Source organism: Dioscorea cayenensis, unplaced genomic scaffold (genome assembly GCF_009730915.1).
Source record: "Dioscorea cayenensis subsp. rotundata cultivar TDr96_F1 unplaced genomic scaffold, TDr96_F1_v2_PseudoChromosome.rev07_lg8_w22 25.fasta BLBR01001216.1, whole genome shotgun sequence".
Lineage (NCBI taxonomy): Eukaryota > Viridiplantae > Streptophyta > Magnoliopsida > Dioscoreales > Dioscoreaceae > Dioscorea > Dioscorea cayenensis.
The window spans coordinates 1-143,578 of NW_024087607.1; the positions used below are offsets into that span (position 1 = coordinate 1).

At 32.4% G+C, this 143,578-nt stretch overlaps 13 protein-coding genes, 1 non-coding gene and 1 pseudogene across 27 annotated transcripts; 7 read left to right on the forward strand and 8 right to left on the reverse strand.

Annotated features, from left to right (window-relative positions):
* The first annotated feature begins 940 nt into the window (after positions 1–940).
* Positions 941–5,647, forward strand: LOC120255848 (methyltransferase-like protein 2). Of its 6 annotated transcripts, XM_039263628.1 has the most exons (11): positions 974–991; positions 1,108–1,160; positions 2,261–2,562; positions 2,650–2,860; positions 2,966–3,102; positions 3,360–3,393; positions 3,555–3,630; positions 4,193–4,370; positions 4,514–4,603; positions 4,705–4,786; positions 5,346–5,647. In XM_039263628.1, the coding sequence occupies exons 3-11, from the start codon at positions 2,278–2,280 to the stop codon at positions 5,510–5,512; spliced, it is 1,260 nt and encodes a 419-aa protein (XP_039119562.1). In that variant the 5' UTR covers positions 974–991; positions 1,108–1,160; positions 2,261–2,277; the 3' UTR covers positions 5,513–5,647. The 6 variants fall into 6 exon arrangements, with proteins under 6 accessions (XP_039119561.1, XP_039119562.1, XP_039119560.1 ...); XM_039263627.1 differs by lacking the exon at positions 1,108–1,160 and having other exon boundaries at positions 941–991; XM_039263626.1 differs by lacking the exon at positions 974–991 and having other exon boundaries at positions 998–1,160.
* Positions 1,065–1,193, forward strand: LOC120255859. The gene has a single exon (XR_005535117.1). It is a non-coding gene; the product is annotated as a small nucleolar RNA snoR83 (small nucleolar RNA).
* Positions 5,648–11,406: 5,759 nt separating the features above from the next.
* On the forward strand, positions 11,407–14,411 carry LOC120255854 (heterodimeric geranylgeranyl pyrophosphate synthase large subunit 1, chloroplastic-like). 3 transcript variants are annotated; one of them, XR_005535114.1, is made up of 2 exons: positions 11,407–12,550; positions 14,292–14,411. XR_005535114.1 is itself a non-coding variant. In XM_039263638.1 (1 exon), the coding sequence occupies exon 1, from the start codon at positions 11,473–11,475 to the stop codon at positions 12,493–12,495; it is 1,023 nt and encodes a 340-aa protein (XP_039119572.1). In that variant the 5' UTR covers positions 11,409–11,472; the 3' UTR covers positions 12,496–12,761. The 3 variants fall into 3 exon arrangements, 1 of the variants encoding a protein (XP_039119572.1); XR_005535113.1 differs by lacking the exon at positions 14,292–14,411 and adding an exon at positions 13,394–13,515; XM_039263638.1 differs by lacking the exon at positions 14,292–14,411 and having other exon boundaries at positions 11,409–12,761.
* Positions 14,412–27,992: 13,581 nt separating this feature from the next.
* Positions 27,993–30,020, forward strand: LOC120255851 (protein BZR1 homolog 1-like). Its single transcript, XM_039263634.1, has 2 exons — positions 27,993–28,411; positions 29,105–30,020. Exons 1-2 carry the CDS (start codon positions 28,193–28,195, stop codon positions 29,792–29,794), a joined length of 909 nt encoding a protein of 302 aa, XP_039119568.1. The 5' UTR covers positions 27,993–28,192; the 3' UTR covers positions 29,795–30,020.
* Positions 30,021–41,211: 11,191 nt separating this feature from the next.
* On the forward strand, positions 41,212–42,406 carry LOC120255846 (homeobox-leucine zipper protein ATHB-40-like). The gene is made up of 3 exons (XM_039263624.1): positions 41,212–41,484; positions 41,574–41,881; positions 42,022–42,406. The coding sequence occupies exons 1-3, from the start codon at positions 41,412–41,414 to the stop codon at positions 42,208–42,210; spliced, it is 570 nt and encodes a 189-aa protein (XP_039119558.1). The 5' UTR covers positions 41,212–41,411; the 3' UTR covers positions 42,211–42,406.
* A 331-nt stretch (positions 42,407–42,737) lies between these two features.
* Positions 42,738–46,064, reverse strand: LOC120255843 (deSI-like protein At4g17486). 2 transcript variants are annotated; one of them, XM_039263617.1, is made up of 4 exons: positions 45,845–46,064; positions 44,660–44,874; positions 43,231–43,518; positions 42,738–43,126 (listed from the first exon to the last, which is right to left on the reverse strand). In XM_039263617.1, coding segments are annotated over exons 1-4 (738 nt in total). In that variant the 5' UTR covers positions 45,847–46,064; the 3' UTR covers positions 42,738–42,893. The 2 variants fall into 2 exon arrangements, with proteins under 2 accessions (XP_039119551.1, XP_039119552.1); XM_039263618.1 differs by having other exon boundaries at positions 44,660–44,893.
* Positions 46,065–47,914: 1,850 nt separating this feature from the next.
* Positions 47,915–53,576, reverse strand: LOC120255841 (J domain-containing protein required for chloroplast accumulation response 1). Of its 3 annotated transcripts, none has more exons than XM_039263616.1 (11): positions 53,007–53,576; positions 51,924–52,531; positions 51,684–51,842; positions 51,160–51,458; positions 50,946–51,051; positions 50,105–50,175; positions 49,987–50,034; positions 49,538–49,603; positions 49,369–49,446; positions 48,867–49,043; positions 47,915–48,216 (listed from the first exon to the last, which is right to left on the reverse strand). In XM_039263616.1, the coding sequence occupies exons 1-11, from the start codon at positions 53,480–53,482 to the stop codon at positions 48,178–48,180; spliced, it is 2,127 nt and encodes a 708-aa protein (XP_039119550.1). In that variant the 5' UTR covers positions 53,483–53,576; the 3' UTR covers positions 47,915–48,177. The 3 variants fall into 3 exon arrangements, with proteins under 3 accessions (XP_039119550.1, XP_039119548.1, XP_039119549.1); XM_039263614.1 differs by having other exon boundaries at positions 51,160–51,572; positions 53,007–53,575; XM_039263615.1 differs by lacking the exon at positions 49,987–50,034 and having other exon boundaries at positions 51,160–51,572; positions 53,007–53,574.
* A 12,756-nt stretch (positions 53,577–66,332) lies between these two features.
* Positions 66,333–67,818, reverse strand: LOC120255837 (annotated as a pseudogene).
* Positions 67,819–68,730: 912 nt separating this feature from the next.
* LOC120255850 (arabinosyltransferase RRA2-like) lies at positions 68,731–71,284 on the reverse strand. The gene is made up of 2 exons (XM_039263632.1): positions 70,992–71,284; positions 68,731–70,019 (listed from the first exon to the last, which is right to left on the reverse strand). Exons 1-2 carry the CDS (start codon positions 71,163–71,165, stop codon positions 68,901–68,903), a joined length of 1,293 nt encoding a protein of 430 aa, XP_039119566.1. The 5' UTR covers positions 71,166–71,284; the 3' UTR covers positions 68,731–68,900.
* Positions 71,285–74,488: 3,204 nt separating this feature from the next.
* LOC120255838 (scarecrow-like protein 15) lies at positions 74,489–76,117 on the reverse strand. The gene is made up of 2 exons (XM_039263610.1): positions 75,824–76,117; positions 74,489–75,780 (listed from the first exon to the last, which is right to left on the reverse strand). Exons 1-2 carry the CDS (start codon positions 76,115–76,117, stop codon positions 74,749–74,751), a joined length of 1,326 nt encoding a protein of 441 aa, XP_039119544.1. The 3' UTR covers positions 74,489–74,748.
* A 9,267-nt stretch (positions 76,118–85,384) lies between these two features.
* Positions 85,385–89,069, reverse strand: LOC120255853 (probable protein phosphatase 2C 55). Its single transcript, XM_039263637.1, has 6 exons — positions 88,856–89,069; positions 88,118–88,726; positions 86,747–87,071; positions 86,228–86,377; positions 85,699–85,992; positions 85,385–85,588 (listed from the first exon to the last, which is right to left on the reverse strand). Exons 2-5 carry the CDS (start codon positions 88,600–88,602, stop codon positions 85,699–85,701), a joined length of 1,254 nt encoding a protein of 417 aa, XP_039119571.1. The 5' UTR covers positions 88,603–88,726; positions 88,856–89,069; the 3' UTR covers positions 85,385–85,588.
* A 575-nt stretch (positions 89,070–89,644) lies between these two features.
* Positions 89,645–100,408, reverse strand: LOC120255845. 3 transcript variants are annotated; one of them, XM_039263623.1, is made up of 17 exons: positions 100,326–100,408; positions 98,751–98,965; positions 96,880–97,016; positions 96,683–96,793; positions 96,478–96,579; positions 96,262–96,370; positions 95,966–96,166; positions 95,228–95,396; positions 95,030–95,111; positions 94,842–94,932; positions 94,521–94,617; positions 93,338–93,431; positions 92,267–92,339; positions 91,168–91,341; positions 90,455–90,577; positions 89,927–90,124; positions 89,645–89,821 (listed from the first exon to the last, which is right to left on the reverse strand). In XM_039263623.1, exons 1-16 carry the CDS (start codon positions 100,339–100,341, stop codon positions 89,951–89,953), a joined length of 1,968 nt encoding a protein of 655 aa, XP_039119557.1. In that variant the 5' UTR covers positions 100,342–100,408; the 3' UTR covers positions 89,645–89,821; positions 89,927–89,950. The 3 variants fall into 3 exon arrangements, with proteins under 3 accessions (XP_039119557.1, XP_039119555.1, XP_039119556.1); XM_039263621.1 differs by having other exon boundaries at positions 94,842–94,935; XM_039263622.1 differs by having other exon boundaries at positions 89,645–89,841; positions 94,842–94,935.
* Positions 100,409–109,729: 9,321 nt separating this feature from the next.
* On the reverse strand, positions 109,730–112,691 carry LOC120255834 (outer envelope pore protein 24B, chloroplastic-like). The gene is made up of 4 exons (XM_039263606.1): positions 112,399–112,691; positions 111,954–112,319; positions 110,211–110,323; positions 109,730–109,907 (listed from the first exon to the last, which is right to left on the reverse strand). The coding sequence occupies exons 1-3, from the start codon at positions 112,594–112,596 to the stop codon at positions 110,243–110,245; spliced, it is 645 nt and encodes a 214-aa protein (XP_039119540.1). The 5' UTR covers positions 112,597–112,691; the 3' UTR covers positions 109,730–109,907; positions 110,211–110,242.
* A 1,032-nt stretch (positions 112,692–113,723) lies between these two features.
* Positions 113,724–119,777, forward strand: LOC120255852. 2 transcript variants are annotated; one of them, XM_039263636.1, is made up of 9 exons: positions 113,724–113,876; positions 114,038–114,140; positions 114,231–114,284; positions 115,493–116,128; positions 116,262–118,096; positions 118,178–118,256; positions 118,335–118,720; positions 119,184–119,282; positions 119,378–119,777. In XM_039263636.1, exons 4-9 carry the CDS (start codon positions 115,501–115,503, stop codon positions 119,486–119,488), a joined length of 3,138 nt encoding a protein of 1,045 aa, XP_039119570.1. In that variant the 5' UTR covers positions 113,724–113,876; positions 114,038–114,140; positions 114,231–114,284; positions 115,493–115,500; the 3' UTR covers positions 119,489–119,777. The 2 variants fall into 2 exon arrangements, with proteins under 2 accessions (XP_039119570.1, XP_039119569.1); XM_039263635.1 differs by lacking the exons at positions 114,038–114,140; positions 114,231–114,284.
* A 16,923-nt stretch (positions 119,778–136,700) lies between these two features.
* LOC120255847 (transcription repressor OFP8-like) lies at positions 136,701–138,027 on the forward strand. Its single transcript, XM_039263625.1, has 2 exons — positions 136,701–137,540; positions 137,884–138,027. The coding sequence occupies exon 1, from the start codon at positions 136,948–136,950 to the stop codon at positions 137,527–137,529; it is 582 nt and encodes a 193-aa protein (XP_039119559.1). The 5' UTR covers positions 136,701–136,947; the 3' UTR covers positions 137,530–137,540; positions 137,884–138,027.
* Positions 138,028–143,578: the final 5,551 nt, after the last annotated feature.

Genomic DNA, 143,578 nt, shown 5'->3' on the forward strand with positions numbered 1-143,578 from the left:
TATTTATTTATGTTTTTATCTTAAAAAGCAAGAAAAATTTGTAGGCCAATTGATTAATGTTATTTTCTCTAAAGTGTGAGCTCCCAGCTTCAAACCCCATTCATGGCAATTTTTTGTTATTTACAAAAACCCGCCGGGTCAAACAGGCCTGGCCTGGACCCGGCGGGTCTCACTGTAGCACGGGCCGGGTCCGGTTTCCGGTTAACCGGCCCGTGCCCACCTCTAGTTGGTGCCACTTATCACTAATAATGTATTCCACCAACCATCAATAATACTCTCTACCTACCACCATATTATAACAAGTATAAACAAATGTCATTCTTGCCCTCTAATATTGGTGAAGGAAAATACTACGGGATATGACATAAAAAAAAACATCCAACACTAACCTCGGATCTGTTGAGAAAAAAAAATGATAAAAATTCAAATTTCACGTAAAAAAATAAACTTCATCTTCACGGAAGTTTAGACCTCATATAAACCCCAATAAGGCTAAGCCATTAACTTTACAAATGTCCTATAACTAACTTGGCTTGTGTTTTTTGTTAAAAAAAATGTATATATATATATTAAGTATGTAAAAAGTAAAATTTAAGAATGATAATATAAAAAATATATGTGTTTCTGAGTTTTTTTTTTTAAAACTGACAATAATTAGTTCATAATTGTTTCTGACAAATGTAATTGTTAGGCGTATGCACGGGTAGGAATTGATCGGCATGGTTGGTTCATAACCCCTCATTTATATAAATAAATTATTATTCATTAAAAAGAAATATGTTATATACTCTATTTTAATTTTAACAACTTTACACCGTTGATTTTACTCCGAGATCAGCGCGACTGATCAAACGCAATCTTAATGTTGCACTGATCCCAACGCAGTTTGGACGGCGGAGAAGGACTAGGGTTTTATTCCCGCTATTTATGCTTCCTTTCTCTCTCGTTCGTCTTCGATTGCTCTTTCTTTCGCGAACGATGTCATTCTAGGGTAACATCTCTCTTCTCCAACCTTCCAATCTTCGTTAATGGCTGCAATTCTTCTTTAAAAAGGGCTCCCATTAATCCCAGATGAACTTGTATTCATGGTGTTCTTCTGATTCATAGGGGGCCTAGAACAAAGATGGGAGTTTCGCTGATAACGCCTTCTCTTTCTCATTGTAGGCGTTTCATTAGTAGCTCGCCATACACTTTAATTGATTCTAGTTGCATTCTCTTTCTTTCCATTGTTTTTTGGGGTTTTTCATTTGATTCGTTTGATTTAAGTGTTTTCATGCGTACTGTTTTATTTTTATATCATAAACCCTAAACCTTGATGGTGATGTTCTTCAGAAGTTAATATAATGCTGCTTGATTTGGAAATGGGGGATATAATTTCATTTGAATTGTTCGATCCATGGGGAAAGCACACTAAAATTTTGATATTTATGATGGTGTTTTGAAAATAAGTCAGGCAGCTATTTTGTCAAAAACAAGGGTTTTGGAGTATGAGATTGGCACAAAATTGAAATTTTGTGATTAAATACCATTAAAATTGAATTGTTTTGAGTGCTTAAGAAATTTGAGTATTGAAGTTCATGAAACTGTTAAATGTTTGAATTGTTTGTTTTGTGTTCTGAAAACAAGTTGTCAGAAGATTCAGCACTAGCATTTCATGTGTTCTTCATTTGATACTTAACAAAATGACATTTAAGAATTGGAATTTATGAAGATAATCTTTGCAAAAAATCAGAGTTTCACATGAATTAATTAACCTAACAGGACAATTATCATTATAAACACATCTTGTTTTGAACACTAGTGAATGGAATCTAAGTGCTGCCATTTATGTTGACTGACACTGGCTTGGATTTTTTTTGCATGAGTTCCTGAAATAAAAGGTGGTTCAATACTAAAATGGCTAATGCTGTGCCAGAAATATGACTATTGATTCTTTTCATTTCAATCTTACTAGTATATGCAGCCTTAGTTACAGAAGTTCAATTCCAATTTGTTTATGAATCTCCAGAGTTTCAAAGAAGCTCACTTCTACAAAAACCTGATTAAAATTGGGTTATTGAGTCAATGTCTTGGATTGCTGATCAGAGTTAGCATATGCCACCTGCTACTTGAGTAACTAGAAAGACTTGGGACACTTATCTTAGTGTATATGTTTGTATATCCATATTTGTGCCTGTTGTGCATTAAATAATGGATATTCCTTTATTTCACTAATGAAATTCTGCCATCAATCTAATTATTTTTTTTTTCTAACAAGCAGGACATTGTCTTTTGCATATGGAATATGACGTACATGATGAGCTCTTATCCTTCATGAGTTCTGGCATATATCGATTCAGTGGGTCAAATGTAGTCTTTGTTGATCCTGTTCGTGTGCTTAGTAATTCATACAGCCGGTTTAGGATTAATTCTGCTGGCTACTACTCTCGCTTCTTTGGAGTCCCCAGCAAAGGAAATGATGGCAATTCTGTAGATTCATCTAGTTCTATGAAGAATAAGAAGCGAAAGAGAAATTCTCAGAGTCTCAATGAGAGGGAGAAGTCTGCAGAGAATCGTCATCAAGTAGTTCTTCTTTGATTGTATTTTTCTTTCATTGATATTGATTAGGTTTAGGAGATGTAAATTTCCATTTAAATTTCCTCTTCGCAGAATGCCAGGCCATTCTTAGTGAGTGCATACGAGTCTTTTCAAAGAGCCACAGATCTTTTACATTTCCTCCCAAGCTTATTGAAGGAGGATGATTCCATGCCTGATAAGTGTGACACAGAACTGAATTTCATTGAGCTTGGTAGCCTTTGGCAAGCTCCTCTTTATGAGATATCCCTTAGTCTCCCCATGGAGAACATACCAGCTGAAGGAGGTCGGCATCACAAATAAACATTAAGAGAATTGAAATTTATAGTTAATCACAACTCTATTTTTGCAATTTATGCACTAAACGCTCGGAGTAAGTTTTTTTGTACAGGTTCTCAACCTAGCTGCTGTGAAGGGAGAGCAGTCCCAGTGTTTAATAACTTGATCAGGAATCAATCTAGTTATGACTTGGAGGCTGACTTTTTGAACAGACAGTATATACTCCCTGGAAAGTGCCGCTTCTTCATGGTATGAAGTTTTAAGTTATCATGAATTTAAAAAAAAATCATGCATTTTTTCTAGCAAGATGATCACACCTTATTATATATCAATTGCGTTCTTTAAAAGCTTTTATTTGATGCTTTCTACTCTCTGATTGGTTGTGCCAAAATTTTAGTCTGATGCATATAATTATTTGCTTTGTGTTTATGGTTATAAATTCTTTTAAGGTGCCTTACATCTTTTTTGTTTTTGGCTCTTTGGTTTAATGGTGTGATGATATGAAGTCTGACTTGAGAAGAGTTCATGACCTCATTCCTGGTAAATATGTAAATCAGACCCATCCTTATAACATTGTCAATATGCTATTAGGGATTAATTTATTCTATCCATTAGATAGTTTTTCTACATTTGAAATCTCATACAATTGAGCCACTTAATGTTGAAAAGTAGGCCGCTTCTAAATCAGTTTCTTTATTCAGCTCAACCTGATTATGGCTATAACCTTATCATCATTGATCCGCCATGGGAGAATGGGAGCGTGTATCAGAAAGCAGTGTATGTTTGCTGATCTCTGAGTCTCTGACCTGGAACTTTATTGATATGTCATCGTTTACTGCCTTTTGTTTATGTTGAGCCCTGAGCTGTGAAGCAGGAGTCTATTGTCTGCTGGGTAGATGACTTTGAAGTTGGATGAGCGAGCTCATGTTTAAACTGTTGGTATAATGACTGACTTATGACAGGCAATTTCAGCTTTTTAACATGTCATTGAGTGATCTCAAAGAATGATAATTTGAGAAGACAAATTATTATTTACACTTGAGAAGAGGAATGCTGACAATCTTGAGTTTCCTTTTCAATATTGTTGAATTTTTATTGAATACCAAAAATGTATTCATGTTTTCTATTTTAAATTTGTTGATGAAATCAGAAATCTGATTATTAACAAAGTTGTTGAAGTGTGTTGAATTGTATGAATGCTTGCACATGGAAGTGTTGTATCTCTTCAACGAATAGGGAAATCTGAACTTATTTGGTTTTTGTTCATAATGCATCTTGTGCTGAGTATGAGTTATATGATAGTAGACTCTTAAATTGCAGTAATTTTTGACAATTGCAGTTATCCTACGTTGCCTAATAGATACTTATTATACCTTCCGATCAAGCAACTGGCACATATAGATGGAGCCCTTGTGGTTTTATGGATCACTAACAGGGAGAAGTTGCGTGCATTTGTGGAGGATGAGCTCTTTCCTGCTTGGGGGGTGGCTGATATTTCAGAGTTTTTCTGGCTAAAGGTGGTGTGAATACATTCATTTCTTTTATTCGGCTTATGAGGAACATCCTTCTTAAGCTTAATATGCATTTCGCTGTTGTTCTGTATGTTGACTCTTTTATATGGCTTAAGTGTGTTTGGCTTCTGTTCTAAAATTGTTGGTAGGTAAAACCTGATGGCTCCTTGATTGGTGAACTGGATTTGTTTCATCATAGACCTTATGAATGCCTTCTTCTCGGTTACATCAATGCAAAGGTGACAACTGCAATCACTTTACTGCTTCCTTATTTTTTATGACATCATTTCTAATTCTGTATTCATTTGATTCTGATTTGTTGGTTTACAATTTAATGCAGAATGTTAATTCTGAAAAAATTCCAAAAAATAAAGTTATTGTCAGTATTCCTGGTTCTCACTCAAGGAAGCCTCCATTGGGAAGTATCCAAATCAAAATTGCATGTTAAAGTTACAAGGATAAATCGTAACGCAAAATCTTTTTGCTCTCCAGACAATACTCGGGCGGACAGTCACACAGGGGGAGTGCACAATCCTAATTTCTTAATTAGTAGTCATCATTTTAAATGGTTTATATCAGAAGCCGACTGTTGTGATCTGAGACCTTTTCTATTGGAAAATCTAGTATGGCATAGCTGGTTAGTTTAAGAACATAGGTGCAACCTTGCATGCAATAGTTGATTAGGAGACTAACCAGTTCAGTTGCTGCTGTTTGTCTCTTGTTCCCATCATGCCTAGGTTCACAGTGAATTGCAAGTTTTACCTGGTGAGATCTAATGCTTTGCATATATATATATATATATATATAAATTATAATTGAAAGAGAAATTTAGTAAGCTGGTGAGTGCTACCCCGCATTTATCTTAATTCTCCATCTATGCCTGTAATCAAACATTTAGGTTTCTATTTCCCTCCATTCACATGCTTGGATTTTCTTTTTTCGATATCCGAGATTCTTGCAATTTATCCTTAACTATCACAGGGTTACTATCTGAATATGTTCCAGGCCCAAAGCCTGCAAGATGTATTGATCTATTTGCTAGAGAATTGGTGGCTGGCTGGACTTCTTGGGGTAATGAACCTCTCCACTTTCAAGATTCAAAGTACTTTTTGCAAAGAGGCAGTACAATCAGTGATACTGATGCATAATTCGATCTTATCACCATGTACGTGCCCTTGCTACTCCCTTTATTTTATATGAGCATCTTATGTGGAAAATTTACAGGAGAACCATTTGTTGACTCTTCTTATGCTTCTGATGTACCATAGAAATTATATTGTCCATCACTTGTTTTGAGTTTTGTATTTTGCTTGGTGTGGAGCACTTTGAGATGCATGAACATGGACAACCTGTCTAGTTGTCAGTCTGCATTGCTGCTATCATGTCTATTTTCTGAGTTTCTCACTGAAGATCATTGGAATTGCATGCAATCATGTGTTGTGATGCATTAGATCTTGTTGTGTTTATGTATCACAGGAAACAAGATGACCAGAATAAGTAAACCATGATCCCCACATTTTTCCTGTCTTCATCACCATTTATTGTTGAGATAGACAAATTAGAATTTGTGTCTCAGTTTCATGATCAAGCTTTTATATCATCTTTGTTAATAATGTGTATCATGCCTTTATTAGCAACATATCTTTAATGTCATAGACCTTGACTATGTTTTTTAAGAAAACCTCTTCTTTATAGAGCATTTATGATTTAAATTGGTTATAGAGCATTTCTGATTCAAATTGGTTTTCTCTTAACAATTTGATTGAAAGTTGTCTGCAGTGTTTAGTGCATCAGTCAAGTCAAAACAGTTCTAATTGTACCTAGGATTGGTTTATGTTGGTTACTATTTTGTTTAATAGGCAAATAATGTCTTATTCTCAGTTCTTATTTCAAATTAAGTTGTTTTATTTTATATCAAATTAATTTCATTACTCATATGGATTCATTTTAATGTACTCTTATTATTATTGCTATTGCTATTGTTATTATCATTGAATAAAAATGTCAATTTCAGTAGTCGAGAACAACATTGACAACTTCACTGAAAACCTTAAACCTCTTCTGAATTAACATAGAGAATTAAAATTTTTAATTCAATTTAAATAAATTATTATTATTATTTAATTTTGACAAAGTCAATTAGCGACAAAGCAAAGAACAAACGGGTACAGAAATGCATTAATTATGATTACTTGATTGACTTCATGAGAATAACTTCTTATCATGCAACCTTGGATAGTAGAACAAGAGATAATTTTCACACAGAACTCCCACAGAGATTATGAATATAAATATAATATGAGAGATTCAAACTCGAAACTTTTAAATCACAATCACGGTAACCCAAAGTCCTTTATTATTATTATTATTATTAAACGGGTGCTGGTTGCATGAGCAACATCAAAGAAGCTTCGCCAAGTACCAAACATTATAAACAAGGCAAAACCAACGTGCTACCCGTTGTTACACTAAAATTTAAGCCTGTGTCTGTCATCACCCAGCGTGCCATTCATGCATCATATTCCCACTAGGGATTATAATGTATAAATTCCATTTCAGTCACTTTGTTTGATCGTTGTCACATTAATTAAGTATGGGTTTCCAAATTATATTTTGTGGTTATTATTGATTCTATGGTTCTCTATGTTACTTTCTTTCTTTGATGAGGTCGACTATGTTTTTTTTTTAAAAAAAAAAAATGGGTTGACCAACTAATATGGAATTTACTATTTTTTTTTAATAAGCAACCAAAAAGTTTAACTTGTTGATTTGAAAATTTTAATATTAAATTTTTAACTACAACAACTTGGGTTATTGATATCGGGCTCATTCGTAGAGTGGGTATAAATGCATTGCGATATTGATTTTATATTTGCGTATGTTTTTAAAAGGTAATTTGTTTATATTTTATGGAAAAAAACACAAAACACAGAAAACTGATTTTCAAAATGTCGCCTTTTTATTTTTTTTATAAAAACCATTATTTATTATCTATTATGAATTCAGTAAAAGAGGGATTTAATCTCTATTTTGTTCTCTTCTGAAATCATTCCTGGACAAGTGACCAAAATCATTCCTGGACATGTGACCAAAGAAAGTGAATTATTATTTGTTAATTAAAGTTGATATATATAACCCTTTGTGAAGTTCTTTGCGGTGACACATGAGCCACGCTTGTAAACACTAACATTTGTGGACTGAAGAAGTGTACCTACAAAATGACTCACCAAAAATGGACGATATTACAAGATTAGTAAAGACATCTACACGTTTTATAGCTAGTTAGGTTACTTTCAAAAGTACATACAAACACCTCAGGGGCGTTCATTTTAGGAAAAATGAGGGAAGTGGTCTGACTTTCTCTATTTTTGGTGTTCATTTGTGCTGAAGTGAGGGAAGTTCCTCTATTTCTGGTGTTTATTTGTGTTGAAGTGGGGAAAGTGCCACTTCTCCCACTTCCAACTAAAGTAGATTTTGAAGTAAACCCACTTCAGTATTTTTTAACTGAAGTGGGGGGAAGTGAGCCAATCTATAAAAATTAACTTCTTTTTATTTTTAAAGTCTTTTTTGAACTCATAAAATTTCATCCAACACTTAAATCCTTTGGTTCTATTCTCACTTTCTGACAAATGAACAGAAAAATCCTGGAAGTGATATCACTTCCCCCACTTCAGAGAAGTGGTACTTTCCTGACTTTTCCTCACTTACAGTGAAATGAACACCCCCTTAATAAACATTTGATCATGATCGGCAATCATATACAACTAATAAAAAAAATAAACAAATAAACAACTCACTAATCATAACAGAACATACTTACTACACAAATAGTCTATATTTATATAAAACGCAGGATGTGGATTAGACTATTAAACACTTGCAATATATTAGTGAGCTGTTGGCCTGACTTGCATCACTATTGCACCCTTCACTAGATGCGCATCAAAAATCACTTTGAGGGTATTTTTGGAATTTCATTTTTTTAAAGTTTATTTTAAAATAAGGACAATAAAAGACCTCCCTAAAATATCACAAGAATACGAACGAATTTCTCGCTTAAACATACCTTGATGTAGTTTGTTCACATCCATTAAAAAAAATTTAGAAAAATCTTTCAAGTTTTTTTTAAGTATCTAGAGATAATATGGTAATTTAAAAAAATAAATAATATCACATATTGGGTCTACATCTCAAAAAATCAAACCGTTTATAACCCAAAAATATCTCTCATGTTGTCAAATATCAATATGTTCGATACACATGCCAAACGATACCTATTTTTTATAATCTCCAGATTTATGTAGTGGACAACAACTATAGGAGTAACCCCGCAAAAACCCGTATGAGTTGGCAACAATAAATAGAGAGATTATTTTGATGAAATAAAAGTATGTGGGACTAAAAAGTAATTTGCTCTTAAAGAAAGATTATTGTGCAGAAATAAAGATATTTGGGGATTAAAAAGTAATTTTTTACTTAAACAGAGAGATTATTTCATAGAAATAAAAATATCCGGGGACTAATAAGTAATTTGATCTCAGATAAAGAGATTATTGTGTAGAAATAAAAGATATCCAGGGAGTAAAAAATAATTTACTTTTAAACAGAGAGATTATTGCATAGAAATAAATAATATGTTCTCGTTAATGGGGGTGCTTGTCGTCTATATGTCAAAAAAAAAATAATATGTTCTTAAATAAAGATTTTTTCGTAAAAATAAAAACATTCGGAAGGCTAAAAGTAACTCGTTCTAAAACAAGGAGATTATTGTGTAAAAATAAAGGTATCTGGGAACTAAAAAATAATTTACTTTTAAACGGAGGGATTATTTTGTAGAAATAAAGGTAAATAGAGAGATTATTTCATAAAAATAAAGGATTATTTCTGTTTGGATAGATCAGAATTATGGCATAATCTGTACAATATGTCATAATTTAATATTTTTTGAGAATTATGTCATATTAGCTGTTTTGGTACTTATTTTAGAATATAAAATTATGGCATAATATAGGATTATGGTATAAAAAAAATATTCCACTCTTAGTGGGATATTTTTTTTATTGTAAAAAGTCTCTCTCTTGTGATCCAGCAACCAGCCACTAGTCTACCGGTGGCTCGGCCATCCTCCGGCGACCGGCCACCTAGGGCTATAAACGAGCCGAGCCGAGCCGAGTGTCACCAGGCTCGAGCTCAGCTCGAATACATTATTCGAAGGCTCGAGCTCGGCTCGAGCTTATTCGAGCCATTTTTTTTGTGCTCGAGCTCGGCTCGCTAAAAATCTCAAGTAGCTCGAGCTCGGCTCGTTTAAGCTCGAGTTAGGATAATATATGTATAATGTAAGCAATTTAATATAGTTATATAATTATATATTTTTGTAATTAATATATAAATAATTTAATATTATATATATAAGATCGTTTAGGCTCGCGAGCCTTACGAGCTGAGTATATTTGGGCTCTAGCTCGGTTCGATAACGTAAACGAGAAGCTCGAGCTCGGCTCGGCTCGGCTCGTGAAAAATCGAATCGAATTCGAGCATTGACCGAGTCGATCTCGAGTAGCTCACGAGTAGCTTTGCTCATTTACACCCCTACGCCCACCGGTCCGGCCGGCGGTCCAACCAGCTCTAGCGACCGGTCATCAGTCCACCGACGGTCCGATCACCGGTTCACCGGCCTCCAGTGACACGCCGACGATCCACCGGTGGTCTGGCAGGCTTCCGGCAACTGGTCACTGGTCCAACCACCGGTCCACCGGCCTCTGGTGACACGCCGGTGATCCACTGGTGGTCCGCCCGGGTGGCCTCCGGTGACACACCGGTGATCCACCGGTGCTCCGGCCGACCTCCGACAACCGGCCACAAGTCCACCGGTGGTCTAGTTGCCGACCGGTCCATCTTCGTAATTATTTTTATTTTAGTAACCAAACACTCATTCTGTAGGAATAGAATATACTATAATTTCTGTAATAATCACTTGCACTTCTTACATAATAAAATTATGTCATATTTTTTTATTTTGCAACCAAAATAATCTTATGATTCTTATCTTAAACAGAGAGATTACTGTGTAAAAATAAAGGTATCTGGGAAGTAAAAAATAATTTTCTCTTAAATAAAGAGATTATCGAAAAAAAATATAAAAGGTATTTAGGGACTAAAAACTAAGAGATTATTGAGTACAAATACAAGTGTTCAGAGATTAATTAGTAATCTATTCTTAAACATAGAGATTATCACGTAAAAATAAAGGCATAATGAGACTAAAAAATAATTTGCTTTTAATCAGAGAGATTATCGCATAGAAATAAAAGTACCTTTAATCAGAGATTATCACGTAACAATAAAGGTTCCTTTCAGACTAGACTATTTGGCTGTAAAATAAAAAAATATGACATAATTTTATTATGTAAGAAGTGTAAATAATTATTACAGAAATTGTGGTATATTTTATTTTTACAGAATGAATGTTTGGTTAACAAAATTAAAAAAAAATTACAAAGACTGGGCGATCGATGACCGGACCGCTGGTGGATGGGTGGCCAGCGGCCGGAGGCTGGCCGAACCACCGATGGATATCCAACATGTCATCAGAGGCTACCCAGACCGGTGGCTATTCACCGGAAGTCGGCCGGACCACCAAAGGACTGATGGCTGGTGACTAGATCAAAAAAGAGAGATTTTTTATAATAAAAAAAATATTCCACTAACCCTTAGTGGAATGTTTTTTTATACCATAATATTTATATTATGCCATAATTTTATACTAAAAAATAAATATCTAAACAGCTAATATGACATAATTCTTAGAAAATGTTAAATTATGTATACCATAATTTTGAGCTATCCACAAAAGACTCTAATAACTAATTTGCTTTGAAACAGAGACTTTATCGAGTATAATAAAGGGTATCATGAGACTGTAAAGTAATTTGCTCTTAAACAAGGAGATTATTACGTAAACATAAACGTATCGGGGGACTAATAATTAATTTGCTCTTTTCAATTTGGTTCGATCACGTGGCCTACACCACGTTACCCACCTTTATAAACTAAGTCATTCCCACTATTTCTCATTCTCCCACCCGAGCTTGTCAACGAGTCATCGACAATGGCTTCTTCGCTCCCTTCTCCTTCCTTGCTCCTCTCCACCGCTCGCCGGAAACCATCCTCCATCGCCGCCTCCACCGCCGTCCCTCAGACCAAGGACACGATGCGTATCCCACCGGAATTCGACTTCAAGGGCTACATGCTCACCAAGGCGGCCACCGTCAATCGCGCTCTCGACCTCGCCGTCCCACTCGCCGATCCTCGCCGGATTCACGAGGCCATGCGCTACTCCCTTCTCGCCGGCGGGAAGCGCGTCCGCCCCATTCTTTGCGTCGCCTCTTGCGAGCTCGTTGGCGGCTCTGAAGCTTTCGCGATCCCCCCTGCCCTTGCTGTCGAGATGATCCACACGATGTCGCTTATCCACGACGATCTCCCTTGCATGGATGATGATGATCTCCGGCGAGGAAAACCAACTTGCCACCGTGTTTTCGGTGAGGCCATCGCCGTCCTCGCTGGTGACGCGCTGCTTTCCCTTGCTTTTCATATCCTTTCCAACCCTAATTCCTACCCCTCCAGTCCATCTCCTCCCTCTTCCCTCATCGTTCGGTCCATCTCTGAGCTTGCTTTTTGCGTTGGATCAGAGGGTTTGGTCGCCGGCCAGGTCGTTGACATTGAATCAACCGGAGTTTCAGAATCCGTCCCCATCGACCGACTCGAGTACATTCACCTCCACAAGACGGCAGTTCTCCTGGAGGCTTCTGTCGTCCTCGGAGCCATTATCGGTGGTGGTTCTGATTCTCAGGTTGAGAAGCTCCGGCGATATGCAAGGTGCATTGGGCTCTTGTTTCAAGTTGTGGATGATATCTTAGACGTCACCAAATCTTCTCAAGAGCTTGGGAAAACTGCAGGGAAGGACTTGGTGAGTGATAAGACTACCTATCCAAAACTTATTGGATTAGAGAAATCCCGGGAATTCGCTGAGGAGTTGAATCATGAAGCAAAGCAGCAGCTTGAGGAGTTTGATTCTGAAAAGGCTGCCCCTTTGGTGCATTTGGCTAATTACATTGCATACAGACAGAAGTAGGATGCATTTGAGAAGTAGATGATGATGATGATGATTTATGGAAAGAATATACAAGGTGAATATCTTGCTCTTGTTTTTGTTTGAATTAATATTGTTGTTGTTGTTGTCCTTGTTGTTGTTGTTGTTGTTGTTGTTGTTGTTGTTGTTGTTGTTGTTCTGGTCCTTGTTGTTGTTGTCCTTGAGACGTTTGACATTTACATGCTAAGCATCTGTCAATAAATCTGTACACAAAATTTGGATTAATGGACATATGCTTGTTGTTGTTCTGGTCCTTGTTGTTGCTGTCCTTGAGACGTTTGACATTTACATGCTAAGCATCTGTCAATAAATCTGTACACAAAATTTGGATTAATGGACATATGCTTGCATTTGACTTAATCTCCAACTGCTATGAGAATGTTATGGTTCAATTTTCTTGTCATTGATTTGCTCAAGTTCTTTAATGTTTTGCTTTGTCTCACTTGGTAAAATACTTGAGTCTTATATTGAATGTTTCCTGTATTTTAGTATTTGATAGAATATGTTAGTCTTGTTTTACATTTCTCTGTTTGTTGCTCGAATTAATGCCTGTGTTGGCATTTACATGTAAAGCATGTGTTGATGAATTTGTGCATGACATTTAAATTAATGTTCATAGGCTTTTGCCATTATTTTATTTGAAGGAGCTTGGTAGGTGAGTGATGCCAATATTCAATTGCTCTGAGAATGCTATGCAATATCTTTCATATTTTTCATTTGCTGGAGTTCTTTAATTTTTTCTTTGTATCAATCAAGGCTAAAATATGTTAGCTTTATGTTTTGATTGTTACCAGCGAGATTTTAGACATATAACCAGATCAAAATTTTACTTTTAAAGATTTGATAGGAAACTGTCATACTTTTGCTCTGAATGTTGCAGGGGATTGTTGTGCGGATCATCTTTTAATTGCATGTTGTCATGGAGTTTGTTGTTTTTCTTGAATGGAGAAGATGCTTTCAAAATTTCTTCATACTAATGCATTTAGGGAATTATAAACAAACATTTGTATTATTCTGGATGATATAGTGTATTCTTTTTTGATTATTTCTTGGAATTCAGTAAGAATGAGTTAATGATGAAAGCTCAACCTCAAAGTTGTTTCTAGTCACATCTTTTTTGCAATTATTCCAGTCGGACATTATGTTACGCAAGTTTGGTTTCAATTGTCTCATAATATTTGTACTCTAATTTTAGAATGAAAGAAATGTCAGCCAAAGTTCCATCTTGGAATTCCTTCCCCATTAATCAAACAGAGTGAGAGGGTCTCTGTTACAATTCAAAAATTCTGTTTCCATTTTGACATGAACCTAACCTTATAAATTCATTCAAACAACAGGTATTTCAGTCTTATTGACATGGTTTAAACTTCAAATCGAGATTTATTATACGTGGCATTGAAAAAGGTAAATGTTAGTTTACAAGGCAGTACTTTAGAACCAGTTTAGAAAGCAATCATCAGAATTACATTAATTTGGTCCATCCATTTAAGAATTGTTACTTTTGTTCTTTTATAATTGTGACTCCTCTCTAAATTGCAATATTGAAAGGTGATCAGAATTTGCTTGCAATGAGACTTACTGCAAATCCTATGATGATGCTTGCTTTCTTTTTTTTTTTTTCACTTTCTATCAGTACAGAGTTTCTTATCATAGATTCATTTCACAAGAGATTAGATGTATTGTTTGTATAATATCAATACTTCATATATTACACGGCATTGACATCTTGAATTTCTTTTTTTGGCGGTACAATTACTTAAATATTATATACTTTGCAGGAACTTGATATACATATATTTCTGTCTGTTGTGCCGAACTTTGAATATTCGCATGGAATGCCAACATTTTTTCGGTTGGAGAATTAATAGAGTTTTGTAAATTGATACAAGTATAATTGGCTGCCCGTCAGATTGTTAAATGTATGTAGCTTGTTTTCATGGTATTGTTTCATATCAAACCTTGTCTAAGGAGACTTACATTTGCTTTGTCGTCAGAGTTAAATTTCTTTCTTTGCAATGAATATAATGGATTACATATAGGCAAAACATCCTCTATGGACGTCCATTAATAAGAAATTTATGAACGTCCAATTATCAGCCGTTGGATCACCGACATTAATGAACAATAGCACTGTGTGTTGTACTATTCCAAACAAACAGTAATTATTGTATTTGTTACGGTGTTAACTACTGTTTATCAATGTTGATTGTTGGATCGAGATCTAACGGCTGATAATGGAACGCTCATAGATGAATGGTCCATATTACATATATATATATATATATATATATATGGGAAAATATCATCTAGGGACGTCCCTAGATTTCAAATCTAGGGATGTTTTTAAATCTAAGCCGTTGGATCATCACCCGATGGTTGATTGATTATATAAACATTGTACACTTTTTTTACTGTTCATGATCACTGTACAACACTGTACTGTTCATAATGATAAGAGCCGTCAGATTTTCATCCGGTGGCTACTATGGACATTTCTAGATTTGAAATCTAAGGACGTCCCTAGATGATGGGTTCTCTATATGTATATATGTATATACAAATGTATAAGCGATGAATGTCCCCTCAGTTTGATTAAAAACTTGATTTTGTTAATTACTTGTTTTCATTTTGTTATGTACTTATGTGTGAACATTTAAATGCTTGTGAAATATAATTTTTACCAATCTCATGTGAAGAATGCATGTTTGAATAAATATCATCACTCTTGGTTAATTTTTTCGGAATAACTTGTGAATATAAATAATTCAATCTTTTGCGATGGGTCTATGAGAACTTTGAGCATATATATATATATATATATATATATATATATATATATATATATATATATATATATATAAATATATATATATATAATTGTGCATATTTAGGTGTTTATCTACTAAATATCAATGTTTGTTCATATGTAATAAATAAGTTTGATAAGGGTATATATATAAGTTTAGATTTGTTGGGGGTATATGTATTATATAAATTTGAAGTTTGAGATTAGTTTTTACTTCTTAAAATTCAATGTATGTATATATACTCTTTTTAGGATAATCAGATTTTTTTTTTTTTTTAATTGAAGTCATTTTCTTGACAATTTAGTCATTTAGTATGTTATCTTGTTTAAATTTACTTGTGATTAATTAACATTATTTGGTAAACCAAAAATCTTGCTTGAAATATCATTTGGAAGCATTTCAATATCACTATAAAAATGTTCATTATTACAATAACTATAATTACAATAAATGTATTTATACAATATCAAAAATAATATTGTAATTAAGAAAAAAAACATAACAAAAACATGAGAACTAAAAAACCATTTATTCAAACAGAAGAATTTATATTTATCTATGGATATTTCATAGTGGCATAAATTTTTATTAAATTATCACTATCTATTCATGCACAGTATAAAACAGTATCTAACAATACTTAACATTTTTTTAATAGTGTTAAAGTATAATAACTAACAGTAATTTTGTATACAATTTTTACAAATAGTAATTGTATAAACGCTGCTATCAAACGTCTCTGTCTCTAGATTTTAAAAAACTCAAAAGAATTACATAAAACTTATGCTATATATATATATATATATATATATATATGGAATATTTATGCTTTGACTTCATAGGCCTTTAGTTCCAAATAGTAACATGATACACAACAAGAACCTCTGGTGCAATTATAAAGTAATGCATACATTGTGACTTTGTGAGGACCAACAATTCATAATCCAATAAATTAATAGTTTTGTTAGAGATCTTGATCCAGCTATTAACATTTTATATCTTCACATACATTTACTTAAAATTTGTCATGGAAATCACAAATGAACATAAATTTTTTACTGTCCATATATCCTCATGATATGCTCATAAATATATTCCATTAGAGCATCTACAATTGGGATCCATTGAGTTTATTGATTAAAAAAAAGAGTTAATTCAAAAGGATTAAAGTGTTAATACTGTGTTAATAAAACCACATGAGTGATTTCCATAGGCACTTCTTTGATGTATAATCATGTTTGAGTATACAACAAAAGAGTAGAATTTTTTTTTTATTATTATTTTTTTTATTTTTGGGGGAATGGATAACGTTTTTGTTAGTCAATTATTTTTTAACCGTTGATTTTATTTCTATTAACATGCCATTTAACTAATTAATTATAACAATTAAAATAAAAATAATTAACATTAATTAATTTATTTAAATATTTAATTATAATAATCAAAATGGAATAACATTCTTACCTGGATGGAGATTAATTAAATAAAAAAATTATTAATTTAAAGAATTAATTATACTAAGTAAAGTGAATGATGATATTGAAAATATTTTATAACTAATGTAGTTTATTGATTATTGAACATAACTGATTATTTTAAGCATGTAATCCAATTATTTGCTCCAAACCAAAGCTATCCAAGCCTGTCCCAAATAATAAATTAATTTAACCAAATAGTGAGCCACTTCTTAATTATAATTGATTTTTAAGTTGAGTGTTCATTGATTAAGAGCACACGCTTCCCCAAAGCCATCTGTCCATCTTAATCAGCATTAGTTATCCGGGTCTTGACTTTTTTTTTTTTTAATTTTTTATTTACAAATCCAACAAATATTATTAGAAGTGGGTGCACAGATCAAAAATTGAACTTTCAGTCTATATGTGCTCACTCATTCATACAAAATTTAAATTATAAATTCAAACCCATTACTAAAAATCCATATTATCACTGTATTTAATTAAATTTGAGCTTGAAACTTTTTAAATACTGCATATTAATATTTTTTAACCGTGAAAGTATTGTGCTTTGCTATAAACCCTTTTGCTTGTGTTTTTTTTCTTAATTTTCTCCCAAAAATGTTGAACCTGCTTTACTGCTTATATGCAATAATTTTGAATAAATTTAACAGAGCACAACAACTTCCATGATATAATAATTTTAAAATGCACTCTAATATGGCTGCTAACCAACCTCATTGACTATGGCACCAACTAAATTAATCAAATAATTAACCCTTCCTACAAGTACCAACTTTCAGCAAATGCTACAGCCAAGGAAAGATAGCTTGAGGTGAAAGTGTAACGAATCATGCACTTCAACAACTCAGCTTGAAATGAAGCCAACCCACATTCTTTTCTTGTCTAGAGTGAGAAATGGGAAACTTATAAAACAATTTTTATTTTTAAAATATGAATAAGCCAAATATCAAAGTGGGGACAGGTATGAGATTACCACTTCAACACATTTGCATTTTCACTCTATGAGAGCTGAGAGTCGAACTCATCTCTTTAGCATAACACAAAAATCTTGCATAATAAACCAGTGTCAATAGATTAAGAAGTGTCTGATGTTTTTTTTTTTTTTGAACTAGGCCTTTTTCATATTGTGTTAGTACAACCATATTATAATTGGTATGATTTGACACATAGTCAAGGTGACGTGACAACCTGTGTGAAGTGACATAATTGATGACATGGCAAGGCATGGTGACATAGTAAGGAGTCTTGATTTGGAGGCAAATATCTTGAAGATCTTGGTGGAGTTATTTTTGGCAATGTATTACAACTTGAAGACAAGATCATATCAAGACCACATATTTAGAGTGATTTGATTGAAGACTAAATATGGATGGAGCTTAAATGAAGAAATACCTATCAATATCAATGGTATGATTGAAAACTATTGATGGTATGATTTGAAGAAACCTTAATAAGGATGATTGAAGACTATTAAGGGCAAGATTTGAAGACATGCCTATTGTTGGCATGATTGAGTTGATTGATTGAAGATCTTTCTTGGGAAGATTTGAAGACCAAACTTGGGTGAACTGAAGATTAAGTTTGGCAAGTTTCATGAAGACGCACAAGAACGTGCGCCCTTTGTGAGGGGAATGGGTGATGAGGAACTGAGGAGGTAGGCTAGTTGCCGGCAGTCGAGATTAGGAGATTTGGCTACATCGACTCAGACTAAGCATGACCGGAAGATTGATGGGTCTTGAGGTCATCTGTAACGTAACCAGAATTCAGTCAAGTTAGCAGTCAGGGCCATGTTGCAATTCATGTTACAACAGGAGTTGCAACAAATAATTTTGAAAAGTTTTTAAATTAGTAGCCGCAGAGATTCTAAAAGAGGTATGTGCTATATTTGGGACGTTGAGGCGTCTATATAAGTTACCTTGCTCTGAGATTGAGTGTGTTTCTTGTGGAGGAGAGTTTATGAGTACTAGACAATCTAGAGATGATAGTGATCTTTATTATTGAGAGAGTGAGTGGTAAGTGTTTGTACTCATTTATTTTCAACTCTTTTAGTGGATTGTTTATCTCCGGACTTGACCCCCCAGACGCAGGCGAGTGGACGCCGAACTGGGTTACCAATCTTGTGTCTCCTTTTTGCTTGGTTTGTGTGAGTTTCCTTTGAGTATTTTGAGTGTTCTTTAAACCACAAACCACATCGGCGGAACTAACAGATTGACTTCTCAAAAAAAAAATTTTTTTTTTAGTTTAGTAGAAATGCTTCTGAAAAAAAAGTACTTCTCCAAAGTAAGTTAAGCACTTTTTTGTATATTGTATTTGGATTAGCTTTTCTGCAGAAACAGAAGCTGTAAAAATAAGTTAAAAAAATAGTTTTTTTTCAGAAACTGGTTATGATTAGCTTCGAAAAAAGTTGCTTTTTACCTTTTATTTTTACGGCTTATAATTTTGTAGAAAAACTAATACAAATATTTTTTTTTTAACCAAAAAAATGCATTTTTTATAAGCTAAGTATTTTTAGGCATTCTAGAAGCTAATCCAAATAAGGCCCTAGTCTGTTGTATATTTGCGGTTGTATTCAATTTTTTTTTTAATGCACATAGTTTATTTATTTTATAAAAAAAATTGCACTGGTCTGAACGAAGACTATTAATCAATTGGAAAAACATGTTAGTTTTTTTAATTAATTAATTTGAAATACACATATAATATCCTCCACTCCATGTGATAAGACACTTCTTCATCAGAGGCACGGAATCACTACCAATTATGCCAAGATTTCCTCCCTTAACTTCAGCAACAACATCAACGCCATTTTTCTGCTTTCATGGCGATGAATTTAAGTGTTGTAGGTGCTTCTGCACGTCCGACAAGACGAGGAATCATCAATTAAGTGGGAGAATTTGAATGACATCTCCTTTAGGTAATTTTTTTTTTTTTTTAATACCAAGATGTGACTAGCCGTTAAGAAAGTCAGGGGCATGCACAAATCTCAGCGGAGCAAATGGGAGCGGGGTCTGCATATACATGGGTGCTGAAACCACCCGCACACAACCACTACTCACACTCCCAGAAATGTATTCTCACCCAAGATTCGAACTTGCATGATTTATGAAAGGTTTTATTAGGGACCCGGTTACTAATAGACCACTTAATCGTTGGTCATCTCATTTAGCTAAATTAATAGAGTACACCTGCTATGCTATCTAAATTCTACAAATAATTTAACCATAATAATTGAATAAAATGAACTTTTTTTATATATATATATATATATATATATATATATATATATATATATATATATAATGGATAACTTACGTGAGTGTGTACATGCAAGAAATTAATATTTCAGTCTGTCTATACTATCATCCTATATAAGTTGAGGTTAGAATCAGTTTCTTCGGTAAAAATATAAACATGTTATTTAGAGAAGTCAATACCAATAGACTAAGAGGGTCGTTGACAAATAAATGTACATTTAACGATCATGATGGTATTTCCAATTTACATCGGTTTTATTTTTGATAGTATAGTATTATAAAACAAACATATATCAAGGATCTAGAGAATGCATTTAGATACTAACGTCCGTTTGGTCTATTAGCACTAGATTTATAAATAAGATATTTATTTCACTGAAGAGACTGGTTCCAATTTTAGGCATTGTTTGGATTGGCTTATCCAAAAAGTGCTTTTTTTTTTAGTTTAGTAGAAGTGCTTCTTAAAAAAGGTGCTTCTTCAGAGTAAGTTAAACACTTTTTGTATTTTCTGTTTGGATTATCTTTTATGTAGAAGTAGAAGCTGTAAAAATAAGCTAAACAACAGCTTTTTTCATAAGCTGGTCATGACTAGCTTTTGAAAAAAAAACTGTTTTTCAGCCTTTTTTACAGTTTTTGCTTTTTAAAAAAAAAACCAATACAAACAACATTTTTGAAACCTAGAAGTGCTTAACTTGAGTAGGTGAACCAATCCAAACAATACCTTATAAAAAAAACACTTCTGGGTTTTCTAAAAACCAATCCAAACAATACCTTAACTTGAGTAGGTGAACTCAATTTCTCTTATGTGTTTGTCCCTGACATGTGATATATTCACATTTATCAAATATATATATAATTATATAAGTATATATACACTTTGTGAAATTTGTTTTTTTTTTAGAAATCATGCTTTAAAATTTTGAAATATTATCTTTAATAACAAGTTTAAAAAACTATATAAAAAAATAACTTGACCTCATATAATATATATTTTACGTAGCAAATTAATGTAATATATTTAAATAATAAAAAACCATAAAATGTTGTCTTGTTCTCTGTTAACATAGCACTCACAGACACAGTGGTCTAAAAAAAAAAAATCATTTGATATAAATTTATAAATTTATGGGGGCTTGCGTCCTCAGATAAAAATATAAAAAAAAATATGAAATTACTTATACATCGTTGTAAAATTATATTTATTAATAAGTGTTTGCAAGTCATGACAATTTACTTATATATATATATATATATATAATAACCAAGCTATTCAAGGAGTCAATTGGGCCATGCTACACAACATGGGCCTAGCTGAACATGAGCTAAATGCTATTAAATTTATAAATTAACATTTAATTATTAAAAATAAAAATAAAAAAAATATTTTGCAAAAGCATATCAGTAATTACTCATTTCATAGCGAAATGCAGATAATTTTTCCAACTCAACATAAAGTTTGAAGAGTTTATTTATTTAATTAACTATTTTATTTTTATTTCTATTTATTTTTTTAACTAGATTTTGCACTATTTATTTAATTAACTTTTCCTTTTATTATTAATTTTATTTTTTTTAACTAGACTTTGTACTAAGTTACCTTCAATGAGGGGGATGAGGAAACATTAAAGCTCCATGTGTTGTACCCAAAAGTGTGATACATACATCACTAATTGACAACTATGAGTACACAAAAAATAATAATAATAATAATAATAAATATTGATCTTAGATCTAAATATTAATAGGGTTTGGCATATACACAACTTCATATTATTTATTTATGCTAGTTCGAAGTTGTCAATTATTCATATTGAATGAATATCAATGAACTTGATAGATGGAACAACTTACCTATATCAACAAGATGGTCAAAGTTATATATATATAGGGATGTTAATAATCTAAGCATTAAATTTAGTCCATATCTAGATCTCTGGTTGGTTGTTAATGAATATGATGTTTGTCCTGTTTTGATTTTGTGCAAGATTTTATGAATGATAGGTTGAGTCTTACTATTTAATTTGAGAGTTGTTATTTATTTATTTTGTTTAAATATGAATTATGTTTATGTGCCCATATAAGTTTAAACCCTTATAATCATGTTTACATTAGTACAAAAATAAAAGTTTTATAATACATTTAAAATAACAAATTCAATAAAAACTTTTAAGGGTTGTTTGCTTGCATACATCCAAAAAATGTGTAATTTATGTGTAATTTTTTATTTATTTATTTATGTAAATATGATATTTCCTTATATACTCATAAAAATTATATTTATTTATTTATATATTTATATGGTTAAAAATCAACTCAAAGAATTTATATAAAAATAAACTTTTTTTAGTATCTCTATTTTAAATATTAAAAAAAAAAGATAAAAGAATTAGTTTATACTTTTCTAAAAACTCTAAATTAATTGTTAATAATGAAAGCATGTAAACAAGTAAAGAGATTTTGCAGAACGATATAAATAAATATAATTTTAATGAAAATATATTGATAATTAGCCGATTCAACAAGATGCAAGCAATTAGGCAAAATTTAATATTAGAACTTCAAAAACCACATTCACATGATTTTTTTTTAATTAAAAATATGAATAAACTATGTATTAGATGTGTACGAACATGAAATTAATCTTTCAACACATATGTGTTTTTACCTTACATGAATTGAAATTCAAATTTTTTTTTTAAGGGTATAAATATTTTACATAAAAAACTTAATGCTAATAAATTAAAAATGACTGGCATTCACACAATAATTGAATCATGAAATTTTTTTTTTTTTTTTTGAAATAATGAATCATGAAAATTAGAAGGTAATAAACACAATACATTAATTCAATTTTAAAAAAAACGAAGTTTATAAATTAACCAATCATATAAACATATTAATTTGATAAATTTTCTCAAGTATTATAAAACAAGAACCATAAAATGATTGATACAAAAGAGAGTTGGGTGAAGCACAAAGACAAAAGCAATGTGACCTTTCAAAGTAGAAACAGAAGGACATCAACTTCAAAGGAATAAAAACAATGAAAACAAAACAACACTGACTTGATTTCTTTGTTGTTGCCATCCTCTTGTCCTCTTCCTTCTCCATGGAATAGAGTTTGGGTCAAACCATTATTTAGGCCACATCTCACTAAAACCTAGCTAATTTTCAATTACACCTCCTTAATTATCCATCACTTCATTTCACTTATCTAGTTAATATATAGACAAGGTATATTAAAAGGAATACTATTTAAAACTCTAGTATATTTTCATTCATATATAGTCATATGGCATTTGCTTTTATTTTTTTAATCCTTTTTTTATTTATTTTAACCAATCAGGCACTCTTATTATTTAAATAGAATATTAAAAAAACTTCTGACACTGGATATAGGAACAAATAATGTTAGGGAGCCATTTGATTAGCAGTAATGATATATTGTGGTAATGAGGTCGGAAATGCTTTATGTTTGAGAATGTTGTAATAAAGTGGGATTACTATGTTTGGTTTAGACTTATATTATTGGTAATTTTTTATTACCATATTTGGTTAGTCATGACAATCATCTCAGTAATATGTCAAATTTTCCAAAATATCATTACATATAAAATTTTAAAAAATTTAATTTAACGTATTTAAATAAATAATTAATTAAATTATAATATTTAAAAAAATTTTACGATTCTTTTAAAATCCCTATGTATTTAAAATTTTGAGTAATAATGCTCTAAATTTCCATAATACTATTGTATATAAATTTTTTAAAATTTTAATTTAAAATATTTAAATAAATAAATAATTAAATTATAATATCAAGAATTATTTTTTTGCACAATTTTATCTAAAATATCTATGTATTTAAAATTTTGAGTAATAATGCTCTAAATTTCCCAAAATACCTGTGCAACTAAAATTTTGAGAAAATTTAAATATAATGTAAAATTAAGTTTTAGATAAAAATAATTATAATGCCAAAAAATAATTTTTGGCACATTTTCCCAAAATACCCTCATATTTGAAATTTTAAGCAAAATTAGAGTTAAAATAAAATAAAATTTTCACTAGAAATATAATTATTGATAATATAAAATATTAAATTTTTTTATATTTCAAAAATATCCTTATATTTTTTGAAATTTGGAAGAAAAAGAAAAGAATTAGATTGAAAGGGTGAGGGGAAATTTGGAAAAAAAAAAACTATGTTGGATTACAACAAACTTTATAACGGGGATTGACACCTATTTTGACAGTAATACTATTATCAACCTATTTGGCAATGTTTTAGTTTTACTGTTGACTATTGATAATATCACATTACTAATAATATTACCACTATTATAGTAATTAAATATGGTAAAATATATGAAAATTATTATTTAGTTTATGATAATATTTTTATATTACCATGAACCAAATAAAGTTTCAGTAGTAAACGATGGATACTAACATGCAGTCTTGTCACTAACATGTTAATGAAAAATATAACTCGGAGGAATTATTGAGAGGGACTATACTAGCAGAGGAGCATTGGATTTAATTGAATGTAAAGAGAAGAACCTCACTAAAAGTTGGGTTTAAGTGAAAGTTTTAAAAAAAAATCTCACCAAAAGTTGACAAGCCATAAAGCGAGATGAGAGGTAATTTTATAATTTTAATTTAATTTAAATTTATGAATAATAAATTTGAAAAGCAAGGGATGTTTTGATGATTTGATAAATTTGACGGCTTCGGGGAAAATTGAAGGAGTTGCGGAATTATTGTTACTTTCCTCTACTTTAAATATGCCAATTATCATTAAAAATAAAAATATTTGAATTTGGCAAAAAGCTTAACTCCATTTTCTTTAATATTTTTAAAAATAGTGCAGTATAATACATACACATTTTTTGCCATTTAATTTATTTTTAATGTTTTTTTAATTGGATATCAATGCTTCTCATTTTCTTCTTGTACACTCCAATAAAATTATTTTTCCCCCTTACATATCTTCATAAATCGTTTTTATTTGCTGAGATATTTTTTGAACAAAAACTAAAACAAATAAACTTTCGATTTATTGAGTACCGGGATCTCTCTGTAAAAATTTTTCTTTTTGGGGAGACTTAAAATCGAAATCTACATAAAGTTAGGGCATGATGTTGTTGAGCTTGAGGATGCCCTTCACATCAATGCACGTCCCTGGCTCTTAACCTTAAATAAATGTGTTTGTCGCCTAGTGCAAAAAAAATAAATAAATAAATAAATAATCAACTAAAAATTTATAATTATAAAAAAATCAACCTATAATTTTATAAACTTATTATCCATAAATGTATATAAGTTAAAACAACATCTTATAAGATATATAAATGAATATGCTTTTTATGATAACATATTAGTTATGCAATCATTTTCTTTTCTTTTTTTTTTTTTCTTATTTTTGCCCTTTCCAAGATTGGTTTTATAGTTCCCCAATTTTTTTTTGCTTTTTTAAGCCCTCAAAATTTTGAAACATAATTTAATTACTATTGAACTATAGTGATCTTGAGATTGAAATCCTTACAATATCTAAATATTATATGTGAAATACTAATTCCTATAACCATTTTTAGTGTTGATATTTTGTTATTAATAGAATAAGATAGTAATACTTCTAAGTTAAATTGACATTTAAGTGAATTAAAAGCAATAGTAATTAGAACAATGGGCTTTTCATATTTTTATTTATTCCTATAAAATAGTTTAATTATAAATTTATATGAAATTATGGATAATTAAAAGGATGATTTTACTATCATGCTTGGCATTAGTTTAGCAATAAATGAAAATTTAGGAAAATATTAGGATTTTTTATTTAGGAATTTACCTTAATCTATAATTAGGATAATATATAGGGAAATATCACTTTTGGCCCCTAGAAAGTTTTAAAACTTTCTAAGTAACCTTTTTGTCATTTGAATTTCCCAGACAACCCCTTTTTTTTCCAGTATACTTCATTTTTTTGTCACTGTACCTCACTCCGTAAGCTTATTCTTTCTTACAACATATACTTCCCTCTTAATAATTATAGTTTTTTATTTAACATTGCGTGTTTACGTATAAGCACATAAGTTTCACTTAATATGTTATATTTTCGTTTAATATATTTTTATTTAATATTTAATCTTCATGTTTAATATTATATGTTTTTACTTAAAAAACACAAGATTATCCTATCAGCATTAGCTACTTTTATATTAGAGTTACTGAGTAGTAAACGGTAAAAAAAAGATTTTTTTTTAGAATATCCAAATTTGAGAGGTCCAAATATGTATAAAGAAAACTTTCAAGGGGTTTTCGACAATTACCAATAATAAATAAGATCCAATAAATTTATTGAACACTTCCTTAATATTTTCCAGCCCATTAAAAAACCATAAAAGAAAAGAATTTCCTTAACAATCTTCATAATTTATATTATTTTAAAAAGCACTCATCTACTCAAATTCCTCAAGATTACAGTCTAGTTATTAATTAACAAACAGTTTGTTTACAGCAAGAAAACCTTTTCTAATTATGAACAACTTTTAAAACACACACACACACACAATATAATATTATAATTTTATAAGCATATATATTTTTTTAATTATTAATATATATTATTTTCTGACAACTAAGACAAGCAACACTCTTGAGAGTGAGACACAATTTCTCTGGACAAAACTGTGTCAGTGTTGCTCACTTGCTCTTTGCCCTAAATTTCTCAAAAGAAGAGAGAGAAAATACTTGAGAGAGGATGTAAAAATATAAAAAAAAATTAATATATATATGTATACACTCACAATTAAAAAATTTAGGGGAAAGAAAGAGAGAGGTTGAGACCATTAGAAATTAATAAAACATTACATGAAATGAGAAACTAATTAAATAGTAGAGAGGTTGTATACAGATTAACACAAATAAAACTAATAAAAAAACTACATATAAAAACAGAGATAGTAGAGAGATTAGCTGAAAGTTTTTAAAGCAAAAAATTAATTAACAAAAGAAAAAATTCCTTAAAAAAGAGATAATTAAAAAATATTAGTGAAATTAGATCGTAATTTTGATTTTTGATTTTCGGTTCTCCTTGAAACAAAAGTCGTTGGTGGAACAAGAGCATAACTAGCTCTTTTATTTTATTTTTTTATAAGAAATAAAAAAAATTCGAATTATTTTATAAATTCATTTTCATTGATGTATTTTTACAAAGTTTACCTATAACATTATTTTATTTATTTCATTCTCAAAGGTAAACTTTCAGTCCCACTTTTTTTTTAATTAAAAAAATAAATAAAAAGTTTATATCAAGTCACTAGCAAAAGAATAAACACAAACTCGAGTATTTTGAAAGTCTATTAATAAAATTGAGGCAAAACCCACATAAAAATATTTTGGAGAAATTTTACTAAACTAACATATATTTTGGCTTTTTATGAATTTGAATTTATAATTTGAGGTGTAACATTTTAGTAACATATAGTCTAAACCATTCACATTAAAACATTTAAAGTATAAACCACCAAATCTACCTCTAATTTGAATAGTTTTTAAATACTATATAAATAGAACTGAATGGTTTTTACTTTTTAGTAATATAAATTAAAGTAAAAATAAATAAATTTAGATCCATTTTTATGCGACATGAAAAAATATTAAAATGTTGCAACTCAAACCACAAACCCAGAATATTTTTATTTTTATAAATAAACTCTTTTTCTATATTTTAATATAAGTTTTTTAAATAATAATAAAATAAATGAAACTAAAAAGACCAACCGGTTCTCGTTTCAGAAAGACCTGAGATCGAAACCTAGATAAGGTGAGGCATAATATTGTTGAGTTTACGAATACACTCTATATTAGTGTAGGTCTCTAATTATTAATTTTAAATGGGGTGTTTGTCACCCGGTGTTAAAAAGTCACAGGGCTAACACCTGCAGTCCCAAAAGAGAATCTATCCAATCTATACCACCATTAAAGAAAGACCAAGTACTGCTCCTCCTTCTCTTCTTCGTCCTCGTGAGCTTGAGAAATAGAGAGAGAGAGAGTTCTTCTAATCCTTCTCTAGAAGAGCTCTCCATCCCCCTTTGGAGCAGCGGAGGAGGAGAAGAAGGAGAAGGAGCTGTGTAGAATGACTTCCGGAGGGGGCCGACTCCCAACCTGGAAGGAGAGGGAGAACAATAAGAGAAGAGAGAGGAGAAGAAGAGCCATTGCTGCCAAGATCTTCACTGGTTTGAGGGCTCTTGGAAACTATAAGCTCCCCAAACATTGTGACAACAACGAGGTCCTTAAAGCCCTCTGCGCTGAAGCTGGATGGATTGTTGAGCCTGATGGCACTACCTACCGGAAGGTTTATATATATATATATATATTTTAGTTTCTCTCTTGTTTTTGATCTAGGTTTTTGAAAGTTTGCTCCTTTTTTTTCTTTCTCTTTGGTTCTGATTCTAAAGTTTTGATTTTTGTTTTTTTCTGTGTTTTTGTTGCTTTTTATGATGTTTTTGTTTGATATCCTTGATTGAATCTGTGAGTATTTAGGGTTTAAATTTGATGCTTGGTTCTCTGATTCATAGTTTGTGAATAATTTCTGCTTTGATTTCTTCCCTAAAGTTGTGATCTTGAGAACTTAGAGAGAAATAGGAAAACCTTAAAGGATTCATGCAATGCATGCTGATCTTTGTCAATGTGATCTTTGTCCTTATTGAATTAGGGTTGTAAACCATAGAACTGCAATCCATGTTTCTTTCCGACATTGTTTTGATTTCTTCCTCAAAGTTATGATCTCAAATACTTAGCCAGGAGTTGGAATGAGGAAAAAAAAAGCCCTAAAGGGTTCATCAACGGATCTTGATATCTGGCAATGTGCTCTTTGTTCTTATTGAATTTGGATTTAATTCATAGAACTAATAACAGTCCATGTTTTTTTTTCCCAACATTGTTTTGATTTCTCTTCCTTAAAAGTTGTGATCTTTAACCAAGAATCATGTCATTATACAATGCATCTTATTCTCGGTCAATGTGTTGTTCAATCTTATTGAACCAGGGATGCAGACCTCTGCCACAACCGCCGCAAGAAGGGATCACCGGAGGCCTCTTGCCAAACATTAGCCCTCCGTCATCATCCTTCCCAAGTCCTGTCCCTTCCTACCATGCCAGTCCTTCATCATCCTCCTTCCCGAGCCCCACCCGTATTGACAATGCCAACAATCCCGCCGTCAATCCCTCCTACCTTCTTCCCTTCCTCCGCAACCTCTCCTCCCTCCCGCCTCTCCGCATATCCAATAGTGCGCCTGTCACTCCACCCCTCTCCTCTCCTACCGCTTCCCGCCCACCTAAACTTCGAAAACCTGATTGGGATAGCTCTGTGGTGCACCATCCTATATTTGCTGCATCTGCTCCTGCTAGCCCAACACGTGCCCGTCAGCTTTTCTACCCTGCAACAATCCCTGAATGTGATGAATCTGATATTTCCACCATCGATTCTGGCAGGTGGGTGAGCTTCCAGATGACTGCCCCTGCATCGCCAACTTTCAATCTAGTTAACCCTGTTGCACCAATGAAGAATGCCGTGTTCAGTGGACTCGATGCCAATGGTGGAATGCCTGAGAAAGCACGTGGCGTCGTGGAGTTTGAGTTTGGGAACAAACCAGTGAAAGCTTGGGAGGGTGAAACAATCCATGAAGTTGCCGTGGATGATCTCGAGCTCACACTTGGCACTGGGAAGAACCACTGATGCATGGTTATCATGTTTTTCGAGAGTTTCAGAAACTAGTGATGAATGCATAGAGATTCATTCTTTCTGTTTTGAGTTTTCGATGCTCAGTGCATGGATCTGTTGGGTTTGTAAATTGGACGAGCAAATGGGGAAGTAGAGCTCCCCCTTGTTATCTTTAAATTGTAGAAATGTTGCTGTTCTTCAAAGATGAATTCCCTGATTGCAGAACATATGAATTGATTCATGAATTTGCAAGAACTTGTTCCACCGCAAAGTGCTAAACAGAAAGAATTGTTAACACAGAAACCATCACTGTCTTTTAGGAATTGTCCGTTTTGGCATGTCATTGATTCTTATCTAAAAAATGGGGATGAGATTTTGAAGGAAAATGGGGTCCCTTTCCATGTGAGTTTGTTTGTGAATGTTAGTCTCACCATCCTATCACTTCATGTAACAACAATGTCATGGGCCATGCTCTCAGATATTCAGAATGATAGCAAACAAATTATTCCAATAAAGTAGCTTAATTGTCCATATGTATATATATATTTAATATTTATGGATCATTTGAATAAATAGATAAAAGTTCAGAACATGATTAGACAGAAATACTGCAGAAAACTTGACACTAGTGTTATCTGCAGAAACAAACCAATGAGAACATGACATGAATGATTTCTATTGAGCAAACAAAATGATAAAACTTGAATAACAACTTTTTAATTCAGCAAATCAGACATAAAATTATTGATGAGATGAGTAGAATGGTTGCCAAAGAGTGGTCCAATCTGCAGAAAAAAATTAACTGCAATTCCACCCCACCAAATTGGGAGAGGCCTCTATCTTGTGTCATTGATGGGAAACTAGGCAAGGTTTCATGGGTTGCATGATTGAAATGTAGCTCTCTCATAGTTCTCATCTTGAGATGCCAAAGCCAATAAGATAGAGCATTGGAACATGGGCAGGTCTTTTGGCAAGATGACATGCAGTGGTCCATTGTTTTGGAGAGTAGAACAAAATTCTAAGTAGGATTCACACTTTTGAAGGAATATATAGACAAAATTGGTTGCTTGTGTTTCTTTGAACTATTAGAGTAAGATGGATAGGAAACTATGAGATTAATCATAAAATTAAGGAAGAAATTAAATGAATCATGCAAAAATTATTAACTTGATTTTGATTGGATTTCATCCTTGATTAGTAAAGGTGATGAAGGTTTGTTAATAATCAATAGCAGTATAAGTATTAGAGTAACTAATGGTTTGACATCAGTTAATTTGGAAAATATAAGTTTAAATATATAAGCTTGAGTTTATGACCTTATCACCACAAGCTTTTGAGTTGAATTGGACTCAGATAATTCATTTAATTTGCATGTAGGAATAAGTGGCTCAGTTCAAAGTAGAGTTTGGCATAGTGTTGAAGTTGACAAAGTAAAATGTTTTGAAGGGAAAAATTCCTTTTCCTGAAAAATAAATGAAAAGTGCACTTCCCAATAAATTTGTGTAATTGACAAAATTAAGCCAACATGAGTAAATAGTTCATTTATTTTTGGCCGTTATCTCACTTGTTTCCTAGGATGAGAGGTATTAAGGGGTGTTTGGTTTAAAGGAGTGCAATGAGAGTCATTACTTACATTATATAAACTTTTATTTGAGTGTGGAGTAGTAGAAATGAGGGAGGTATGATAACGGAATGAATAGGTTATAGAGAATGAGTCACATTCACTTAAATTTTGAGGGGATTCTTGATTCTTTAACAATGAAATGACAATACTACCCTTACATTAGTATTTTTTTAGATATTAACCAAATTGTAATTAGTTATTTATATTAGTTAATTAATTGCTTATTATAATATTAATAATAAATTTGGACATTAATTAATATTAATAGTAAAAAAGTAATTATTATGGTTCATAATATATTTATTTTAAATTAATAATTAGTTATTTATTATAATTAATTAATTGTTAATTAATAATGATTAGTTAATTGTTAATTAATGATATTAATAAAAAAAATTGAGATTTGGTGACCTATTAAAGTTAAATATTTATTTATAATAGTTAATTTACTTTAATATTTAAATATTTTTAAAAATATAATTGTCACAACTCTCATTACTATATATATATATATATATAATAACATTCATATAAAAGACATAATAGTCATTTTATCATGTTTTCCCTTTTTCACTTTTCTTATTCCTAATAAATTACCTCTCCAATCTTTCTAACAAAACATAGTTTTCATTCTCATTGCTTTTCCAATCCCCCTCATTATCATTACTCTTTCACTCATCTCCATTACATTCCTTGCAACCAAACGCCCCCTAAGAGTCTTATAAGGATAAACAACTAAAGTCTCTAACACTTGGATCAACCCCATTGGTAATGGTTAGCTTTACCTAACATTCATTATGAGTTTCTCGTCGAACTTGAATGAGAGCCGAAAGTGAGCTTAAATTATTCAAACCCAACCGATATTAGTTTCGGTTAGGCCAGACTTGGTCCATTGAGTGAAATTGGGCCACCCAAACCAATTGATGAGATGAGGCCCAAAGTATCAAACCTAAAGCCAAAACTTTAATCATTATCATTAGGCTTTTGGGGAACAAAAGGAAACATCCTTGAAGTTCCACAAACTCTAAAGAAACCTTCTCAAAAGCCCTCTTGTTTTATTCAATGTTACAATACTTTGAACACCCTTGATTATCTTACCAATTAAGGTAATCTCATCAAACATGATGCAAGAAGCATCCAAAAGCAAAAGAAAAATCATAATTCATCCAATCACAATGTGCAATCAGAGATGCCTCATTAATAGGCATGATGTTAGGAACGTCACTCTATAGGTCATATGCAATGAAAACTATTAATCAAGATGCTTATGTGCCTAAAGAGAGTAGATGGGCCACATAAATATCTGAATTAAGAATTAAGGGATGAATAGGACACGTTTCGCCATGACAACATGGTTACATGTCTTAATCTCCTCCTTAATCCATGATTAATAAAAGATTAGTAATGCAATAACATTGGGAATCCCAATGAAAGAAGATGTTCTCATTCACTCTTTTACTTTTAAGTTAGCTTTAGTCTAGAGTTCTCTAAGGTCCCCCACCATTTCCTCTTGAAGAACCAGAGTCTTCTTCTCTACCTTAATTTGGGGCTGAAATCAAGGCACAATTAAAGGGTGGGCTTTAATATCTAATTGTCATGAATCTTTGCTTATTAAGTATCTTTCTGAGATTAGACTTAACATTAAACTTTGTACACTTGCCACAAAGTAGTTAGAAATGAAAGAAATGAGGTGGAAGTGTTACTTATTTAAAGTAATTGAAAGGTAATATTACTTCTAGTAATGCTAATATTTATTTTATAAAAAAAATATTGGAGTATGTTTAATTTTTCCACATCAACTGAAAATTCTAAACTGAATTTAGTTCAAAATTAAAAAAATATTAAAATAAAAAAATCTTTAATTTTCTTTTTTTATTTTAAGGCAAATGAATATCTGAAGTAAAAGAAGTTAGTCCGTTTTAATAATTTCACTACTATTTTATCCTAAGCGAATGCTCTTAATAAAGAAGTGTGTTTATATAAAATTTAATTTCTCCCATTTCAACTAAAATTTTTGAAATGAATTTAGTTCAAAATTAAAAAAAAATACTAAAATAAAAAAATCACAAATTTTCTAATCTCATTTTAAGGCAAATGAATACATAAGAGGTAAAAGAAGTTAGTGTGTTTTAATAATTTTACCCAATTTTATCCTAAGTGAATGCTTTTCATAACTTTGATTTATGGATCAATTTATTAGAGTGATTTAGCCAAGTGATAAGACATTAGTGGACATGGAATTAATTAGAGGTTATAGCCTTGATTTGTGGTTCAATTTATTATTGTGATTTAGACTAGTGATAAAACATTGGTGAACATGGAATTAATTAAAGGTTCTTGCTTTGTTTTGATGTGGTTTTGGCTTACCAGTGGTAAGCATGCATACATGAAAGAGTAGGAGATGAGGAAACAAACGTTAAGGGTTGTCTCTTGTAAGGATGGCACCCTTTGTTTAAGGACTTAAATATGGATTTCTTGTCATCATGAAGGATATATTGGTAAAGTAAAGGTCTTAAGCCATGTGAGGGTATCCACTTAATAAAGTTTTTGGTTCATTGCATGTATTGACATTTCTAGGCAAATTTCTATTGTTATCCAACATACTCATGTTCTATAAAAAATTTGATTTCAATATTGGTCTCAACATTCACATAATTCACATAAATATGAAAACCTTGTAAGAAAGTGGTATTGTTAGATTCCATCCATGAGGGGATGCAATAACACTATTCCTTTATTTTAATGTTGCTTCATTGGTTTATTAAAATGCTTTTGTTGTCTTACAGTGACCAAAACTTTTTTTATCTAATTATGAAAATAATTAAAATAACTAAACTGCCTTGTTTGTTTAAAATAATCATCAAAATGTCTTTATTTTTTAAAATGACTAAAATCTTATTTGATTCAATTATTATATCCAAACTAATCTTAAATTATTTTAGATTTATCCTTTTATTGTATTTGATAGGTTAGGGTCTGAATATGATAGGATTTTCCAAATTTGTTTAAGATTTTAGTTTAAAACCTTATTTCATAAGTTAAAGAAAGTCATGTTAATATTGGCGTGTGCTTAATTTTGAGAGTTTTTTTTTATATATATACCATCACATATCGCTTAATTTGAGAGTGTCATTTCTTTGTATACCAACATAGATTACTCAATAAAATAAAATCTACATTCTTCTTTGCATACAAATGTTTTATGTATATCTCGTTTGCAATTCTTCTCATTGTCTTATTTAGGGTCTATTTGATTGGTAGATAAGAATAGTACAAATGGTTGAATTATAATATAAGTATTTGTATTGTTTTATTTTGATGTTCAATAAATAATTCAAAATTTTTTGTGTTGTTCGTTATTTGATAAGAAATTTCAAAATTATTGTAACACCCTCTAAATTGTCCCACGTCTATTTTGCAATAAAGAAATTCACATGGCAATGTTGTATGAATTTTTTTTTTCTCATTTATAATTCACCACTTAATTTTTATAATTAATAAAAATTGTTAGCTCATAATTATATTTTTTTAAAAATTTCAAAAGTTATTAATTAATTATAAATTCTTAAAATATTTAGAGTAAAAAAAGCTGAATTTTCATAAATTTTGAAGCTCATAATTAATTAATAAAAACTATTTGTCAAAATTATTTAATTTGAATGGAAATGATTGATGTAACTGTATATGTAAAATATTTTCTGCAATGTATATATATCATTAGATAATCGAAATAAAATAGTTTTATTTTTATGAGAAATATTTTTATGAGAAAAACATGTGTTTTTCCGTTAGAATTAATTATATATAAAATATTTGATGATATATACACACATACGTTATAAAGAAATTTATAAAAGTAAATATTTCATTTTTAACCCAAGTTAAAATGTCAAAAATTATTTGGAGTTGGTGAAAAATTTAAAAAATTTTACTAAATTTTGTCGGGAACAGATATGTTAGAAATATATATTTTTTTAATTATGTTATATCTTGTCAAAAATTTTATACCATAATTTTTTTTTTTTTGATATAAATGATTTATATAGTTTTTTTTTACTATATGTCCTTGTTGCAAAATAAATTGGTGATAAAAAAACTTGTGTTGTGTTATATTTCAAATTTTCACCTATGGACAGACCCTAAACATTCAATGTTTGTGGACTATCTTGACAGCTAATTTACATGATGTCCATTTGCATCAAATAAACATATAAATGACCATGACAAAGTCACTGTTATTTTGTGTTCAAATGTATTTAACAAATTACAATGGATTGTTATTGTTTAATTTACACTAAGTTGTAATGAGCATTGGATCGGATGCATCCAACTATAATTTTTGGTTTAAGATATTTAATTTGTATAATATTATAATATTTTATATGTATTTTTTTTTAACGTATTTTATTGCTCTTCAATTGTATATGGAAAGAGAGTTAAACTCCTGATATTTTACTAGTGGTCTATTATTTATTACAATTTAGAGTGTTCGTTTTGAAAAAAATAAATGGACGTGAGAAAATAGGGGGAAGTGCCACTTCCTTAAAGTGGAAGAAGTGATATCACTTTCAATATTTTTAGTATTTATTTGTTAGAAAGTGCGAATGAATTAAAAACAATATTAAAAGTGAAAAAAAAAGTTGATTTTTATATAATAATTTTTTTTTATTTTAATAAAAAAATTATTAAAATGAGTTTAGTTTAAAACCTACTTTTGAGGAAAAAACACCACCACAAACCACTTTTCTCGTAAGTGAACTTCTTCACTTCTCTTGTTTAATAAAAAAAAAGTGATTTCATTTACTTGATACAGGAATTCTAAAGACGCATGAAAACTATGGAAAGTGAGTTTTAAATCACTTTTAACTAAAAAAAAGCACATTGTAAAGTAGGTAAGTTTCGGATGCTTTAAATGTGTTTTTTTTTTCTATAGAAGTTGGTGAGAAGTCATTTTTGATTCATGGCTTTGCTTTATTATTTAGTTTTATTTTTATACTTTTTTAAACATTCGATATGGCTCTCTCTCTCTCTCTCTATATATATATACATATTACTTCATTTCTATTGATATATCTTCAACATATTTAATATGATTCTCATATTATCACCTTATAACCTACTAAATTGATATGATTCTATCAAATTAGTTTCTTAATTGTAAGTTATTTAAAAAAAATAAAAAATTTAAATCAGAGAAAATAAAAAAAAAATCATATATTTATGAATAAAGTGATATTCATATATATATATTTGAGTTTTTTGACTCACTGGTTTTTTGGAAAAATGAAGTACCGAGAATACTAAATGAGGGTAACATGTTTTTAGTGATCTAAGTTTTTATTATTTGGATCAATCTATGGTAGTCTCTATTGGTAGGTGCAATTCATATTAAATGTTTTTAAAATTTAAGAATGATATATAGAAAGTGGATGAATAGAATTTTATAAAAAGCCAAAATCCATATATATTTTTATATATGTGTGGAAAATGAAAGATGATGATTTTTTATGCTATCACCTTTAATTACAAGGTCATTATATAGCTTTTGATTTGTCCTAGCATTAGATGCATGCACCCATTTGAAAGTTAAGTGGTCCCCAAAAACACACTTTCACATCTTTTACCATAAAAGATAATGGACTTCAAGACCCAACCCTTATATCTTATATGTTATTGACACGCTTCTTATCACTCTCTTTTTTATTGCACTTTTTGTTCATCTCTGTCACCAAGCTCAGTTAAATCTCTCTTTTCTTCTTTCTTGTTTTGCTTTCCTCACCACAAAGCTTTTGTTTCCTTAACTTATTTTGGCTTCTTTACAGTTATATTCTTTTATTATTTTATGCCAAAAAAGTTAGGTTTATAAAAATTTTATGTAAATTATATTCATACTATAAATCATTTGCTTGGAATGGATAAGAACAATTAAGTTAGTATAAGATTAAAAAAAAATACATTTTTGTAAAAACATAAAGTTAAATGCATTCATGTAGAAATCTCTCTTTACAATAGTTTCTATACATTGTTCACAACATTTCCTGTACATTGTTTTGGACGTATTTAATATCCCATAATTTTGGACCGATGAATTAAAAATTAAAATAAATAAAAAAACATATTTAAAAGTAAAAAAAATATCAAAATTATTTAGTTGTAATCACTTACTATTTTATATTAGATCAAAATAATACATTTGAGAAACAGTAGTGAAGTGAGAACACTAAAAAATTATATATAATACATGTATGAATGAAAACAAATGATAACTTTATACGTATGAACATTCAACAGTAACAAATTATACATTTGGATGCTCCCATTGGAATTAAATCTACAAATGCTTTCAATTTTCCATTTAAATAAAGGACCTTATCCATGAACACTCATATATATATATATATGAATACAAATAATAACCATACATGCATGAACATTGAAAAGTAATTAACAACTTCTATATTTGGATGCTCACATTGGAATTAAACCTACAAATGCTTTCAACTTTCCATTTAAAAAATAGCAACTCATGCATAAACACTCACCCAATTTCATTTTGCTAAATTTAGTAAAACCATTCATTTCAAATGTGACAAGGCAAACCAAAATACAAATTTAGAGAGAATGAAGCTTGCAAGAAATAAAAACTTTATGAAATTGAAAATGATAAATAGTACAATTGTCTTCTCCCAAATGCATGATAATTTTGACTAATAATAACTTAAATAATTTTTAGGAGCTACACGCATGCATGAACCATGTGATACATATGATTCATGGCTATCAAAATTTAGACGCAACCTTTCATTAAAGATAAGCATTTCCAAGATATTCTTATATATTACCTTAACTTATCCTTAAAAGAAGCATTAATTATAACAAACGGTTATATTTTTTATTTTAATTTATCTCTTTATATTTAAGGTATAAAAAAGCTGAATCTTATGATTCTATCATGACCATCATGCCAAAATTAGAGTTTTGGACATTCTAAGTGATTTGCAGAGTTATTGTTAGTTATTCACTTGTAACTTTTTATTTATGTTCTTAATTGGTGTATTTATAGTTCTCTTCTTGTTCTTCGTATGCTGCTTTGCTATTTCTAGAATTTTAATAAATTATAATTTATTCATTTGTTATATATAAATAAAATCAAATAAACATAAATAAAAAAAAGTAATTATAACAAACGGTTAACTTATCCTTATAAGACGCATTAATTATAACAAACGGTTATATTTTTTATTTTAATTTATCTCCATGTATTTAAGACAAAAAAAAAAGCTAAATCTTATGACTCTATCATGACCATCATGCCAAAGTTAGAGTTTTGGGGCTCCTAAGTGATTTGCAGAGTTACTGTTAGTTATTCACTTGTAACTCTTTATTTCTGTTTTTAATTGTGTATTTATGGTCTCTCTGTTCTTCGTTCTTCTTCATTGTGCTTGTATTTCTAGAATTTTAATAAATTATAATTTATTCATTTGTTATATATATAAATAAAATCAAATAAACATACATTAAAAAAGTAATTATTTTACAAGAAAAAAAACAAATAATAATAAAGAAATACAATAAATGATGAGCACTTTAATGAATTGTGGATTGTGGGAGAATATGGATAAGCCATGATGTTGATATAATAAATTAAATTATTAATAACAAAAATAGATATAAAAATAGGAATTGGGGTTCCACTTTACAAACAACTAATTATGTTTATTAAAAAGTAAAAAAAGAAACTAGAAAACTTTATTGACAAATTTACAAAGTGCATGTAAAATGCCATTAAAAGTGGGATGGTTTGCCAAACCAAACTATTTTCTAGGGTTTTGATCATGAGAAGAAGACATTGTAGTGATTGGATTGGTTGGCAACCAGCACAATTCTCTGACACCAAAAAGTTTTTATACTGACACGTGTCAATCCACCCTAATTCGGTCCCCTCCTTCTCATTGATCCCTACTGACACGTGTCCTGTCCACTAGTGACCTCCATGTGACCCCCTTCCCTTTGTCTTGGTTTTCTTGACTCCATATGCTCATTAACTTAATATATATTTCAAAATAAAATATAAACTTTTAAATTAAGGTTTTGTTCATATAGTGAGAGCTTTCTTGTGTAATATTAATTTAATTTCTATATTTATTTTTAATATTTTATATATTGTTACTTATGTGCCATTAAGGGAGTATGTAATGTATGTATGTATGTGTATATGGATAATGTTGATTTTAATAAATATGAAATTCATAATATGAGTTTATTAGTAGTTGAGGGTCCATTTTAAACATATAAGAGTTAGGACAAGTCATTTTGAAGTTTATATGTGGAATAGAAATAAGATTTTAATTTAAAAAGAATGAAAAAGAGTTTCCATGTGTCCGTACTGACATAATTTTAGGTGACCGTGAGCCTAGCTTGTACCACACCGGACCTACTAATAATTAATAAATGTTTCTTAAAATTATTTTTAACAAATATGAATGAAATATATACATATAAAAAAATTAACAAAAATTAATAATACCCAGGAATTCTCCCAATATTACCGGCCTTTCTTACTTGTACCTCATTACTATTAGGGACGGAGCCTTGACTTACCGGTTTAATGATTATGTTACATTAGATATTTGGCCAACATATACGTAGATACCTTAATATTTTCCGGCGCTATGATTCTAAAAATTAGAGAATCTTAAATGTGACGAGGCCCTTACTATCAGAGCATTTTATTGTTTTTCAATAATGGGGGACTTGAGTGTTCTTTGAATCAATTCTTTGGAAAGGTCCCTACCGTGCATATTATTGTTTATGATTAGTTGGCATGGATAATGAAATCTTGCCCTTGGACAATCTCATAACTGCAATAAATTTACCTATTATTACATAAATGATATGTTATGTTATTATGAAAGCAGTAGATCATTTTATTTTTATAGTACATTTTTTGCTTCCAAATTTAGGACCATTTAATTTGATTAAATACTTGGCTTATTTGGTATCCTCTCTTAAACTGAGGTCGATGAGATATGTATGAAATTCTCATTCGTATTATTTTGTTGGAACATATGATTAAAGCCAAACAACTGTATTTTAATTGGTAGTTTTAACTCATATATCAATTTTTATTAAGATTAATCTTATATTCCTATTTTGACTATTTGGAATTTCAATTTAGAAGAGTAATAGGTTGGAAGTTTACAACCACAATAAAGTGTAGTCTTAATTTCTTAAGCTCACTTTCTAATTTGGGAGAGTATACAAACATAACCTTAGATTTAGTAATTAGAGTTTAACCGTTAATATTGACTTGACAACTCTAATTTGATCCATATCATTTGTCATTAATTATGGTTTTTTTTTATTCTCTTTTTATAATCCAACATCTTAATCACTATCAATTGTTAAGATTGGTTTATGTGTCTATACATTTTTTGACACCTCAACACATTAATGATTTATCCACTTTCTTAAAAAAAATTAATAATAATAATTTCCTAAATATAATTTTAATATTGAAATATAAGGGCAAACCCCCTTAAAAATTTGAACTATGTTTTTTATTTTCTTTTTTTGTTAAATAAAAACATTTTTTTAAGTATCCCGAAAAAACAAACAAATTCATACATAATAATAATAATAATAATAATAATAATAATAATTTCTCTCTCCTTATGTCCTTACTTAATTAAAAAAAAATATATATATATTTTTTTATCTTTTTTATTTTCTACCCTTTTAACACCAAACTCGTGCTATAAAAACACAAGCAAGTGGGAACCATGCCATTGGCCAATGATCCAATGAAACAAACTATTTCTCCTCCCATCTTCTTCTCATTTATAAACATACCTCGAGACTTCAACTCTTTTACTTAACAAATCCTCTTCTCCATCACCCTCTACCACCTACCACCTCTTTGGAAACATTCAAACACACACACACATATATATATATATATACATATATATAGATATATATAGAGATATATATAGAGGTATTTGCACTATGACTCATGTTGAGGAGAAGATGCTTCTCTCTTCTCTAACAGCTGAGTTCTACTCACAAACACCTCCACAAGGTGAGCAAGAAAATGGAGAAAATTAACAAACTAGTACTGTTGATGCATTGTTTGTTGATACATATATAGACATGCGTATGTACATGCAGGTGAGGCAAAAGTGAAGAGAAGGAGGAGGAAGAAGGCTAGAGGAGATGTTGATATGGAGGTGAAGAAGAGGAGACTCACTGATGAACAAGTGAAGTTTTTGGAAATGAATTTTGGTGAAGAGAAGAAGCTTGAGTCAGGGAGGAAGATGCACCTTGCTAGTGAAATTGGTCTTGATCCTAAACAAGTCTCTGTTTGGTTTCAAAATAGACGTGCTCGGTGGAAGAACAAACAGATGGAAGAGGATTACATGAAGCTCAAATCCATGCATGACAGTGTTGTTGTTGAGAAATGTCACCTTGAAAATGAGGTAACTAGCTAGCTAGTGTTTATCTATCTATCTATCTATCTATCTATCTATCTATCTATATATATATATATATATATATATGAGTATGTTTGATGTATATATTATGAATTAGTGTTTATATATGTATATGATGATGATAGGTATTGAAGCTGAAGAAGAGGCTTGAAGAGGCTGAAGAGTTGATAAAGAAAATATCAGGAGGAATGGGAAGCAGTCCAAGCTCTTCATTTTCTAATAATAGAGTGGAAGGAGAAGCTGATCAGCTTATGTATATGAGTGAGTATAGTTATAATGGTTTGATGGATTGGATGTGTTTGTATGGAGTGTGATTGTGGTGATTCTGGTCTTGTTTTCTTTTCTTTTGAGTTTTCTTTCTTGTTCTTGTTCTTCTTCTTGGTCTTCTTGTTCTTTTTCTTCCCACTAACTTGTTTCCTTGATGTTGTAGATATAGAAAATTAAGTTGGTTGTGTTGTAGTTCTAGTTTTGGGAATAAGAGAAAGCAAAGTCTATTTTGTTTTATATATATATGTGTGTGTGTGTTATTTTTGTTTGTTTGTGTGAGCTTAAGATTAATGAAGATTAACATTAAATAGAGAAAAGAATAGATAAAATTCAAGAAGGAAAAGACTGTTTAAGCAAAAGGTTTCTGCGCTCAAAAGGGAAGTGAACAGTAATTGCTTTGTTCTTTGGCTCATCAAAAGTAAGATTAATATGAGGATGTTCCTATTAATCTATTCATGACTTCCTCTTTACACAATTTCAATCTTTACTGTTGTTTCTTTTGGTCTCTTTTTAAAGATGAATACTGAAAATATACAACCAATACTCTTAACAATGTGGCTCAACAAATGGTTAAATCAACAAAGATAATTGTCTTTTTTCTTTTCAATTTAAATTAAGAAAATTTGGAATACAACAGACAGTATCATTAACAGAGAGGAAAGAACTACAGAATGGTTCACAGATTGACAGCATTCCTGAGAGGAAAATGTCTCTGTTTTTTAGCTTTGGTTCAGCGAAATGGCGTCAATCCTCTCAACTCCCATGGAGCAAGGTAGCCTTTCAAAGGTGAATGCAAGAAGAGAGATGCAGTTAGAAATTGTTTCTGCCTCATAGATAGTGAAGATAGACAGCTGAAAGCACTTCTCAACCTCCTCCTTTCACCTTCATAGACTGGGTAATCAGTTTCATGATTAACAGCAGTAACTTGCAAAGCTGAAGGTAAAAGACAACTGCAGAGAGCACCTGCAGAACAATCAACAAAATCCTAGTTAATGTTTGAGTGTTCAATGCAGCAAATTAAAGCATGTTAAACACATAAATTTTGTTCTCAAACTGAATGGATTTACCTATTCTTGCAAGTCGATTAACCCATTTTGGAATCGAGTTGCCTGTCAACTTATAGCAGGCATCCTTGCAAAAATGGTTGCAGTTCTTGGCAATCAAATGGTATGTGTCGCCGTTGTAGTTCATCGAAAGTAGCTCCATGAATCCTCTAACCTGAATTGGATCTAAGCAAGTTGTTCCCATGAATATTGACATCCTATACCTGAAGCCAGGGCATTGTCGAGGCTCAACTTCGAAGACTCCGCTGGTTGGGTAATCATGCGCACCAAATGCGTATTCCACCCCATGAACTGTACCATATTGAGTATCAATAACAAAGGATGTTTCACTTTCATTTACTAACACTTTCGATAAATTCACCGAGGGGAAGATATGCAAAGATAATTAATTATACATGTAAACATTCTTAAGATTTTTTTTCTTAGAACTATAACGAGTATTTTGGTTTTTAGAAATGACAGTATCTGATGTGGTACAGGTGGACAAACACAAGCATTAATCTTTGAAACACAAGCTTGTAAGTTGTCTAAGTTGCTGAAAGAAAACCAAAGTGTTAACTCGAAATCAACGCATAGGCATGATATGCAATCAACTAAATTCTAACAATTTCCTCACAAAGATATGTTTAAAAAGTTAGAAGAGTAATGTTGAGAAGTATTAGAAAAGCTCCAATTCCAATAATGAAAAACTCCATCAGCCAAGAACCATCAATTCCAACAGTAAAGAACCAGCCAAAAGCTTTTTATTGAACCCAGTGAATAAAAACAAGAATAATGAGAAACATTAGCTGGTAAAAATCATGGATTTCGCTTGTAGAATATTTCTACACCCATCTCTAATTTAGTTCATATAGTTGAGGCTGGTTAAAGTACATAAGGAGTAAGGAATCAACTTGTGAAGAGGCTGAAGGATAGAATGGTCGGTGGGGATTAGGAGGATTGAAAATTTAAGCTTGATAAATGATCACCATAATCCTTTGACTGACATAACTAAAAATGTCAAATTTGATTAAGAGAATTTATATGTAAACCCCAAATTTTATTATGGCATATATTGAAGCAATTGAACATTTGAGTTCTCACAAAAAAAAAAAAAAAGGAACCATGACTAGCTCTTTAGGATTTTATTTGTCACCCTAAACTAATTACACAGATAGTTCAACCAACAATAGTGTTCCTAGATAAAGCAATAAGCAGCACGTTGGCAGCAAACAGACTAGATAAAATGAAAAAAAAACACATCATATATGTTGCATAGACATGCTCGGATGCTCCTAACTTTACCTAAACAATTATAGAAAAGAAACAAACAAATGAATTAAGTCAACAATGCATTCCTAACATAACATATAAATATATACAGTTTTTAAAAAGTATAATGACGGATTATGTAAGTCATGATTAATTCTAATTGAACTAGGAAAGAAAGTACCTTCAACCCCTGAGTGGTATATCCCAATGCCAGCCCAATAAAAGTAGCCATTCATTGGTGTCAAGTCATATACATTCAGATAAACCGGTGAACTGCCCTTCGTTTGGCCAGCTGAACGGACCTTCAAGAACAGAGAAAATTGAGCAGCGGCTTTTCCCCTTAAGTTAAGTGGCATAAGGGAATGCCACCCTTTCTTTAAGCCTGATGTAACGTCCCTTCAAGTGCACAAATATGCTGATCAATCTCCAAGTATGTCAATACAAATTAAAAAAAACAAGTTGCTAGATGATCACTCAGCAAGATATATAAGAAAAGTTTCTTGGACATAAATCACAAACTTAAGTTTAGTTTCCTTTCAGTGAGTGCTGAAATATATAAAATGACAAAATTTAGCTTTCCCTTCTGAAAAACTGGTTGAGGTATTATGCCCAAGAAGTGGAATAACACACATACCAATCTCCTTGTTCTCTAGTTGTTAGAGATGTGTGCTACTATCAATTGGTTCAAGGATCGAATTGGTAACAAGCAAAAATATAACACACACACACACACACACACAAACATTTATGGTAAATAGCTTCTCTATGTCCATGAATTTTTAGGATTTTTGCAGGTATACCATGTGTGTATGAGTGAGAGCAAAAAATCCATATAGAAATTGATATAATCTGACAAATGCTAGAGAATATAAAATAGATAAGAACTAAAATAATATCCAAAATAAGTGCTTTCCATTGTTCCCAACCTTATATATCCTTTTCAATGATAAGAATTGAAACATAGAGAGGAATACAAAAATCAAACACAAAGCTTAAACAAGCAAGAATAGAGCCAGCTTCTTTCTCCAAATTCAATTAAAAGCAGTGATAAAAGAGAGCACCATACTAAAATTAGGTGTCTAATATATATAATAATCTAGTATGCATTTAAGAACAAGAAAATAAACTCAGATCTCAAGAAAGAGCTCAAGTTTATCATCCAACCAAAGGAAATGAAACAGTTTCCTAAACAAACACTAATTACAGAGTTCTACAAGAAAACAACAAGACTTTGATGAAATAAAAAAACTCAGAAAAAAAGCTGCATTTTTAAGAGATTTAACAACAAATAACTAAAAATCAGAGGAAAATGCACCACTTTACTGAAAATTTACCAGAAAACTGAAATGGGGAAGCAAAGGCTTACATTTTTAGGAGGAAAACAAGTTCAGACACTTGGAAGAGAGATTTCAATTGAAAGAACAGCTCACATTCTGAACTCCAGAGTGGAAAACAAGCACCAGAGATTGCAGAAGAAGGAGATGAACTTGGGAGCAAGCAATTGAAGAGAAGAAGAAGAACAAGAGATTTCTGAGAGAGATTTGAGGCTTTCTATTTTAAAAATCAGAGCTTTGAAGAACCCAAACACTTTTTTGGTATTTTAAACTCAAAAACAGAACCCCCAAATTTTATAAAATTAAAAAAAAGGAAATAAATGGCAAATGCGTCAATTCATCTCAAGAAATCAGAAATTAAGAAAAATAAAAATTAGCTTGCATTTTCGTTTTTAAGGCATTTGCCTCAACAAATGGGCAAATGGAGTCATTTCCTTTTCCTTTCTCTCTTTTTCTAAAAGTGCAAATTATATTTTTGATGACACTTTTCCAAATTTGCCCTCCTTCCACCAACCACTTTGACCGCCCAGAATTAAATCTATTTAAACTTTAAGGTTTTTTTTTTGTTAAATATATACCTTAAAAAAATCTTATATTTAAATATGTACCCTTGCAAAATTTCCACTTGCTAAAATAAAGGTACTAAAATGAATAAAATTGTTTCTTTCAAAGGACTAAATAATAAAACAATATCCGCCAATTTAGGGATTATGCACCACTTTAACCCTATTTGTAATTAGCTACACAAAACCTGCAACAAAATAGTACTTTGGTCCTCTTCAACTTTTTGTTCACAATTTTATATTAATTGTTTTTTTTTTAAAAACTGAAAAATGGAGCTCCACTAAAAATAGTAAAAGAACATCGAGAGATAAGATGGTGTATTAAATAACTTATCGATTGTTTAGAAATTTGTTAATCTTCCGTGTGTCACATGAGATGATAAACGATAAATAAACGATAAAAGTGTCGTACCATATGCATACCAAGAAAATTTTCAGGAACCAAATTTAATTAATAATTTTTTTTACAATAAAATTTTTTTTTAAAAAAAGAAATACAATACCTCCCACAGAAGACTCTGTACCATAAATAATACCTAAGCTGAAAAACAGTGACTAAAAATACTACTACAATACCATCACAATACCTTGCTCATCACTGCATTGTGACAGTGTCTGTATGTTACCTGTGCTTCTCCTACTTTTACAAGATTATATATGAAAAAAAAACTTTAAATTGAATAATAATTCCAATTTGGCAATAACATAACTCAAATGAACTGGCACGGATACCTAACATTCTCTTTTTCTTATCTTTAATAACAATAATGAAACTATTGATTGCTATCAAGGTTACATGCTCTCCAAGCTGTAATAAGCTATATAATAACGTCTATTTGATTTCATGGGGACAAGCAGATAAAGAGGTTTGATGGGCATAGCTTTTGGGACATAACTCAGTAAGAGGGTCCCTAATTTGGTGGCAATGTCTCACAACTTGCAAAGAAGAGTGTGTCACATTTAGGACATGCATTAATGCATATGCTAATGGTGCCCTTGTCTTTAAAAATTGGAACCAAGTTTGGCAGTTACATGTGAGTCAATTGGTGTCAAGACAATCTTGTGTGGCTCCACCATGTTATCCTACATTGGATTTGAAAGCTCCATTTGAGCCTTTCTTTTGGTGATATATATAGATGATGATTTTTATTATATGTAAAGATTTTGTTATATCTAACTCTATGTGAGGCAAAAGAAACCGTGAAGCCAAAGTTCTCTTGTTCCAGCGGCATTTCAATTTTCTTCGCTCAAGAGAAATGTGAGTTCGACTTCTCGCTCAAGTGAAGTTTTAGAGTGCGTGGCAGTTAAGCGTGCTTTTTATTGGTAAAATCAGACTCCCAAGGAGAGCTTCCCCATGCTCGCACTTTCTTGATAGGCTTGGTCAAATCCAGTGTCCTCCAAAAAACAATAAAAAAAACAGCGAAAATGATGATTGGCATAAGATTTTTATTTGTAAGATTAATGTTTGTATATGACATGAACACATACATAATGTGTCAAGTGTTCTGTAGAAACTTATAAAGTCTTAGAAGATCAAAATGAACAGAAACAAAAATAAGCAAGTTTCAAATTCTTCAACAAATGAGGCTTAAACTGAGAAGCTTGATTGGACACACTAAAGTCAATGAATTTCACATACAAGAGAGCATGAGAAGAAGATGACGACAGACCGAAGAACAAGTCCCGTGATATATTCACAACCGAATAGTGACCAATTTTTTGTAGGACATTTCGAGTTTGACGTATTATGGTACAATAGTTTTAAGTGTAATGGAAGCTCATTTGCCAGGTTCATCTCATCGTCAAAAAACACTGACCGAATTGAACTGATTCCAAGCTTCCTGAGATGGAAACATCATATAAATTTCTCAGAATATTTAATATTTACCGATATTGGCATTCTAGATTATTCTTCAATTAAGGAGGAAGAACATAAATAACCAGAATAATAATTGATAACAGTTTTCGTCAGAGAGATCTCATGAGAATTTACTTTTTATAGCTCTAAGCAAGACATATTTGCAAGTCAAAGACTGTTTAATGAATGTCATGATGTAATAAAGAACAGGCGATCGATAAGGCCGAGACAAGTAAAAGTATCCACTTAACTAACCAGGTTGTTCTTAATGGTGCATGTTTAGATTACTTCTTTAAAAGGAAAATGTTATAGTTTCTACAAATTAGACAAGTATTTCATAATGTTGGTTTTAATAAGATAAATGATTATAATCTCATTGTCAATCAAACATTTCCTGAACAAATTCTAAATGTCAATAACCTCACAGAAGTTTCAAATAATATATCAATAAATGCAACTTCGCCACACAAAGCATATTGTAATATGACATTTATGTACCATTATGTTTAATGTCTTGAAAAATACATAATTATCTGTTTTATTTTTTTATTTTTTGGTTATGGATATGCTCGAGTAAGATTACTTAAATTGGTTCCAATTGATTCTATACAATGAGTGGAGAGTTACACATACCTGTAAAATGTCAAAGACCTTCTCTGCAATATACTTCTGATGCGCAGCGGCACATTTCTGTTGTAATTTATCTGGATGCAAGAATAACAATGCTTTCTGGTAAGCTCTTTTGACCGCATTTCCTTCAATTATATCAACAAGTGGAACAGGCTTCCATCCACACTCCTGCCAAAGTACCTAGAAGCAACACACCATAATTAAGTGAAATTATGTCATACAATTTTTCATATCAAATTTACACGCCGTAGATGTTTGCAGTAGATGCCATACTGAGAGGATGAAATAGAATTACAACTAAACAGTAATTGAGGATAATTAATGAAGTTGGAGTCGACAACAGAGGTGCCAAACAGATCAAAGTATGGAACTCACAACAGGTTAACAGAAAGAAAGCTGCATTCTTTTGTATTATAACATTATGAAAGAAAATTAGACGCATAAGCTAAGGGAAACCTTGGAAACTGATGTACAATCACACAGTTTACATCAGAGCAGTACTCACATAATGTAGGGTTGATAACAGCGACCGAATGTTTCCTTCCTTTCCTTTTGACCATTCTCGTATTTTAGTATCTGCAATCTGCAACATATGGAGTTGAAAATTGTGAAAAGGCCACTTCTTTTAAAGTTCTAATATAAAAATTCAATGAATCAATATGGTTTAGGGTTACTTTGAATTGATCTTGTTGAACATCAGTTTGTGGGAGTTCATTCTGGTTCTGGGGTAATTGTTCTACCTGAGAATTAAGCAAAGCAATTCCTAGTCAAGCACATCTGCAAAAAAACTAGGGGCCTAATATAACTTATCATAAAGGGTCTGAAAATGCAATTGCTAACATAAAAAAGACATACTTTTGCCACATAGGAAAAGAAATTAGACACCATATGATGAAACTAGGAGGAAAGAACTGAATGAAATAGGGAACCTACAGCCCGAACAGTAGCATTGACACTCCATAACAACACTGTTAGTGACATAGTGTTAAAAATCAATGTTCGAATGGCATAAGTAAGTTTCTTGAGGTTATCTTTCTTGGTAACAACTGCAATTAACATATACTTAGATAACTTATTTAAAATTACATAGAACAAAAAAAAAAAGGAAAAAATTGGTCAATACCGTAATGCCATAATGCCGATCAAACCAAAATGATCCAGAATCTACATCCTTGTACATAAAAGATAATTTATTGAAAAGATCTCGATAATAGAACGAATCAGTTCAGAAGCATGCGTACCAAACATGCTTCAAGATCATGAGTTTCCACTGCAATGTTGGCTGAATCACAGAAAACTTCTTCGGCTGACTCTGATAAAAAACAATTTGTTAGTGTTGTTAACAAAAAGGAAAATGATGAGGGTGCAGTAATGTTCATAAAACAGTTTCTGATCGATACACTTCTAATTGTAGATAAGTTATTCATATATAGTGTTTGTGGTACTATATTTCCAACAGTTATTTCTTATGAAACTTATTTAGATGATAACTGCAATTGAAACTCTACTCAAAACAAAAATTAATAAATGAAATAAAAAAATCCCATAAAGAAACACAAAGGCCTCTCACTCCGACCATCTTATTTCTGCTGGTGAAGTATGAGAAAGACATTGTGTTTATCTAGAGCTATCAGCTGCCCTATCATAGCCATTAAGAATGAAGATCCAAAGTGGGTACAAACTTTTCAGAAAGATCAACAGGATCAGTCACACAAGTTCAGTTATATTAACTCTAAACACAACCATAAAACCCATCCATGTTAGGCATAAATAAATCCTTTCAGGCACTCGATCCCTACAGAATAAGTTACATAAGCTCCTACAAGCTAGGCCAATAAGAAGTCAATATATTTTTTAGGGCCCCTTGACATGAAAAACCAAAAACTTGATTTCAAAACACTCAATAATATTTACATTCTCTCTTCTCTCTCTTCTCTCTCTTCAAGTATATTTAGATTTCATCATAGACACAGAAAACTTATTTCAAAATAGACAATCAAAAGTAATCCCTTCATTTCCCATTGATGCTACACAGAAGGCTTACTTGAATGATATTTGAAGTACAAACTTGAAATAACTTACCAGGAGCTGAGATGTCATCTTTCCTTAGAGAAGAATCAGAAACAACATCAATATCAGATCCAAATTTTCGATAAGGTTCCTCTGTCTGCTGCAAAATCTGACTGATCTGAACAATCAATCACAATCAACCATCAATGTGTTAAGTATGATAGGTCACTATTAAACATGATAAATAATAATCAAACACAAAAAACTGTGCTTGTGATCCACATACGGTGGTAAAATTATCTGTTGACACTTCATCTTTCCTGCTGCTTACTTTTGTCTCATCTGTCTTAGATGCATGCTCACTTTCTTCTTTCTCTACTTTACACTTCCTAACATCTTTTCTGACAGGCTTCTGATTTTTAATCCCAGATGTCTCTTTGGATCTTGTCCCTTTGGGTCTTGTTGGAGCAGCATCCCGACTGAAAATTTTGATGAACTCTTTCACTCTCACCTTCCCTCTCTTTCCGGGCAACTCATCTTCCACAGAAATTGGAACATCTTGCATACCATCCATGCTAGGACGAGCTTCATTATAATTCACATTATTTTCTCTGTCAGATGGCAAGTTAAGATTTGCATGTTCATAAGCATCTCTTTGACCTCTAATCTCTTCAGATGGACTACTTAAGTTTGTATTTTCTATAATCAACAAGAAGGAAGCAAAAATAAAGTCAATTTAGAAGCAAAAATAAAGTCAATTTAGCTCATAAAAAAAAAGGCAATACAATTATCTCATCAAGTAAAATATACCTTGTTTGCCACCACTCTTTTCAAAAAGATCATGCAGAGTATTTACTACAGAGACCTTTGCTTCATGTCCTGTGGATGGAATTTCTTGACCAGTGTCATTAGGTGCAGTTGGGAGATAGGAATCGCCAAGCATCGTTTGCAGAGCTTCAACTTTCCCATCTGCATTTTCAAGCTAAAAGTCTAATACACATAAAAAAGTCAAGGGCTGGAAAGAACACAACAACTAAGATATGAAATTACCTGATTCTTCGACCATTCCACTGCCAATGACATTCTGTTCAGGTTCAGAGGGAAACAAATCTTCTTTAATAACCGGATCTGCAGTCCTCTCTACAATGAGATCATTTGCTAACTTCCCATATTGGTCTTCCCCATTTATTTCAGATGTCTTACTAATAGTTGCCTTAATTTCATCATCAAAGTGCACGTCAACTTCTTGTAGAACAATTTCAGGCAACACTCTGCCACTATACCCATTATTACTCCTTTCTTTCAAATTTGAGGGCATCATTAGTGTCACTCCTTTTCCTGCCCATTTGTATAGAGAGAAGTGAAAGCGGCTGCTTCTGCTTTGACCTTCTGGGTCAGTTTGATTCTTTCGAGCCTGAGTTTCCCCACTGAAGCCAGCAGAACCAGGGACTTTGGATGTTTTCTCAAAACTATAAGCAAAATGGCGAGACAAAGGGCTTTGGCGATAAGTTGGAAAAGCCTCATTCCTATGATCTTCTTGCGAAGAAACTGCTTGTGATGCAACTAAAGGCACACCTTCATCATTTTTATGAAGAGTTCGTTGGGAAGGATAACTTGGTGTTTGATTACCTACCACTTTCCCCAACTTCCTAGAAAGGCTGGAAAGTTCACACCATAGAAATCAAGCACAAGATATCAAACAATAAGCCCTATGCAACTAGAATTAATTAGAAGAACCCCAAATAAACGCAAAAGGATTCTACAGGTCCCAAGTGTTCATGTTTGCTAATCAGAGAATATTCTCAGAAAGGTTGAGACTTGGAACAAAAAAACTCTATCTTGTGTATGATTACAAGGTGCAACAAACATCTGACAGAACTCCAAATCAATACAAGAAATAAGACAGAAGAAGTATGGACTTAGTTAAGCATTTGAATTGATAAGTGCCAATGATTCATAAAAGGATTCCAATTGGTTTCTGGTGTTCATGTTTGCTAACCAGAAAATCACACATAAAGGTTGAGACTTAGATTGCTATCTGGTCTATGATCACAAGCAATAAAAAAGATTCAATCACCGCACAAAGATGACACTAAAAAACAAACCATTCAACAGATCATCAGAATCACGCACCTGAGCGGCGTGGGCAGCGAGGAGCCACCCAAAAAAGCATCAGTTCTCGGCGTCAGAGTTTGAATAGTAGGACTAACGATCCTCGAACAAGGAAGCGAACCAAAAGAATCCAACTTCCCTCTCCTCCCCCTAGGACTCGAACAATCACTACCCTGAAAAATATCATCAAAGAAATCATCCGCAACCGGTTTCCTCATCGCCGGACTCCCAAGCTCTCCAAACACCGGCTTCTCCACAAGTCCGGAACGAGCTCTCCGACCCCCACCCACCTCCTCCCCAACTCCACATCTCCGTCCCCTCCCGGGAAACAAATTCAACGAATCCGCACGCCCCCTCCTTGGCGGACCACCAAACACGTCCTGGAAATCCACCTCGGAGCTTCTCTTGTTCAAGTAGCCACCGAAAGGGTCCTGAGAGGTATGGCCGAGGAGGATTTCCTCTCTTTCTGAGAGCTTCTCCATCAGCACCGTCTCCATGGGAAAGTGAAAGCTCGGAGAGGCATTTCGTCGAACAGGTGGTGGGCGAGAAGGTGTGTGTGTGGTTGTGAATCAGAGAGCGAGGAAGGTCACCGGATAAACTCTTGCCGCGCAAGTGCCCGAAAGAGACGTTGGGTGGGGCCCAGTGATGGGATCTGATTGGGCAATGAGCATGTTCGGTGGGACCCAAAATTGGGGATCCAATTGGCCAATGAGCGTTTCCAAATACTGTCACTACTCTCAAATCTAAATTATGAATTATCATCTCTCACTATTTATTTATTTTTATTTTTTATTTTAGGATTATTTTAAGGGGTTTGACGAGTAGATATGTCAATCACCTCCTAAGGGTATTCGTGTTTTTGCCAAAAATATTTATTTTATTGAAATAAATAATAAGCACTATATACATTAGGACGTACGTATAGTTTGAGAATTAATCATCCACGCACCTTCAACCATAGAGGAAGAGTTTGGGTTGTAAGCTCGCATCTATAATTGGTGATATGTTATTATTATTGTTTCCAACGAGATTTGAACTTGAAATCTATTGATTGTCTCACCCTCATTTTTCGCAATAAGGTCAAATACCACTAGACTATGAGCCTTTTGGTTTTTTGCTAAGAAGATGGGTTCGAACTTTTACATTTCACCCTAAAAAAATATTAATTTATATTCAGTGCATGTTTCTAACACTATCATTCATCCTCATTAAAAAAAGTTTTTGGTATACCCTGCCATGATATGATTAGTTTGTAAATATTTTCAAAAACCATTAAATTGTATTAACTTTCATTAATTTTTTTATACGAAAGCAAAATCATCTATTTATGGAAAAAAACCTCCACGTGGTATAAAAAAATATATATGATTTTTCAACATGATTTTGTTTGATTTTTGAAATTTAATTTTTTTTTTATTTACTAGAATTTGGGAAGAGATTAATAAACTTAAAAAAATATTTATTTTTATGTTATATAAATTATTTTTTAAATAAAATGACGATTTTGTCTATTTCAGTTAACATCATTAATGGCTTGGTAACAGTTTTTTCTTTTTTTACAAATATGAAAAACCACATATCATAGAATTAAAAAAAAACTTTATTCTTTATTTTGTAAATCTCGAAAACCACAATGTTTCTTTATACTTTTGTTTATTATAAACTATGAAGATCTTTATAATTTATTATTTTTTTGGCTTGAGTAATAATAACTACTAATTGATAAAAGATTTCACTTTCACTTATCAGCACATAGTTCACCAAAGTTTCAGCATTCCTAGAAGAAACCTAGTTTTTTTTTTAAATTTACTTTTCAATCTTTCCACCCATTAACAGATTTTTTTTTTTTGGGTAAAAAATGGCAAACCAGAAAATAAATTATTTAGTATATAAAACTAATCAAACGAAGAAATAAATGAGATCGATTTGAGGTGAACCTGTATTATTTTGTTTATATATATCATGTTAAGAAAATAATAGAAATGATTGCCTTTAACATAAATGTTTTTATTTTTGTAATAATCCAAGAATAATTTATAAAAAAATACATTATAAATATTATTTTCATAAAATATTTTATAAAATTTTCAATTATTATTTTTTAAAAAAAATCAATATTAGCTACTCAAATAATATTATTCATTAATAGTATTTGATTAACAATACATTGGTAAATCATAATGATTATAAATTTAGTCCAATCAATGGGTTTAATCAATATTTTATCTCACCAAAAAAACCATTTAATTGCAATTTATTCCAAATTTAATTTTTGGAACCGTTGGAGGGCCATAATTGAGATTAAGCAACAGTTAATTGGGAAGAGCTGTTGAGAGTATAGGACTTATAAAAGAAGGAGCTGAGGAGCACTTTGGAAAAGAGTAGGGGTGGCAATACCTTGTCCGGACCCTCCGACCTAGTTTTATCCGACTCGAAATAAAAAGGGTATGGGCAGAAGTTGTGTTAATATTGGCCGGATTTAGACATAGTAAGGTTGTCCAAATTTCAATATAGGCCGGGTCTAGACAAAAGAATTCGGACAACCGAGCTTTTATATTTTAAATTTTTTATATACACAATGTTAAAAGCCCAGAGCCCTAAGCCCAAATCTTTTTTATTACTTGTTAGGATTAATATAATTATATAAAATACTATGATAATATTTCAAAATACTTAAAATAAAATAAAACAGTGCACCGGGTTTGATGCATCACATGCCTTGTTTGCCTGAAGGCTGCTTTATCACTCACATAACTACATGAATGTGCACTTTTTCCACTAAAAATTAGTTATTACAAATTTACGATTGTTGTTAATCTTGAATGAACTTTAAACGTATTTTTGTATTTGAATGAACTTTAAATGTATATTATAAGGGTCAAATAAAATCCGGACATTCGGACAACCCGGATTTGAAATAAACCGGGTGCGGATAAATGTAACTTGTTCGGATTTGAAACCGGGCGGGTCCGGCATCTAATTTAACTACCGATAGAAATAGTTGTCCGAACCCAGTTTTGTCTGGACCCGGATTTTTGCTACCCCTTAGAGAAGAGGGTTCAGAGGTGCAGTTCTTGTTTTGATTGTGTTGACCCCACCCCTTTATATTTGATTTGTTTCGAAATGCTCATTAAAGTTACTAATCATTTCAGAGGCATTTCGAAACAAATTAAAATTTAGTGATTAAAATGATATTTGACCAAAGTTCAGTGATTTACCAAAAAAATTTAACCGAGGGTTATGTTTAAAACCTTATTATATTTTATGTTTTCAATTATTTATTTAGAAACCCTAACCACCTCTTCGCCTCCTTCTGATTTAGATCGCCGTTTAAGAAAACCTAGCCTCATCTTCCTCTCTTTGGTTGAGTGTGGTCTCGGCGATGAAGATGAGGAACTCATTTCCATTAGTGCTTGATTGCAAGTGGTTGAGGTAAGGTTCTGATTTTTTTTTTTCTTTTCCTTCTTATGATTGTTTGTGAAGTGATACTAATTAGGGTTAGGATTTGATTTATTTGAGGATAAGATTCAAAAATTTGTTTTTAACATAGCAGAGATCCCTCTTTAATTTGAGTGAGTTAGAGACCGAATTTGGAGGAGTTAAAAATAGAGAATTTGTAGATCTTGATCTTAACTAGTTTACTGCAAAATTTCAAAATTTCTCCATGTGTATGATGAAAGTTTACAGCCTTTAAATTCAAGTGTTGCGGATAAGACTTCTATGCGGACCTTGAAGAGTTGTTGATTTTTTTTAAATGACTTTAGAGTTTGAATTAGATATAGGAAAGTTGTAGAAGTCGGCATTATCTATAGATCTGCAAAATTTCAAAATTTATGCCTCTATAATGTTTGTAGCCATATTACTAAACCTGTACTCAAATGACATTTTTGTAGAAAGCATGAATGTTAGACATTTTCATTGTTTTAGATTTGGAATTAGGACAAACTCTCAGTTAGAAAGTTGTTCAATTTTGACTTAGTTATCTACTCCTAAAGATTGATTTTATTTGAAGGTTTATGTTGTGAGTTATTCTTGTTAAAAAGGGTATGTAACGTATGTTTGAATTTTATGATTTCCAGAAATAGATTTAAGTCTGGCTTGTGTTAAGAGAGTTTTGATGTCCTTGGAATTTACTCTTAAATATAGGATATTTTGAGGAACTTGATTCAATGTGAGATTTGGAAAGTTGGGTGTTAATCAGGTAAGTAACACCACAAACACACACACACACACACACACACACACACACATGATTATCAACAATTTTGAATTTATTTAAATTCTTTTAAAGTTTAATTTGTTTATATATTAAATGTTTAATTACCGTACAGGTCCCTGTAATTGTGCCCTTATGGTCTTTTTAGCCCTTGTAATACTTTTATATACATTTAAGTCCTCATATTTGATCGAGTTGGGACTTTCTAGTCAACTACATAGATGGCGTTAACTTTGTCGTTTCTTTTGCACCGACGTGACTTTTTTTATTATAAAATTGGGGGACTAAAAAGTCCCAAATAGATCAAATATGAGGACTTAATTGTACCTAACGGGGAATGTGACTTTTTTATTACGAAATAGGGGGATTAAAAAGTCTCAACTCAATCAAATATGAGGACTTAATTGTACCTAATAGCGAATATTTAAAGCCATGCCAGCTCAAAAAAAACGGTGAAGATAACGCCATTTTACGCCTCAAACTAGAAAGTCCCAATTCGATCAAATATGAGGACTTAAATGTACCTAAAAATATTACAATAACTAAAAGGCAGAAAGTACACAATTATACCTTAATACATTTGTTAGGTTTTGATTCAATTTTTGTTATTACATACTTATTAAATGTTTGAATTACTTTTCTTAACCTGAAACATTAATTCACATATTTTGATCATATTTTGTTAATCTTTGAACTATTATGTTTGTAAATTGTTTTGAATATAATTGGATTTATGTATATAATAAAAAATTGAGATCATGAGTATGTTTGTATGTTTGCTCAACAAATTATTCTGTAAATCATGTTCAACAAATCTTCTTTTGTCTGAAATTATGATATTTGTTTAGTTTTTGGACAATAAAGTTATTTTAACATAAATACGTTTAGTCTCCAATTAATTATGCACTAATCCTATCACTTGGGTTTAAACACTGACCATGTCGACATGAAACTCTAATAAAAGACTATAGTTTTGCATCGTACCATCAGTGAAAGAATAACAGTTTCTGATAATCAGACTCGAGTTGCCGAGCTCTGAAAATCTGAATCGGGTCACCGAGCACAAATAACATATGATATTATGTTTTGACCATAGTAAATTGGGAGACGTATATTTTTTATTATCTTATAATTTGTATTTCGTTGACATTGTCTAATTTCATGAAATGTGTTTTGTAAACATTATCTATGTTTTATTAATCATTTATGATTTTGAATATTTGAAACCCTGCATGATACTGGTTATTTTAGTGGGTTATTTACTGGGTTGTCAAGCTCATAATCTGCTTGTTAATATTTTTCAGATCAGGAGTAGCTTAAAGGGAGTGAACTAGTAGTAGCAGATCTGTCCCTGGTCTAGTTGGAGATCAAATTTTTGTTTGTATCGTAAACTCTAAGATTTGGATTTTGTAATTTTTTGTATATTAAAGATTTTGGGTTTTAAAATTTATAGTTCTGTTAGATTGTATGTTCTGTCTTGAAATAGGTTATGAGGCCTTGCATGCTATCCTTTGAGTGTTTTAATAGAGCACTGTATAACATTCATATTGTCCTTTGATAGAAATCAAACTTTAAAAAAAAAAGAGAATTATTTTGATTCAACCATCTCTTAGCTTTAACCATCTTAAAAGTCTCACATTATTGGTTGATAGAGAATCAAAGTTGATTTACCAACAAGTCACGAAATGCTATGGTTCGTACATATATATGATTATTGAATTTCACTTATTCAAAATGCCATTTGTCGACACACCGGGTCTGACAAGCTAGGTTCGGGGCGTGACAGACAGGGGCGGAACCAAGGGGGGCTAACAGGGGCTGAAGTTCCCCCTCGGCGCCGAGACACTACTTTTCAGGCACTATAAGATTTGATGGTATTGATCATAATGTTTTTGTGCTTGAGTGGTTAGTAGGTGTAGTTATAAAGTATGTCACTTTTTAACCCACCCAAGTTCAAATCCTCTTTGGTGCATGTGTTTTTTTTCACATTTTATTTTTAATTTAAAAATTAGTAGGATTTCAAAATTTTAATAAAAATTTTTAAAAAATTAAAAATCTTATATAAATATTTTAGTAATTTAAAAAAATTAAAATTGATCCTAAGGTATAGCAAATATATTATAACATATATTTTTAAAAAATACAAACTTGAGATGTATTTTTTATTAGTTGATTATTGAAAATCTTATATATTTGCTATAGATAATAACAAAAATTTAAATTATACTCTATGTGTTTTTTAATGTATATTCAAAGTTTTGTTATATTAATACATTTGTCTTCATTTAAAATAATTATTTTGTTAAATTATTATTTTTATTTTTTTATGTTTTGCTTTTAGGTTTTAGCCCCCCTACCATCGAGTCCTGGTTCCGTCACTGGTGACAGATTGAACGTTGTGTGATTGCACAATTTTTGTTTTGGGCTTATCTCGGGGGATTCTCATCACAAATGTGTGTAGCCATATTACATTGACTACTGGATATGAATTAGCACATGATTTCGATTGTGAAATCATGGCAACATAAGAAAATTATAACCAAAAACTTTTCTCCAATTAGCGAGTAGTATATTATTTGCTTACATATATAGGAAACTCTTGATGCTTTTCAACACATGCCCTCTTTATTCAGTTAAATGGCATCACTTTTGATGCTTTTCAACACATGAAAAGAAAGAAGCTCTTCTGGTAGTATTGGGGAATATTTTATGGACACGATTTGATATATATGCTTTAGACACAGTCTAATAATTATAATTTTCCCCTATGACATTTGTTAGCCTGCTTAATGATTTCATGCATATGGATCCTACTCAATGGTTGTAAACTTACTAAATGTATTTTTTGAAATGTCTTGAATGTAGAGCATTATTAATCAATAGGTTAAAGTAATAATTTATTTTTCAGATACAAGTCCTGATTGCTTAGATAATGCCTTGATCAAACTTGGTAGAATTCTCTCTCTCTCTCTCTCTCTCTCTCCTCAACGATGTTGTAGCGTCAATTGGACCACACCCAGAGCTTGTCGATCCAACAATTCCCAGTCTTTTTGACTCATCTGCTCTAGCTTCTGCCCTAACAAGCTTCATGTAACTTCTTCTATAGGTAATTTTTGATCTTCATCTTCCAAAGTCACTACCATCGAACTTGTCAATCTTTACTTTCCCTACTTTAGCTATTGCTCCCACTCGCATCTCTCTCTGATACCAATTATTAAGGATTGAACAATGAGAAGTGGATCTAAATAATAAGGGATTTTTTTCTATGTAGCCGCACTATCTCAATTTGGATTTACAAATTAAAGGGATATTTATAGATAAAAGAGTTTAGTCAAAATTTCCATATGAGGCCCCCCGCCGAGGGGTTGGGACTCTTAGAGACATGATCGTATCAAGGCATCACGATACAAGGACGTAAAAAAAGGGAATCTTCTAACCTAGGATTAAGCTAAAAACCCTTTTTCTTTGTGAGTATCAAGGATATCCCTATTCGTGGTCCGAAATCCACATCTATAAATTGAAAGGTCCGAATGATCAACTCGTTCATTTGAATAAATTAAAACCCTTCTTATTGGATCATGATACTTCTTCCCGAAGAGCTAACTTCTTGATCAATAGAGAAACAATATTACCATTTTTGTTCAAAAAGACATAAAAGTGGATGATTGACTTATTCCATACTAGTAGAAATGAGATCACAGGAAATCCTTTGATAACAAGGGTTTCTATTTCTCAGACATAGCTCTCTTTTTTTTGGTGTGCAATGTCAAACCAAAATACCACATAAGTAGATATTGACATCGGATAAAAACATGTTATTCTATTTGCTTGTTGCTATTCTATTTTTTGTAAGCTAAGCTGCCATTTTTTTATTAAGAAAATTTTGAAAACTTTTTTATCATAATCAAATATTCCCAATAGTTGCTACTATCATCAATATTTGACATTTTGTATCAGGGTTTCCTAATAATTGGGGTAACTCTGTTGTTTGAGGTGAACTAGAGTTTCTTCGTAACAAAGAGTTTTTTTTTTTTTTGCATCAAAGTAGATCACGAGTCATAATGGGTCCAAGATCAAGTTGAGGCTGCCCTTAATTGAGCCATTTCTGAAATTCTAAGGGAAACAATAATCGCCTTGTTTTAAGCAACGTCATGAGGAGTTTAAAATCAAGTAGATCTTTTATAGATTTGGAGGTGAATTGTGTTGGGGAGCCCAGGTTCTCAATCACACAGCGGACAATTCCTGGCAGTCAACTCAGTTGTTTGAGCAGATAACTCTTCGTAACAAAGAGTTTCTCTTTGCCATCAAAGTAGATCACGAGTCATAATGGGTCCAAGATCAAGTTGAGGCTACCCTTAACATAGCCATTTCTGAAATTCCAAGGGAAACAATAATCGCCTTGTTTTAAGCAACGTCATGAGCAGTTTAAAATCAAGCAGGTCTTTTATAGATTTGGAGGTGAATTGTGTTGGGGAGCCCAGGTTCTCAATCACACAGCGGACAAATTCATGGCAGTCAACTCTGTTGTTTGAGCGGATAATTTCATTCAAACACCAATCTGCATTTTCAGGATGAAGAATCCTTGTGGGAAAACTCTTCACTAGAAAGAGAATCACAAGAACCTAGAGTTTTCAAGTGGTATGAAAAGTAGCTACAGTATTCTTCCTCTTCTCCCTTAAGCTACAAACAAACAAGCTTCTACAATACTTCTACTACAGTATTCACCCATCATGCGGGCCAATATGCCGCCTCAAGATTTTTTCCGAAACTTTGATCTCTTGTATCTACTATCTCTTCGTTCAGCTTCTCTCGGGAAAACTCATTTTTGAGTTATACACATGTTCCAAAGCTTCAAACAAGGGTTGGACACCTTGATACAAGAGTCAGTGATACAAAGTCTCACCTTGATGGAAAGTGCATAAAATGTGAAGGGTTTTTTGGACTGGATTGTTGAGCATGATCGATGGGAAGTGAATTAGATGTGAAGTGGTTTTTTTGGACTGGATTCTTCACTATGTATACAAGGCATATGCGAAGGCATATGCGAAGGTTCCAGCTATTAAATGATATTTTAGCCTTCTAAGTTGAAGGAAGAGCCTCATCTTGATGGGAGAGGGGGCACACAGTTGAGTGAAGACCTACTTCTAAAATTTTAGAAGTAGGTCTTCACTCATGGCAGACCTACTTCTAAAATTTATAGAAAACTTTTGAAGGAAAGGAGTGGTAGACTGGTAGTCGTGGGAAAACTAACAAAGGTTGAAGTTGAGATGTACGGTATGTGTACGCAACTGTAGCTTTATTAACTTCAAAGAAGGCTACTCTCCTAGAGATGTGGATTTTGCACGGATTTTGGTGAAGCCAACGAGAGGTAATCAAACAAAAAACAAATAATGAGGACAAATTTTATAAAAAAAAAATTTTGGTACAGTTAGGATACCTTTATTACAATATGTAAAACTTTGTCATGTTCTTACGAACTTGTTTATCATTTTTTAATTTTAAATATGTTGAGAGCAACTTTTCTTAAGAAACTTTTTGTTTTTGTTTTTGTTTTTGTCATCTTTGAAATTAGACTGATTCATAAAGAAACAACATAAATTTTGCAACAAATAAAACATATACCTCAAATGATCCAGCTTTTACCAATGGAACTTCTCTGGCTGAAGCACCTGATTGAACTCCTATATAAAGACATAGTTCACAAAATAATACGAAAATGATCCACTAATAAAACTACAATAATTAAGAAAATGTCCCTTTTAAACTCAGCAGGAGGAAAAATTGTGCAAGCAATTGGTGAAAAGTCTGAACTTAAAACAACTTATCTTAATCTTAATACAATAAATGAGCTAGGAGAGAGACAAATCACAAATCTGAAAACCAAACACACAAGCAGTGTATCAATTCTAATCATATCCTGCCTCAATGGGATAAATCAGATAAATTTCATACAGCAAACATCAATATTTCATCAATAAATTAGACAAAGAAGTTTTTAAGAAAAATTGCTCTTCATTTGATGTTGCAGAAGTAAAAATTGATCATCAAATAGGTCTCTAACATAATAATGCTCTAAGCATAGAGGGAAAATTATAGTAATCAGCAGTGTCTAGAGCATATATGTGCCATATATATTGAGTAAGCATTCAAGATTTATCGAAAAAAAATACATTGAGTAAGCTATGGGATCATCAAGATAACAACCATTGCAGGAGGAAAAATTACAGTTATCAGCAGTGTCTAGAGCATATATAAGTGTCATATATATTATGCATCTGTTAAATACTTATCAAGCCATATGAAAAACAGAAGTGATGCAGATTAACTGAAAGAGGTTAGCAATTTCAATTTCATGACAAGAGAAGCAGCTCTTGTTTGTTCATTCAAAAGGATGAGCACATGGAATATAATAATGAAAAATAATTAAATGTTTTGTTAAAATAGAAAACAAAAGGGATTTCTAACACAAGCCATATGTATACCCAGCTGGGAAGCTAGCTCTGCAATGAGTAATTAAATATATAGACAGGGTTATGAAGAGGTTTGTTTCCTATGAATGCAAGAAGATAACAACAATAATATGTCAAGAGAAATGGGAATGAGGAACAAAAGCATAATATGAGAATACCTTCTTGAGGGAATGAAGTTTCCAAGTGAAATCCCTACAAATGTAACATAGTCTATATTTATAGTAGGAGAAGTAAAATCATTTGGTTGCACTTGTCCCTTTGTACCAATCCTGATTGCACTATGTTCAGATCCAAAGGTGCATCATCATAGTCAATTTTTCACTTTCTTCTGCTCAACATGACAGGAATTTAGGTATTGCGAACATTCAAGCACAGCTAAGAAGTGAAAAGAGCAGACTAAGTGTTTACAATTATTTGATTCTAAAATACATTCGCTTGAGTTAAGAGTATGCCAAAAAGATGTTATCATAAGAAAAAAAAAAGGTTAGTCTACACATGCTGGGGAATATAACTGATGATAAGTTACCCTAAAACTCTAAACAAGCCTTTAAGGTAAATGACAAAAGTTAATTTTAATATTTAGATTATTGCTATCATAAGATGTGATGTATTTCATGTTATAAACTGTATAGATCAATAAAGGCTTCAAAAAGACTAATGCAGTCAGTAATTCAGAATTGGCTTGTCTCCATTAAGGGTGAATACTCTAACAATTCCAAGTTATATTCAAAGTCATTGATCCTAATCCCTGGGTTAAGTTTCTAATGTTTACAGAAGAACACATCAGAAAAGCAGGCAGCTAAAAACCTCAAATAGTGTACACAATGAGTTGATTTATAACAGAGATAGTAATCTATTGGAAGTGGAACATTCAGTATGAAAATACCAGCAAAGTAGTTGAATAAAAAGCAAAAATAAAGCTTCTTTACATTGTTTGATGAGCGAGCATGAATATTTCATGAGGCAAAAAGAAGAATGAGTTCAAATTTTGCAGTCATATCTTCTCATTGCTTCTAATTTCTTCTTGAAATATTAATCTAAGACATCACTGAACTTTCTCTCAATGGTACTCATTAAATCAGGTGCTTCTGAAAACAAAAAGTTCTTGAGGAATCACATAGCTTTCCGTAGTAAACATCAATAAAAATGAATTATAAACTACCAAAGCATAACAATAACCTCCAAAATTAAAATGGCAGTTCTGCAAGCAATTAAGTACAACAATAAAATAACAAAAACAAAATGAATATTGAGCATCAAATTCTTTGATGCTAAACAGGTAAATCTTAGGATACCAAATAATGGAATTCCTCAAACTAAAGGATCAAAATTCTATAATTCATCAAAATCTCACTTGATATTGAACATTCAATTAGCTAAAAACCCATCATTTAAATATGAAATTTACCTTCTTTTTCTAGCCAGGTTCAGGCCAAAAACCTCTCGTTCCTCTTTTGATCTCTCTTCTACCGAGAGATCCTCATCAGCTCCTCCTCCAATCCCTCTTCTCCAAAGAGCTCCCTCAGCTTCTCCAAACCCTCTTCTCTAAAGAGCTCTTATAATTTCTATAATCCCAACGGCTCTCCCCAACGGCTACTTAATCTCAATTAACGGCTATTTAATCTCAATTATAGTTCTCCAACGGCTCCATAAATTAAAATTTGAATAAATTGCAATTAAATGATTCTGGCGATATATATATAACCCGTTGATGGAATTTTGATTATAATCCTTATGATTTAAATGCATTGTTAATTAAAGGTTAATGAATACCGTTATTTTAATAACTAATGATTGAGAATTCTATAAAAACTTATGTTAAAATAAAATTTATAATTCATTTTTCTATAAATTATTACAGGACTATTACAAAAATAAAATAGTTATATTAGAGACCATCACTTCCATTATTTGTTATATTACAAAAATAAAATAGATAAACATATTCATTTTTCTTAATAGTGTGTGTATATAAATAAAATAAGTTCACGTCAAATCCTTCTCAATTATTTGTTGCTTTAGTTAATTGATATACTATATAATGTATTTTTTTTTTTTTCAAATAAGCGAAACGCCTCTTAATTAAAAGATTGCCAAAAAAATAAATTGGTATAAAAGTACACTAAACGGTTTACTGACCTCTTAAAAAAAATTTCTCACCCTGAATAATCTTAGATGGGGTGAAATTGCTCCCACATAAGACTCACACCTAAGTCATGAACAGTACTGATGAATACTATTGGACCCGAGTGTATAGTATGACCGAGAGAAGAATTTGAACCACAGCTCTCTCTTTTAACACTTTCGTGTTATATATATTTTTGGGTCATTCAATCGTTAACCTATATAATGTATTTCAATAGGGTGGATAAAAAAAAAAATTAAATCTATTTTGATAAATACAATTTCTTTTTTTTTCCCTGCCATAAATTTTAAAAAATTGAATAAAATGACTAACTAGATATATATACACACTAAATCACACACACACACACACACACACACACATATATATAAAAAGATTTCGATCTTCAAAAAGTCTCAAGAACAAACAAAACAAATGTAAACTTTTCTCCACATTAATCAAAATCACTTGCAAATCCAAAATGTCACCATAAACTAACAATTAAAAAAAGAAAAAAGGAAAAATCAGAGAACACTTCACCTTGGTGTGCCATCAGTGAAAGGATCAAGTGCATTCTTCTTCCCATTAACATAGAAATCAACCACTGCTTTCATTCTAGCAAGCTTATCAGGATGATAATTAACATGAACAATCATTGGCTTCAACTACCTAAGTTTTACATCTTTTCTCACAAACTTAAAAAGAACATAATTGTTCATAAACTTATAAAAATCCATGGTCCTTTTTTGAAGCATGAACTCCAACATATCCAACAAGTGAAGGATAGAACAAAAACTCATTGATTATTTGTTGATCCCATGCTTTCGGATAATCGAACATAATTTTCGATACGTGATCCAATAGTTCTATCGAAGAAAATGTCGGTCTTATGTAGAAAAACCGGGAGTTATACACCCAAATTCTCACTGTATGTACACTTCTAAACCATCCCATGGAAGGATCATCAAACACATTTTATAAAACCATAGCTTGTCTTGTTACTAAACCCATCACTCATCGATTCGATGTCCGAATCACAGTAAAGATGATCAAATGGATTTTGTAAGTAGACAATATCGACATCGACATCGGAGAGCAGAACACTATAACAAGTTGTAAGAACTCTCTCAAAACAGTTAATTTTAATCCAGAAACGGCGATGGTATCCCTCATCTTTCGAATAGTATCTATGCTTGAATTCGGGTTTCTTCGATAAACCGGAACATGTTTAGACTTGTAAAAGTTTTCGATATCATCATCCAAAGCTATAACCAAGTAATTTAGTATGCCAACTCTTTTTATACTTTCAATCCAAATCTGTAACAAGTCTTTGACATGAGAATTAGCAAGTGATACTATAAGCTCATTGTTAATAGAATAGACACATTTTTCAGAATGTTTGCTAATTTTGGATTGATTGATTCATCAGAAATTACTGATGGATTTGTTATTGATCCTTTTACTGATCCAAAAGGTCCGGCTTTTCGCTGATTAACTGAATTTAGATGTTTAACATGTTTCTCTAGTCTTGCATTCTTGTCGGACATTGATGCTAACTCTGATTTCAACTTTTTAATTGTATAAGAGGTTATTTAATAATAATAATAATAATAATAATAATAATAATAATAATAATAATAATAATGTATCAGAGGAATCACATGAAACTGAGCAAGCTTGAACATTATAACAGTAAAATCAGAAATAAATCAAATAATTATTATCATTTGATAGAATGGAAGTATATATAAAATCTTGATGTTCTTCTTGAATTCATTCATATTTAGAGATAATAAAGTTTCAAACTTTTCTTCAAAATAAAAAAAAAAAATGCAAATATAGTAACTATCTAGTGTTGTAATAAAATTAACATTTTAGATATTGGAAAATTGCATACATACCCTTGAAAAACATGAAATTGTTTGTATGCTTTAAAATAACTAAAATTATGTATTTACTCCTTGGAATAGGGAAAAAATACCTCATGGAGAGAAGAGGAGGAATACAAGAGAAAGGGACCATCCAAATAGAGGTATGTCAAAAAGTATAGGAGTAGAACACCCGGTGACGGTGACGGTGATCCGAGAGCTCTTGAACAACGATGATATTGGTGCAGCTTTTCTAATAATTTCTAACTATTTAGTAATTTATATGAATATATATTAATTTAAAAGCTAAAGATTAAAAAAAAAACATATGCAATAAAACCATAAAAATTATTTATTAAAAGTGTTATAAGAAGGACAAGAAAACATGCTAGTAAGTTACTTATTGGGAGTTTTTAAAAAAAATTAAATTAAGTTTTGGTACAGATTTGCAAACTGCCTCCATATTAAGATTTTATAGTTGTTTGATTTATGAACTTTAACTAAATAATTAAATGTGGTTCTTCTTTACCAGTTTTGAGTTGAAGGGATAAGGGTGTGGGTTAAAAAAAAAAAATTCTTAAAAATTTTGGGTTAGAGGGAAAAGTCTTACATGAGTTGACCAAAATTTGATTTAATTAATATTAGTAAAAAATAAATATTTTAAATTAAAATTTATTTTTCTAAATAATAATAAATATTTATTAAATTTAATAAATTTTTAGTAACTGTATATATTTAAAAATTAAAATTTTAAAAATAAGAATAATTCTTACATGAGTTGTTTGGTTGGAAGAAGACATATACACACATATAAAATACACACCAAAATATATATAATGGAGATAATTCATTTGCAACGAAACATAAACTAACGTGCTAGTGGGTATTTAATATGAGGATAAAACCATAATTTTCACTAAATTAGTTTAATAACTAAAACAGGCATTAACCCCACCTTAATACCAATTTAATACACAGATCACACAAAGGCTAAAGGTTTCAATTGATATTCACAATAGTACCACCACTAAATTTCATAACAATATAAAACATTCTGAGACAAAAATGAGCTTGAAGCAAAACAAACTTTTACTCAATATTAAATCACATTGCCATGGACAGACAAACAGAAATAGATCAAATTCAGACATCAACAGTAAGAGCATGTTCAATAGAATACATGAAAAAAAATTTCGGAAAAAATACACTTATCGTTCTTCTCTGTGAGTTCCAAATCTACCATTCTGATCCATCTGGGAAAGATTCAAGAGCATTTTGCTTTCCATTGACATAATATTCAACCACAGCTTTCATTCTCGGGAGCTTATCCGGATGGTAGTTTACATGAACGATCACCGGTTTCAACTTACTGAGACTCGAATCTTTTCGAACAGTCTTGAAGAGAACCTTGCTGTTCATAAAGAGGTAAATATCCATTGTCCTCCTCGAAGCATGAAGCCCGATGTATCCAGGATGAGACGGAAAAGCCAACTCCTCATTGAAAACTGCTTGATCCCATGCAACTGGGTCCCGAGCTAGTCTTGCTGCAACACGATCCAAAAGCTCGATCGATGGAGTTGTTGGTCTTATGAAGAAAAATCCAGAGTTGTAAACCCAAATCCTCATTGTGTGAGCATATCTTGCCCAACCCATGGAAGGCTCATCAGAGACATCGTTAAATCCATAAGCTGTCATGTTATTATGGCCATCACTCATTGACTCCACATCTGAATCACGGTAAAGATAACCAAATGGGTTTTGCAAATAAATTATATCAACGTCCGAGAGAAGAACGCTATAACCCAGCTGCAAAAACTCTCTCAAAATACGGAACTTCAATGCAGAGACAGCATGGTTCCCTCCAAACCTTCCAATGGAGTCAATGCCTTCATCTGGATTTCGTCGGTAAACAGGGACCTCTTTTGACATGCAAAATTTTTCTATATCCTCGTCCAGAGCAATAACAAGATAATTCGGTATACCCACTCTTTTGATGTTATCAAACCAGACCTCAAGCATCTCTTTCACATTAGAATTAGCTAGAGCTACTATGAGTTCATTTTGGACAGCTACTTTCTCTAAAATCTTCGCCAACCTTGGGTTAATGGATTCATCGGGAAGTATAGAGGGATTTGTTCTTAAACCTTTTTCTTTTCCGAAAGGAAATGCTTTGCGTTGTACCCCTAAAGATAGAAACTGTTCTTGAGCCTGATCTTTCTCTTTTTCAGCCAATTGAAGCTTCTTGTTTAGATCCCTAATCTCCTTCTTCAGTTCTGCAAGCTTCTCTGACAATGATACCAACTCCGACTTCAACATGTTGACCTTTTCGGCAGAGTTGCATGAAACTGAACTAGCCTAAAGCTCAGAACAATAAAATCAGAAATTAATGAAAGAAAAGGTCAATTCATAATTTCACATAAATAAAGAAAAAGAAAGTCATCATCTCATCATCTTTAGAATTAGGAATACCACTAAAAGCATCCAAACAGATGTTTATCATCTATAAATTCACATGCATTGAGTGGTCTGAAGGTTATGTTTCCAAAAGTAGAGATAATAAATTATGAATTTTCAAGCTCTTCTCTTCAAATTACTAACAAGTAACAAGTACTTCCCTTCAATACTAACAAAAGCTCTAACATAATATTGGCAAGCATAAAAAAATCTCATCTTTCAATGTTGAATTTAAACATAAATGCTCTGTCAGATTATTGGCAAGCATTGAATATCAGAGATAATTGATTACCACCACTTTAACTTCTCCTCATATAATAGCACAAGAACTGATATATTATTGAGAAGCATAAAAAACTCATCTTGACATTGGCAAGCATAAGAATTCCAAATCATTCAATGTCAAATTCAAACAGAAGTGCTCTGCTATATTGTTGGCAAGCATCAAATTAGGCATAATAGATTAAACATGTTCAAGCTACTCTTCTCCTCTCCAAATACTAACAACTGTCCTATAAAATATCAACAAACAAACAAACAAATCACATCTTAAATACTGAATTCAAACATTCCTTAACAAATTGCTTAATCTTCTTCAACAACACTGAAAGCATTTAAAAAAAAAAAAATATCATCTTTCAATACTGATTGCAAACAAATTGTTAAATCTTCTCCAATATGAAAATCATTCATGAACAATGAGCTCTAATTTCCAATAAAATAAAATAAAAAGGTTTATCTAAATTCCCACTCAATCAAGCATCAAGATCGCCCAAAATGAGTTCAATATCACATCAATCAAATCCAGCAAAATCAGGGAATCTAACTGAAAAACGAACATAAACCCTAAGAATTGAACAAAAGAAAGATCACCTGACTGGATTTGATTCTCGAGGTGGCTTCATGGAAGAGGCCATCAGGGTAAAGGAAAGCGCAGATACAACCGAGGAGGGAGCCGACAGCGACGGCTATGGCGATCCGGGAGGCCCGGGAGAGCGGCGGCGAGGTACTCTTCATCAGAGGGCCGTCTTTCCTGCCGGAGATCATCCCGGCGACCTCCAGCTCGCTCGATCGATCTCTCGATCTTTTCCTCCGCTAATGATACATGGTGGAACTGGAAGTCAATTTCCGGGAAAAATAAAGGAAGTAATGGAAGTCAAGTTCAGAGACTTTGGATGCCTGATTATTTAAAAGAAAGTAACTCCGCAAGTGGGATAATTAAAAATAATTAATTTTTATGAAATTTTGTTATATTATATATATCCGCAAAACATCCTCTATAGACGTCTATAGATGAACTGTTCTTATATATATATATATATATATATGAGAAAAAATAGTGTGTGGAAACAGTGTCATGTTGTAGAGAGAAACAAAAAATAACATGTAGATTGTGCTGTGCTTTTTTTTAGTTTAGGTTCATATAGGTCTAGTAGAAATAAAGTTTGGTGATTCAGATGCATTCTGTTATTGTTACAACTACGATATGACAGTTCAGATCAAAATACTGTGCATCTTATTTTTTTCATTGTGCACTATTTATAAACACAATGATATTATTCACGAAAGTTTGCAAACTGTTAGATTTCAATCATATATCAACATTCATAGATTTCTAAAAACGTATTTAGGATATGCAGCCTCTATATATATATATATGGGTACACAGATAACTCTCACTAGAGATGTTTATTGACAGTTATTCATACAAATATTGTGCAAAAATACTGATATAACACTGTTTGGCAATGCTTGAAATTGTTTATGAATGGAACGTATCCGTTAGATAGTGACGTCCTTGGATTTCAAATTTAGAGGCATCCATAGATGATGAATCCTCTATATATGTATGTGTGTGTATTGATGCCATGTGTGTGTATTCATACAAATACTGTGCAAAAATACTGATATAACACTGTTTGGCAATGCTTGAAATTGTTTATGAATGGAACGTATCCGTTAGATAGTGACGTCCTTGGATTTCAAATTTAGAGGCATCCATAGATGATGAATCCTCTATATATGTATGTGTGTGTATTGATGCCATGTGCAGAACCTTATTCTTATACCAACCACGCTTTAATTTATTAGTACTGGGTTCTTACACACCAGTTAAGACCAACGGTCAATTCCTTCTTGCCTGAGTGAGGCCATTGTATATTAAAAGTTTGTGTATGTCGCTGATACATGATTTGTCCATATTTGTCCAAAAAAAAAAAACTTATAATTACAATTTTTTTATATAAAAAATTATCATTTAGTTATTTTTTTTAAATCTTAAAATAATTCGGATAGATTTAATTTTGATTACTTTTATCTTTGTACCAATTTCTTCTATCGTTCAAGGTGTGCTTTTTTTTTAATTATTTCTATTTATTATTTGCAAATTTTCAGACCACTGTATATAAATATACGTATATTATTTACTTCCCATGCAGCTACATGACCTACATCAGCTATGTAATGCACATAGAATTTGGTATGTATAATAAAAATTGTTTAATATTATATAAAAAACTAATGTTGGTATAAAAAAAATTAAAAATAAATAAATAAATAAAGCCTTGAATTCTACTCTGGAAAACCGAGTTTTTAACCCAAATTCAGCATTTGGTCACTCAAAGCAAAATAAATAAGAGTTTATTAATATGCAGTAATTAAAGTTTGTCCCTCTTTTAAGAAAAATATTTGGATTTTAACTAATTACAAAATCTAATTTATATTATAAAAAAAAATTATTTTATAATTTTTCGGTCCCACAATAATATTCCACTGCATCCTATGTTAGATTTAAATCACCTTTATAATACTATAAAATTAAATAAACTTAAATTAACTAACCATCCATAACATTATCATTTGAATCCATGTTAATTCTAATAGGTATGGTGATATTTATTTACAATTTAAAACAAAGTTAAATTTTTTAATAAAGAGATTGTATACAAACTAACATTAGGGTTGTGAACACCTTAAATTATTATGATTAGATGAATGTATTCTTGCTTCCAAATATTATTGCATGGATGTTTGTTAAATTTCTGACATTCTAGTCTTTGTACATGTTATTTTTATATTTATTATATATACTTTCTTTGTCCTATTACAAGCATCTTTTTTTAGAAGCTTTGTTTGTTCTAAATTATCAATTTGCATTCTTAATTTAAAATTAATTTTTTTAAATTTAACCTTATTAATCTGTTTGCATATATTATTTTTTACTACTATCACATTAAATGCACAATTTTAATGGATACAGAAAAATAACAAAATAAAAAAAGTAAGCTAAATGTTCATAAAATTTTTAATTTTAACTATTTTATTTGCTTTTAGTGAAACGGCTAGAATAATAATTTTTTTTAATTTTTTATGTAACAATTACCCTAGTCTTTAAATATTTACAATGAAATGAAACAAGTAAATGATTAAATTAGGAAGGAGCTTATAAGATATTCGAGTAGGCGCATAAGGAGGAGGGGCCAAGGGGGTGCTCAATCAGACAAACACCCTCTTGGCCCAGCCAATTATATATATATATATATATATGAGGAAGGGAGTAGTTGTGAGCACTCCTCTCTCTCTCGGATTTTTATTTTTATTTTTCTAGAAATATGATTTTTTTACATACTAATACTTATAGTCTAAATAATTTTTGGTCGGAGAAAAAACAAAATTATATTATTTAATAATAATATTTTACAAATTGATTTATATAGTATAATTTTTTTTTCAAAAATATATTATTTGGCTCCTTCATTTATTATAAATTAGTTTATATAATATAAACATTATATTTTTAGAAAAAAAATTTGTAAAAATTAATTATTTTATCCTTCGTCAATCACTAGCGTCTTGCAACTGCTTTGAATATATATTTTAATTTATTTAAAGACAACTTTTAAAATTTAGTTTAAGTTTTTAATTTTTTGAATCAGCGCTATTTTTTTTTTCCTTCTAGTTACTGCAACATTGGTACCAAATTTGCTAGTCTTGAATCTCTAGATCCTTTGACCCAACTCATTGGCCGGACACCATGAACAAGAAGCTCCAATTATATGCACCAATTTAGGAGCTCAAATCCCAACTAAAGAACATGAAAATTCATGCTTGTGCATTGGATGGTCAACATTAATGAATCTTTGAATATCTTATTTTCAATGCATGACATAATATTGTATTACAAGGCCGGCATTATTTGTAATCTTTCACATTAAACTCTTTTTTTTATCATAATTAATTAGGTTTCTTTCAACTATATTATGATCAAACATGGTAATTAATCACTAGTTTGATCATAAGAAATAATTTTTTTAATTAAAAAAGGAACATATTAAGGACAAGATTAACGTGACAATTAACCAAACTATTTTTTTAATTAGTTTAATTTTTTATATAAAAAAAAAGAGGGAAAAAGACAAGTTACATTGCAAGTCATAGAGAGAGTGACTTATTTGGCGCTCTCTCTCTCTCTCTGCCTCTCTAAATACAACATCAAAATATTATTTTAAAAAAAAAACTAAAAACTATTTTTTTTCTTTTCTTTTTTTATAAAAAAAAAAAGGAAAAATACGACAAAGGGACTAAACGATCCATAAACCGACAAATCAGGGCGGCATGTAGGGACACGTCATCAGCACCTCCAAGCTGACGTGGAAGCTAGGTCCCTACCCTTCCAGCTCAGCACCATTGCCCCATCTCTCCTCGCCACGTGGAAGCCATCAACTGGGGCCCGCCTTAGGAGCCACTCGGCTTGCGACTCGGTGAACTCACTGAACGGCGCGGGAGAAAACCCGGCGGACGCGAGCGTTTCCCGCCACGGCGTTGGGTGGGCCCCGCAAGCCTGGACCCATGAGGTGACACGTGGACGGATCAGGAACCGTTCGATGCGGCGTACATGGTCGTCGCCGAGTCCAGTGGCGAGTGCAGCCGAGTCAAGCGAGTCAAGAACAGATGAGTAGAACTCGATCCCACTCGCCATCGCGCGCTTGAAACTCGGCGGCGAGGAGGGGGAGGAGGAGCAGGGCTCGGTGTCGACGAAGACGACGGAGCGTGGGGAGGTGCGGCGGATGAAGCGGAGGAGGTCGGCGGAGGAGGCGGGATCGGGGCCGATGGCGCGGAAGATGGCCGGGGAGAGGACGACGCCGGTGGAGTCGGCGGTGGAGAGACGGACGCTGGAGAGAGCGAAGGTACCGAGAGAGGCGACGCGGACGAGATCGATGGAGAAGCGGAGACCAAGAGAGCGGGCGAAGTCACGGAGGTTGTCGGCGGCGAGGGAGGAGTCCGGGGAGTCGTCGGAGAGGATGGCGGTGAGGCGGAGAGAAGGAGGAGGGGAGCGGGAGGAGCGAGATCGGGCGGCGATTTCCTGGGCGAAAGAGGACCATTGGCCGCCGAGAGAGAGATCGAAGTCGATGAGATGGATTGAAGAGGAAGTGGAGACTAGGGATTCGAGGAGGGTTTGGTTGGCGGTGAAGCTGGTGAACTGGGGGATGGGGGAGAGGTCGGAGAGGGATTTGTGAGCGGAGATGCGGCGGACGAGATCGATGGGGGAAGGGGAGAGGGGGAGAAGGGGAGGAGAGGAGGGAGGAAAGAGAGTCTTTGAAAAGGAGGGAGGAGCGGTGGAGAGGAGGGCCGGAGATGGAAGGGAAGAGATGATTGAGCCGTGCTAATATCGAGTGAGCGGAAGGGAGATCGCCGGAATCAATGGCGGAGGCGGCGGAGAGAAGGAGATCGAGATGGGAGAGATCGAAGAGAGGAGGAGGAGGAGGAAGGGTATAATCGGGATTTTGAGGGTCTGGTAAAAGGAAAGACCAATCGGGTTCCGGGAAGTCCCAAGAGGAAGTGAGATGGGAATCGTGGGAAGTGAGGTTGGGGTCGAGAACGGAAGTGGGTTCGTAAAAGAAAGGAGTAGGAGGGAGAGAGAGGGAAGTGGGGGGTTTCAGACTGGGGAAGTCGAGTTCCAAGGATGAAATTGGAGAAGGGGAGTCGGAAGTGGACTTCATGAGGGGGGGAAGTGAGGAAGTGGAAAGGAAGGGGGGGGAGATGAAGAGAAGAGAAGGAGAGGAGTTATAAGGAAGAGAGAGGGAATGGAGAAGGGGGAGGATGATGTATTGTTGGCATGGGGAACAAGAGTCAAAAGGAATACTTTATCTGGAAGTGGGGCTTCACACTTCAAGGGGAAGCCATTGCTTTTGGAAGTGGAGGTGGGCAGAAGGGAACTCGACTTCCTTTGCGGCTCTTGCTAAGCTTTTGTTGGCTTGGCTTTCTTGCTATGAAAATTATTTTGTTTAAAAAAAAATAAAAATCTTTTGTATGAAATTGACATACTTATAATATAATTATATTAAAATAAATTAAAAATAATTTTTTCCTGGTTTTTTTTATCGATAATGTGTACTTCATCAGTGTGTGTATTATAATTACGGACAAACCAGATTAAAAATGTGCACATACAAAAAATTAATACCTCAACTCATTTGTACATTCATCTTATGAAAGTTGGGATTTGAACCTACCTTCTCAATAATAACATAAATTTTCTATACAGAAGACTGGTTGTTAGTTTATTTCTGATTTTTTATAATTTTCAATGAAAAATTATAATTAGTCACTACTAGAAAAAAAAATTTATTAGTATTATTAAGTGGTATATTTTTACAAGAATATATAATGTATAATACTATTTATTTGAACATGTATAACAAATACATAATTATAGGTTGACCATCTTACCGGATATGAGATTAATATAGTTTGTATTCTTTATATTTAATATAATAACTAAAGTTTTTGTTCTTCTTATTTTATAAAATAAATATTAATTTAATTTAAAATAATTTTATTCTCATATCTTAATTTATCTTGTTTCCTCTCTCCCTCCTCTCCTCAATGTCTTTCTTAATTTCCTCACAAGAGAAATGACTAAAATATTAAAAATAAATATCATTGACAAGAATATAAAAACAATTACCAAGATTTATAGTGATATAAGTACATGTATATTAACAAAAATTCTCTTTCATGGCATGTCATATAACATGCAAATATAATTTAGCAATTCAAAGGTTTAGTTATGTTGTTTTCCTGTTCTTTAAAATATTATCTTCTAATAAATCCAAGTAATAAAACAGTAATGGAAGATTATTATTATTATTATTATTATTATTATTATTATTATTATTATTATAGATTGAATCATCTACCAACGTTGGTAGATTTGAAATCTACAAAAGTTGATATCAACCATTGGATTTTGATCCAATGGTTCAGAACAGTCCAACCCTATTTCTACTAGATCTACAACAAATATTTTTAAACAAAATCAAAACTAATCAATTCAACTAACCTATAATTAAGTCTCACTGTAGCATCCTAATTGATACTGTGCTAAGTTGATGGTTTCTCTTATTATTATTATTATTATTATTATTATTATTATTATTATTAAAATACTTAACAATCAGATAGAGACCAACTAAGAAAAAGCTGGCAGTTGAATGCTATTGAAGCTGACTTAATTAATTAAATTACATATTTCATTCTCATCTCCTTCAAAAAATCAGTGTCATTTTGCATAATGAGTACTTAAGAGTTTGTGGGAACTTGTTTAATCTTCATGCATAGTCTTCTGTCAATGTCTTTGCTTTAAAAATTCACCAACATAGGAAAGGGATGCAATCCTTTGGATTAAGGCTTTTCTCATGCAAATATCTATTTTTCTAAAACAAAAAAAATTCGTTGTTCTAAAGTGTAACGCCTGATGTAACAGGAAATTTACATATATTATATTATTGCTATTGATCAAGTTCACGGTTACATAGTTTCTTTAAGGTCTAGAGGCATTGAATTTTTTTAATTATAATGTTATGTAAAATGCTTGCTATGAATATTTTTTATAGTTGTCCAACGTCAAATAGTGTAATAAAAAAATGTGATATTTATGTATATATAGAAGTCCATTTCATTATAATAAAAGCTTCATGTTAATTTATTATTGAAATGGTTGAAGATATAAACAAATATGAGCAATAATAGTAATTATTTATTAGTATTGAAGATTTGATAAGCAACAAGGAGACAAACACATGGAATAAATATATATAACTATGGATAATATTTGACTCATTTATCAATTTTTAAAATATTCATCCCAAAAAATTTGAAGAGTAAATAAACAAATAAATAAACTATATTCATTAGCCATGTATTTTACTCTTGTTTAATCGCTATAAATGATCAAAAGTTTTGACCGGTTGTAATTTATACTCCACACCTTCCTCTTAGACTTAATCACACTACTCGTGTTACAATGATGTTGGTTGTAATTATAATATGATATATATAGTAAATTTTAAAGTCAAAAAAAATAATTTTTAAAATTTACATATATATATATATATATATATATATATATTGGTTTTTGAACCCCTTCCAAAGAACCACATACTTTAAACTTATATAGGTGAGGTACTGAAAATCCTATAAAAATAGACCTCTTTGAACAGATTATTCATTTATTACATATACAAATATTTAAATTTTAAATTATTTGTATAATTACTCAAATTTCTACCATCCACTTCTTTGTTAAAGAAATTATCTTTAATTTTTCGTGGACTTTTTATAAAAATTAGATTCCTTCTTATCTGAACATGTATTCACTCATTAAAAATATTATTTTAGAAATTTAAATGACTAAGGAAACCTCACTACTAAATCTTTGAAATTACGAAGAAAAAAAAATAATTTAAAAATATAAAGCTTTCTTTTATTGTTGATTTTAAAATAAAAATAAATAATTTTGGATTGAAATCAATGGCACCATCTCCATAATTCAGAGCTGGCATTCCAACTCTCCCATTTCTCAAGTAAATAAAAACTCGAATCAAATCAATGATAATAAATTATTTTAAAAATTAAAAAATATAATTTTTTTGGTTTGTTCATTTCACATTTTATTATATTATTTTAATAAATAAATATGGGCTCAAAACACATATAGAAACTTCATATACAGAATAAAATCTTATTTAAGTGTTCGTATCCTACTAAAAAGACTGGTTTAAATTTAAACTCACGTAAAATAATGACACAGATGTATTACGAGATTAATTCTATGTTTATACAAGTCCCAAATGTGGCTTGTCCATATTTCGTCAAAACAAAATATTAATAGTTAATAATTAATTTTAAACTAAATCAGAAAATTGATAACTAAATCGTTTGGTATTATTATCAAATCTTTATTTTTATTACCAATTCTAAAATTTGAAAACAAAATTAAAAAAAACACATTAGAAAGCAATAAAACCAAATCAAACACCAACATCAGACCCCACGCGTTTAAATCAAAAAAAAGAAAATAAATAAATAAAAATAGAAAACTTTTCCAAAACAAAACCCACCGAAAGCTCTTTAGCCTTTCCATAATACATATAGCCCTTCCAAACTGGGCCCCTTTTTTCCTTAAGGGGCAAAATCGTCATTTTGCCCTGTAGGTAATCAGTGTCCAATTGATATCAATGATCACTTTTGGCTAAAAAACCAGTCAACTGAAGCCGAGCCGAGCCGAGCCGAGCCGAGCCGAGCCGAATGAACGGCTCATAAGAGAGGCGGGAAGAAAGGGACAACGCCTGACACGGTGACGTCAGCAGTCTGACAGCGACGTTCCAACGGGTCGCCATTCTGATTTAATTATACTTCGGATCTCTCGCATTCGGCAAACGAATTTCTTATATAATATTTATTTTTTAAAAATATATATTTTGAATCATTATAAAAAGTAAAAACAAGGATAAATTAGTTTTCCTGAATAATTTAATACATTTATATTAATGATTTGTTGTTTCTTTGGTTTGGCTCTTTTAAATAATAATTAATAATATTTAAATTCAATAATTTGATACATTTTATATTAATGAAGTTTCAGGGCTTTAAAAACACCGAATTTAAATCTCACTATATGTAATAGTAATAACTGGTCTCCAATTATAAATATAGGCTTACAGTCTCAACCCCGTGTCACCAATTGTGGATGTGGATGTGGATGTGGATGATTAATTCCTCGCCCTAAATACAATGCATTTGTAGAAAAAAAAAATTAATAAAGTAAGAAAAAATTCTATGTATTTTATTAAAAAAATTGTAGTTTTTAATATTAAAAAATAAAATTTTTAAAGTTTGAGTGTTTTTCTTAAATTTAAAATTTTTAATATCTTGCTTTGGGAATCATCTTGTAAAATAAATTTTATTTTTTTTCGTAAGAAATACAAAACTAGCTTTTTTATAGTATAAAATTACTAATAAAATAATTTTATTAATATTTTCCCAAATATTCAGCTCTTTTTCACAAGTCATATGATTAATAGAAAAGGTATGTATTTTCTTAAAATATGTATTTTTTTTTCTTTTTCTCTCATTTAAAAAAAAAAATATCAAGAGCTAAAAAATGGAAATAGTGAAAGCATAGAAAATAATAAAATTTTCACCATATACGCATGACAATACAACATAATAAATCAAAACCATAAATCATCATTCACCAAAATACAAAACATCTTGATCCTATCCTAACATATTTCTATTTTTGGGTTAGGAACAGTTCCTCTAGATCATTTATAATTCAACCTAACTTAAACCCAACTTGGAAAAAGACAAGGATCAACTTGATCTTAAACAAAACAACCAAAGTGCATTATAATTAATAAAGATGATCATGCATGCATGGCTAGCCATCTCTCAATCTTGCCAACAAGTTTCAAGGTACTTGAACTTTGAAGAATTAGATTGAATATCAAGCTTCTAATTGAGATTGTAATATTTAATATTATTATGCCCTATATATATATTTATATATACACTCACATATATACTAAACTTGGAATTTAATCTTATATAAGAACATAATTAATATGTAACATGCTAACCTAAACTAAAGTAGTTTTAAGAATATTATGTGTTGTCTAATCAGGGGAACATATAACATTGCACGTGTTCTTTTCAACACTGTTCGATCACTTGATGCATCTTCTATGTTGAAACAGTAAAAGTTATGATCATATCAAATTTATGTACTAATTAAACAATTAATGTATTACATTTATACTTAAAATTTTATTTTCTAATGATATACATGAATAATATATCTGATTTGGGTTTGTCAACTCTTTTGATTTTTGATAAAACGGGTTTTGATAAAACAACGTAGAAGGAAAATATTAATAAAACTTACTCAAAATAGCTAAGATTACCGGCTTGTTATTGTTACTGTAACCCTTGAAAAAATTGCAAGTTACAGCTTGTACTTTCAAAGAAGAATTGTGCTTGGAGAGGAAAAGGTTGGTTTCATTATTATGTCAGATATTAATGTATTGTTTTAGAAAAAAAAAAGGTATTAAACAGATATGTAGTTTATTATATATTGTTTCTTCCATTCTATATAATATCTTTTCTAGCTAGCTAGATATATAGCTAGTCACATGTATTAATTAATTCATTTAAAAACAAAGTGCAAGACTTTGATTTAACAAGAAAAAGAAGAGCATTTTATGAGAAATAAAGCTTGGAAAAAGGCACCAAGGTGTAGATAAAATGGATGAAAGTGCACTAAAAGCTAGACCACATATCCAAAGTATCCTCCCATGGTTGGTTGCTTCTTCTCTATACTTCCAAATAATGGTTCTAGTGGTTGATGATAGCCTCCTTTTCAATCAAAGAGAGATCAAGATGTTTTAGAGGGACATTGTAGAATCTCTCAAAATCCTTCTTTTGTATTTGAGAAGCCTTTGCCATTGGTATTATTTGTAATTAATTTATATATTTATATGCATATACAGACATGGCTTTAATTTGCATGCAAAGTTAGCCTCATTGATGAGCATATAACAGAGCATTATAGTTTATACTCTAAACAAGTAGGTGAACATGATTGATGTTTTTTTTTTTTAATTTATTTTATAATTATTGTTATTTTTAATTATTTTGATAATTCATGGAATGTTGAGGCATGGTGGAGCTTATTGTCACAAAAAAGCTTCATGTTTTTTTTGAAAAATGGAACACTTTTTAGCAGAGAAGCTCATCTCGAATCTATCTGAGTTTGAGCTTTAATTTGGCAGAGATGGGACCCTAAAGAGAGTTTTTAGGTTTCTTGTTTGAACTTGCTTGCATGCATGCATGGACATGTATATGCATGATCAAGTTCATGCATGCACATGCATGTAGATGCTTGAATGACTTTGTTCATGTTTTAGGGGTCATGATGAGCCTTTTAAGTTTGTTGGGTTTTGTTCCTTCAACTTTGCTTCCATGCAAAATATTTTAATGGATGAGTATTGTGGAAAACATCACCATCATCATCATCATCATCATCATAAGAAGAAGAAGAAGAAGAAAGTCATTATGTAACATAGTATCTAATTTTGAAAATGGTATTAATTAATGGGATCATTTGAATGGGGATTCTAATTCAAAAGCTAATTTATTTTTCAATAACGAACAAAAAATAGGCTTAAGTTGTCAATATATTCCACATATATATTTATAATTAATATTAGTTAAAGATATAAAAGTATTATTATATCTTAATTTTATAAACAATAGAACACAAATGTAACAACTGTTTTGCATGTATTTCTTGAAATCAACGATCATGAACATGAAAAAAAAATAAATAAACCGTGATCAAACTCTTGCTAAAATTACAAGAATCTTTCACTTCATTGCACTTAAGTAAATCTCAATCCAAATATTAAACCGAAATGAAGATATATATATATATATACACACGCAAATATTAATTGCATGTTAATAAAGGGGTTTTATTTGTAATATTTAAATGAACGGCAACGTAAAAAAAAATTCTCTGCCCACAGAAGAGTGGATCACGGCTTCCATTAGTTGATGTCAAATCATCTTTAACTATATCAACTTTACTTATTGGCATCATTTACATAGTACGTAAAAATGTTTTAATTTTATTAAAATCACATTCTAAACAAACAAATATCCCCTCTTACATCATCATATATAAAAAAAATAAAAGTTATATATTCCTATTATTATAAATATTGTTATATAAAATTCAAATCTCTACCGGCTCATGTCCGCTCTTTATATTAATGCATTAAACACATACAAAATTATTATAAGACTATGTGAGTTTAAATTAACTAAAATACCAAAATAAATAAATTTATTTAATTTAAAAAATTCCTACTTCAAAAGTCAATAATAATATTATTGAACATCAACATTTCCACCCCAAATGGTTACAAATTCAAAAATGAAGAATTCTAAGGAAAAAAATCACGCATACTTCTTTTTATCAAATATAAATAATAATTCGTATTACATATAAAACATAAAATTAAACAATAACACCAACACTAACAACAACAACAATAAATAATAATAATAATAATAATAATAATAATAATAATAATAATAGTTGTAATGGATTGAAGGATGATGATATGATTGGATGATGTTTAGTACGGAGTGTGCGCATGAGATCTTGAAATGCAATTAACACCACACGTGACCCCTCCCATGCAAAAGCATGCACACGTGTTCCACTCATCAACTCAACAGTCTCAACTATACTGAATGTAGGACCCTCATGGCCCACATTTAGAACATATTCCTTTCTTTTTCTCTCTCTCCTATCTTGTGGGACCCACTTGTGAGCCACGTATGCCGCCCAAAATTTGCCACGTAGGAAAACAGGTGGGCCCACTCAAGTGGGTGCGCCACCAAAGTTTCTTTGATGTCTACCAGAGAGATATGCATGTCTATGTCTTAATTCCTTTAATTGTTTCCCTTTTTCTTTTTTAGTGTTCTAATAAATTATTGTTATGAGTTTGTTTTTCCAAAAGTTGCGGGCAAATCTTTTTAAAGTTTAATGTTTTTGTTGTTCTTTGAGTTTATTAATGGAATTAATTAATATTAATGCATTTGATTAGTCGTCCATTTGGCTTCAAAGATGGTCTCTTTGGAGAAAAAAGTATGTCTGCTTTTACATAAAGAAGTGGGCCAGTAATTCTTGAGAATCTCATTACTTCATTTATTTTCATTCTTTTCCACAGATTTTTTTTTATAGAAAAATTATTATTAGTCCTCCTCCTCCTCGACATTTCAATTTTTTTTGTAGTATCTCTTTTTTAGTTTACTTATTTTTCAATCCCTACATCAGTTTATTTTATTTAAAATTCTAATTTTTCCCCATTTACAAAATATACTTTCCGTTTATTAATCATATTTTTTATTTAACATTGTGTGTTTGTGTGTAACTACGCAAATTTTCATTTAAAATGTAACGTTTTTGTTTAATATTTGTTGTTTATGTTTTATATCTTTATTTGTTGTTTACTATTTTGTGTTTCCGTTTAAAATCGTTAAAGAGTATTTTTGACAAAAAAATACTGAAAAATAAACTATCATATAGTGTCAGAAAAAAAGGACTTTTTGAGAATGTAAAATAATCCAGGAATTTTTTGATCAAGTGACAAAGTTAAAGAGATGATATGAACAATTTTTTTTTATTGATATAATTGAAATTCAATTTTGTAAATTTTTTATTTTTATTTTTAAATTTTTTTCTTAATTTCATGTGAGTTTTTTACTTTCACCAGGAAGATATATTGAAAGACTTTTATTGCAAATTTTTTTTTTTATTTAATTTTCTTATTTAAGAAAATCAATTATTGTTTGTCCATTGCCCCGCTGAGAAGATGGGAAATACAAATGTTATAGAGCTCAGTTGCTTTATAGGTATGAAACATCAACACGAGCAAAGTTGTGTACGGATTTGACTATGTTAATTATATATACTTTAATATATGAATAGATGTCCGGTCAAAATAGAAATCAAGTAGGATCATTACAAATGGTATCTTGAATTAAATAATCAAACAAAAAAAAAAAAGAAATTAAGAAATATGTGTATGTATGTATATATATATATATATATATATATGAGTGGAGGAATATTGATGAGATGGTGACTTAACATTACAAACTAAATGAACAATGTAGATTCTCAATCAAAAGATCAAGCATCCTGATTCCTTTTTACTGCTTTATTTATTTATTTAGTTATTTATTTACTAGTTATCCCCTACGCATGTGTTTCATGACACTATGAAACTAAACCATTGTTATAATTATTAGAGAAAATTATTCATATTATAAGCAAATAAACTATGTTTTGCAAAAGTAGTAAGAAAATATGACTTTTACAGGGGTATAAAAGCAAAAAACCACTTATATAATTATATAAATAATTTCCATTTCAATTGCAAAAGGACGTGATGATTGAACTAGAATGAACATTAAAGAGTTCTTGATAATGTTCTTTTCTCTGGTATACGAAATCGATGAACTATGCACATCACCAAAAAAGAGTTACTTACGTTTACAAACTTTCTTCGAATATATGAAGATCGTCTCCAAAATAATCAATCCGACTGGTTGATCTGTGAACCGGAAAGTACAAGGTATAATATTAGGTCGAGAAAAAGTGAAGGCAGAAACAATATCTTGCGCAAAGACCAAATGAGAGAATCCAGATAAAAAGGAAGTGAACCTAAGAAATAGACGCAATGACATAAGATACGATGACAGTAATGTCGTCGAGTTTTCCTCCATAATACCGAAATCCAGCATCTTGAGCTGCTGTTGAAAAGGGTGTCTGTCTGTTCTTATCTTGTGCTCTTTGGCGAGCAAGAGCGGCTATCTTCTGTGCGGTCACTTGAGGTTCAAGGCCCGCCCTGACGGCGTGAACTATAACTGCAGTGATCTCGTTGTTGTACAGGTTGTCAAACAGCCCATCAGTGCCGGCAACTATAACATCTCCGGATGAGACGGGGAAAGTAAATACCTGGTTATTGAAAGATAACATCATTCACTACAATTACAAATCATATAATGGACCGGATTCAGACACTTGTCAGTTTCCCAGCAAGCACAAATCAGTTGATTATCAATCGTTAGAGATTAATTAGCTAAATGACTAGGTATAAGTGCGCAAACTACCTAGCGAACAGCGCAAGGATCTACTCTGATGAGAGAAATAAAAGGACTGATATGGTATTGAAAAATAAATGTTAAATAACCTGTGCAGAACTAGGTAGGTCGCTTCCATTATCACTTTCAAGTTGATAAGTGAAGTTAAAATCATGTTGTTGTACTGGTGACCGGAAAATAGTACACCCATCTCTTATCACAATGAACCCACTGTCGCCTAGGTTAACAGCGTGAATGCCCTGCAATAATCAAGAGAAACAAAAAAATATTAGTCCATGGGAACTAGTTAATATACATAAATTTGTGAACAAACATGCGAGCATTAGCTGATTATTTTCAACTTCCAAGCCGGCCACCACTAGCCAGTTTTTCTCTTCAAGAACATCCGTTAATTATATCTAAAAATTTTCAAAGAAGATATAAAGCAAACAGATGCGCTTGACTTAAAGTATGACAATATATATACATATATATATTTCCAAATGAGATGCCAAAACCTAGCCATGGTAATTAGAAATGGAAATTGAAAATTAAAAATCACATAAAGCAATCCACTTAATGTTTAAGCACAGAGATTTAAAAAAGAAAAAAAAAAGAAAATCATAAACCTGATCTGTGAGAGCAATGATGCATGCTGTTGAAGACCCCTTGGCCTTTGTACTCAAGTAAGCCATCTCTAACACCTTAGCAGGATCGACAGAACCTTTGAGTTCCTTTTTAATAGCCATTACTACATTTGACATGAGCTCTCTGGCATACTGCCCTGCATCAACACCATGGTGTGCCCAGCCACCAACACCATCTGCAACACCAATAGCGTGCTTGTCAACACATATAAAATGTGCATCCTCCCCCCCAGTTTCCTCTTTATCTGGGTGTGGTAAGTAACATGATCCAGAGAGCAACTTCAATGTTCTATCACCCAGCAACTTCCTGCAACACGGAAAAACTAACTAAATCTGTGCACTGGAGTAGCTCAAGAACAATAACAAGTCTACTTTCAAAGAGCCTACTAATTAAATTTGTCAAATTGAAGAAAAACCTTTCTATTGCAAACCAACAGCTGTTTGCTTTCAATAAGAATGCATTTAAAAAATGATGGCCCTCAAATAAAGAAATACATCAAATGTCTGCAACAAAATAATACACAGAGAACTGTTTCCAATCAAATAAATTAATCATTCAATCATTACTTTGAATAATAAGACAGAAGAAATATCAGAATTCATAGACCTCACAACAAATCTAAGGAAATCAAGCAAAAAGGCATCATGCTTCAACAAGTCTACCTTCATTTAATACTGTTGAATTCCGAACTCTAAAGAGAATGACAACATAATAGGTTCAAAAGAAGAAAGTTCAAAATAGCCACAGAGATTATTCAGAAAAGGCTTACATTATATGAAGGCAATAATGCCATGCATCTAGAATTTCAAATGCATGTCATACACTTGAATTTCAAAATCACAATGCACTCAAAAAAAATGTAAGAGACTGGACGACACTCAATTCACAAAATTGAATACAGTTTTGTTCCCAAAAGCTTTAACAAAGGAGCCTAGCAAGTCATACAATGATGGAAGTAGCAAGACAATGAGATCCAATTTTTATCCATAACATTGTCATAAACATCAAGCATCACCCAAATGTATAGAATCGCCTCAAAATGTTTTCAACCAAAAGCATCAGCGGTTTGTATGTCAGATTATAATCAGAAAAATGTTAAACCAAAAGCGTACAAGCTGTAAGAATTATCAATACTCTGTATAGGCTACTTTATATAATTAAATGACCTTATCAACAAAGACAATTTTTTCTAGATACAATACAAAAGACAAAATAACATTCATCTTGACTCATTGATAAGAGCTAAAGCTAGCAACCGCATGCACTACTCTAATACACCTTGACAATCATATCAAGATGTAAGGCACAAACTAATTAAAAGAAGCACGAAAAGGAAGTACAGAAGGACGCACTGATCAGAGGACTCTGAAGAATTCTCAAGATGTTCAACACTTGGAGCCCCATCAATCCTCACAGTAGTAGCCGTTCCAGACGAGTAAAGTGCACGACACCAGGATCGAAAATTCTTCACCCTAGATACCAAAAGAGCATTCTTTTTCCAACTCATCTCGGCACCAAGATATCCAAAACACTTGTAAACTACATTATCCAAAGGCTCTTGATTTCTTCGGCTCAAAAAATTTCTTTTGCAAGATTCAAGACTTCTACAACCATAACCAAGTTGAATCCTCGTCAAAATGTTCCCTTCCATGCTAATCACTGTTCGAGCACCCGATTCGGATGAACCCTGCAGAGAGTTGCAAGCAGACATGATGTTCCTTTGGCCAGGAAGCACATGCTGCCCAGAATGGCCAGATACCAACTTCTTGCATCGCCCTATGAGAAACTCCGCAGAAATTTGCAACCCTTTCCTTCCTGAAGAGTGTCTGTATATCATCTTAGCGCTCACAAACAAAGATTTTGGCTTCTTCTACCAATATCAAACACGAATCCGACTATAAATCCCAAACATCAAAATTCACAACTCTCAATTCATCTCCTCGCTGATTGAATTCACAAACCTACTTCAACAAAAAAAATACAGATAATGAGACAAAAATCCGGTGAAAAAAAATCCATAGAAACAACCAAATCGATCAAGCTCAAAGAAATCAAGAGAATGGATAACAAATAGAGCTTCAAGGGCCAACCTGGAGGAAAGATTAGGAGATTGAGATCAAGATATTGGAGAGAAGAATCTCCAGAAAGGATGGAACCCTAGACTTGAAATCGATCGCCGGAGATAATCACCGCCGCGCCGTGCTTTCTCGCCGGCGAAGGTGAGAGAAGCGCTGGGGTTTTCTTTAGATTCGTTAGGTTGGAACGTGGTTCTCGATCATCGTGATCGAAACTTTCTCATCTGAGAAAATTTTCGAATCACGAGGCGATTCAATGGCTTGATTGTTGGAACATTATTCTTTTTTGCTTTATTTTTTTGAAGAGTTACTTGAATTATGTGTTTTTTTTTACTTATTTAAAATCATTTTTTTAAAAAAATCACATATATATTTTTGTAACTATTATCAAAATACCACTTGATATTAGAAGATATTAAAACCCATTTTCGTCCAACTTTAATCGTTGAGAAATTTTTTCAAATTATATTTATTTTACTTATACATTAGGTTATTTTTATTCCATGATTAAAATTTTATTAATTTAGTTATAATAGGAGTTGTCTTAAAATAAATATTTCTAATAAAAATTGCTAAGATAAAATTTTAATCATTATTTAACATTTCTATAACCACAATCCCTGATTTACCAATCAAGCATATTTTAATTCTAAAACAATATGATCAAATACTCAAAAAATAATTTGATTTGCTAAAATAAAAATAATAAAATATTAAAAAAACAATTAATTAACAAAATTCTATTTATAACCTTGCTAAAAGCCTAAAATTTTGAACAAGGCACTGATAATTTTTATAATAAAATAAAAAAATATTTATGACATAACCAAAATATAAACCCAAATTAGACAACAAGAGAATTCCAATGAACAAAAAGGGACTATTGGAGTGCAAAGGTGACAACGAAACACAAGATCAATGGCTCAAGCACATTGTCATCTCCATTTTGATGTTATGCAATGACTTCGCGGCAAGAGAGACCTGATCCATGCATGAATTCTCTGAATCAAACCAAACAATATAAATAGAAACTAAAAACACCTTTAATTGTGCGCAAACATAGAATAACAATAAACAAGAACGCACAATTTAAGTTAATATGTACTCCCTCTAGACGACGAGGGAAGGCCTGCATGCTTGGTAGATTTGCGCGCGCATTGCTGCAATAGCCATGTGATCCAGTGTGTATCGCTCCGGGCCAAGATAGACACCGGTCCTCTCGAGCAGTGATAGCCCCTCTTCTCTTCCAAACCTTGAAGAGTACAGGTTCAAGTACTCGATGTCCTAAAGGCCATAAAGATGAATGTTGTGCATTCATTTATGTCGGAAAAAACACCAAATGGTAACTAAAAATTAAGTTGCAGAGTAGAAAATGGAAGATAAATGCCAGAAAACATCTGCAAGCAAAGGGAATTGTGGCAACTCAAACTGTCCTGAGTCATATCAAGAGAATATGATTTTCTAGTGCACAATGATTTGGTACAAAGTCTTGTTTATCATGTAAATGGTGTGCTACGCAGGCAAGAAAATTCCTCTTGGGTATATTCTAATTCTAGTTAAGGTTATTTTTCAAATACTGACTACAAACCATAGGTTAGCTGATAAAATAATTACCTGCATGCCACTGAGGAAGTGTTCGAGCCGGGCAGAGGCAACTGGTTCATGTGAAGATGAAAAGACTTCACCAGGATAAAATAGAACTCCATCGCCTGGGGGAAGTCCACGTCGAAATCTTATCTGCATTATACAAGCTGAGTTACACATTTTGGAACATACTTATATGCCCATTGGGAATCATAACAATGCATGCAATCTTTCTAACTGGTTTTTGTTTTGCTAAAATCATACATGTGAAAGTAATACCAACATTGCATCCCAGCAGCCTAGATTTGTGGGTGAAGGTAGGTGCATCTTTGTGCCACATTTGCAGTCATAACACCCTTATGATAACTAATATTTAATTAAACATCTGCACACATGACTTACGTCCAAAGCACTAGTGTGAGTTCCATTATAAGGAGAGAGTGAGCGAGATCTTAAATATTGAGAAAACACAAAATGGTGAAATAGTGACATAAAGAAAGACAACATGAACTATGAAAGATGTCATGGCTCGCAGTTTGCACCAAAAGCATACAAAACACCGGTGAACTTCTAGATGAAAGAAATGAGGATTATTCATATTAGTAAATGACAGAGGTAAAATGTGAAGACAGAACTAGAACATAGAAATAATTGAAGTGTGCCACTAGGTCCACTGCAGGCAGCAGTCCAAGACAACCACATCTGCAAGTATTACACTAATAAGAGTTAATTCAAAATTATACCTCGCCACTAGCCACTGTTGTTTTCTCATAACAATTGGTACCCCAGTAGAGAAAACCTGTGCTGCCTTCTTTCCATACTCTCCACATAACTGCTCGATTTTGTGTGCCTCGCATGCCAAGATGTAAATTTGGAAGAGGATCAGAAGGTCCCAAACACACATAAGTCCACCATTCCTGCAAGACAACAACAATTGAAGACATAATGTGTGCATGCGCATGAAGAACAGGCAACAATTTCTAAGTCAGCTGTGCATAGGACCTGATGATAACAAGGCAATGTTCTATAGGTTTAATAGTGAATGAGAAAGGGGCTCAAATAAATGCAAAATGTACAAAACTTACATCTGAGCCATTTGAACAAGCTCATTAAATTATTTCTATCCGGTCTCAGAATAAAATAGGCAACTCAAAATATCATTACACAAATCAAATGTGGAACTCAGATATATGCCGAAGAACCTTCTGAGTTATTGGAACCAAGTACTAGAGCGTAGAAATCAGAACCGGACACATAACACAGAAGGCTCTTCTGCACATGTCTTGAGTTGGTAATGCATATGTCCCAGGATACGTGCAAATACCATGCCCACACATATAGATCAGTGGTAAAGTTATCCCACATGTAATAGTAGGATAAAAATCGACATGGACTTGTCCAATGGGGCAGGACAATAACTCGTATTCTGCTTGTCCCAAAGTGCAACAAACATGTCACAAAAATTTTGTCTTTTCTGTGTAAACACAACCTTGGTTTACCATAAAATAAAGTGAATTAAGTACCTTTGAAAGAAAGGAAAGAAAAAGTTAATTTCCTCCATCCTAATTCACCATGTAATACTTCTAAAAGAGTGGAGATTTCTTCTAGATACTATAGATCTCCTATCAACACTAAAGACCTATACATCTCAAAATGAAGTGAAACATATGCAAAGCAATCATGATAGCCCATCAAGAATGTTGAAAAGATCCTTTAAAATAATGCAAAGAGCAATGTTGAAAGTAGAAGTTTAAGCTAGTACGATGAAAGCAAATCAAATCAATCCAGAGCTAAGCCAAACATCAGATGTAGAAAAAGTTCAAAATTTCCATGCAACATTACCTCACCATGCCCAGGCTGTAGTTCAGCTATAATATCTTTCACTAAATCCTCTCTTGAACCAAGAACCCACTCGCTGCCAAAGTAAAACAGATATATGTCACAACACTGAGATAATGGATAGAACATTAATGCAACATAAAATAGACTGGATCCAACCATGTCCCAAGGAATGCTTTGTATTTGTGGTAAATTCTTACAAATGTGTTTGGTTGGGGGTTAGGATAGTGCGATTAAAATTAGAAGTTTGAAATCATTACAAAGGAAAACTTTTATATTGATTTGACCAAACTTTAACTTAATTAATTCTAATCAAAATAAATTAATGATAGTTGTTTATTAATATTACTAAATGATTAATATTTTTAAAAAATATTGGTGCCCTCAGGATAGCCAAGGGGTAACCACACAACAAGACATAGAACAGAGTCAGATGCAGAAGTGCACCTAAACATATGATTGAAAAAGTCTCTAGGAGGTAATAAGGCAAAAGTTGTGTAGTTTTAGTTTTTAGTTGTAGATAAGATCACAGATACTCGTTGAAAGTCATGCTCCAAATCCAACAGCAAACCCTTAATCTAGTGTTTGATTAAAAACGAGTCCAGTATACTAATAGACTGATGATTTTGAACCTTAATGATTGCAATTGTATCAAGAATGTCCCTATCATCAAAAAATTTTTGTATTTATGAATCTAACATAGCTTCCTTCAGAAAATAACCATGTGACCATTTGTTTTCGAGTTTCATTATCAGCTATGGAAAAGGAAGGGCCGCTTTGCCAAGGCACTCGAGAGTCTATGAAACCCACAATTAAGTTAATCTGCGTGTCACAAAATGCCAAAATCAATCATACACCATCAGAATACTCTGGACTCGCAGCTTTTTGTCATTGTGAGTATCTAACCTTGCACTGTTCCTCAAGGCATGGAAACAAGACTTCAAACATGGCCCAATTGATGGTGCACAATAGATAAGTTAACTTAAACAATTGAACTTTGAAAAATATATAAATAAGAAGCATTATGTTCACAAAGAGGATAAGAAAGGACCTTGGAAAAGAGGCGAGGCCTACCTTGTACAAAATATTTGAGTATGAGGACGTAAAAGATTTGGAACATTAACAAAGGCTTCAAAGCTATTAGCCGGAAGATGCGCATCACTTGGACCTATCTCAAAACAAACACATCCATATTTACATAGAATAAGTACGAGGATTGATCAGTAAACAAATCCAAAAGTATCATTTCTAGGATGGAGTAGAATAGGAGGTTCTTTACCCAGAAAAAAAATTTTTTTGACAGAACTACAACTGCATGTGGAAATATCATAAGCAATTAAGCTAGTAGCGTAGTATGAATATTTCAATGAAAGAAAGGCTAGAGCACATAGCTAATGGAATAAAGGAATAAACAGCTAGAAAGATATCAAAACAGGAAAAATATGCAATAAAGCACCTTGTGCAGGGGTTATACTTGCTGCTATTGTCAGCAATTAAATAATGGGTTTTCTTAGGGAAATTATCTAGCAGTCCTATTCACATAGACTTCACTTGTTGTCCTTCATTTTTTTAAGAACCTGGTACAGTTCTTCAGCCATGCCAGGCTGCTTTATAGGCCATGACAACAGTATTATAGACCTCTTACACATGTTTGAAGAGGCTGGAGATTTTGCAAACGTTTTCTCAAACATTACCTATCATAGGAAGTAAATATATCCCTTACAAACAATACCCAGCCAAGAGTCATGAGAGTAATATCATCTTTAGCAATTTTTCTTTTGATTACACATTACCTTTCAATTCAAGCTACTACCATCTAAATTCTGATGATGCAGAAGCAGAGGAACAGAAGGAATGGATAACACATGAGACAATGGAAGGGAGGTGGGCACAAATGCTAGAGGTGCTAGTAGGAAAAAGACTGAAGGAAGAACGAACAGAATACCACCACAGGGAGCACTGATTCCACAAAATGTTTTGTCATATTTCAGATCATATATTTGAAATTTTGAAATGCCAATCCAAACATCTGACTAAGTGAAACTAGTTGTAGAAATTCATATTTTAGTTAAATCACTGTAATTAAAATTATTAAATAGACCATATATGCTGATGTCAATAATAAGATGAAGTTGCAAGTACCAGCGAGTTGATACAGTAGATGAATGATAAAAGTATAGGATGTTCAGGCCATTGCCTAAGAAAATGTAATGAACTTCATGATTGGCCACAAAAGGGTAACAGAAAATTGTCTCACCACAGTAATAAGTGGTCAGAACTCGTGCATCAGGTGCATAAGCCCGTATGTCGCTTGACATGCTCTGTATCATTTCGTATTGCTCAAGATTTAATGGCTGCAATATAAAAAAGAACATGAGTTCTAGGTAAGTGCCAGGATAATAAAAAAAAATTGCATGATGATTTACTTCAGAAGAGAACAAGTTCCAAAGAGGAGTATCATTATGGCGATAAAAAGAAAGATACATTCAGATGCAGAAATCTCATTTATAGATTATGAAATTGCGTCCAAAGCCACAATATAATATGGTCAATGATAACTAGTATAGCATCTCTCTACCTCATCCCACAAGTAAAAGTAAGCTTTTGGCCAATGAACCTTTGATTTCAGGATCTCAAGCTCTTTGCACAAGGAAACTTTTGCTGCATCACTACTGTTACATGTCAACCATCCAGTGGTAGCTTATAAAATCCAAAAGAAAAAGCATTGACAACTTATGTTGCAGAAATGAAAGAATAACAGTTTACCAATAAAGAATTGGAGCATAAGGGACAGCATATGCTGCCAATCTTGGATTGGAATAATATTCGTCTGATTTTGGATGATCAGCTACAGCAGCAAGAAAAGTAATGATGGTTGACCGAGGACTTCAAAACTATGTTTTGAAAACTATCAAGAAGCAACATTAGGCCGTGTGTCACACAACAGTCTAGCATTCACATTACCAGGCCAGGGACAAGTGTAAGCCAAAATACGCATGCCATCACCCCATCTGCAAAAGAAAGGACTGATTCTATATCGAAGAAGCCAATTGAAGTGCTGATCTAATGCATTATACCAGCCATCACTCCCATGCTCCAAGCCAAACCGGTCCTCAATAACAGTTTCAGATATCTACTTGACAGTTAAAGTGTACATTCCAAACATACAAGCAGCAGTCTTACCTCAGTATTATACGAAAAAAAAAATTCCGTCACCATAATATTAGTTTGGATGTAAACAACTCTTTTGCTCATCATACACTAAAGCATGATGCTAAACCATATAAACGGTGACAAGATTTTGAAATAAATGAGGAATATATAGAAAATGTAATGATATTTTAACAAGAAAAGCAATTTTCATTCAGAAAAAATACTGGAACTGAGAGATTACATGATGAGCAATAGGATATATTTTAAAAACCAACAGGGGATTTACGTTACATAAAAAAATTTAAAAAATACAATAAAAAGCTTCAAAGTTAATAAATTCTTTGAAAAATTACCAGAAAGATATTAAGTAGTTAGGGAAGTATTTGACCTTCACAATCAACACGAAAAGAAACAATGATTTGAAGATTGAAAGGAACCACAGCATACATTTTCTGAAAACAATGTTGGGAACACAAATAAATAAGCATTTTCAATGAACTTATCATGTCCACATGAATATGGGGAAATTTAAAATTGTTCATAGGATACACCAAAAACAGCTGGAAGAGAAGGTGTTCGCGGCAAAGTGAATTCCCATACTGTGATATTGATTTTCACATGGATTGAAATAGTAGTCAAAGCATCTTCATCCATCATGTCAGCTGAGCCATTATCTTGATAGAACTCTTGAAATGCTACTGAAGAAAGAACTTTCTTTAGTGTTGAAGTAGCACATTTTACTTTGCCGACCTAAATAAAATAAATAGATAATAAGAATACATAAAAAGCAACAACACAATTAATCTAGAATGCAAAAGATTCCATATTAAAATTAAGAAAAATACCACTTCCTCCAATGGCTTCTCATCAACTGGTTCAATTACATCAAGGCAGTTTTTAAGCTCTTTGTATAATTGATACTTCTCTGATTTACCGAAAGATTGAAGCAAAGAACTGAAATTGAACACGCAAAAGAAACACATACTTAAAATAATTGAAATATTAACCATGTGGTTGTCCACTAGGGAAATAAACTAAGGTCATAGCAGCCAGATTATCACTCTGTCTCAGTCTTTACAGCAGTAACAAAAATGTGTCCTTCATATTGACCAGGTGGTTGCCCAGTAGGCACATCAATTGATGCCCAAACTGATGCTGTTTCTCTGTAGAAAATAATGAAACATCAATAATCAAGATATGTAACATACAGAAAACTCATCATCACTAGCATTATACCAATAATAAACACTGTAGGAAAAGGGTTACCCAGGGAGTAGGCTAATTCGAGCCTCTGGGAGATCAAGAGGTGCAAGGGCATCAGGCACACCTAAGACAGGTACCACTCTCCGCAGAGTCAATGACTGCCCCACCACCAACCTGCTCAAGCCACCAAAGTGACAATTATAAAATAAGAGACAAAAATCGGGGACTCCTTTGTAGATGAAGATGAATCAAATCTTAACCTATCACCAGAAGAGGAGCAAAGGTCAGAACAGCGGATCTGCACAGTCCCTGCACCACTCAAACCTCCCCAAGAAGCCTTAGGGCGCATAGCGATTTGAACACTTTCCCTTTCATTCCTTGCAGCCAGAAGAGATACCTTCAAAACAAACCACATCTTATGTGATGATGTGAAAGCAAAGAGAAAACATGTTCATCTCAATAATAAAATTTGGCAAGTTAGTTGATCAGTATCATACTATCATCAAATCAGTTATAACCACCGAAGAAGTAGTTAAGTTACGACTCCACTTTAAATCACCAAATTTTGATGTTATGCCATGTTGTAGAACATTAGCTGCTGGCTATGTACAAATCCAAATAGAGAAATTTAAGATGCCTGGCGTAATTCTTAAACCAACAGAGCAACCATCAAACTATCTGAAAAAAAAAAAATGAGCCATTATTAACTTGATAAAACTACTTCCATATATCCAGGCATGCTTGCTTAGGTGAATTGCAACTTATAGATACACTGCAAACATGTGACAGTCTAACTGCATAAGGACATGGTCGCTCAATTCAGGATGCTACCCAAAATGCACCACATCCACACGGCACAAAGTCCATGTAAGAATGTCAGAAGACCTACCAAAAGCTGATCTACTCAAATATAGTATGAGAGGAACGCACAACGTCTGTTACATTTAATGCTCCCACGCCTATCTATCAAACACAGTTAATGTTCTTAAGCATGCGCAGAATGGAATAGCCGTGAAACATGGCTTATATAATCTACCATGTCTGCCAGCACATACTGAGCTCAGTGAAGACCAAGGAAACAGATGTGTACAAAAGAAACAAAAAGAATGCTCAGATTTATTTCCATGTAGTAGTTAAATATCAACACATATCAGTATGAGAGCAAATTGCTGCAAGAACTATTTGAAGTAAGTCTTCAAAGAGGCAAGTGTTATGTCGAAAAGGAAAACGAGAAACCATTCTTTTATCCAGGATAGCAAGAAGGTGGCAGTGATAGAAATATATTTTCTACTTCAGTTTTTTTGTAGTGACTTATCCAAGCCCTTTGAGGCATTGAACATGACAAAACATTAAGGTGATCAGATTTCCACCAGAGAATGGTGGATACAATTTTGAACGTGCAATCCTATAATTGAAATCACAGCATCAGCCCCGTCCAAAATACAACTACTTAAAAATAGTAAGCTTAGTAAATGTCTTCCTTATCATCCTCACAAGCTGTAGAAAATTTCATATACCAATCTAAGCCATGGCTGTGCCCATTCAAGAGAAGTGTTTTTGTATTATAGGCTCAGTATGAAGACGAGCAGAACTCTAAAATAATGTAATCTAAGTTGATTGTACATGGGAAGGCATTTGGCTTGAAGGTGACAAAAAAAAATTCTCAAGAAGCAACACATCGGCTATTTAAGTTGAGAGAGTTGGATAGGAAGAGTAAAGCTGGTGCCAAACATGGATATAGTTCTGTCATTTATGATAGTTGGTTGAGCTTAAAGGATGAAAAGTACTATAACTACAGAATAAGCACAAACACAAATGATTATAAAACTTTGCTATGCCTAAATTTAGAAATGTATATTTTACATACTAGATGGAACATCATGCAAACTCAATGTAGAATGTGAAAAAGACAAGAATATGAAACATGTTAGGCATATAGAACATAAAGCCTCAGCAGATGTGACATCATAACAGAAATTGTCACCCAAAACATCTAGTTACTGAGTACTCAGATAAAATAGATCCACTTGGATCAACATGGTTCACTTAGTTACTCCCTCATAGATGGAACACGCAGGTGAACTATATTTTTAAAAATTAGAGGAACAACATTTGATTTTGGAGAACTCACAGATTCCAAAGGTCTAGGCATTTCTTGTTGCCCAATAGTTGCTGTACTGGGCATACACCATACATATAGTAGTTCTGCAGATGGAACTTTTGCAGGGTCTGCCACTCCTTTGAATGAATAAGAACACTCCAAGCTTCCATCAGTCCATCCATAAGCAGTACCTCCACCACCAACACCTTCCACAGGAGGCACAACCACGCTTTGAGGATTTTCTCCTGCATTCACAGAAGTGAAACCTAGAAGTTCCATAAATCTGAACAATCAAGGCAAATTGAAACAAAAATCTGACAATGAAGATGAACAAAAACAGTTACACAGAAGAGGAAGGAATTTTATAGTGCACGATAAAAGTCTGTGAAGCACCTAAGTCACTCAATTGTTATTGAATCAGTTACTGCTTATAACTTTTTGTATAACATAATGCAGATATTTTCAGGTTTGACAACTATTCACCTATTCTTGCCTCAGCCAAGAAGTCGTATATGACAGTTTGATCAGAGCCTGAAACTAACGCATGAGAAGATGTGCTACCAAACTTGTTTTATCATGCCTGATTAACCTTACCCTGCTGCTGATTTACATGTAGAATTTAATAGGCTCCACATTTTCCCATCATCTAAACAACTACCTCAAGCAAATGAAATTCTTATTGAACACAAAAAGCATCAGGACCCAGTTACCCACCCCCTTGGGCAGCTGAGCCACTGTTGCTACGACAACAAAACCTTATCCGTTAAGCAAAGATACAATATACCTTTTTAGTTACTATCCACTCCATACTGAATCATATCCTATCCCTCACTGGTTAAATTGCAAAGTGATAACCACAACACTAGCCACTTCCTCTCATTTTAATAAAATACCCCACAAACCTCAACAACCATTAAAAAAAAAAACAGCTCCACATCTTGAAAAATGCAACCTCATTAAATCACTAAACCACCTTTTCTCAACCCATTCATGCATGCACGTAATCTGACCCAAACTGCCAGCAAAGTTCGCTAATAGTTCTCTAGGCCACAAATACAATGTCATTGATAGCAAACATAAAGACCAAATTACCAAACTTAAAGCACAAAATCTCCAGCCAAGAACCACAGTCAATCGGTAATCCAACTCTTCCAATCTAATCTCTCCACATCAAGGAATTCTAGATTATCCCATTGAACTCCCAAGACAAACCAAAGGTATCCTAAACCAGAATCTCCAACCATCATCAAGTAAATCAAATTCTCAAAATCACATATCTCTACTAAATGATCAAGTAGCAGGCTTAACAAAATTTCACCTTTAGCACACAGCAATGCAAATTCTCTAAACCACATACACAACACCATTCACAATAAACTTGGAAAAATCTAAATAACAAACTCAAATCACATAATCCCATATATACATCAATCCATACAAAATTCCTAATTTTTTCCACCTAAATTCTAACAAAAACCAGGTTTTCAGGAGGATTTGAAATCAGCATCTACAATCAATCCAGCAGAAAACAACACAGTGATGAAACCCTAAGAAGAGATAAATGAATTGAAAAACAAGGGAGGGAGTGGAAACCCTAGGGAGTACCAGTGGTGGCGTCCATCGGAGCTTGATCGCTCTCTCTTTCCAGCGATCCGCGAACTTGGTGATCAATCTCGTACTTCAGAGGCCTTTCGTTATGTTGGATGTATAGCGTGCACCGTGATTGGTGTTTCCAAGATGAACGGGTGAGATTGGGACACGTGTTCATAAACGCTCGGAAGTGGGAAGCGTACTGGCGCGGATGACGTGGCGAGGAATAATACATGATAGGATGATTTGGAATAATTTTTTTAGAAGAAATTACTAGAAAATCCCTGCAAAACAGAAACTTCCTTATCAGTCCTTTTGTTCTTTTTAGAATAAAGACTTAAATGGTCCCTTTTTCATCACCCTAGACTTTTAAAAAGTTGCAATTTTGTCTCTTATATTTAGTTTTTATTACAATTTGGTCATTCGAGTATAGTGGTGAGTACGGGCCATCCGACAACCCGGCCCGGCCCATACTCGGCACAGAATCAACCCGCTGGGTTAACGAACCGTAATTGGCCCATCATGGAGACGGGCCGGTTACGGGTTGGGCTTGCCCCAACCCGTGACCCGACGGGTTGGCTCGCCGAGCCAAACCCGCCTTAGAACCGGGTTGCAACCGGGTTCTCAACCCGCAGGGTAACCTGGCGGGTTGGGAGCCATTGAAGCCCAATGGCTATTACAGCCGTTGGGATTTTTTTTTTAAAATTCAAATTTTAAATTTTGAAAAAGTCAGTTACAAAAAAAATTATAAAGTTCTATACATACCCCCTCATCCCCACATTATTTAGTTTTTACCAATTATCAATCTTTTCCAACTCTCTTGCTCTCATGCTCTCTTGATCTCATTATTTCTCAACTCTCCAACTTTCATTCTCTCTTAATCTCGCTCTCTCAAGGCATATTATTTAGATTCTTGGAGTTTAATAATTTCAAGTCAACATTATCAAGACTTATTATTACAAGTTTGGAGTGTTGGAGACTTGGAGTGGTGCAAATTTGGGTTATCTCTTGATTTCTTACATTTTGGAAGTTGCCAATTAACAAGGTTGGTTATGATTTATTTATTTTTATTTTTAGTTATAGTTTTGCAGCCTTGTCTTATTTTAATCATGCAAGTATTAATTGTATTCTTGATATATTTATTTTAATTATTAGTTTAGACTTGTGGTTTTAAAAAAAAATACATGAAATTATTATTTGTAGTTTTGGTAGACTTTTTTTATAAATATTTGGACAAAATTATTACTGTATACATGAATAAAAGTATTAGTTGAAATTCTTTATATTTATTTTAATTATTAGTTTAGACTAATGGTTTTTAAAAAAAATGCATGAAATTATTATTTGTAGTTTTCATTTCTTTTAATAATTGTATGAATTTATTTTTGTAGACTTGAACAAAATTATTAGTTGTATTCTTGATATTTATTTTTATTATTAGTTTAGACATGTGGTTTTTTTAAAAAAAAAATATATGAAATTATTATTCTAGTTTTTGTAGACTTGGTTTTTTTAATATTCGCATGAAATTATTTTTTTTTGTATTTATGATATTTATTTTTATTATTAGTTTAGAGTTGTGGTTGTTTTGAAAAATGCATGAAATTATTTTTTGTGGACTTCAATGAAATTATTTTTAACTTGTGGGTTTTTAAAAGGGAAGATGAATTATAACTCCTTGAAAGTTTCAAAACATCCCGGATAAACCCTCTGACATTTGAATTTACCAGACAGTCCCTCCTTTTTTTTGACAATTTACTTTTAAATCCTGACAGTTTACTTTTCTATTAATGCAACTCACTCCGTCAATTTATTCTATCTTACAACATGTACTTCCCGTTTAAAATATATAGTTTCCGTTTAACATTGTGTGTTTGTTTCACTTAACATATAGCACATTTGCGTTTAAAATTTGACTTTTCCGCTCAAAATTATGGGTTTCCATTTAAAATTTGGTGTTTCCACTCAAAAACTGAGAGCCAACCCTATTAACATCAATTACCTTTATGTCAACCTCAATCACATGTATGGCAGAAAATGTCTGAAAAGTAACCTATCAAAAAGAGGAGGGACCCTTTGGGAATACTCAAAGTCATGGGTTTTTTTTGTGAATATCTTAACTTTAAAGGGACTATTTGTTCATTACCAGTTTTAAAAAGTACATGAAATTATTATTTGTAGTTTTCATAGAGTTGTTTTTTATTTGTTGTATTCTTGATATTTATTTTAATTATTAGTTTTAGACTTGTGTTTTTTATAATATTTGCATGAAATTATTATTTGTAATTTTGTAGACTTTTTTTAAAATATTTGTATGATGTAGACTTGAATGAAATTATTAGTTGTATTCTTGATATTTATTTTAATTAGTAGTTTTAGACTTGTGTTTTTTTAATATTTGCATGAAATTATTATTTGTAATTTTTGTAGACTTGTTTTTTTAAATATTTGCATGAGTTTTTTGTGTAGACTTGAATGAAATTATTAGTTGTATTCTTGATATTTATTTTAATTATTAGTTATAGACTTGTGTGTTTTTTAATATTTGCATGAAATTATTATTTGTAATTTTTGTAAACTTCTTTTTTTTTAAATATTTGCATGGATTTTTTTTTTGTAGACTTGAATGAAATTATTTGTTGCATACTTGATATTTATTTTAATTATTAGTTTTAGACTTGTGTTTTTTTTAATATTTGCATAAAATTATTATCTGCAATTTTTGTAGACTTGTTTTTTTTTAATATCTGCATGATCTTTTTTTTTGTAGACTTGAATGAAATTATTAGCTGTATTCTTGATATTTATTTTTATTATTAGTTTAGACTTGAGGGTTTTTTTAAAAAATGCATGAAATTATTATTTGTAGTTTTTGTAGACTTTTTTTTTGTAAATATTTGCATGAAATTATTTGTTGTATTCTTCATATTTATTTTTATTATTAGTTTAGACTAGTGGTTTTTTTAAATATATTTTTTTTTTTTTATTGTTTTCTTAGATATTACAATATGGCTTCACGTGGTCGATGCTCCATATGAAAAAACATTGTTGGATCGGCTTCCACTCCCACATCACCTACTCAAGAAAGCAATCCATTTCCGGATGTTGAGAGCCCAATAGAACAATCAGTACCGGTTGATGTACCCTCACAAACCAGACAAACAAACAACTCCACGGAAACTACCCTCAAATCTAACATTTTTAAAACTCATTTTACAAAATTGTACAATAATGATGGCATTGTAACACATGGTAAATGTAATTATTGTGGTTTGGAATTTAAGTATTGTAAGGGTGGAGCATATGGCACATTCAACAGGCACTTGCAAAAGAAGCACCCAGACAAGCTTGGACATGCTCGATCACAGTCACAAAAATAGATTCACTGTGGATGAAGGTACAGGTTCTCGATCATCTTTATTTATATTTTCACAAGCATAATACAAGGATAAAATTACGGAGACAATTTCCGTCGAGTGCTTGTCGTTCAACTTCACTGAATGACGTCAAGTGCAAGAATGCATCAATGACACACTGCAACCGGCGTGCAAAAAAGTTTCACGGAGGACAATTCAAAGAACAATATTCAAACAATACAAGAATGGTAGGGAACAACTTTGTGAGTATTTTCGTACTTTTAACTCTTTAGTTTCTTTATATTCCGATGTTTGGACTGATGTTTTTCATGAAAATTCTTTTATTGGTATTATGGCACATTAGGTTTGTGACAAGTGGAATATCCAAAAGTGCGTTATCGCTTTTAGGGTGTTCAACGAGTCTTATACTGCAGATAATATTTATAGACTTATTCACGGAGTTATCGAAGAATTCGGTTTAATGTTTAAATTTTTTTCGATTTCTTTTGATAATGCCTCCGCTAATACGGCCTCAATTAGACCTCTAGAAGATTTTTTGAGGCCTTCATATAGTGGCAAATATTTTCATATAAGATGTGTTTGTCATGTTTTAAACTTATGTGTGCAAAGTGGTTTGGAAGAGCTTAAAGAATTTGTACTCCCTGTTAGAGAGGTCGTAGCTTATATGGGAAAATGCATGACCCTCATGAAACAATGGGCTCGCTATTGTAAAGCGCATAACATGAGGGTCGAAAAATTCCCTAAAGATGTCAAAACAAGATGGAACTCTACTTATCGGCTTCTTAGTGCAGCATTTCCCTATAGGACATTGTTGACTAAGTTTGTTAATGATTCATTGGTTGGTTTTTGTTTATATGAGTATAGCTTGGTAGTTATTGCTCGTATTATTGATTTGCTTTCGGTTTTTAACACATGTACTAATTTGTTTTCGCAAGTTTATTTTCCTACTTCCCATTTATTTTTATAAGGTGCTATTGACGTGGCTGAACAATTTTGGAAGTTTAGATTAGATCCCCAATATTGTTTAGTGCGTTGATCACTATGAAAATTAAATGGTTGTTTTATTATAAAAATATATCTCCTATTGCTTTAGTTGCATTTGTTCTTGATCCAAGGTACAAGCTAGAAGGTTTGCAAGAATATTTGGAAGCATATTACAAATTCTTAGGATTCAATGGCGGACAAGATTCCCAACCAGTTGCCATGAGCTTGCCCTATGAGTGACGTGGATACTCAAGATTCTGAACTGGACTCCGACAGGATTGTGGATGTCAATGAAATTGTTGTTGATGCTAAGAGTCAATTTGTTGAATTATATGATAGCTATTGTATTAAATATAGCCATATAATTCCACAAGTTCCAAGGGAGGCAATAGGACTGAAGGATGTGTGTTTTAAAAGTTATTATTTTGATAAAGATTTGTGTATTGTTCATGATTTTGAATATTGTTATTCCTGTTCCTTAAGGTTAACATGTTATATTTTGGAAGTGTTCATGAAGATGCACTGGGTCTTGAACCATAGAACTCCCAAAATGAGAAACATGTGGTCACTAAATAAGTTCGCAATCGTGATAATTAAGGAGGAACATTAATTACCGTGAAAGATTGTCGTGTCATCAAAAGTACATTGTAGTTCTATAAATGTTGATAAGGTATTTATCATTTGATGACATGAATTTATAAAATGTGTGTTTTATATATTGAACATGACCTATGTAGTTGGAACATTATATGGATTGTGTTTTGTGTCATTAATGTTTCACTGTGTCTTTGGAATCTTAGATATGAGATATATAGATTTTTCACATGAGAAGTATATGATGTGATTACTGTTTGAATACTATCCTGGGATAGGAATGAAATAGTAGTTCGTTGTATATAACTTGTGTGGGAGAAATCTATATGTTAATCTTATCATTGTCCCTCGATTTCGAGTGATGATATTGTTGGGCCCCTTGGTAAAGTGGAATTATATCGCATGCAATATAACTGATGTAGTTATAAAATAATAATTCACTTGAGAGACCAAGAAAATGAATATAATGTAAAAATGACACGATCCTATTTTGCATATCATTCATAATATTATGAGACAAGGATATACACAAAATTAGTAGATCAAGCAAATGAATACTATATCATTTGGATAACTATAATGTAATGATAGAACCTCTTATAGTCAATAATATAAAGTTTTATATTATTACCAAAGTGACATAGATCCTTTATACGGTCACACCAACTGAAGAGAAACAACAATTATTTTATATTTTATACGAATGTACAAGATAATGTGCAATATGTGAAATACTAAAATAAAGTGTCATAATATAATGAGCTTAGACAATAAATAATTAAATTTATGAGATTATGCAAATATTATTTGGTATAATGCTTGAAAGCATTATAAGAATAATAGAGACAATGCATAAACAAATAGTATGGTTGATATTATTTGTTCATAAGTTTATTTATTGAGCCAATAAAAGGAGAGATTAATGAGAGCTTGAAATGGCTAAATAAGGCTGGTGGCATTTGTGTAATTTGCACAAAGAGTTGCCCTAACCTTTGCTATATACAAGGAGGCATAGTGTAAAGGTAAATGTGAGAAAAAAAAAGGCTGAGCTTAAAGAAATCCCAGCCGCCATTCTCACAATCGTTCTCCTTTGTTCTCATTGCATCTCCTCATGCAAGGTGGTTGAATCTAAGCTTTGAACTCCACATCCATCTATCTAAGTGGTGTGATAGTTCGTTGTTTAGGTTCAAGGTGAATCAAGAGGTGCTTTGAAAGAAAGGTGTTTTTCAAGAGGCCAAGAGGCAAATCCATTTCATTCTAATCAAGAGATTCCACAATCTCTTTAGGTAAAGAAAGTTTTTTTTACTAGAAATAGATTTGTGTTTGTTCATAGTTTCTTTTTTATGCACATTAAGTGTTTGTTATAAGGCCCTAGCCCTACTCCTTGTCATTGTCATACTAATGAGTTCCTTTGTGTATTGAGCCAAGTGATGAAAAAAATTTAATTTTCCATCATATAGACACATGAAATCCCAACAAGGACAATCTAGCAGTAGTGAAGTAGAATCATTCCGGCAGAGATAAGCAAAGAAGAAACCAATTGGATCACAATATACAGAGCTTGACTTGTATTTAAACACTACCTTCCGGTTCTCAGAAGAAATCAACACAGACATGACTTTCAACGTCCTCAACTGGTGGCAAGGTAATGGAAATTTGTACCCCATTCTTTCACTAATGGTAAAGGATATTTTTGCGTGTCCTATGTCTACAGTAGCTTGCGAGCAGACTTTTAGCGCAGGTGGGAACATGTTGGATACGACACGTTCGCAGTTGACCCCACAAAATATTGAAATTCAAGTTTGCACGAATGATTGGAAACGTGCTCAAGTTCGACAACAAGAAGCAGAACAAGAAAGTCCAGATGCTAGTGATTTTTTCTACACAGATAACATGATGAGCACACCTGGCTCGACAACAATAGCGATTGAGTCTGACCAAGACCTAGATGTTACCAATTAGGTAAGTAGGTAACCAGCTACACAAGGTATAAGAGAACTATGTGGGCTTTGATTCCTCTCACACCCAGGAGGATGAGTATGCAACATGATTCGACACTTAAACGAATTAAGTGCAAGCCATTTATTTTCAACTTTAGTGTAATTTTAAATTTTCTATATTTTTTGAATTTTTAGTAATTAATTATCATCTTTCCCCTAACTCTTTATCTTAATCTTAATATTTCCCAACAACTACTCTTATTCTCTTTTAATTTCATTAATTCCCAACTTCAACTTGGGGTATCTCTTATTATTTGGAAACTTGGGGTCTTAATTCTTGGGATTTTAATTAATTTATTTTTTCCTAGAAAATTTTTTGAATTTTTTTCTTTTTTCTTTTTCTGAATTTTCAGAAATTTTCCTGATTTTTTTTTAAATATTAGACATTTTTAGAATTTTTTAATTTTTTTATCGAGTGGGCGGGCCAACCCGGCCCGGCCCGCTAGGCCCAACCCACCGGGTCAAAATGGAAGCCGGGCCGGTTCCAAGTCCGGCTTTCTGTGACCCAGACCCGCCAGGTTTAGGGATGTAAATGGGGCAGGGTGGGGCGGGAATGGGATCCCCCTCCCCATCCCGGCTTCCCACGGGACGGGGATTCCTTGCCTCCAAATTCCCTGCGGGGGAAAAATTCTCCCCACTCACTTCCCCGCAGGGATCTCCACGGGGTCGGGGAATCCCTGCCCCGCACCAATTTTTTTTTATTACATAAAATTCTAATAATACTATGTGTCAATATATATATATATATATATATTAAAGTAGAAGACCTATTTGACACTTGTCAATTTCTCATAAAAATTTTACCAATATTATTTTAATAATATTAAAAAATTTATAACATAATACTAAATTATATTATTTTAAACTAATTTTATTATTTTATCTCATAATATATAATAAAATTAAATTTTAAAAAATATTATATCTTTAAAGTTGATAAATAGCTTATTTTATCTAATCTTAATTTTATCTTAATTTTTATAGAAAATAAAAAAAAATATTAAATTTTTTTAAAAGATTTTCATATAATTATATTCGTACATCACAAGGGAGTAACGCTAGTATTACTAAAAGTCTAAAACATTATTAATAAATACCAAAAAATATATATTTTTTTAAATCCAAATATTTGGTCCCTATAATCTTATATTCATATTAAATTTTTTAAAAAAATTAAATAAATAATCATATAAGTTATTTTTAATATATATATATATATATTATTATTATTATTATTATTATTATTATTATTAAAAATCGGGGAATCCAAGTGGGGATCCCCGCGGGGAGCCGGGCGGGGAATGCCCTCCCGCCTCGCCCATGAGGCGGGAGGATTTTCCCGGTTCCCCGCCCATGAGGGTTATTTCCGGGAATCCCTGTCCCCACCGGGCGGGTCCCCGCGGGGAGCGGGGATTCCCCGCCCCATTTACATCCCTAGCTGGGTTAGAGGGCCAGGTCCGGGTCAGTGGGCCGATGAACCGCGTAACCTGGCGAGTCGGGCCTGCCGGGCCGATTAACCGGCCCGTGCCCACCACTATTCGAGCATACACCATTAATAGTGATTACATATGACATACTATGTGACATATTTTTCTCAAAGATGACATCTAAAATGATATATGCCACCTGTGATCATCATTAACAACAAATGTTCGGGTGACTAAATTGTAAAAAAAAATTAAAAATAAATGATCAAATTTTAACTTTTTAAAACTGAGTTACTAAAATAGAAACATAAAAATACATAGGGCCATTTTAAGTTGTTTACTTATTTATTTATTTTAAGAATTTGCGTTTGGATCATACTAATCAATGTCATAGTTTCGATTTTTTTTGGGTGGCCTATTCTTATTTTTTTTTATTTTTATATGCTTTTATTTTCTCCCATCTTTTAATAGACAAAACCATAAAGTATGATGAAATGGTTCAGTTAAAGCATCTATTAGTTAAAAAAAAAGTCAATATTGTGAAAACATTGATTTAAAAATGGGTAGAGACGACCTCTAGACTAATCATTAACCTTTTTCAAAATTACATTATAATCACAAGCAAAGGATATAAACCAAAATCTCAATTAATGCCATAATTTACAAAATCAAATGATCTGTGTTTAATATAAGTTCAGTATACAGTGCATCAATTTGATTATTAATAAGGAAAGAAAAAATCAATAAAATTAACCTTCTTTTTCACTTATGATAATAACACAGAAATGTGTGGCAGTACCTTCAAAAAACAATATCCAACGCTATCTTCAAACAGATTACGTTTGACATTAACTCTTTTGAAGTATGTAATTCCATGGCTCTGATAATATAAGCCTGTATATAATGTGTTAAATAACTAACGTAGAAAAGCAGAGGTAAACCATCACTTGACAGTAAAAATTATAAATATTTTAGAAAAATAAAATAAGTAAACCATTGGGAAACAAGAGAGAAATAGAACACAAACACCACAGAAATAATGGCAATTTTGGAGATATTTCTTTTCCAAAACTAAAACTCATTCATTTCAAGGTATACAGTAAAACAGAGCCTAATCAAGCTGTTGAATGACTACATTGCACCAATTGATTTTCTGACTGTCATGATTTGATCTAGAAGGAAGAAGATGGCCTTTGCTGTGAACAATTCAATGCCCTACAAAAAAAGACATGATACTGAAATGCAAGAAGAACAATTCAAACACTGTAATGGAGTTATCAAGTTCAGTAAAGATTATATCATAACAAAATGCAATAACAAGAGGGGTTTAGATAATCATCAGCTTCAGTCAGTAATGAAAAATGTATTCCATTGAAACAATAAATTGCTCATAGTTCACATTTCTAATCCTCGAACATGATGCAATGGCTGAGACATCAACTCATGAAGAGAACCGATCGGTATTTTTTTCAATATTTATTAAGAATAGTTAGCCAATAGAAAAACAATAGAGCAGACCTCTGCAGGCCAAAATTTCAGCACTTTGTGAGTTACATCTCAAAATTCCATGTGCTTTCAGCTACTAACTTTGGAACCATATTTTTTTCCGCCAAATTCATAGATGCAGATATCTGCAGAAAAGAAGAATTTCAAAATTTGCAATAAAGTATATCATAGCTCATCAAGCCAACCAATATATCTAATGAAAAGCCATAATTAGACATCTTTATAGTAAATTGGCATGAAAAATTCTAAAATCTGAAAATACACTAAAAATTAAAAGTACAGGTACTCAATAATGAAGAGACACAAAGCATAGTTTCATGAAAATTTCAAACACCGACATAAGAGTCCCTACATCTTTAGCATTTCACAAATGGAAGCTGCCATGAAGGTGCTTCTGCAAATTAAATAGGTATCAGTGAACATGATAGATATAGAAATGGTTACTATCCAGAATACTAGCATATCTACGACAGATAAGAGACATTGATGTCATCAGGGTAAGATATATCAGTTTTTGGTACAGAAGAAGATTTTAATTACAAAGTACACCATTTGCTTGATACTGGTAGGCCGGCAGCAGTGGTTAAAACTAAATAGTGATGCGCCATAGGAAAATATACACTGAAAAGTTGATATATATAATGACATCAAAAACTCATCCCTTGTTTAGCTTATTTGATTAGAAAATATTTTTGTGTAGCTAGTTTCAATTCCTCCAACTAATCACAAAATCCAATCATAAGATCATAATTCATTTATTCCTTCACATGCAACAGTGAATTTACAAAATTAAGAATACTGTGTCCTAACCAAAATTTCAATTTTAATAAGTTAAAGACAAGTTAGTCAGCAGACAAAATCCAATGCTTCAGCAACAAAAAAGTTGTCTAAGCCTTCACATGGCTCTCTAGATTAAGCCTTCACATGGCTCTGCCATCAAGCATCACTATGGTGCAGATCATGTAGTGGGAGTGCACATATATTATGTCTCCATAAAAAGGGATTACCTGAAGAAAAAGTCCCACTTGCCTCTTTAAACATAGAACATCATTTTAGACCACCATTTACTGTTGCTGATCATAATATAACATTTATGTTTTCTATGTGAAATGCTTTTAAAGGACCTGTTTGCAGCTTGCAAAGGCTCTGCTCTAGAGTGGATTTCAGCTTTAGTATAACTCCATAAAACTAAGTACTAATAGATATTCCTCAACACTGTCTTAGGGATATATGTAGAATAAATTTCTCATAGCCAGTGGATGGTTGATTTATCAAACTTGCTGCAAAGGCTTCCCACAGCCCTAGTATCAATTGTCACCAATTTTTCTCCCTAAAATTGAGCACAAATTATAGTTCAAGGAAGCAAGATCTTCTCATACTATTGAGCAATTCTAAACTATACAACTAAAAATGCATCAACTTATAAATACTGTGAACTATGGAAATCAAAAGATTCCTCTAGTTGAAGCGACCGATGACAAGCAGCTTAAAGTACTAGAAATTCACTTGAGAGAACATATATGATTCAAAGCAGACAAAATATCCCACTTTTCTCCCCCAAGAATTGAATCAAATAGATACCTTGAAGAATGAACAAAAAGTTCACCAACTTATATTACTTATCCACATCACAAACTATGCAGGTCAAAATGCTAGAGGCTTGTTTGTGTTAGAATTCACTAGAGATTATATAGCCATCAAAAGCAGACGAAAAAAAAATTCCATCTTTTTCCAGAGAATTGGATCAAAAGATACCTTGAATGATCCATTGATCTGAGAGTCACGATTCCACTCAACGCCAAGCAACTTGGCCGACGTCTGGTACGTTGCTTTCGCTGAATCCCCACCTTCGAACTTCCTCGACACTGCGAAGTCCCAAGCATTCTTCGAGAAATCATAGCACTGCTCGAACACCGTTCGGCGGAGCTCCCCATGTGCGTATGCGTACTTCACCCTGCAATTCCCCGACCCAAAGACATAGTTCACCGATACCTTGTTGGCCGGATCGAAGGTCATCGAGCCATCGAGCGCCGTCCGGTTGTCCCCGCGAGCGTGAGTATAGGTGAGGCTAACCGGCTTCTCCATCACCCTCACCGTGTTCATGAACTGGAATCTCACATCCTGCGAGCTGGAAAAGATCATTAGCCAAAAATCACCGAGCTTAAACCTTAAATCCACATCCAGGAATGGGGACGCCGACCTTCTTGGGGATGTTGAAATCGACGAGGAAAGCGGAGGGCTTTTCGATGGAGAGAGCAAGGCCATGGAGTGAGGGGGCGTTGAGGAGGGTGGCATCGGTGATGGAGGCCTTGAGGCGGAGATCGCCGGTGGTGAAGGATACGGTAGCGGCAGAGGAGCTCTTCTGGCCCTCGTACCGTCCCTTCACCGTCGCCTTCATCTCGATCTCTCGCTTCTCGCCGGAGCTCTTCTCCCTCTCTCTGCACCGGTGCGAGCTTTGGTTGCTCCGCCGAGGTTGGATGAACCGAGGAAAGAGATTGTGTTTTCGCCAATTTATAAAAACATCCCTGTGCTTTATTGAATTTATTTTTACAATAAAAAATGTGGTCCTAAATTACAATTTATACCAATTTCGCACTAAAATAGATAGCGATGAAAATATGTTCTAGATTGTAAGTGCGTATTTAGTATTTACAGCTCAACTCTTATTACCAAGTGAGAGTGCACGAGTTGAACTGTCAATTGGTAGGACATGCACTTTTGATTATTCTATATTTATAGTCATTTGACAAAAGATTCATAGTCTAGTGATATTGATCTCACTGTGAAAGATATATTAAAAATTCTAAGTTCATATCCCGCTGGACAGTGGTGATAATGAGTTTGTAACTTGAACCTTATCACCATGTGAAAAGTGTATGGACCTGACTATCAATTGAATGGGCATACGTCATTAATTATATTATGTTAATAGCATTTGTAAAAAAAATTAAATAAAAATAATTAGTCATTTGCCAAATGATCTATAGTCTAACAATATTGATTTTACTGTGGAAGGTATTGATGTGGGGATTTAAAAATTATGAATTCAAGTTTCGCTGAACAATGGTGATAATGATCTATTATTGTGAGTATGGGTTTACACCTTGAACCTGGTTACTAGGTGAGAGCGCATAGACCAAACTATCAATTGCCACACTATGCATTCTTGATTATACCAAGTTTATAGCATTTGTCACAAAAAAAAACAAAGACAGGAAAAAAAGAAAAAAATAACTATTTTATTTCTAGAATAAAGGATAAAAGCCGCAAGTGACACTAATACTCCAACAATAAAATTCAAACATTTTGTTAATATTTTCAAAGTAAACCATTAAGCTAATTATACCGATTAATTTAGTCATTAAGCTACAAATAATTAAAAACACCACCTAACAAACCCTCTTATAGCCCTCTCTTTTCCCTTGCCTCGAGATCAATACTCTTGCCAATCCTACGGTCGAGATTCGCCCACAAGGAGCACCTAAACCCTAGAAATGGCATCCCCTAATATTCCCGCCAAATCCTTGGCGCGAGATTTGAAGCCCTAAAAAGCAATTGTCTTCGCTCCCTTTCTCGTTCCTCCATTTGAGATCCATTGAGGTCTCTCTCTCTCTCTCTGATTTCTCAGTCCAAAGATCGCCGCCTTCGAGAGCTTTTGTGTGGATTCTCTCTGTTGAGGTTAGTCTCTGCTAATTTGATCTTCTCTGGATCTCTATTTTTAGGTCCAAGAGAGAATTTTTCTAATCCCTTCTCTTTCTTGTTGTTAATCTATGTGGATCTGTATGACGGCTTTGAATCTTGTTTCTTTTCGATTTCAATGCTTTGTTGCGCGATCAAAGATGAATTTTTTCGCTGGTTCAAGAAGAGAAAATTAGAAAATGTGATCTTTTTCACCTCTTGTGAGTTTGAAGAATAAAATTAAAAGAGTCTTGATGTGGCTTGGTAAGAAAAAGGATTAATTTTGTTCTTGGAGTGAAAGGATGCCTGATTTGATTTTCATTTTGTTTCTTGTTGTGCCTCTTTTTCTATTAGCATATCCAGATCTGAAAATTTGAAGTCATAAGATCAAAGGAATGGGCAACTAAGGTAGTTTTAGTACTGTCCTTCGTTTTGGATGTTCAAAGGTCTGGACTTGACTTCTTTGTAAATATTTATTTATTTTTTATAGCCCAAGGTACTGTAGAATGTTCCTTGTGTAGCGATAGGCTGTTGAGGCTTAACATTTAGTCTCCTTTTGAGGAAATTCTTGATGATTCTTGTGCTCATTTATTTTAGTGTGTATCATAGCCGTATAGTGTGCGTTGCAGCAATAGGATTCCAAATAATTGTATTCTTGGAATTGCTTGGTCCATGCAATTAAGGAAACAAAATAATGTTTCATAAAAGCTGTCAAAAACTTAGAATGAGCTCATAATGAACTTTTTCCTGAAAGTTAACCAGGCAACAGGCTATAAATTTAGCATGTTAGTTATATATGCAAATTCTATATACTCCCTTGTTAAACTTGAAGGTGTTTAAGTTTGTAATGGTCTGTGATGGTTAAACATTTATGGTTTCTCTAGTAGTTAAGTACACTAGGAGTATAGGCAAGATATGATATAAGATATGCAAATTTTTTGGTAGGTATCCTTGCACATACATTCTTCTAAGAATAATTTAGGCTTATGCTTGCTAGACTCAATAAATGGCTAGGATAGATGTATCAGGTTTGTATGTATGATCATAACTTGAATATTTTTCTCATCAATAGGAATTGTAGAATCTCTTTTCCTTCACTATCTATTACTCAGCCTATGATCACAAAGAAAATATTTCTTGAAAAGGGTATACCATTTCAGCAAATTCACATGTTTTCCTTGGTTCTCATTATGGATAGAGGATTTCCAAACCTACTCTTTTTCTGTTACTAAACTTCTTTTGCATACATGTATGTTACTAGGTATGTTCTAAACTTCTACTTTCTTCTCAAACTCATGGCTTATAAGTATATATATATATATATATGAATCACATCAAGGCTTATAGGAGAGGATATTTGTGTATAAATGTTTTCCTACAATTTTTAGATTTGGTTATTACTCCATGTGCTGTTTGAAACCCATTCTTGCTTATGGTTTGGTTTTTCTCTATTTTAAATTTGATAGATAGAGCTGCAGTTTTTGGTGCTGATTTATCATGTCAGTCTCAAGTATGTTTGTCTGTATTTTTGCTGTTAATTACAATTGTGGTTGTTGGCCATTGTTACTAGAACTAAAGACACTTTTTTCAATTATCATTCTTATTGCTTTGAGCAGGATTGAGAATGGCAAAGAGTGGTGCATCTAGGAATGAAGGGAAAAATAAAGACTCCAAGCTAGTAGATCACAGCTCTGTGCATTTTGAATCTAGTGTAGTCGGCTCCTTGTCAAATGTAAGCCCTCCCAGGAGACAATCTCCAAGGCTTAAGGGGATCAATGCTGTCTATGAATCAGTTGATGATTACAGTTCAAAACTTCATCAGCCAAACAACAATAACCACCCTTTTGTCACCGAGCAAATCAAATCTGAAGTACATGAGGAGGGTAATCTCAACGATAACTGTAAACAAAGATGCATTACATGCAGTAGCGATTTAGATTCAAGCAGCAACACTGATGACCCTAATATTATCAGCATGACTTTGAAGGATTTCCAAGCCAGATGTAAAGCTAAGAAACGCAAGTCCCTTAAACATAATGCCTCAATGTCCACCGCCTTAAAGAGTCAATCAAGTTCTGATCTATCTCAGGAACAAGATCATTCCAGTGAGAGGCCAGATGAGGAATCTGATCTAAACCTACCTCTTATTAGCTTAAAATTGAAAGTAATGAAAAAATCAAGTCCGCCTGGGAGAAAGCGAAGCCGTTTATGCTCTTCAGAACATTCTAGTTGTTCTAAAGCTGAACCATCTGGTAAGTAATAAAGAAAAATTTATTGAGTTGAAAGTCTGAAACTCAGATAACATTTTATTCCCATCCTTTTCATCTAATTATCTCATTCCTTTCCTAATTGGTTTTTCCTTTATCTTTTGTTCTCTTTCCAAAGGTGGTGAAGAGGATTCTCAAGCTCTTACAAGGAAAATTGTAATTGAAATAAACAATTCTAACCCTCCACCAGTTGGACAACTGAAGATTGATCCTGAACTGCTTAATGTGAAAAATGAGATCTTGGAAAATGGTTCCTTGGATGCTTGCATCGCCCTTGATGTTGGTGAAAATTCTTTCTTGGGCATATCTAATAAATATCAAGAGGTATATGAGGCTGAATTCAGTGAGGGGATCAATGGTCTCAATTCTTCTCCAAAAGGTTTAGTGCAGACAGAGTTAAATGATCATGCAGCTAATCCTAATTTGACATGTTGTATAAAAAGTGAGATATTGGATGCCCATAATCAAGAACATAAGAGCACGGTTTTTGTTGCCAATCCTGCTAATGGGGATTTCACTGCAAATTTCACCTGCCCTGTTAACATGCAAGTGGAATTAGATGGAGGTGATGAAAGTGATTTACAGAAGGAAGAATTAAACTGTTCTGATAATACAATATCAGAATGTTGTGTAAATGAAGTTTCTATGTTACATATGAAACACAAATATAACTGTCTTGCAGACTTTGCTAAAGATACTATTTGTATTGAAAGCTCAGAGCCAGTAGTGCCTTCTAGAGTTCCTGCTTGTACCAGTACTAGCACCAACAATGATGGCTTCCCTATTGAGGATTCTATCCATGGCAAGAATGTGAATTGGTTGAATGATGGGAGTGTCAAATGTTATGAAAACGAGGAGATAGCAAATTGTGTTCCACTCAAGGCTATTGAGGGCCATGGAAATATGGTTTGTGAAGCTGAGGAGCTGCCAGTATGCAGCATCTGCACTGATGAGGCCATTGATAATAGTGACAGTTTTAGAGATTCACACGATTCATTTGATCATTCTGTACCCAGCAACAAAGTTGAGTATCTTGGTAATATGGTTGATGAGGGTCTTTCAACAGATTTGCCAGCAAAACATAACAAAATGCATATTTCTTGTGACTGTAGAGACTATCCTGAAAATGGAGCACATGGTTTATGTTCACAGAAAGTGGATCAGTTTAATGATCGGAATGGCAGTCATTTTGGTGAAAACGGGGGATCAACAAATGATATATATGATTGTTCCCCTATCAAGGTGATCGAACACTGTGGCATTGTAGTAGATGAACAGGCAAAAGAGTTGCTGATATGCAGTGTCAATAGTGATCCCGCCATTGCCAGTAGTGCTAGTTTTAGGGATTTTCATGATTCATTTGATACTTCTCCCACTGGCAACAGTGTAGAATCTCTGGATAATATGGTTGATGATGTTCATAGAAAAGAAATGCCAGCATATTGTAACACAAGGTACTTCTTTTCTCATGCTGGAGGACATTTGGAAAATGGTACATATGATCTAAGCTCACAGCAGTTGAATGTTTGCTCAAGTAATGGCTCTATTTCTCAGATTACTGGTGACAGATTACATGAAACCGAGCTTATATCTGCTATATCCGAAAATGCATTAAACTACTATGGGAGTAAAATTGACTGTGACTCTGATGAATTCGCCAGAGTGATTGACACCAAAGTAGTTAGAGCAGCTGTTGATGACCATTCGCCTCGATGTCCTGCATCTTGTTTGGGTTCTTTCTGCCTTCTGCGGTTAACTGATGATAGTACATCTGAAGCAGAAGAAAATATTCTGCCTTCTACTTTTCACAGTGAGACAGATGCTGCAGCAGAGAGACCAGCTTGTCCTCCTGAAATCTTGCCCAAGGATGACTGCCCCAAAACAGAGTTCAATCTGGATCAATCCATTGGTGGACTGGAACATACCCCAGAGAAGTTACTATCAAATAGAAAGGTTTGAGTTATTGTATGCTATTCCTTTTTGACCTGTAACTTTGACTGCCCAAAGCTCAGATTAGTTCCTTCTGTTATGCAGACTATTTCTCCAACTTCTCAGGAAAAACTTCGTCAGGCTGTAAATGGGGTAGACTTATATGATGCCCTACAAAGTTCAAGTAAGCATCACATTTCTTTTGTCTTTCTTTTTGCTTAATTTTCCTTCAATGTTCTTGATTCTTGTTCTGACTCTCCAGAGACTAGAAAGAGGCTTTGGTATGAGAATTCTGCTGGAAATGAGATCCCTTCATCACTGTCAGGCTCAAATGAAAGTAAACCATTATCATTCTCTGACAGAATGACGAAGAAACCGAAAGGCAGAAATGATGATCTTCCTATAGCTGTCAAAGGGATTCTCAAGTCACCGGACGCATCTAACAGATCTCCTTGTTCTTGCATGGAGAGCTCACTAGCGAAGAAGCAAACTCAGAAGGCCATTGAATTCTCACAGCAGCAAATGCATGATATAGAAGGGGTAGCTATGAAGCTTCTAAAGGGGTTGAAGTCCATGAAGAGCATTGTTCAAAGAAATATGCTTTCAGAAGACTCTTTACCTATGACTTCAAACTTAGCTACTGATGAGGTAGGTACATGAATGCTCCTAATTAATCATGGTTTACAATGAACAACAACTCACATTTATATGATGGATGACTCCACCTTTCTCATTGGTAAATAAAATGTGCCTATGCTAATTAGTACACCACCTTCTGTGATTTGCCATTTTGAATTTGCTGGACTGTGGTGAAATTCTCTTTCGAATGGAATCTTTGCATCGATAACACCCTTACTGCATCAAGTTTGATTCTTGTCAACAATTAACACTGTTCAAGCCCACCATTAGTTTTCTGCTTATTTGTTTGAGTTTGATTTTCATTGGACTGTCTGAAATCATCCAGCTCGTATATTACTTATTCCAGAATATGCTTCAACCATCTACAATTCTATACTCTTGATAAATGTGGCTGACCTTTAACCTTATTTACTACACTCTTTTTACTATTAGTTTTTTTCATTTAATTTTTCTTGTGCATTTTTCTATTCAGATCAGAGCAGCTCTTGACAATGCATCAACTCTTGAAGGCTACACAAAGAGATGGCTAACTATAATGGCCAGGGATTGTAACCGGTTCTGCAAAATAATGGTTGGTCTTGATCACCAAATTAATTCATTTTCTTACCACTCAACTGATTATCAATTTCACACATATTTATCTATTTCTCCTTTAACAATCACTAGAAAGGGGACAAGAAGGAGGCTTCTGTTAATGGAATTCGCAAGGAGGGAAAGAAAATAAGCTTTGCTGATGAAGCTGGAGGCTTGCTATGCCATGTGAAGGTTTTCGAATAACTGGCATTTGCTATATCTCGGCTAAAGGCTTTAACAATATGTGTCCAATGATTAAGTATTCGATTTTGGATTGGTGGGCAGATGAAGGAAGGAATCAACAATGGCTTTGTTTTTTTGTCAACATATGATCATGTAGAATTGAAACAGGTATTCCACTGCCTTTGTTATTGATTGTGTTCTCTGTAACTTGTGTAGCTTGAGTGTTTATGTATAACTCACAAGGTTTGCTGCTGTTGTAACTAATTATACTTGAAATTATGAAAAATTTCAGTGAAGCAGTTACCATTTTCGAAAACTATTTGTAAGCTTGTTATAGCCCCCTGCGAGAGGAAAGCCTCTCTTCATATGGGGACCTCTGTTTTTTCGTTTGTGTTTGTTCTTGTTTTTATGTTTGTCATTATTTATTTGTCGGTTTTTATTTCTAGTGGACAGTTTGTTTTGATTTTTGTTTATTTTTTTCATTCGCTTTGGCTCTTTACAAGTCTACCGAATTTTTTTATGAAATTAAAATTAATATAAATTTGAATTAACTTGGAACATCAAAATAAATTAAAAACATTTATTTTTTTTCGAGAAGATAACTAAATAAAATTCAAAATTTTAAATTTTTTGGCGAGGAAAATTAATTTAACTTATATTTATATAGAATTTTTTCTTTCGAAAATTAAAATATACAGTTATTCTCAATCAAAAAGCATGATTTTTTTTCCTTACAACACTAAATGCACTTTGTTGGGAGCTTTTTAGGCCATAATTTAGTTTCATGATATTACATGATTTATTAATTTTAACGATATAAATGTTTCATTAATTTATTTATTTTGAAAAAACATGGGATATAGTCAATATAAAATCTATGTGACGTTTGAATAAGACTGTACAAGATCTATCTATGTACTTCCTCTCATAAGGATGCATTTAATGGAATATATATATTTAAAGAATGTGGATTACTCAATAACCAATAGGTATTTGAGGAAAATTGAAAAGCTGTGATGTTGGGCTTTAGATTTTGCTTTAAAAAAAAAACATGTTGAAGTGACGCTTTTATGACATCATTGGTGACGGGTTTAAAAACTGAGTTGTCGGATCGTCCTATTCCGACCTTATGCTCTTAGAATCATGTGACCATATTCTGATTTTCTCAGCCTATTCCAACCCTAAGCTTCATAAAATCCAGGAACTGTTGAAAATTTCATGACTTTCACACTTCACGCCATTTCGTCCACCGTCTGTATCTCTCTAACTCCTTCCAAGTCCCAACCTACAAAACTTCACCAATCCCTTCCTATGGCAAGTGGTAGTAAAAGTGTAGATCAGTTTTCCGAGCGTTTGGAAAAAGTCGAGAATGTTGTTGGCCGAGTGGAAATTCTAATAGAAACCCACATGAAGGAGAAGGATTCCAATGACGGCACTAGACCTTCCGGATTAAAAATAAGGAAGCTAACGAACTCTAGAGTTTATAGGGCTCAGTCGAAGAAATTACGGGAACATAGAAGGGGTCTCAATAAGCTGTGAGTTTTAATTTCCCACTGCACTGTTTTTTTGATCATTTCTGTTAAATCTCTTGTTTTCTGTCTTCATTTTTCTTGAAACACTTTGATTTGAACAAGTGTTGAGGTTTTGGTTTGCATTAACTTGGTTGATCTCATTGTAAGTTATGTTAAAATTTATATAAATTTGAATTAACTTGGAACATCAAATAAATTAAAAGCATTCTTTCTTTTTAAGAAGATAACTAAATAAAATTTTAAATTTTAAATTTTTTGGTGAGGAAAATTAATTCAACTTATATTTATATTGAATTTTTTTCTTTTGAAAATTAAAATATACAGTCATTCTGAATCAAAAAACATTATTATTATTTCTTTACAATACTAAATGCACTCTGTTGTTTTTTTTTATTGGGAGCTTTTAGGCCATAATTTAGTTTTATGATATTACATGATTTATTAATTTTAACGACATAAATGTTTCATTTATTTATTTATTTGGGAAAAAGCAAGGACATATAATAAAAGTGAGTTTGATGTTTGGGATATAGTCAATATAAAATCTATGTGATGTTTGAATAAGACTGTACAAGATCTATCCATGTGCTTCCTCTCATAAGGATGCATTTAATTCTTGCTTGTTTTCAAAGCAAGCAAGAATCCACAACTCAACGTCCCAATCAAATTCAAGATGCAAAATCAAATGTCCAAGATTCAAATTGAAAATATCCAAGACTCAGGTTTCAAACAAATCAACAAATAAGCTCAACAACCTCAAAGTTAAAGTGTTGAAGAGTTCACAAGTTGCAAAAATCTTCACAAGGATGACAACTGAAGCTTATGGAAATTCAAACCAAGTTTGTGATTCATCAACATAGAGAATCCACAACTTCAAATCCAAATCGAATCTAAGATGCAAAATCAAATGTCAAAAAATAAAACAAATCAACAAATGAGCTCAACAACCTCAAGACTACAACGTTGAAGAGTTCACAAGTTACAAAATTTTCACAAGCGTAAAAGCCGAATCTTATGAAAAGTCAGATCAAGTTCATGATTCATCAACATAAAGAATCAACAACTCGTAACTCAAATTAAATCCAAGATGCAAGTTTCAAACAAATCAACAAATGAGCACAAGCATGACAACCAAAGCTTATGGAAAGTCAAACCAAATTTGTAATTCATCAACATAGAGGATCCACAGCTTGAAATCCAAATCAAAGTCCAAGATACAAATCCAAATATCCAAGACATAACTTCACAAGTTTCTAAATCATGTTCAAGATGCATATTTCAACAGTTGACAAAGACCAAAAGTCAACAAAAGTCAAAGCGCTTTTCGGCAAAATAGTCGGAAGGAGATGAAATGCTACAATCATTGTTGTGTCAAGATGATAAAATGTCAAATCCCTTTGTACTCTCAATGAAGTCAATGAATTCATGTTTATTGAAATTAATAAAATTAATTTGTCACAATTTGTTTCCTTGTTCACACTTATTTCTTAATCGGAGATTCTTGCGACAATGTACAAGGTAATTAACACTAAGGGCTTGCCCTAATGGAAGTCATGAACCCACAATCACTTGAAGTCTACAAAATATTAAATTTTGATATGTGATCCGTCATTCTTAGCCGGTCAGCCTAATTAAAGGCTGGATAAAAAAAAAAGGAGCCCACTATATATATTTAAAGAATGTGGAGTATTGAATAACCAATAGGCTTTGGATTTCACTTTTAAAAAAACCACGTTGAAGTGATGTCTTTATGGCATCATTAGTCACGGGTTCAAAAAACTGAGTTGTCGAATTATCATATTCCGACCCTATGCTCTTAGAATCATGTGACCAGATTTTGATTTTCTCAGCCTATTCCAACCCTAAGCTTCATAAATTCCAGGAACTGTTGAAGATTTCATGACTTTCACGCTTCACGCCATTTCGTCCCCGTTTGTATCTCTCTAACTAATTCCAAGTCCCAACCTACAAAACTTCACCAATGCCCTTCCTATGGCAAGTGGTAGTAAAAATGTAGTAGATCAATTTTTTGAGCGCTTGTAAAAATTTGAGAATGCCGTTGGCCGAGTGGAAATTCTAATAGAAACCCACATGAAGGAGAAGGATTCCAATGACGGCACCAGACCTTCCGGATTAAAAATAAGGTCTACGAGAACATAAGAGGGGTCTCAGGAGGAGGATATTCCGATGGAGTCTACTGCGAGTTCTAATTTCCCTCAACACTGTTTTTCTGATCATTTTTGTTAAATCTCTTGTTTTCTGTCTTTATTTTGCTTAAAACACTGTGATTTGAACAAGTGTTGAGGTTTTGCGTTGCATTAACATGGTTGATCTCATAGTAAGTTCTGTTAAAATTTATATAAATTTGAATTAACTTGGAACATCAAATAAATTAAAAGCATTCATCTTTTTTTTTTGGAGAAGACAACTAAATAAAATTCAAAATTTTAAATTTTTTGATAAGGAAAATTAATTTAACTTATATTTATATAGAATTTTTTTCTTTCGGAATTTAAAATATACAGTCATTCTCAATCAAAAAGCATGATTTCTTTTCCTTACAACACTAAATGCACTATGTTGTTTTTTTTGTTGGGAGCTTTTAGGCTATAATTTTGTTTCATGATATTATATGATTTATTAATTTTATTGACATAAATGTTAAATTAATTTATTTATTTTGAAAAAGCAGGGACATATAACAAAAGTGAGTTTGATGTTTGGGATATAGTCAATATAAAATCTATGTGATGTTTGAATAAGACTGTACAAGAACTGTCCATGTACGTACTTCCTCTCATAAGGATGCATTTAATGGAATATATATATTTAAAGAATGTGGATTACTCAATAACCAATAGGTAATTGAGAAAAACTAAAAATCTGCGATGTTGGGCTTTGCATTTTGCTTTTAAAAAAAAACATGTTGAAGTGACGCCTTTATGACATCATTGATCACGTGTTTAAAAAACTGAGTTGTCAGGATCATCCTATTCCGACCTTATGCTCTTAGAATCATGTGACCAGATTTTGATTATCTCAGCCTATTCCAACCATAAGCTTCATAAATTCCAGTAACTGTTGAAGATTTCATGACTTTCACGCTTCATGCCATTTCGTCCCCCATCTGCATCTCTCTAACTCCTTCCAAGTCGAAACCTACAAAATTTCATCAATCCCTAAGTCAAGTGGTAGTAAAAATATAGTAGATCAGTTTTCCGAGCGCTTGGAAAAAGTTGAGAATGCCGTTGGGCGACTGAAAATTCTAATAAAAACCTACATGAAGGAGAAGGATTAAAATGACAGCACCGAACCTTCCGGATTAAAAATAAGGAGGCCAATGAACTCTAGAATTTATAGGGCTCAGTAGCAAAAACTACGGGAACATAGGAGGGCGCTTTAGTGAGGAGGATATTCCAATGGAGTCTGCTCCGAGTTCTAATTTCCCTTAGCACTATTTTTCTGATCATTTATGTTAAATCTCATGTTTTCTGTCTTCATTTTGCTTGAAATACTGTGATTTGAACAAGTGCTGAGGTTTTGGGTTGCATTAACTTGGTTGATCTCATTGTAAGTTCTGTTAAAATTTATATAAATTTGAATTAACTTGGAACATCAAATATATTAAAAGCATTCTTTTTTTTTTTTTGGAGAAGATAACTAAATAAAATTCAAAATTTTAAATTTTTTTTTTAGTGACGAAAATTAATTTAACCTATGTTTATATAGAATTTTTATCTTTCGAGAATTAAAATATACAGTCATTCTTAATCAAAAAGCATGATTTCTTTTCATTACAACACTAAATGCACTATATTGTTTTTTGGTAGAATACTCTCTTTAGTCTCTCTAATATGGTACTAGTCAATCTGTTTCTTTGATTCCTCTAATATGATTTGTCTTTAGGAGATCACTCTATTTTAATATTTGAGAAATATAAGTCCTCGTAGGGATCTCTTAAGGATAAATTATATTAGAGAGAGTTATTTACATTTCTCAAATATTAAAATAGAGAACCTCCTAATGACAAATCATATTAGAGGGACCAAAGTGGCAGACTGACTATATTAAAGAGAGTAAATATGGTATTTTATCTTGTTTTTTTTGTTGGTATCTTTTAGGCCATATTTTATTTTCATGATCTTAAAAAACCACCTACATATATATATTAATGTAATAATTAAGTTGGTGCGTGCAGTTTGACGTGTATATATATATACCTGGTTTTGAAGATGAGCTGGTGTTTCATGTGGAAAAGATGAGCAATGAGAGAAAGAGCAAGAGCACAAAAGTCATGGAGTTCAAAGTCACAAGTTTGGCACCTAAACCTCAACCCTGCACCATACTCCTTGCAACCCATGCAGGTGAAGAGATAAGGCAAGTTTAATGGACCTAACGGTTGTTGAAGGTGGCTAAAATGGAAGACTTCACCACCTTGGTTTGGCTTTGCCATTGTCATGATCTCCATGGATGATGGAGGAGATCTAAATGAAGGAATCCTCTTTGATCTCTTTGGTGTCAAACTGTTCATGATCCTGGTCCTTTCTTGTAAAACGGTACCATGGTTACCGTTTTCCATGCAAAAGCAAGGAAAATGGTTCCGTTTTCCACTAATATTTAAGTAAAACGGTAGTTAGCTTACCGTTTTACTTAAATATGTAATTATTTTAGAAAATACCTATTTTGGGGGTTAATTTCACTGGTGGCCACAGAAGTTTCGACTTTATAACGCTATGGCCACATATCTTTTTTTTTATCACTAAACCCACAAAACTTTGTTCTGATCGCATCTAAAGCCACAACGGCTACTTTTGGCCTACTTGCCGGCGAACTAGATGACGTGGAGCCTAGTCATCATTATAAAACTTTTAAATCGCCACGTGGAAGTCCACTGTGGTAATTTTAGACAACTACCACGTCATTAGCCACCACGTAGGCTGCCACGTCAACGGCCACCTCACTAGCATCCCTTGTCTGAACATAATGACTTCCCTTGTGAGAATGCCCTAATCCTTTTTCTGGAAATTCCCAAATCCCTTGCCCGAGAATGCCCTAATCACTGAGCTTACCCACGCCTCCACCTCTTCACTTTGACGATCCCCGGCCGACGAACGACCAATTCTCAACTCTAACCTTCATTTCTCTTGTCTTCAAGTAGTTCTCACTTCTAACCTTCAATTCTTTAATCTTATCGTCTCGTAAAACCCTCCAATGTTCTAAGCTCAATTTCTTTCTTGCAGCTCGACTGAGCTCCGTTTGTTTGTTGCATCTCAACGGTGAATCTTTTTACAGGTAACATTAACTTTGTTTTTTGTTCAAACTAATATGTATGGTTGATTGAGTTTATATGATTGTGTTTCTTTGTGAACCGGTGAAGTGCAAATTTCTTCAGTTATAGTGTTAATTGTGTATGTTAATGTTTATGGCTGATTGAGATTGTTTATGACCTGGAGAAGTGCAAATTTCTTCAATGATAGTGTTAATTGTGTTTGTTTTTATAAAACACATTTTAGTTGTTTCGATGTAGATGTGTTTGTTTGGACTTTAGCATTAATTGAGTTTATTTGGATTTTAGTTGTATGGATTGAGTTTTTTTGTTGTTTGTATTAGGTTTGTTACGTGTTTGAGTTTTTTTCCCATGTTTTTCCCTTCATGTTCTTTCCTTCATAGACTGAGTTTTACTTGTATGGATTAAGTGGTTTTTCCATGTTTGAGTTTTTCCCCATGTTATCAATTGAATTCCTTTCCTTATAGATTATATCATTTTTTCCTTCACTGTATCATTACAATTATGTTTGAGTTTCTACTGCTTTCTGTAATCATGCTGTGAGAGTTATTTTCACAAGTAGGATTTCCTTATAGACTATTGATAATTTGCAATGCAAAATATTTAATCTTATTGATAATTAATCATAAGAAAAATCAACATGACTATGCTTGACTTTGTTTGATCTATAAAAATCAACATGTGATTATTTAATCATGTGAATGTTTCAATAGTTATCAATATCCTTATTTGCTTTTTATTTTCAATCCATTAAGGATCATATGGAAGATTTGTTAGAGAATAGTGTGCCTGGTGGAGAGGTTTTAGACAACATGGCTGGCAACATTGATGACACCCCATTTGAAGATGATTTGATTGATCCTGATTATGACCTTCCTTCCGGGGATGAGGATTTTCAGCAGGTTATAAATGAGCAAATAACTAAAAACAAAGGAGGTAGACCAACTAGCAATCCCTTATTTCCTCATATTTCTAGTGCAACACAAGGATTTGATGTTGGGGATAACAGTGAATCAGAGCCTGAAATTTCTGATGATGAATTGACAGAACAAGAATCTGATGGTGAGGGTCAATCTAGGCATGTAGAGTTCAATGAAGAGAGGGAATTGTATAACCCAAGATTAAGGGTTGGCTTGGTATTTAGGGATTTTGATCAATTAAAGAAAGGCATGTAGAAATTGGGGAATTAAGAATAGGTTCCAACTATGGTTCCCTCAGAATGACAAGAAGAGAGTGATTTGTGCTTGCCACAACAAGAAATGCTCATTTAGAATTTATGCTGCTCATATGAGCAAGGATAACCCATCGGTGCAAATTAAAAGTGCCAATTTAGACCACACATGTGGTAAGGTCTTTACCAATTTTCATGCAACTTCAAGATGGCTTGCCATTAAATACTTTGACAAGTTTAGGGCTGATCCTAATTGGAGTTGTAGTGGGATAATCAAGCAAGTTAAGGATGATCATGGTTTCACAATTACAACCATGAAAGCATGGAGAACAAAAAATTTGGCAATGAAGTGGGTCAATGGAGATGAAGCTAGATATGGGGCTGAGCTTATGCAAGGTAATCCAGGGACCAAAGTATGCTTGTGGAGGGATGAAGTATAAGGGGAATATCTGCCCAAAGATCCAGAAGAAGCTTGACAAGATGAAGGAAGAGGGGCAGTACTACACACCAGATTTTTCAGGTGGGCCCAAGGTCCAGATCATAGGTGGTGGAGGGTCATTTGTTATGGATAAGGTTGAGCAAACGTGTACCTGCAGAAGATGGCAGCTAACAGGGATACCTTGCCCTCATGCTATATGTGCTATATGGGGGAATAACCAACAACCAGAAGAGTATGTACATGCATGCTACTTTGTGTCAACATACATGAAAGTCTATGATCATTACATAAACCACACCAACAATGAAGACCTATGGCCAGAAGTCACTAATGGCTCCAAAGTGATCCCACCCCCAATTGGGAAAAGGCAGAGGGGAAGGAAAGCAATAGCAAGGAGGAAGGAACCTGAGGAGATTGAAGCTGCAATGAAAGCAACACAGTCCAATTCAGCAGCTTCTGGAAAAGGCATGTAGAAATTAAGTAAGAAGGGGTTGACAACAGTAAGATGCTCTATTTGCCATGCGATAGGACATAACAAAAGGCATCATGAGAAAGTAAGTTTGTTGTGTTCAATGTTATTTAATTAAAATTAAAATAGCTGAAGTTTGGTCTAATCAACTCTCTTATTTGGTCTGTGATGCATATGTTGGGGGAAAAAACAGAAAATTCTACATGTAATGTCTACTTATTTTTTTTTATTAAGTATGTTGAATTGCAATGATTTATCCAATGTTTTTATCTTTGCAGAGGAGAAGGAACAATGAAGACAATGCTGCAGAAAGTGCTTCAATGGGTAGTACTGCAGCAGCCAATGAACCAGACAAAGCAGCCAATGATATAAGTTGTCCTGATATCATGGGCACCCAACAGTCCCAGACAAAGCAAGCAAGTGATCTTACTAACCAGGGGCCAGTACTAAATGTTAACATTAATAGGTGTTCTAGTGTTAGTGTTGCTAGCTTGGGGAATTTAATCTACAACACAAGAGAAACTGAAGGTCAACCTAAGAATGGCACTTCTTCCTCAGCTAGAGATGGTGGGGAGATACAATGTTTTGATGACAATTGAATGCTTGTAGACTTTATTGTTTTTTGTTTATGGACTTAATGTAGACATTATTATTTATCTTTATGTTAATGTACTGAAGGTGGTTGTTGGTTACTTCACTATAAAAATGGCTTGTGATGCTACTTTGCAAATTGGAAAATCTACAGGCTATTTTGCAACTAGAAAATCTGTAGCCTATTTTGCATTTGGAAAATCTGCAGGCCATTTTGCATCTGGAAATTCTGGAAAACTAGAAAATCTAGAAAACTCATTACAAACTAAATAATCTGGAAAATTAGAAATTTGGAAAACTCATTACTTTGCTATTTTGCAGGTCTGTAGGTTTTCTCTGGTTCAACTTCAATATAAATATATTCCACTCATTACAAACTGGAAAATCTTGGAAATAAGAGATGAAGGTCTCGAAAATATGGAAGGTTGCTGCCAAAATACATAAACCCTAGTTTTCAGAGGACTGTCAACCATTGATGCCGGTGTAAGGTTACGGTAGCTTGGACCGGGGAGATGACTGTTGTGCTTTGGGAAAGCTGGTGTTGAAGGAATGGCGTTGTGAGTGAAGAGCAAACTCCATTGTCGGGGAGGTTTCATTCATGAAGGAGAAGACAAGAAGAAGGCTGATGTGTAGGTTGACCGTTGACGTGGCAGCCTACGTGGTGGCTAATGACGTGGTAGATGTCTAAAATTACCACAGTGGACTTCCACGTGGCAATTTAAAAGTTTTATAATGATGACTGGGCTCCACGTCATCTGGTTCGCCGGAAAGTAGGCCAAAAGTAGCCGTTGTGGCTTTAGATGCGATCGGAACAAAGTTTTGTGGGTTTAGTGATAAAAAAAAAAGATATGTGGCCATAGCGTTATAAAGTCGAAACTTCTATGGCCATCAGTGAAATTAACCCCTATTTTGGTAATAAAAAAAATAATATGTAATATTTTAAAAAAAGCCAGAATGTGGAGCACTCAATAACCAATAGGTATTTGAGAAAAACTGAAAAGGGGTTTGGATTTTGCTTTTAAAAAAAACATGTTGAAGTGACGCCTTTATGACATCATTGATCACGGGTTTAAAAAACTGAGTTGTCAGATCATCCTATTCCGACCTTATGCTCTTAGAATCATGTGACCAGATTTTGATTTTCTCAGCCTATGCCAACCATAAGTTCATAAATTCCAGGAACTGTTGAAGATTTCATGACTTTCACGCTTCACGCCATTTCGTCCCAACTCTACATCTTTCTAACTCCATCCAAGTTCCATCCCACAAAATTTCACTAATCCCTTCCTATGGCAAGTGGTAGTAAAAATGTAGTAGATCAGTTTTCCAAGCGCTTGGAAAAAGTCGAGAATGCCGTTGGCCGAGTGGAAATTCTAAAAAAACACAAAGGAAGGAGAAGGATCCCAATGAGGGCACTAGACCTTCCGGATTAAAAATAAGGAAGCCAACGAACTCTAGAGTTTATAGGGCTCGGTTGCAAAAACTACTGAAACATAGGAGGGTTCTCAGTGAGGAGGATATTCTGATGGAGTCTACTGTGAGTTCTAATTTCCCTTACCACTGTGATCATTTTAATTATATCTCTTATTTTTTGTCTTCATTTTGCTTGAAACACTGTGATTTGAACAAGTGCTGAGGTTTGGGGTTGCATAAACTTGGTTGATCTCATTGTAAGTTCTGTTAAAATTTATATAAATTTGAATTTACTTGGAACATCAAATAAATTAAAAGCATTCATTTTTTTCTTGGAGAAGATAACTAAATAAAGTTCAAAATTTTAAATTTTTTGGTGATCACAATTAATTAAACTTATGTTTACATGGAACTTTTTTCTTTCAAAAATTAAAATATACAGTCATTCTCAATCAAAAAGCATGATTTCTTTTCCTTACGACACTAAATGCACTCTATTGTTTTTTTGCTAGAATACCCTATTTAGTCCCTCTAATATAGTCAGTTTGTTTATTTGATTCCTCTAATATGATTTATTCTTAGGAGATCCTTCAATTTTAATATTTAAAAAATATAAGTCCTCATAGAGATCTCATAGGGATAAATTATATTAGAGAGAGAGAGATTTACATTTCACAAATGTTAAAATAGAGGGACCTCCTAAGAACAAATCATATTAGAGATATCAAAGAGATAGATTGACTGTATTAAAGGGAGTAAATAGGGTATTCTACCTTGTTTTTTTTTGTTGGGAGCTATTAGGCCATAATTTAGTTTCATGATATTACATGATTCATTAATTTTAACTACATAAATGTTTCATTAATTTATTTATTTTGAAAAAGCAGAGACATATAATAAAAATGAGTTTGATGTTTGGGATATAGTCAATATAAAATCTATGTGATGTTTGAATAAGACTGTACAAAATTTGTCTATGTACTTCTTGTCATAAGGATGCATTTAATGGAATATATATATTTAAAGAATGTGGAGTACTCAATAAGCAATAGGCATTTGAGAAAAACTGAAAAGCTGCATGTTGAGGTTTGGATTTCGCTTTAAAAAAAACATGTTGAAGTGACGCCTTTATGGCATCATTGTTCACGGGTTTAAAAAACCGAGTTGTCAGATCATCCTATTCTGACCCTATGCTCTTAGAATCATGTGACCAGATTTTGATTTTCTCAGCCTATTTCGACCCTAAGCTTCATAAATTGCAGGAACTGTTGAAGATTTAATGACTTTCACGCTTCACGCCATTTCGTCCATCTAACTCCTTCTAAGTCCAAACCCACAAAACTTCACCAATCCCTTCCTATGGCAAGTGGTAGTAAAAATATACTAAATCAGTTTTCCGAGCGCTTGGAAAAAGTCGAGAATGTCGTTGGCCAACTGGAAATTCTAATAAAAACCGACATGAAGTAGAAGGATTCCAATGACGGCACCAGTCCTTCTGGATTACAAATAAGGAAGCCAATGAACTCTAGAGTTTATAGGCTCAGTTGTAGAAACTACGGGAACATAGGAGGGGTCTCAGTGAGGAGGATATTCCGATGGAGTCTACTGCGAGTTCTAATTTCCCTTAGCACTGTTTTTCTGATAATTTCTATTAAATCTCTTGTTTTTTGTCTTCATTTTACTTGAAATACTGTGATTTGAACAAGTGCTGAGATTTTGGGTTGCATTAACTTGGTTGATCTCGTTGTAAGTTCTTTTAAAATTAACTTATATTAGTTTGTCTTCATTTATATTAGTTTGAATTAACTTATTCAAACTTGGAACATAAAATAAATTAAAAGCATTCATTTTTTTTTTGGAGAAGATAACTAAATAAAATTCAAATTTTTAATTTTTTTTGTGAGAAAAATTAATTTAACTTGTATATATAGAATTTTTTTCATTCAAAAAATTAAAATATACAATTATTCTAATGAAAAACCATGATTTCTTCCCCGTACAACACTAAATGAATATTTTTTTGGGCTTTCCTGCCATAATTAATTTTCATGATATTACATGATTTATTAATTTCAACGACATAAATACTTCATTAATTTATTTATTATAAAGGGCAAGTGCATATAATAAAAGCAAAGATTTAAAAAGTGGACCGATCGGTGAACCGGTTGGTCAATCGATTCATGGTTCAACCGGTCAAACCGGTTTAACCTACTGGTTCAATGATTTCTATTTTTTTTTAATTTTTTTTAAATAAATAAATTTTTTAAAAAAATTCATAAAATTATAAAAAAATTCAGAAAAATCATAAAAAATAGCGGTAAATAGAAGTTTAATAAATATAATTATAAAATTATAATTTTATTTCTTTTACTAGCTCACAAGTCAAAAATCATAATTCCAACATGAATTTTATTTGTAAAATATAAGTATATAACTAGAAGTCTACATTCTACAAGACTCAAGACAAGACTACATTAAAAATCAAGACCATCAAAGTAACAAACAAGCCCACCACAACCACAATGCACAAGCTTGAAGAATTCACAACTTTCACTTCTACATAAATTTTAATTTCTCAACATGAACATGCATAGTTATATACAAAAATACTACAAGTCTACAAAGTACAAATAACAAAGCCCTTGACTAGTTGACTCAGTTGACTGTGTATGATTTGTGACTTGTGAGAGATTAGAATTGGAAATTTAAAATTTAAAAGTTAAAACTTAAAAGTTAAAACAAATCAGTGACTGATTACTGATTACTGAATATTGATTCAATGCTTATTGTATTGATTATTAATGTCACTGAAAGTTAAAGCCTGAACCTGTGAAGTATGAACCACTAAAGAATCAATTATTATTATTTTGAATCTATTGATTTGTATTGATTTGTGAGAGTAAATCAGTGAATCAATTATTTGTCAGAGAATTTTTTTTTAAATCGGTCGGTTCGGTTGAACCGGTTCACTGATTTTCGGACTGATAATGGTTTATGGCCGGTTCAATTAGAACCCAGTTCAATATATATAAATGAATCGGACTGACGGCCGGTTCCCGGTTCAATAGGTTCAACCGGCCGGTCTGATCTGGTTTTTAAATCATTGAATAAAAGTGGTTGACATTTGGGATATGATCAATATAAAATCTATGTGTTCACTTTCGCTCATAAAGATGCATTTGATTAAATATATATTTAAAATTGTACTCATTAACCAATAGGTATTTGAGAAAAATGGAAAAATTGAGATGTTGGGATTTTACTTAAAAAAAAAAAATCATTTGATGTGAAGCCATTATGGCATCATTGATCACGGGTTAAAAAACTGAAATGTTGGATTTCCCACAGTGATTATTTGCTATACCTTTATTTTTTTTTTTCACACTACAAAACGATAGCATTACTAAATCTTTATCAAAACTTTTAAGTGTTATATGTTTATGAAAAACACCTCTCTACAGTACTTTTCATTTGACTCGGCCTTTATAACTTTTTGATTTTTTAATGTTCATACCTCGCTGCTACCTTCAATGGTATTTAATAATCTGCTAGTTATTCGAACTTCGGCCCGTACAACTTTTTGTTTTTTAATATTTTAAAAATATTTTTATAAAAAGAATATAAACCTTTTTATATAAATAAATTAAAATTTAATTATCTGAAAAATATAATTTATTACCTATTATAATGAAATATAATAATATTATTATTTTTGTTCATAATAATATTATTACATTTTAATAATCAATTGAGGAAGGTTTATTTTAGGTTTTTTTAAAATTATTCAAACATTATTAATAAGGAAATATTGGAATTTCAATTTTTACCATAAAAATAAATCATTTTTTAACCTGAACTATCTATATAAGTCCCACTTAAGCCTTTTTTAATATTTATCTTAGTTTGATTCTTTGTTATTAATTAATTCATGGAAAATTACGTTTTCATTTTTATTATTTTTTGTCCACATACTAAGTACTTGTGATGTGTTTGTTTGAGTCTGATCATATAGCGATGCCAAATGGGGACTAGCTGAGAACTATCAAGAAGTCTATATATTTTTTTTCTTTTTTTCTTTTTTTTTATTTTGAACCTCTCAAAATATATATATTATTTTGGGCAAACATTTGACCAAATAATGATTCTATACATGCTTAATGGTTTCATCATGTCTATATTTGATGATGGATGGCTTTTAGTGGACATTGTTTGTGCTTTGTCTGAATCTATAATGCAAGCTTAAAGAACAAAGAATGTTTGGGTGTTTGTTGATGCAACTGTTTAAAGAATCATCAGTGCTTGCATCAATGTTTTGTCATAAAGTGAAGGGAAAAAAAAAATGCTGGTTTATCTAAAAGTATTATTAATTTATATTCGAATGTCATTTTTAATCTGTTTGTGAAGCACATTATTGAATAAATAATAATTCCAGCATTGACGTTACTATAAATAATATTGATGTGTGAAGTTCATTACCTAAGTTCAAAACACGCTAGATGCAGTGTTAATAATGAATTCACATATGTGTGTTTAGCTAGCAACTCAACCCTATATCATCTCGGTGAGGATGCACGATCAGACATTCAATTCTCTACTATGTGTATGCCCTTGATTATATATATATATATATATTTATGTATCGAGTCACCCGGAATATAATCACCATCTCCTTCATTGAAGTTAATCAATCCAAATTTGGACAAATTTTCGCATAAATTTAACTATTTTTACTTGCACCAAATATAAATCATTGTAAATGAAAAATATGTGTCTTGTGATAATATATATACTATAAATGTCACATGGTGTAGATGTCATAATTTTTTTTAGAAATTTTTTTATTTTGAAAATCTAGTATTAAAATTCTAGTGCATCTAACAAGCATATTACAAACATGATTCATCCCATCTACATTCCAAGAACCTCACATGTCTCATTTTTCTCCAATTAATTCAACAAAATAAAGGCAAATGTTGTTCCAATCCAATTACAGTTTCTTAAAAATCAAAAGCTTAAGGACAACAACTAGCAAACCCCCAAATGACTACCTTCAAAGCTTTCATCAAGCACATAACCAACCTTTTTTAAAAGCATATTTTTAACAATAAGAAATTAATCCAGCTAAACATTCATTGGGTGTTTTTATTTAAAAGTAAATTGATAAATGGTGGAATTTTTCTAGTTTGTATTTGTAATATTTGTTTAGATATTATTGTTGCATAACTAACAATTCCTTTTTTTCCCCCTTCAAACATGAACTAAGCATTGGTTTAAGTTGCAACCATTGAAAATAAATATCTATTTATTTATTATGATTTAAGTCAAGGTTTTATTTTTAAAAAATTGCTATTTCTCTCATTTTTGGAAAGCAATAGTTTCACCAACTAGTTACTCAGCCTTCTCTTTAATGTTTTTATTATCATAATCTATTTATTTATTATATAAAATAAAAGATATAAATTTATTTTTATAGTTATGTTATGTACACATACAAAATATTGTCTAATTAGTAAAACTGAAATTTTATGACAATCCAAGACTCAGGGATCCAATTTTTCCCAAAAATATTAAATTTATAAAAAATGTGTTTATTTGTAATTTTAAAAAAAAATTATTTAGTAAAATAAATAAGTTTAATATATATATATATATATATATAATATTCAGTTTTTGATCCATTAGAATTCTTTTCGCCATGATTTACTTGAGCTACCCGAATTTTTATCACTTCAACCAATCCCAATAACTAAGTTTGATTTTTTTTGAAAATAAGCTAAAAATCCAAGGCTTATTTAAATTTATTTAAAAAAACTTTTTACTTAAAAAATAATAATTTTAAGCCCAAAACATAACATTTCTCAAAATATGTATTAATAATTAAAAATTGGCCAATGTTAGAATATTTAATAATAAAACTCAAGAGTGAGGTTGACAAATTAACTCTCATTTTATGCTTCCTAAATAATTTCTGAAAAAATAAATGCGTCCGTTCTATTAAAAATAAAAAAAATCAACCTAAAAATTTAATAATTTTCTAAGAAGCATATATTAGCGAAATGGTAACTATCCGCATTGTAATATAAAAAATGACTTCAAACTTTTTAAATTATAATTTATATTGAGAGTTCTATAAAAGTGATGTGTGAAAATTACTTTTATTCTTCTTTCCAATATTCTACGGAAAAGATCATTTTTAGAAAATCATTTAAACTATTAAAATCAGTTTATTTTAGTAATTAGTCTACTATATTTTGTTTTATCGCCCTTATCGATTTACAGGTAAAAAATAATAATAATTAATTAATTAATTATTATTTTTTTTAAATCTCGGAGTTCCTATATAAAACCCCCATGAATCTCTCCACCAAATAAGAAAAAAACCACAAAAAAAAAAATGGCGAAGCTTTTAAAGCAAAAGCTCTCGAAGATTCTCCCATCCTTCCAAACATGCCGCAACGACGACGGTGACTTCCCCATCGCCGTCACCGCCGCCCGAGCTCCGGCCATCGTCTCCGTCGCCTGCGGCTGCCGCCCTTCCCCTTCTCGCCGCAACCCCTTCGTCGCCATCGACACCGATGCCGAGCTCTCCCGCGCCCGTGAAACCCCCGCCTATCTCTGGCGCCCCGATTCCCTCTCCCTCCCCCTCCCCTCCTCGCCGCAAGATCGATTCTCGCCGAAACCCTAACCCTAATCCCCGTCCCAGCTCCTCCTCCGGCGATAGCGGCTGGTTCTCTAGCGATGATGAGATTTACACCGATCTCTTCAACCAAACCTCTTCTCTCACACTTAACAATTGCGATGATGAAGACGATGACGATGATGATGATGATGATGATGATGAGACTGAAACCCTAATTTCCTCCTCCTTCACCGACTCATCGGACGCCATTAATCTCAGGATGGAGGTGGAGAAATTGACGGTCAAAGAGAGCTTCGCCGTGGTGAAGAGATCCGACGATCCGTACTCCGATTTCCGGCGATCCATGGCGGAGATGATTGTGGAGAAGGAGCTATACGAGCCTCGCGATCTGGAGGAGCTCTTGCATTGCCTTCTCTCTCTCAACTCTCGCCATCACCACCGCGCCATCATCTCCGCCTTCTCCGAGATCTGGGACTCTCTCTTTCCGGCCACCACCGCCGCCGCCGGCGAGCAATGAACGACGTTGAGGTTCACTGTTCTCCTTCTTCTTCACCTCATCTTTGCTTATATACACCCATAATTCTATAATATTATTATGGGTTTTTTAAAGGTTAAAAATAATAACAATAATATATTTTCGTATATATCCTCCTAAAAAATTATATTTATGTCATTAACCCTTCAACAACACTGATTAATATTATTAAAAAAAAGTACGTATTTTTATATCTTTTTTCTTTATTTTTTTCAAGCATGGCTTCTTGTGGTTTGTATGTATATGCCTTCTTAATTATATATATATGTGTGTGAATTTGAAGCTGATGAGATCTTTATTTGTTTTTGTTTTGTGTGTTTGAATGCTGATGAGAAGATTGAAAGAGTCCTTATGTTGCAAGTTTCAGTCTGTGTACAGCTTTCGGTACGCAATGAAATGTTCATAGTTTTGCGTGTGCATGGTTGTACTTAACACTATATATATTATTTATTTATTTGTATTAGTGAATTACATGATGTGTTGAAGGAGTCTTCATTTATTTTTGCATGATTTAATTATATTAAATTTTTATAATAAAAAATAAAGGAGGTCATTCACCTACCCAACAAGGCAACTACACGAGTTTGTGTATATTTGGTAAATTGGGATTTAATTAATATCGATTTAAAAAAATTACTTTTTTTAAATTAGTAACGAGTATTTATTAATTTTAATAAAATTTTAATAAAATTTTAATATTGATTAATAAGTATAAATAATTTAGAGCGGAGTTTGTTGAAACCTCAGGAGCAGAAAGTTGAAAATTACTTAAAAAAAAAATTAAAATATGACACGAAAAGTCAAAAAGTTGGTTTTTTTAGCTTGAAACAATTTTTTTTAATAAATGTGCAATTGAAATAATTTAAAATTATAAATTCATTTATAAAAAAAAAATTCGAATTTGTAAATTTGTTGGCGGGAATGATCAAGTGCATAAGATAACAATGAGCAAGGATTCAAATGTGGGCCCGGTTCCGGGCCGCACGGTGTCGGTCGGGCTATGCGTGCACAACCGCATCATTGATTTTTTCTTCGGTTTTTTTCTCCAAATTTATGCTTTTAAATATAAATATAAATATAAATCTTAAAAAATTTGAGATTTTTAAGTGCATAGACACACGTGAGAATGCATGCAGGGTTTATAAATAATACTACAGAAAAAAAATAGAATATAAAGTATTTTAATTATTCTTGAATTGTGATTATATTTATATATAATTGTAATAAAAATAGTATAGGCATGTCGTGTTGGTTGTTGATAGAGCGACAAAAAAGAAAAATATTTGTAGTTGATTTTAAATAATTGAGGCTAACTATTTGTTATTATTATCATTATAAAAACAATCTGATTTTGCTAATATATATGTATATATATTGGTGCCAGTCGTAGACTCTTTTTACTCACATCAAAAGTATAATTCATATATATATATATATATATACCAATTAGCACCAGAGATAAAAATTAAACGGAATTATTTTCAAACTAGCATCAATTAACACTAGTGATGAAAATTAACAAAATTATAGTTGACATTAATACTTAAAATTACATCTCTTATTTTTAAAGAACTTTAGGAAGCTAAGACTGTATTTTATTATGCTAGTTGTGCTCATTCTCAAGAACTATGAGCAAAAAATAAAAAATAAAAAAAATAAAAAAAAACAAATGGTTGATTTTAATTACAGTGAATTTTAGTTGATGCATGATAACACTTAAACAAGAGAGAGTATACCAAAAAAGTATTTTTAGGTATAAAATTTTGCATATGATATATATATATATATATATATATATTCGAATTTGACTGTTCCCTCTCAATTGCAATGGGTTGAGTGTGTCGGAGTAAACGATAACATATAAACTTGTCTTCCACGTCTCAACAAATCTGTGCATGTGAAGTTTAAGAGCAGCCCGTGAATGACGGAACTACCCTCATTTTAGGGCATTTTTTAAGGTTAATTATTATTATTAAAGATATTATTATTTAATAAAATAAAACGAAATAAAATAACATGGATTCATTCATTCAATTGATTTGAAATGATAGTTGACCTTTCAATTTTTTACTAATCTTTATTTATTTATTTTTTTTTTACTTTTCATCCATCCATCAATCCCATCACTTTTCACTGTCACTCTGTCCTAGTTTTTCTCTCTCTCTCTCTTTTTATTAAAGTTTTTGTACGGAACAATGACTTTTAAAATATTTTAATTATATATATTTGATTATTTAAAATTGATTTTTTCAAAATTTTAAATAATATTTTAAGAATGATTACTATATATATATATATATAAATGTAATATTCATTATTTTAGTTAATATGTCAAAAAAGAGCTTTCAGATCCAATCTATGCCTCAATCCACCCAAAACAGAATCCAACTGTTTTTAAAACCCTGCCCCAAATTGTGCATTTGAAAACTTTAGTTTTCAAATTAGTTAATATGTTCAAAAATTAGCATTATCATCTATCCCAAGTTTATGGGGAAAAATTGGATGGAGGTAGCTCACATAATGCAGTCTTTCATTCATATTATGCCATATATACAGTCATTAAATGCACATGCTTTTCTAATAGATGAAAAAAACTCCATTAACAAAATCCTTTTAAAGGTTAAGGGATTAAAAAATACAACCCATTCTGTGGGCTCCTTTTATCTCACTCGGACCTTTTGATTTGTGTTGATCGGTTTAAGAATTATGAATCACAAATCAAATTTTAATATTTTGTAATTTTCAAAGAATTGTGGGTTCATGACTTCTATTAGAGACAAACCCTATTGTTAATTACACCAGACATTCTCACAGGAACCTCAATTAAGAAAATATGTGTAAATAAGGAAACAAATCATGACAAATAAATTTTATTCATTTCAATAAATATGAATTCATAGACTTTCATAGAAAGTACAAAAAGTTTGAAATATAAATTATCATGACGCAACAATAATTATAGCATTTTATCTCATTCTGACTATTTCGCCAAAAAGTATGGTTTGACTTTTGTTGATTATTGGTCTTCATTATTAGTTGAAATATGCATCTTGAACATGATTTAGAAAAGTTATGTCATGGATATTTGAATTTACATCTTGGACTTAGGGGTGGCAATTTTTGACACGACATGTTTACATGACACGACACGGCCTTAGGAGGGTTTGGGTTTGGGTTAAACAGGGTCGACCCGTTTATGACACGCCTAAATTAAGCGGGTTCGTGTCATAAACGGGTTGACACGTATATGACATGGTTAACCCGTTTAATATGAATAAGTAAACGTGTCGCGTGTCATAAACGGATCAACCAATTTATGACCCGTGAGAATAATTCAATTAATTTATTATTTTTATTTTAAATTCTAAGCAAATCAAAACCCAAGTATTATCAATTTAGTATTAGTAAATAATTAATAAATTTGTAAACATTGAATATTAAATAAATTTACGGGTAATTATGCATTATATTGGTGTATATAACATTTTAATAGTATTGATTTTAAATATTTTTGAAAATATTTTACAAGAGCCTATGTAAGTATTAATAAATTTTTATGCTTTGATTCAAGTCATTGGTGATTCAACTATATTGCACTTCGCTGAGCTGTTCGGGGGTCTATAATCTATATTAATTACTGTGTCTATTTTAATTTTTAATTTTGTATTTGTGAGTTTAATTGGGCATATTTTTGTGTTTAGGCCCAATTAAACTGTTTGTATCTAGATCCCATCTCTAAAAGTTGCCCTAAATCATCTCATCTCCAAAAGTTGTCCCTTTTAGTTCTTCCCATCTCCAGAAGCTGAAACCTCTCCAGCACCCACAACCCAATTGTCAGATCTTTCATTCTTCCTCCGGCAAGATTACTCCGGCAAGATTGCTCCAATCCTCCATTTGATTGTAGTTTATTGCCCTCTTTTTCATCTCATTCTTTGCTGGATTTCTCGAGCCAATCGGTGAGCATAAAGCCCTATCTTTCATATTTAATTTTTGCATGATATCATGGAAGAAATCATTACTCTTTTAACATGCTTATTTTCTGAAATTTTGTAGGCAGAATGTCTTCAAGTCCATATGTTGATGAAACTGATGATTCTCATATAAATATTGATGAGGAGGTCCAGGAGGATGATGATTTGGAGGAAATGCCTCATCCTGGAGAGCCAACAACAATTAAAAAAAAAAGTGTCTCGTAAAAGAAGGTTTACTTCAGCGATGTGGAACCATTTTGATCTTCTACTAGAGCAACCAGATAAGATGAAGAGATGCAAATGCAAACATTGTGGAGTAACCTACATTGTTGACTCAAAATATGGGACATGAAACATGAAGCGACACATCTCCACTTGTGTTTGAAAAGATATCCGTGATGTAGGTCAGTTATTAATTAGCTCTGGATCTATGTCTTTATCTAGTAATAAGTTTGATGCTAAAATCTTCAGAGATTTATTAATGGGTACCATTATTATGCATGATCTACCTTTTCAATTTATGGAGTTTGAAGGAATTAGAGCTGTTTTGACGTATTTGAAGCCTGATTTGAATATTGTTACCAGAAATACTTGTAAGGCTGATTGCCTAAAGATGTTTAAAAGGGAAAAACAGAATATTAAAAATATGCTAGCGGTGTCACCTGGAAGGATTTGTTTGACTTCAGATTGTTAGTCATCTTTAACTGCTGATGTTACATATGTTTGACTGCTCACTTTATTGATAAGGATTGAGTTTTGCATAAAAGAATTTTGAACTTCTGTTATATGCCAACTCCTCATAATGGGATATCATTATCTGAAAAAATTCATAGTTTTCTATATGATTGGGGGATTGATTTAAGAGTTTTCACATTGACGTTGGACAACGCTTCCGTAAAGTGATACTTGTGCTACTTCGTTGAAGACTCATTTACTTAACAAAAATGGACTTGTATATGGTAGAAAGTATTTTCATATGCGTTGTTGGGCTCATATTCTGAATTTAGTGGTTCAAAGATGGACTGAAATGCATAGATCCTTGTGTCACTAAAATTCGTGAATGCGTTAAATATGTGAAAGGCTCTCAAGTTAGGAAGCAAACGTTTCTTGAATGTGTTGCTCATAGTTCTCTTGATAGCAAGAAAGGATTAAGGCAAAACACTACTCGATGGAACTCAACTTACATCATGCTTGAAAGTTCCATTTATTATCGTCATGCATTCATGCATTTAGAATTGAGTGATTCAAACTTCAAGCATTGCCTGTCAAGAGATGAATGGGAGAAAGTGGAGAAAATTAAAAAAAATTTAGCTCTATTTTATGCCATTACCAATCTATTCTCCAGTTTAAAGTATTCAGCTGCAAACATGTATTTTCCTTTAGTTGTGACCGCTTATCTGAAAATGAAAGACGAGGTGGATGGCTTTGATGAGCGCATGAGTTCTATGGTTGTTGTGATGCTTGAAAATTTTCAGAAATATTCAGATGATTTCAATAAATTACTAGCCATGGTTGTAATTATGGATCCTCGATATAAGTTTCATTTTGTGGATTGGAGCTATAAAATGATATATGGTGTGGAGATGGTAAAAGCTAAGGTGGAAGAATTGCGAGGGGATCTTAAGTTTCTTTTTGATCATTACGTGGATGTATCTCCGTTGGCATCATTTAGATCAACCAATTTAGCTCCAACAACTCATAATGCTTCAGAAACTTGCTCCGATAATACTTTAGAAGATTTGATGAAGGTTCTTATAATTTTTTGTACTATATTTAATTTTAATGTGGATGTGAATCTGAATTGTTAAATCTTAATGTCCATGTGAAATCTGAATTTTTTTCATATATACTTTTGCATGTCCATGTCCATGTCCATGTCCATGTCTTTAGCTTTCTTCATGACCTCTTAATGTCCATGTCTTTAGCTTTCTCCATGGCCTCTTAATGTGCATCTTTGTTAAATCTTAATGTCCATGTGAAATCTTAATTTTTTTCATATATACTTTTGCATGTCCATGTCTTTAGCTTTCTTCATGACCTCTTAATGTGCATCTTTGTTA

What these genes read in the sequence shown, in the direction of transcription:
- LOC120255838 (XM_039263610.1), bottom strand. Translation starts at nt 76,117, where the DNA reads ATGAAGTCCACTTCCGACTCCCCTTCTCCAATTTCATCCTTGGAACTC. An exon ending in TCCTTCTCTCCGCCGCCTCC is followed by an intron (nt 75,781 to 75,823) that starts GCCATTGATTCC and finishes ACTCGATATTAG; the next exon opens with CACGGCTCAATCATCTCTTC.
- LOC120255845 (XM_039263621.1), bottom strand. An exon ending in CTCTTCCAGCTGTTTTTGGT is followed by an intron (nt 95,397 to 95,965) that starts GTATCCTATGAA and finishes ACTGTCAAGTAG; the next exon opens with ATATCTGAAACTGTTATTGA. An exon ending in ACTTTTACTTGTGGGATGAG is followed by an intron (nt 94,618 to 94,841) that starts GTAGAGAGATGC and finishes TTTATATTGCAG; the next exon opens with CCATTAAATCTTGAGCAATA.
- LOC120255850 (XM_039263632.1), bottom strand. Translation starts at nt 71,165, where the DNA reads ATGATCTCCGGCAGGAAAGACGGCCCTCTGATGAAGAGTACCTCGCCG. An exon ending in CGAGAATCAAATCCAGTCAG is followed by an intron (nt 70,020 to 70,991) that starts GTGATCTTTCTT and finishes TCTGAGCTTTAG; the next exon opens with GCTAGTTCAGTTTCATGCAA.
- LOC120255853 (XM_039263637.1), bottom strand. Translation starts at nt 88,602, where the DNA reads ATGATATACAGACACTCTTCAGGAAGGAAAGGGTTGCAAATTTCTGCG. An exon ending in TCTTCAGAGTCCTCTGATCA is followed by an intron (nt 87,072 to 88,117) that starts GTGCGTCCTTCT and finishes TCCGTGTTGCAG; the next exon opens with GAAGTTGCTGGGTGATAGAA. An exon ending in TCATTGCTCTCACAGATCAG is followed by an intron (nt 86,378 to 86,746) that starts GTTTATGATTTT and finishes TGATTATTGCAG; the next exon opens with GGCATTCACGCTGTTAACCT.
- LOC120255852 (XM_039263636.1), top strand. Translation starts at nt 115,501, where the DNA reads ATGGCAAAGAGTGGTGCATCTAGGAATGAAGGGAAAAATAAAGACTCC. An exon ending in CAAACTTAGCTACTGATGAG is followed by an intron (nt 118,721 to 119,183) that starts GTAGGTACATGA and finishes TTTTCTATTCAG; the next exon opens with ATCAGAGCAGCTCTTGACAA. An exon ending in ACCGGTTCTGCAAAATAATG is followed by an intron (nt 119,283 to 119,377) that starts GTTGGTCTTGAT and finishes AACAATCACTAG; the next exon opens with AAAGGGGACAAGAAGGAGGC.
- LOC120255848 (XM_039263627.1), top strand. Translation starts at nt 2,278, where the DNA reads ATGGAATATGACGTACATGATGAGCTCTTATCCTTCATGAGTTCTGGC. An exon ending in CTGCAGAGAATCGTCATCAA is followed by an intron (nt 2,563 to 2,649) that starts GTAGTTCTTCTT and finishes TCCTCTTCGCAG; the next exon opens with AATGCCAGGCCATTCTTAGT. An exon ending in CAGAGTTTTTCTGGCTAAAG is followed by an intron (nt 4,371 to 4,513) that starts GTGGTGTGAATA and finishes AATTGTTGGTAG; the next exon opens with GTAAAACCTGATGGCTCCTT.
- LOC120255854 (XM_039263638.1), top strand. Translation starts at nt 11,473, where the DNA reads ATGGCTTCTTCGCTCCCTTCTCCTTCCTTGCTCCTCTCCACCGCTCGC.
- LOC120255851 (XM_039263634.1), top strand. Translation starts at nt 28,193, where the DNA reads ATGACTTCCGGAGGGGGCCGACTCCCAACCTGGAAGGAGAGGGAGAAC. An exon ending in ATGGCACTACCTACCGGAAG is followed by an intron (nt 28,412 to 29,104) that starts GTTTATATATAT and finishes TTATTGAACCAG; the next exon opens with GGATGCAGACCTCTGCCACA.
- LOC120255834 (XM_039263606.1), bottom strand. Translation starts at nt 112,596, where the DNA reads ATGAAGGCGACGGTGAAGGGACGGTACGAGGGCCAGAAGAGCTCCTCT. An exon ending in ATTTCAACATCCCCAAGAAG is followed by an intron (nt 112,320 to 112,398) that starts GTCGGCGTCCCC and finishes TCCAGCTCGCAG; the next exon opens with GATGTGAGATTCCAGTTCAT. An exon ending in AGATCAATGGATCATTCAAG is followed by an intron (nt 110,324 to 111,953) that starts GTATCTTTTGAT and finishes TCTTTTCTGCAG; the next exon opens with ATATCTGCATCTATGAATTT.
- LOC120255843 (XM_039263617.1), bottom strand. An exon ending in ATACCACTCAGGGGTTGAAG is followed by an intron (nt 43,519 to 44,659) that starts GTACTTTCTTTC and finishes AATATGGTACAG; the next exon opens with TTCATGGGGTGGAATACGCA. An exon ending in TAATCGACTTGCAAGAATAG is followed by an intron (nt 43,127 to 43,230) that starts GTAAATCCATTC and finishes ATTGTTCTGCAG; the next exon opens with GTGCTCTCTGCAGTTGTCTT.
- LOC120255847 (XM_039263625.1), top strand. Translation starts at nt 136,948, where the DNA reads ATGCCGAGCTCTCCCGCGCCCGTGAAACCCCCGCCTATCTCTGGCGCC.
- LOC120255846 (XM_039263624.1), top strand. Translation starts at nt 41,412, where the DNA reads ATGACTCATGTTGAGGAGAAGATGCTTCTCTCTTCTCTAACAGCTGAG. An exon ending in CTCACAAACACCTCCACAAG is followed by an intron (nt 41,485 to 41,573) that starts GTGAGCAAGAAA and finishes ATGTACATGCAG; the next exon opens with GTGAGGCAAAAGTGAAGAGA. An exon ending in AATGTCACCTTGAAAATGAG is followed by an intron (nt 41,882 to 42,021) that starts GTAACTAGCTAG and finishes TGATGATGATAG; the next exon opens with GTATTGAAGCTGAAGAAGAG.
- LOC120255841 (XM_039263614.1), bottom strand. Translation starts at nt 53,482, where the DNA reads ATGGAGACGGTGCTGATGGAGAAGCTCTCAGAAAGAGAGGAAATCCTC. An exon ending in CAACAGATAATTTTACCACC is followed by an intron (nt 51,052 to 51,159) that starts GTATGTGGATCA and finishes TTGATTGTTCAG; the next exon opens with ATCAGTCAGATTTTGCAGCA. An exon ending in ATCGGCATTATGGCATTACG is followed by an intron (nt 49,604 to 49,986) that starts GTATTGACCAAT and finishes CTTAATTCTCAG; the next exon opens with GTAGAACAATTACCCCAGAA.